Source organism: Daucus carota, chromosome 5 (genome assembly GCF_001625215.2).
Source record: "Daucus carota subsp. sativus chromosome 5, DH1 v3.0, whole genome shotgun sequence".
Taxonomy (NCBI): Eukaryota; Viridiplantae; Streptophyta; class Magnoliopsida; order Apiales; family Apiaceae; genus Daucus; species Daucus carota.
The window spans coordinates 26,761,385-26,905,563 of NC_030385.2; the positions used below are offsets into that span (position 1 = coordinate 26,761,385).

At 36.4% G+C, this 144,179-nt stretch overlaps 8 protein-coding genes and 1 non-coding gene across 9 annotated transcripts; 5 read left to right on the forward strand and 4 right to left on the reverse strand.

The window, feature by feature from the left end:
- Positions 1-5,379: 5,379 nt before the first annotated feature.
- LOC135152831 (uncharacterized) lies at positions 5,380-7,726 on the forward strand. The gene is made up of 2 exons (XM_064093949.1): positions 5,380-7,608; positions 7,715-7,726. Exons 1-2 carry the CDS (start codon positions 6,403-6,405, stop codon positions 7,724-7,726), a joined length of 1,218 nt encoding a protein of 405 aa, XP_063950019.1. The 5' UTR covers positions 5,380-6,402.
- A 27,308-nt stretch (positions 7,727-35,034) lies between these two features.
- Positions 35,035-37,959, reverse strand: LOC108220763 (glucomannan 4-beta-mannosyltransferase 9). Its single transcript, XM_017394619.2, has 9 exons — positions 37,417-37,959; positions 37,102-37,200; positions 36,736-36,988; positions 36,524-36,634; positions 36,263-36,399; positions 36,007-36,120; positions 35,708-35,907; positions 35,400-35,594; positions 35,035-35,310 (listed from the first exon to the last, which is right to left on the reverse strand). Exons 1-9 carry the CDS (start codon positions 37,744-37,746, stop codon positions 35,148-35,150), a joined length of 1,602 nt encoding a protein of 533 aa, XP_017250108.1. The 5' UTR covers positions 37,747-37,959; the 3' UTR covers positions 35,035-35,147.
- A 1,636-nt stretch (positions 37,960-39,595) lies between these two features.
- LOC108220764 (AT-hook motif nuclear-localized protein 9) lies at positions 39,596-43,021 on the reverse strand. Its single transcript, XM_017394620.2, has 5 exons — positions 42,447-43,021; positions 41,973-42,040; positions 41,745-41,876; positions 41,108-41,266; positions 39,596-40,131 (listed from the first exon to the last, which is right to left on the reverse strand). Exons 1-5 carry the CDS (start codon positions 42,826-42,828, stop codon positions 39,823-39,825), a joined length of 1,050 nt encoding a protein of 349 aa, XP_017250109.1. The 5' UTR covers positions 42,829-43,021; the 3' UTR covers positions 39,596-39,822.
- A 4,767-nt stretch (positions 43,022-47,788) lies between these two features.
- Positions 47,789-50,096, forward strand: LOC108223806 (protein PSK SIMULATOR 1). The gene has a single exon (XM_017398231.2). It carries the CDS (start codon positions 48,284-48,286, stop codon positions 49,967-49,969), a length of 1,686 nt encoding a protein of 561 aa, XP_017253720.1. The 5' UTR covers positions 47,789-48,283; the 3' UTR covers positions 49,970-50,096.
- A 3,605-nt stretch (positions 50,097-53,701) lies between these two features.
- Positions 53,702-56,059, forward strand: LOC108223805 (leucine-rich repeat receptor-like protein kinase PXC1; the record flags this gene model as incomplete). Its single annotated transcript, XM_017398230.2, has 2 exons — positions 53,702-55,058; positions 55,134-56,059. Coding segments are annotated over 2 exons (2,025 nt in total), but the record flags the coding sequence as incomplete, so codon positions are not given.
- A 31,212-nt stretch (positions 56,060-87,271) lies between these two features.
- Positions 87,272-96,067, forward strand: LOC108223518 (pyruvate kinase 1, cytosolic). The gene is made up of 16 exons (XM_017397822.2): positions 87,272-87,744; positions 87,879-87,975; positions 88,239-88,336; positions 88,650-88,805; positions 89,593-89,670; positions 89,905-90,036; positions 90,735-90,815; positions 90,944-91,015; positions 91,132-91,221; positions 92,734-92,878; positions 93,137-93,225; positions 93,754-93,849; positions 94,002-94,069; positions 94,192-94,291; positions 94,837-94,896; positions 95,606-96,067. Exons 1-16 carry the CDS (start codon positions 87,676-87,678, stop codon positions 95,756-95,758), a joined length of 1,584 nt encoding a protein of 527 aa, XP_017253311.1. The 5' UTR covers positions 87,272-87,675; the 3' UTR covers positions 95,759-96,067.
- A 285-nt stretch (positions 96,068-96,352) lies between these two features.
- Positions 96,353-96,425, forward strand: TRNAR-UCU (transfer RNA arginine (anticodon UCU)). The gene has a single exon. It is a non-coding gene; the product is annotated as a tRNA-Arg (tRNA).
- Positions 96,426-97,027: 602 nt separating this feature from the next.
- Positions 97,028-98,862, reverse strand: LOC108219919 (uncharacterized). The gene has a single exon (XM_017393514.2). The coding sequence runs from the start codon at positions 98,512-98,514 to the stop codon at positions 97,090-97,092; it is 1,425 nt and encodes a 474-aa protein (XP_017249003.2). The 5' UTR covers positions 98,515-98,862; the 3' UTR covers positions 97,028-97,089.
- Positions 98,863-101,011: 2,149 nt separating this feature from the next.
- Positions 101,012-102,925, reverse strand: LOC108220380 (large ribosomal subunit protein eL24). The gene is made up of 5 exons (XM_017394131.2): positions 102,785-102,925; positions 102,083-102,158; positions 101,881-101,982; positions 101,475-101,623; positions 101,012-101,315 (listed from the first exon to the last, which is right to left on the reverse strand). Exons 1-5 carry the CDS (start codon positions 102,793-102,795, stop codon positions 101,162-101,164), a joined length of 492 nt encoding a protein of 163 aa, XP_017249620.1. The 5' UTR covers positions 102,796-102,925; the 3' UTR covers positions 101,012-101,161.
- Between the last annotated feature and the right edge of the window lie 41,254 nt (positions 102,926-144,179).

Below are 144,179 nucleotides of genomic sequence, written 5' to 3' on the forward strand. Positions count from 1 at the left end.
ATAATCCTGATTGTTGGATATTCATTCACGGTCCGAAAACTGTATGCCGCATAACTTGTCCGTAATCATCGTTGGTTGTGGACCGTGATCCTTAGTTTAAATCCGCGTTTGATCTAATATATTTTGTGTGTTTCTCGTGTATATTATATATAAGGTTTAAGTTTTGTGGAAAACACAAATTATTGGAATATTGGAGCCCAGAATCTAGACCCTTCATTACACTCTAATCTAATGATTTTAATTATTTTTAAATAAAAATATTATTTACATAAGTATACGTTTCACAGTTTCAGCATAATGTATACATATAATATTATAGTTTAAAAAATGTCAGCTACACATAGATGTCATATTCCGATGGGATTTCTCCGATGAACACAAGTTTTTTTTAAAATTTATGTTTATCCAATTCTCACGTATTGCTCATTTGTTATTTTTCTGATAAATACACCATTGTTCCTTTGAAATCCTTTTGAGTCACTTGTATATTTTTTCCGAGTTCTTCACTATTATAAGTTCTGTAAATGACGTTCTGCACTCCCTTTCTTGTTTCTTATTTCTATCTTTCTTGTTTCTCTCTTTATTATATCTTTGAACTCATCAATGATGTCTTGCAACACTCTTCATTCTTGAATTTCGAATTGCAATGAACAGTAGTTGTTCTGCACCCCCTTTCTTTTTTCTATCTCTATTTAATTATATAACTCTTAAATAACAGGAGACCTTAAAAGATAAATATCGACATGTAATCAGGGACGGAGCCACACTAGGGTACCCACACTAGGGTACTTGCCCCCAATGGCTTCTCTAGTGTTTATGATCTTTTACTCTACATATTTTTATAATTACATTCTTGTGCCAGTGGTTGAAGGATGTGTAGGGCTGAACAAAACCGAACCAAACCGAACGAACCAAACTGAACCGTACGAATTCGGTCCGGTTTGATTTGGAATTTTATAAAACTCCGGTTAGTTCGGTTTTTGGTTATAACCGAACTAAAAGTTCATTTCGGTCCGATTTTTGAAACACAAAATTTCGGTTTAACCGAAATAACCGAAGTTATATATATATTTTAAAATTATATTTATATTTATAATTTATATACATTACTGATAATTATTTACGATTATCTACTGTGTAGTGTCTAAACTAAAGACTCTATTCTCTAACCCTAAAGCCCATGTCATCTGTAAGCCACCCACCACTCCACCAGCGCCTTGCGCCACCACCAAGAGTCCAAGACCGACGACACCACCAGAGGCTCTGAGGCTGCTACTTCCGACGATGCCTTGCTACTTCTGATTTAATCGAACTTCCGATTTCAACTTTCGACTTCTGATTTCAGGTATTTAAATAATTGAATGAGTTCTGTTCGATTAAGACTAGTTCGAGCATGGATACTTATTTAGTTATTTCAAATCTTTGTTTAATTTAATTCTTAATTTTATTTCGATTCTTATTTGATACTTGGGTAATGAATCTTATTTATTAATTATTATTTGAAATATGTACTGTGAAATATGTACCTTATAAATTCTTGTAATAGCTACTAATATATTGTTTGTTTTTTAAATGCAGATCAGCACATGAATCAGTGATGAAGAGGAGTTGCATTTGCAGCTAGGCAGCTATGGAGACTGGAAAGTAGTATAAAGACTATGTCTATTGTTTATGGAGTATTGATATTCAATTAAGTGTAACAGACTATTTGTGTGATACTAGAGCTGAACAAAAAGACCGGGCTCAAAAAGCCTATCTGGACTGGCCCGATAAAAAGCCCAGATAAAGCCTGGATATAAAAAGCCCGGACCAATTTAGGACTGACCTGCAAGTCCTTACAAGGCCTTAGTTTTATGATAAAAACCTGGCCCGGCCCGGCCCGAAAAATAATCTGGCCAGGCCCAGATAAAAGCCCGGATAAAGCCTGACCACCGGTCCAGATAAAAGCCTGTTTATCCTGGACAAAAGCCCGATGAATCTGCACATCTTCATATTAATTTATATATCCATAAAGATCAAAATCAACTTAAAGGATGATGAGGACCTAAAGTACAAAAAACAAAATCAAAGAGTAGTTCTACAGAGCCAATCAGATTATGAAAATAACATCAACCCAAAATCAGAAATCCACGAAACGTTGATTGAATCCGAATGGCAAGCCCATTCTTTCCCAACAACCTTGAAATCTTTACGAGGAGCTCTAATTACAGTAGCAACTGCAGCGGTGAAAACAGGAACACTACCCTTAAGCGATAGTGAATCCGACCCGTCTGAGTAAGTAAGAGATCTATGATATTAATTTCCTTTAAATCCTTTCCAAGCTGATGATGCCAAATCACCATATAAGCTTCCATTTCTTGTTCTTTCCCCCACTTTTTTTCTCTACAAAACATTAACTTTTTAGCTACCTTCTAAAATTGAGGGCAGAAGAGATTTTTATTCAAGATTTGGGTAGAGATTTTAGAGAGAAGGTGAGGGTTTTACATGGACAGATGATGAGATAGAGGAGTTACTGATGAGATGATGAGATAGACGGTATATAATTTGTTTAGGGTGAAATCTGTATAACTAGTTTATAAAGGAAAAGTCTGGGTCAAAGCCTGGTTAGCATGGACCGGCCCATCAGGCCTATTGTAGTCCCCCGTTTTACACAATTTATCAGGCCCGGCCCGGCTTAATTATTAAAAAAGCCCGGTCCAGTTAATTAAGAAAAGGTCTGTACTTTTTAAGGACCGATCCTGGGCCTAGCAGGCCGGTCCTTTTGTTCAGCTCTATGTGATACTGTGATCTGTGATGTAAAACTTGATCTATGGCTACTGTCATTTTGCAGAATATTTGAATCTTAGTTTGATTATTGATGGGCGTAATTATGGATATTAATATTTTTATTCATGCTGCAGCCCTTTTTTTCAGAAAAAATTTCGGTTCGGTTTGAAATACAACTGCGGTTCGGTTCGTTTTCCAAACTTTCAAACTTCGATTTTCGCTTATTTATATTCGGTTCGGTTTTTGACCAAACCGACTGTTCCCACATCCCTAGGGATGTGTATGTTTTTTAGTTAGTTTAGTTTCGATCTATGCCTACTGTTCATTATCGAAAACCTGGTTCCGTCCTTGCATTTTTACTAATAGATGATAGGGCATGTTTATGGTTTTGGTTATGGTATGTTGTTGTCTCTCGGATATCTGTATACTATAACACTAGAACAACAGAGCAGTTTTTTGTTTTTCAAAAATAATAAATTTATATATCTTTTTATATCTGAGCCGTTCAAATTGTTTATGATCTATGGTATTGATTAGTCCATATTTTTGCAAATTTAAGTGCCTATTTTTTGTTTATTTTCGTAGTATTAATCGCTTATTTATTTTATTTCAGGAAATTGTAGATAAATAAAGAAGGAAGAGAAAATGCAAGAAAAAGAAGAAAAAGAAAAAGGGTTGGCAAGTAAAGGACACATGGATGGCCACAATTCTCCCAACACTCAAGGCACATGGATGGTCAAGATTGAGCCATGCTACCCCTAAACCCTAATTCTTTAGTTATAAATACCCCCTTCTCTTTACTTGTAATGAACCTACCTAGAAAACCTAGCCACCTACCCACTTTTTCTACCTAGTCATTTCTATAGTTAGTATCTTAGATAGATTTACATTTTGCTAGCCCCAATTTCCTTTCCAAGCTTGTATACACTTTCTTTAATTTCTATACAAATCTCTTTTAGCTTAATCTTGCATTGTCTTTTTAATTTATTTTCTCCAAGATTGTATGATTCTTTTAAGTACCACCACATGCTCTTAAGCTTTTGGGAAATGAAGAATCATTGATCTTGGGAGTAGTGTAGATTTGTGATATTTTGAAATAGTAAACTAAGCTCTAGCACAAAATCAATTTGTGTTAGGGTTTAAATTGAAAACCCCAAATTTTTCTTGTTCTTAGTTTATTGCTTAAATTGCTAAGTAGTAATTATAAGAAATATTAAAAAAAAAATCAGTTCTAAAACCCTCGTTTAATAGCCAGCACCTTTAATCAATTTATTAAGCTTTGTTAAAAGTCCAGCCCTCTGTTTTCGTTTTTATTAAGAATATACTCTGTTCCCCTGTTTTTGGTTACTCTGCTTTCGTTATATTAACAAAACCTTCACTTACTTTTGTTTTAAATTCTCGTACACATCTCCCCTGCTTTGTATTATTCTTGCTGCCGAGTTGAGCCGGTTGAATCACTGAGTCATGACCTGGGTTCTGCTTGTAGCTTGTTGTCTTAGTTTTAGTTGAGTCGCCAAGTAGCACCGAGTCAGCCGAGTTGTTTCTGTGTTGCTTTCTGAGTTTAGATCGAGTCATAGCTATAGTTTTTCTTGTTGAATGCTGTGTTTTGTTGGATTGCTGAGTTCTTGTTAATGTCGAGTCGTGTCTGAGTTCGCTGCTCCGAGTCGAGCTGTTTAATTTTTAGTCGCCGATTGCTCTGTTGTTCTTTCACTAAATTTCCGAGTCGCTGTTAACTTCTATGCCCCGAGTCGTCTGTGTTAGTGCTTTCCGAGTCCTGTTTTTCGTTCACTGAGTTTGCTGCATTCCGTCGAGTCATCTGTTTGACGATTGTTGAGTTGGATTTGTCTGCGTTTTGCCGAGCTCAGATTCTGTGTTACTGGGTTTAGTCTTGTTTACCTGGGTTGTTAACGTTTTGTTTAGAATGCTTCACGTCTGAGTCTTTAGTCGAGTAGTGTGTAGTCAAGTTCGTTAGTTTCTTGATGGCTGAGTCGTTAGTTAATGTTTAAACAAAGTTCCGAGTCAAGGTTCGATACCGAGTTACTAGCTGGGTTTTGTATTCAGGTTTTTGCGAGTCATGTTTCGATTTTTAATGCTTGGCCAGCTGAGTCCTTTTCTGGGTTTTGGTATTAAGTTGTCGGGGCTGAGTTTGTTTTCATCTCTGCTGAGTACTTAGTTCTGAGTAATCTGTTTTCACCGAGTCTGGGTGTTGTTTTCTTTTATATTAGTTCGTTTGTCTTGTGTTTGTGGTTTCCCGATTATTGTTTCCTGTAGCTGCGACTATTCTTCAGGGTTTTAATTTGCTTTGCTTTGCCAACTTTATACTGAAATTGTTATGACTAGTAGTTTGTTATCGAGTAGTTTAGTTGTTGAAATTTTGGTACGATATTTGTTTTTGGCTTTTGTTGATTAATTTTGTAAAATTAGTCTTGTTAATTAAGTTCGGTAATTTATTAAGGTTAATTAGATTAAAATTTAAATTGAACTTATGTTAATGAAAATTAGTTTTTAAAATACACCCTCTCCACTAAAATTAATTGTTCTAATTCGCCTAGGTTAAAAATTAAGGTTTCGAAAATAATTTTAATCTCTGTGGACGAATCATAAATATTAAAACGGAGATCGTGCGCTTGCGATTATTTTTAAATCTCTTTTCGAGCACATCAAGTTTTTGGCGCCGCTGCCGGGGATTAAAATTAATTTTTCGCTTCTTTATTTTTAATCTTTCGGATTAGTTTGTTTCTCACTATTTTTGTTTTTATTTCGAGGAGGAGTATTCGGGAATTATGGAGTAAAGTAGACAAATTTTGCTCGGATTTGGAAGCTTGCTTTGGTATCTCGTATCTCTCCACTCTTATTTTTCGTTTTTATTTAGAAAACCACAAACAAATTTGAAAATTGAAAAAACACAAACAAATCAAAAATTTAAAATCCAAAAATATTAGTTAGAACTACATATTTGTTGCATCATGCATTTTTACACTTAGGGCATATCATTTAGATTTTAATTTTTGTTTTTTTAAAATTTCGTACCTTTAATTGTGGTGATCGCTGGAGGACCCTAAGGTACGTTAATTTCTTTTCTTTAGATTAAAACACGTAGTTTAAGCATCCATAGTTGTTTATCGCTTTAATTATCTCGTTGTGTGGTGCATCATTTTAAATAAATCTTAAGGGCAAAACCCAATCACAAGATAAGGGGAGGGATTTCATCACTCTTTCCTTAGCCCACAACGATTTAATTACTTCATTTTGCATTTCCCTAGCCTTTTAATAAAATTGAATTAGACATTAGCCCCTAGGTTTCGCGCTCAACTAGGAAGGTACCTAAAAGACGAGGTAATCTTTAATTATTCCGACTTTTCGGTGTCTAAGGCAAGCGAAAGCTTACCTGGCCGATTAAGGTTTGGTGTCTAAGCGCGGAGATTGGCCTCTTGGCAATGCCTGCTCCAAACTGGCCAGACCGGTCCGAATAATTTTGGATTTATCGAGTTTTTGGTGGTCCTTAACGTTAGGAGCAAGGTCTAGTTCATTTTTATTAGGGAACCATAGAATTAAGTTTTTCTTTCACTTTTACACCCTTTCTTTTGTTTGATTTAATTTCTCGCGCTTATTTGCTACGTGTTTACTATCTAGTTTATGCGAACTACTTGGGTTAGGAGCGAATCGTCTAGATTAATTAGACTGATCATCGAAATTCCTTCTTCGTCCTCTTCGGACTCCGAACCCATAGAAGCTAGCGAACCGATAGTAAATATGGCGTTGTCTCTTAAAGACCGCTGTTACCCGTCCCGTTCTGCTCAACCATCGTGTATCACCCTTCCTCCCGTTAATGGGAATAATTTCGAAATTAAGGCACATCACATTAGCATGTTGCCTAAATTTTTAGGGAGTGAAGGTGAGGATCCCTATCTTTTCATTCAAGAATTTGAGGAGGTTTGCGGTTTGCAAAAACTCCAACAATTGAGCGAAGACTCCATTCGGCTTAGACTAATCAACTTTGCTTTAAAAGAAAATGCTAAAAAATGGTTGTATAGTCTTCCCGTCAATTCTATTTCCACTTGGGAAGGGTTTGTGGTAATGTTTCTTAAAAAGTATTTTCCAAACCACAAAACGACTCGAATTACAAATGAAATAAATCAATTCCATCAAAGAGAAAATGAGTCTTTTTGGAAATTCTTTGATCGTTTCAAAAATCTTTTATCACAATGCCCCCACCATGGAATAGAGAAATGGAGACTTTGTAAGATTGTGTACAAGGCCTTAGATAGTCAAACAACCGCGTTGTTAGAGTCTATGTGCCAAGGCAAGTTCATGGAAAAAGATGAGGACCAAGGGTGGGAATTTTTCGAGGACTTAGCCGAGAAAACAATGTTATGGGAGTCTACTAGGGAACCTAAAAAGTCGATCGAGGCGTCTAGCTCTAGGGGTTTGCACTCGATAGGAAACAATGTGGCAACCGATGCCAAATTAGCAACCCTTACTAAGAGACTCGAAGCTTTAGAGTCTCATAGTGGCCCCTCATCTATGCCTATGTTCCCGAACTATAATGCTTCCCATCCCGAGATTCAACAATCTCATGATTTTGAGCAAGTGAATGCGATGTTTCAACCTAAGTCTAGAAATGATCCTTTTGCACCAACTTACAACCCCGGGTGGAAGAATCACCCGAATTTCTCGTGGAACCAAGGTCAAAACTTTCAAACTCCACAACCTAATTTTCCTAGGCCCAATCCCAACTCCTTTCCGAATTATCAAAACCCGAATCAAGCTCCGATAAATCCTCCCGGTTTTAATGATTCGGATAAGAGACTCAATTCCTTAGAAAAGAGCATAGAGGCCTTAGTGAAATCGCAAACTAACTTGACCCAATCCCAACAAACTTTCATGCAAACTTTAACCCAAGATAGGCAACTTTTGCATTCTAATGTGCAAGCCGTTTCTAAGTTAGAGTCTCAATTGAGTCAATTAGCGAGCACGTTGTGTGAACGAGAAAAGAACAAATTCCCGAGCCAACCCGAGGTGAACCCGAAATTTCCACTTAATCAAAGACCCCCGGATAACGTGCATTCGGTCATTTCTCTTAGGTCGGGTAAACAAGTTGATACCCACATTGGTGAGAACCTTGGTAAGAAAGGGGATTCGACTTCTAATCCAAGTCCACCCCGCACTACCATTAATCATGACAAACCCGAGTGTTCAAAAGCCCGTGAGGAGTCGAGTGAACCAAACCCGGAACCCGAATTGCAAAGTGAAGTAGTCTATAAACCGAGAGTCCCTTACCCACAAAGACTTATTTCACCGAAGCAATCGGCTCAAATGGAGAAGATTTTGGAAGTGTTTAAGCAAGTCAAGGTCAACATACCCCTTTTAGATGCAATTCAACAAATTCCCTCATATGCTAAGTGTCTTAAGGAGTTATGTACCCATAAGAGAACCAACCATGTCCCTAAGAAAGCTTTCCTTACGTCTCACATTAGTTCGATTCTCTCAAACCAAATTCCCGTGAAATACAAGGATCCCGGTTGTCCTACAATTTCATGTGTCATAGGAGAAACTTTTGTGGATAAGGCGTTACTTGATTTAGGGGCTAGTGTTAATCTCCTTCCATATTCTGTCTACCAAGCTTTAGGTTTAGGGGAGCTCCGACAAACCAATGTCACACTTCAATTAGCCGACCGATCCGTGAAAATTCCTAAGGGAATGATCGAGGATGTGCTAATTAAAGTAGGTGACTTTGTGTTTCCCGTATATTTTGTCGTCCTAGAGACCGAGCCGGTTAGGAACCCTAAGAATCAAATTCCCATTATCCTAGGACGACCCTTTTTAGCTACATCCAACGCGTTGATTAATTGTAGGAACGGCTTAATGAAGCTAACATTTGGTAACATGACAATCGACCTCAACATCTTTCATGTAGGGAAACAATCCGATGATTTCTATGATCAACCTATGGACGTTAATCTAATTGATGAAATAGTTGATCAAGATCTCATGAATCCCAAAGATGCCCTTGAATTTTGCTTAAAACATTTTGGAGAGGATTGGGATGTTTCCAACTACACACATGAGGTCAACCAAATGTTAGAATCCACCATTCCTACAACAAGTCAAGAGCGTGATGTTGAACCCGAGCATTTGCCTTTACCTAAGAAAACCGTTGAGTCACAACCGCCGGAAGTAGAACTCAAACCTCTTCCCGACACTCTTAAGTATGCTTTTCTAGGCCCTAACGAGTCTTATCCCGTTATCATTGCCTCTAATTTGACTACGTCACAAGAGGAAGAACTTTTAGGAATCCTTAGAAAGCATAAGGGAGCCATAGGGTGGAGCATTTCGGACATTAAAGGAATTAGCCCGGCGATTGTCCAACATAGGATTCATTTGGTAGAAGATGCAAAGCCCGTGAGAGAACCTCAAAGGAGGTTGAATCCTCCCATGATGGAGGTAGTTAAGAAAGAAATTCTTAAGTGCTTAGACAATGGGATCATCTATCCAATTTCCGATAGTAAGTGGGTGAGTCCCGTCCATGTAGTGCCTAAGAAGTCGGGCATTACTTTAGTAACCAATGAGAACAATGAGCAAGTTCCAACACGTGTCCAATCCGGTTGGAGAATGTGCATAGATTTTAGAAAGCTCAATGCCGTCACTAGGAAAGATCATTTTCCTTTGCCTTTTATCGATCAAATGCTAGAAAGGTTAGCGGGTCATGCTTTCTATTGCTTCTTAGATGGTTATTCGGGATATTTCCAAATCCCAATTGCACCCGAAGACCAAGAAAAGACCACCTTCACGTGCCCTTTTGGAACCTTCGCGTATAGACGCCTAGCTTTCGGTCTCACCACAGGCCCGTCCACATTCCAAAGGTGCATGACTAGCATCTTCTCGGAAATGATAGGTGACTTTCTAGAAGTCTTCATAGACGACTTTTCCATCTTTGGACCATCTTTTCACCAATGCCTTAACAATCTAGATCGAGTGTTGAAAAGATGTGAGGAAACGGATCTAGTGTTAAATTGGGAGAAATGTCATTTCATGGTTAAGGAGGGAATCGTTTTAGGACACATAATTTCTGAAAAAGGAATCGAAGTAGACAAGGCTAAGGTCGACCTAATAGCTAATCTCCCTCCTCCCAAGTCCGTTAAGGAAATTCGTTCTTTCCTTGGACATGCGGGATTTTATCGTAGATTCATCCAAGATTTTAGCAAAAAGGCCCGACCTTTGACCAACCTTCTAGCTAAGGATGTCAAATTCGAGTTCACAAGCGAGTGTGTTCATGCCTTCGAAGACCTCAAGAGAGAATTGACCTCGGCCCCGATCATGAAGTCTCCCGATTGGAGTAAACCTTTTGAGCTTATGTGTGACGCATCCGATTATGCCATAGGAGCGGTTTTAGGACAACGAATAGATAAGAGGCCTCATGTCATTTACTACGCTAGTAAGACCTTAAATGATGCCCAACTCAATTACTCTACCACCGATAAGGAACTTCTAGCCGTAGTCTTTGCCTTAGAAAAATTTCGCTCTTATCTTATCGGATCCAAAATCATTGTTTACACCGATCATGCTGCTCTTAAGTACCTTTTCTCTAAAAAAGACTCAAAAGCCCGATTGATTAGATGGGTGTTGTTGCTCCAAGAGTTTGACTTAGAGATTAGGGATAAGAAAGGTTGCGAGAATGTCGTCGCCGATCATCTCTCTCGATTAGTGGTTGAGTCCACTAACGACTTGCCCTTGAGCGAGTCATTTCCCGACGAACACCTTCTCTCAATTTCCACTCTCCCTTGGTTCGCCGACATAGTCAATTACTTAGCAACCGGTGACATTCCCTCGACATGGTCCAAGAATGATAAAGCCAAGTTCTTTTCTCAAGTGAAACATTTCTTTTGGGACGACCCATATCTCTTTAAGCATTGTCCAGATCAAATCATTAGGAGGTGTGTCCCAAATAGTTAGTTTCATAGCATCCTCTCGTTTTGTCACGATCAAGCATGTGGAGGACATTTTAGTGCGAAGAAGACCGTCGCTAAAATCCTCCAATGCGGTTTTTATTGGCCTACTTTGTTTAAGGATGCCGCCGAGTATTGTTCCGCATGTAGTAGGTGCCAACATCTAGGAAGAATCACTAGGAGGAACATGATGCCTATGAGCCCAATCCTTGTTATAGAGCTCTTTGATGTGTGGGGCATAGATTTCATGGGCCCATTCCCTAGTTCGTTTGGACACCTTTACATCCTTCTAGCGGTAGATTACGTTTCTAAGTGGGTAGAAGCCATTCCGACCCGGTCCAATGACAACAAGGTTGTCCTTAGATTCCTTAAAGAGAATATCTTTTCTCGATTTGGAACGCCTAGGGCTATCATTAGTGACCAAGGGACGCATTTCAAGAATCGTCAATTCGAGTCTCTTCTTAAGAAGTACTCCATCACTCATAGGCTTGCTACCCCTTATCATCCTCAAACTAGTGGCCAAGTAGAGGTTTCGAACCGGCAAATTAAGCAAATCTTAGAAAAGACGGTCAACTCAAATAGGAAGGATTGATCCACCAAGTTGATAGACGCCTTATGGGCCTATCGGACCGCCTTTAAGACCGTCTTAGGAATGTCTCCTTATAGACTCGTGTATGGTAAAGCTTGCCATTTGCCGGTTGAGTTAGAGCATAGGGCCATGTGGGCCATTAGAGAATTGAACTTCGACTTACCCACCGCCGGTAGTCATCGGAAGTTGCAATTGACCGAGTTGGACGAACTTAGAAATGATGCCTACGAAAACGCTAAAATTTACAAAGAGAGAACTAAGGCCTTCCATGATAAGACCATCTTGAGAAAATCCTTTTCTCCCGGCCAAAAAGTTCTTCTCTACAACTCTAGGCTTCATTTGTTTCCCGGAAAGTTGCGTTCTAGATGGGATGGTCCTTACATTGTTCAAGTTGTGTTTCCTCACTGTGCTGTTGAAATTCAGGATCCTAAAAATGGTAATGTTTTCAAAGTTAATGGTCAACGTCTTAAACCATTTTTAGAATTGCCTGTTGATTCGGAGGAAGAAGTCATCCACCTCATCGACCCTTGATCATGTAAGTTGCTTCAGTAGTTAATAAAAATCCCTTCATCCCTTATTCAGGTATTTTTCCTCTTTACTCTCTTATTTCAATTCTCTCTTTTGCATACATTGAGGACAATGCATGATTTAGGTATGGGGAGGGCTTTAGTGTAATTCTTAAAAAATGAAAAACCCTAAAAAATGAAAAAATTAGAAAATCCAAAAATAGAGATTCTTTTAGCTAAGTTGTTTTTCCCTCACTCGAACTTTAGGAGTAGTTGGTGTTTAGCATGTTTTCGAAAAGTATATATATATAGTGTCTTTTAGATAATTTGAACGTAGTTGAGTAAGGTTGTCTTTTTGAAACTTGTATCGACCGATGTGTACTTTAAATTCCAAGATGGCACACACATTTGCACAAGACCTTTGATAGAGAGATTGTCTAGTGATATTATTCGATACCTGAGAGAGAACCCACATGTTGAAACAATGTCGAATCGAACCTTTACGAATAAAAAAAAAAGAAATATAGAAAAAAAAAGAAGAAAAAAAAGAAGAAAAAAAAGATAGAAAAAGAAAAGGAATAACTACTTCAATACCCATTGTTCTTTATAGATTAAATCTTTAGATAAATGGGCAAAAGTAGATTGGCTAGTCTCGTTTTGTGGCCTTTGTTACTCGAGCAATTAAGTCCGTAGGGGGATTTTAAAACCTAGTGCCCTAAGACCGTTTGGTTTGGGAGTCACTGACCTAAAGCTCGCTACATGGGTAACATTGTTTGCCTAAGAAAACGGACAAAATAAAGTCAATGCAAAAAAAAAAAAAAGAATAAAGAGTTTGTAAAGTTTGGCTAGATATTTGTTTCGATAGAGATTGGGTCAGTTCAAAATTGGTTGAAAAAGAGAAAATGTTATTAGACGATTAGGATCCATCAAAGGCCTTAAATTACTTACACTCCTTGGATTTCTAGTAAATCTTTGTGTCGATGCAAGTAGATTAGAGACAACTGTATCTTGATTATTAGTAGATGAGTCTTTAAGTCGTATTTTCCTTAAAAACGCTTTTTGTTAACACCAACGAAATTAGAGTAGAGTCGAGTAGACACTTGCTAGAATGTCTCGAAGATTTTATGGGTATATCTTCTGTAAACCCTTAGGAGACAAAACTCCTCTTGTAGAGATCGTCTACGAGTTTAACGGGTTGGTGAACCTAAAATCACCCGTCACGCCTACGAAAAGGAGCCTAGGAATTGCATTTAGTTTTCTTAGTTTATTTCTTTTCTTTTGATTTTTACTCGAGGACGAGCAAAAGATAGGTATGGGGAAGTTTGATTAGTCCATATTTTTGCAAATTTAAGTGCCTATTTTTTGTTTATTTTCGTAGTATTAATCGCTTATTTATTTTATTTCAGGAAATTGTAGATAAATAAAGAAGGAAGAGAAAATGCAAGAAAAAGAAGAAAAAGAAAAAGGGTTGGCAAGTAAAGGACACATGGATGGCCACAATTCTCCCAACACTCAAGGCACATGGATGGTCAAGATTGAGCCACGCTACCCCTAAACCCTAATTCTTTAGTTATAAATACCCCCTTCTCTTTACTTGTAATGAACCTACCTAGAAAACCTAGCCACCTACCCACTTTTTCTACCTAGTCATTTCTATAGTTAGTATCTTAGATAGATTTACATTTTGCTAGCCCCAATTTCCTTTCCAAGCTTGTATACACTTTCTTTAATTTCTATACAAATCTCTTTTAGCTTAATCTTGCATTGTCTTTTTAATTTATTTTCTCCAAGATTGTATGATTCTTTTAAGTACCACCACATGCTCTTAAGCTTTTGGGAAATGAAGAATCATTGATCTTGGGAGTAGTGTAGATTTGTGATATTTTGAAATAGTAAACTAAGCTCTAGCACAAAATCAATTTGTGTTAGGGTTTAAATTGAAAACCCCAAATTTTTCTTGTTCTTAGTTTATTGCTTAAATTGCTAAGTAGTAATTATAAGAAATATTAAAAAAAAAATCAGTTCTAAAACCCTCGTTTAATAGCCAGCACCTTTAATCAATTTATTAAGCTTTGTTAAAAGTCCAGCCCTCTGTTTTCGTTTTTATTAAGAATATACTCTGTTCCCCTGTTTTTGGTTACTCTGCTTTCGTTATATTAACAAAACCTTCACTTACTTTTGTTTTAAATTCTCGTACACATCTCCCCTGCTTTGTATTATTCTTGCTGCCGAGTTGAGCCGGTTGAATCACTGAGTCATGACCTGGGTTCTGCTTGTAGCTTGTTGTCTTAGTTTTAGTTGAGTCGCCAAGTAGCACCGAGTCAGCCGAGCTGTTTCTGTGTTGCTTTCTGAGTTTAGATCGAGTCATAGCTAGGGGTGGCAATATCAGACACGACCCGAAACCCGACACGAACCCGACCCAACCCGAAACCCGATTTACTGAGACAGAAACCCGAAAGTGACCCGAAAATCACCCGATTGACCCGAAATGGACCCGAAATGACCCGAAATTAGAATTTCATTTCTAATAACTTCAATTTTCAGTTTTATTCAATTTCAAGTGATTTTAGCTTGACCCGAAATCGACCCGATTGCCGACACGAACACGACCCGTTACCCGAAATTGCCACCCCTAGTCATAGCTATAGTTTTTCTTGTTGAATGATGTGTTTTGTTGGATTGCTGAGTTCTTGTTAATGTCGAGTCGTGTCTGAGTTCGCTGCTCCGAGTCGAGCTGTTTAATTTTTAGTCGCCGATTGCTCTGTTGTTCTTTCACTGAATTTCCGAGTCGCTGTTAACTTCTATGCCCCGAGTCGTCTGTGTTAGTGCTTTCCGATTCCTGTTTTTCGTTCACTGAGTTTGCTGCATTCCGTCGAGTCATCTGTTTGACGATTGTTGAGTTGGATTTGTCTGCGTTTTGCCGAGTTCAGATTCTGTGTTGCTGGGTTTAGTCTTGTTTACCTGGGTTGTTAACGTTTTGTTTAGAATGCTTCATGTCTGAGTCTTTAGTCGAGTAGTGTGTAGTCAAGTTCGTTAGTTTCTTGATGGCTGAGTCGTTAGTTAATGTTTAAACAAAGTTCCGAGTCAAGGTTCGATACCGAGTTACTAGCTGGGTTTTGTATTCAGGTTTTTGCGAGTCATGTTTCGATTTTTAATGCTTGGCCAGCTGAGTCCTTTTCTGGGTTTTGGTATTAAGTTGTCGGGGCTGAGTTTGTTTTCATCTCTGCTGAGTACTTAGTTCTGAGTAATCTGTTTTCACCGAGTCTTGGTGTTGTTTTTCTTTTATATTAGTTCGTTTGTCTTGTGTTTGTGGTTTCCCGATTATTGTTTCCTGTAGCTGCGACTATTCTTCAGGGTTTTAATTTGCTTTGCTTTGCCAACTTTATACTGAAATTGTTATGACTAGTAGTTTGTTATCGAGTAGTTTAGTTGTTGAAATTTTGGTACGATATTTGTTTTTGGCTTTTGTTGATTAATTTTGTAAAATTAGTCTTGTTAATTAAGTTTGGTAATTTATTAAGGTTAATTAGATTAAAATTTAAATTGAACTTATGTTAATGAAAATTAGTTTTTAAAATACACCCTCTCCACTAAAATTAATTGTTCTAATTCGCCTAGGTTAAAAATTAAGGTTTCGAAAATAATTTTAATCTCTGTGGACGAATCATAAATATTAAAACGGAGATCGTGCGCTTGCGATTATTTTTAAATCTCTTTTCGAGCACATCAAGTTTTTGGCGCCGCTGCCGGGGAACCTAATATTTTAGATATGGTCTCCAAAGACTCTAATATTTTAGTCTCCAAGGAACCCAACTCTTGTTGAGTTCGTTTTTGATGAAAACGATAGTGTGCCAAGTGGCCATAATCTCTACACAGTTGGACATTTGGATTGAAATCGCCCTGCATTTTTGTTAGTTCAAGAAACGAACGAGAAGTTAGCTTCTAAGAACATCTAGTTGTTTAAATCACTATGGCATTCATCACACAATCATGCATGCTATTGGTGATTCATATCCAGCCTCGGAACTTGGAAGCTGTTGCACAAATTCGAAGAGCGGAACTTCTAATTGGGTAGCAACGTTTTTTGACGACTCTGAATCATTTAGTAAAAAATTCTTTCGCAAAAATTCAAAATATAAGTTTCTATTATTTGTACTTGTGTGTTGTTCGCAACAATATTAAACAAGTCATGTTCACCTTGATTAAAATGTTCAATATCAAAATGATAATACTGAAAACAAAAATTTAATATTCAGATTTTTTTTACCGTTGCACAATATTATCCGTAATACTAATTAGTTTGATGTTTCTCCTCAAATTTTAATACTTTTCTTTACTAAGAAAAAGAGTAAAAGACTAGTTAAAAGACTAGTTATGTGTGGTTTGTGATGCACCACAACATAGTAGCAAAACAGTGGCACGAGATCTCTAACAGAATTGCGATCTCTTGGGAGGGGGCATTCTCTCCCTCCATAGGGCCTCCAGATTATATCCTATTAAGAGAAAACATGAAAGCAAAGTTAGCAATTATATAGAATCTCGTAAATGCAAAGTTAGCAATTATATAGAATCTCGTAAACTCGTAAAATGGCATTAATAAAAAAACACAAGTTCATTAGGAAAAGATGCATGAGAAACTATAAAATTTCAGGTATACAAAATGCAATTTTGTCTAAAAACTAACAATTCAATGTGTACCTTTCCTGTGATAGGCAGCGGCAACATCGAGTCAATCGTCCATTTGGCATAATGGTTATGCGTTTTCTTGTTTATTTTACGAACGATCCATGGTAGCCATGGCTCTCCGTGTTTTACCGACTCAGGGGGATTCTTCAACTTGATCCCAAGAGCAGTCTGCAGCTTCTTGATCCGAATTATGAAAAAAACCTGTCAAACAAAGAAAAACATACAAATATAAGAACAAATAAATGACAATGAAAGCACAATAAAACAATACTATAAACGTATAAGCAAAACTTACAAGAAGAACCCAAAGATTCCCATCAATATAATTTTATTTTTTTTGGGCAGCGGTTCATTTCGTTGTATAGGTAAGCCAATAATGCTGCTCCCCATGCATAATCATCGATTCTGTCCAAATTCTCTACGAATTGGACTGAAACCGAGTCAATTTCATGTTTGTTATTGTTTGGCGCAATAAACGCAAACAAAACAATGAGCAGCACAGCAATTTTCCGGGCTCGGTAATCTTCAACACGGTCCTTGTCCAAGGCAATGTTGATGATCTCCTTTACCGGCAGAGTTGTCTTCTTCTGAAAATGCTCTTTCCCAAAAACCCGGTGAAAGGCGCCGTCATCGTATGAATCTTTATATAATACTGGTTCACCTGTAATAGGTAAACCAGTTATATAAAGAACATCCTCTAGCGTGAGGCCAAGAGCATGTGTATCTGTCATGATAGCAGAGTATTAGTATGAGCAGAGTACTAGTATGTTCAGTATAAGTATAGTAAGGATAGTAGGGTAGTAGGGTACCAAAGAGAAAAATCTGACGATCAGATTTGTAGTAACCTCCATCAAAGATGCTTGCAATGAATGACGCCATCATGTCAGGCTCCACGTCAATCATGCTAAGCAGCCCAAAGAGACAATTCTTGTTCTCCAGGTTCAGAATGTGATCTTTAAAATCACTATCAAGAGCTTTCCATAATTGGCTCAGCTGCGAGAGTTTTCCGGCTCCTCTTGTGGACGACGAGTTAGACATTTTATAAATATGCAAAGTTAAACAAAGAGAAATGATCAATACCTTGACAACAAGTAATCAATCTACAAACACCAAAAAAACCCATGTACAATAATCAGAAAGTAAGAATATATACATACACGTACACATACACATACACATATGAATGAATTGAAACATCTGTTTCATCATGTTACTAATGTATTGTTTTCTGGTAGGAAACAGAGATAAGATATACCTTTTTACTGTGTGTTGTACATGATCATGATCTTGTAACTATTCAGTTCATATTATTCATACTTTAGATTCTCAATCTTTCTTTAAAAATTAAAAATAGATTCCAAGTACGTAATCTGGAAACCTTGAAATGGAACTAAGCAATGGATGAGTTGATTGCTATTGCTAAGGGTTTCACTATCTGCTGCAAATGTTGAGTACCAACTAGATGCTTTTTCCTATTTCCCATAATTACCACAACATTCTCAATTCTTTTAACGTCCTCCACAAGGATTTCATAATGCCTCTTCACTTCATCCGCTGTCTTGTCGCCAACAGCCTTGGCGATATTCTGCCAACGATCAGGTGTGTCCTTATCATACACAGCCAGAGCCCTTTCAAAGGCTTTATTCTGTTTTGCTGTCCAAGAGGCAGTGCCACGTGAAGACATAGCTAACATGCAAATGAAGAATGAAGTGAAAATTTGAAGTCCAAGTAGAATGTTTGGAAGGAAAAAAGAAGAGAACTCTTTGAGTTTGAAGAGTTGATATCTGCAAAGAAGTGACAATTCTTGTTCTTATATAAGCTCCTGGAGTAGAGGATGTGGGATGGGGTCATGCCAGTGTGCTTATACAAGTTCTAATGATCTGACTTTCTAAAACACTGTTAACCTACCCATAATTAAAGGCAAGTGATTTGGTGTCAGTTTGATGAAGCTAACTTACAGAGGCCCCCACACAAAGTACATCTCTTCCGAGAAAGTAAGCAAGACTTTAGATGCCAATCATTATTCGAGGAGTTCCAAATAAAGACCCTTTTGATTTCAAAATCAAAAGTCGAAGGAGAAGAGGGGAAACTTTTTGTTGGGGTTTTTTGTGAAAATGCCTCAAAGCATACGTTTCACAAAAAAATAAAAGACACTTTTTCGAGCTCAGAATATACCATTTATAAGATAGAAAGTAAAAAGGGCGTAGGTCCCTTGGCATTTGAGTTGTTAGGCGAAGAAAAAGAGCTTATTATCTCGGTAGGGGAAAACCTTTGTTTGTTGCACCAAGCGGCAACTTCGTTTCAGCAGCATCGGGCGATTACGCCTTTAGAAAGCCAAGTTTTCTTTTTCTCTTCGCGCCATGATTGTTCGCCAAACGTGTTTTCAATACAATTGCTTATTTTTGGGTCGGGTTCGTAGTTATTTTAGCATTTGCGTACTTTTCCGGCCTAATAACGATCGACATAAAGTATGCGGAGGGAGCCGAAGAAAAAGTAAAAGCTATAAACGACGTTCTACAAAGTGTACATTTTCCTCTGAGACTCCCAGTTCCCTCTCCTCCCCCTCAACCACCAATAGACCTCCCTTGGTATCATTACGGGAGATACCCACAAGTAAGCAATCTCATGTCTACGATCTTTGTAAGTGCTTTTAAATCTTTCTCAATAAGAAAGGGCGAAGAGCTTCTGCGAAAGACCTGGAATTTCTTATTTGGGGGGTGGGGTGGAGGTAGGTAAGTATTACAATCGGCACCCTTGGCCCACGAGTTGTTGTTATAAAGAGAAAGGAACTACCAAAGGTCTGATCCTTCCTTGTTGAAGGTACGTAGGCAGTTCGGTTTTTAGTAGGCCGAATCCGACTATATGCAAGAGGTACAAAAGGCTGGCTCTATCATCTATCAGATAATATAGCAAGGGGCGGTGCAGCCGGCTTAGCGCAGGGCTGGGGGATTCTGAATTGAAACATCCGTTTCATCATGTTACTAATGTATGCATAGTTGAATCTGACCAAGAAAATCAAGGACAGCAACCTCATAACACCTAAACGGCAACCTGATTCTAGATTCCAAACCAATACTACCTCGTGAACCAAACAAACGCAATTCATGCTGGTAGTAGTTTCCGAGGAAATTTAATATATGCAAGTGCGATTATTTCCAAAAACACAAAACCATAACTCTGATTTTGAAAGCCTAAGCAACAATTAAAATTATTCCATAAAAGGTAATTAATCAATTTATCTACATAAACAACAGCTACATAAAAATCAATACATGCATATAAAACATCAAAATCGAAATTAGGGCAAAACAGAGAGAGGGGGGGGGAGTGGGAGATTCATGCTGGTAGTAGTTTCCGAGGAAATTTAATATATGCAAGTGCGATTATTTCCAAAAACACAAAACCATAACTCTGATTTTGAAAGCCTAAGCAACAATTAAAATTATTCCATAAAAGATAATTAATCAATTTATCTACATAAACAACAGCTACATAAAAATCAATACATGCATATAAAACATCAAAATCGAAATTAGGGCAAAACAGAGAGAGGGGGGGGGGGAGAGTGGGAGATTCATGCTGGTAGTAGTTTCCGAGGAAATTTAATATATGCAAGTGCGATTATTTCCAAAAACACAAAACCATAACTCTGATTTTGAAAGCCTAAGCAACAATTAAAATTATTCCATAAAAGGTAATTAATCAATTAATCAATTAATCTACATAAACACCAGCTACATAAAAAACAATACATGCATATAAAACATCAATCGAAGAATCGAAATTAGGGCAAAACAGAGAGAGAGGGGGGGAAGAGGGGGAGAAAGAGTGGGAGAGAGAGAGAGAGGAATAACCACCGGAGAGTGAAGAGAGTGAGGAGAGTGAATAATCGCCGGAGAGTGAGGAGAGTGAATAGTTTTTTTAAAAGATAGTTTTTGAAAGGGAGAAGAGAGGGAGACGGAGTGGGTAGCAATTTCGGGTATTTGAAAGGGAGAAGAGAGGGAGAGGGCGGCAATTTCGGGTAAGAGATCGTGTTCGTGTCAGTAATTGGGTCGATTTCGGGTCAAGGTAAAATCACTTAAAATTGAATAAAACTGAAAATCTAGGTTTTTAGGAATGAAAATCTAATTTCGGGTCCATTTCGGGTCAATCAGATGATTTTCTGGTCACTTTCGGGTTTTGTCTCAGTAAATCGGGTTACAGGTTGGGTTGGGTTTCGGGTCGTGTCTGATATTGCCACCCTACCGGAGAGGCATGTTTTATTGTAAGGGGTTGCTTCGGTATTTTAAAAAAATATAGTATTCGGTCCAAATATTATTTTAAAATAAAAAAATTTTGATTAAAATATGTTTTAAAAAAACATGTAAACTGGAGTAAATACTGTTTTAAAATAAAAATGGTCCTTTAAAATATATTTTATAATTAAAAGTTTGTAAATCCGGCTGAAATATACTCGGCTCGACTCGATGAGCTCGAACTCGGCTCGCCTCGCCTCGAACTCGATTAATTTTTTTATATTTGAATATATATATTTCTTATATATCACATATACTATTAATACTACTTAAAATTTCCATTTTTTATTAATAACTAATATCTTGATGTTATTTTCATATATTATATGTATTATTATATTTATTAAAATTATATACATAAAATGTTGTTGGCAGAGGCTGAGGAGTACATGTTATGAGTATTCTCAGTTTTTTTTAAGTGCTTCTAGTTTATTTACACAAGCGAGTCAAGAAAAGTAGAAGTCGACTTCTTAGCTAAAGAAGGACTTCTGCTCACAGCACTACATTTCAAAAAAGTTTACCTAACACAAAAAGAAAAGAAAAAAAGATCGGGAAAATTTTTACTCTCGATGTCCGAGTCAGTTGAGTTTGGAAAAGTAAAGATGGGAATGGGATAGATTGATAGTTTGGGGATAGATTGTTGCCTTTCAATTTTAATGGAAAAGGTTGTCTTTGTTCCCGTGCACTCAAGGTGAATAATGTTTCTGAAGAAGCAATCAAATTGAGGCCATTTAGTCGTTCTTTGAATGGAAGAGCAAGAGAATGGCTCGATTCTTTGCCAAATAATTCTATCACTACATGGAATCAACTTGTTGAGAAATTTCTAAACAAATACTTTTCTCCAGCAAAGATTGAAAGATGTTGGGCATGTGCCATTGCAGCTTGACTCGGAATCAATTATGCAATTCTTAATAACGAAGAAAGTCAAGATATGTGACAAAAAAAAAAGTCAAGATAAATATCTTTGTTCTCCATTAGATATGATTGATTGGTTTTGTGAAAATCATAGACGATGGTGTGTTTATCTAGCGCACTCATTCCGAAAATCATAAAATGTATTATCTGCTTATACTAATATTTGGAGTTGAGAATAAAAATGGACTCAATTATTTGAATGTTCAAGATTCGTATGGTATTGACAGTGGAAAAGAAGGAGGTGAAAATATTGATATCAAAATATTTTCGCATATTGTGGAGCTAGTTAGAGTTGAGAAAAAAAATTGGGATGGAGAAAATTGGGTCTAATCAGTTAAGGATTAAGGTTAGTGATGCTTTCATATTTAGAACTGCTATATTTAGCCGACATTCATACTTAGGGTAAAATATATGATAAAAGTGCTTTCGGTTTATGGGCAGTATGTAAATGTTTTTTAAATAAGTTTCCAATGTTTTTTATTTTTACAACTTACAGGGAGATGCTGATAAATGTCATGAGATTGCCTATCAACAAAGAAGAATGGTGAAAGATGTTATCGACTTGTCTGTATTAATTTTAAATTTGAATTAAAAGACATTGTTATGAAATAATTAGTAGGTTTTTATTTTAATAGTTTGTGAAGATGACCCTTGTATAATATTTGATATTTTTATAGCATTTTTGGCACTCAAGTTCATGTTTTTTGTGTATTTTTGTTAGCTAATCCTACTGCATATCGTCTTTTATATTGCAGAGTTGTATGCTTTTGTCCTGATCTTTTGCACATTTGTGTGTAGGTGTTAAATGATACTTAAGTTCTAAAGAGGCTTGCGGAGAACGATGATTATTGCGGGTCTTGCAAAAAAGTTCTCACGCTCATTAGTAGTCACACATTATATTATTATATTTTAAAGACTGATTAAGAGTTCTATTGGAGATGCTCTAAACCCTACACCCCTATCGAAACTCCTGAAAACAGCTATTGAGCCTCATCGCGCCACCACATTCCTTGTTAAAACCAGCTATATTTGTAACTAGAATCACTTGTTTCTAAAATCACCGGGCTTTAACTTTATTAATTAGACCTTAAGATCGAACCTCGATTACTTCAAATCGATATCTTTTCTGTTTTCCCCTTCTACCAAAATCAACCCATCACATCATTGCACCCCTCACCCCTCATATTAACAACCAATACATAAGATTCAGTGCTCAAGGCTCTTAGAACAACCGCAATGTTGTGACCCGATTTTCTCCTCTGTCAACACACTTGCCTGCCACGTAATTAAAAAATGGGTTTACATGACCATTTATAAGATGAACGTTGTAATATTATCTATTCACAATCAAAGTAGGTGAGGTAAGCAGCAACAGAAAAAATAAGAGTAAAATACAGATTGTGTACCTGTAGTTTGCCAAATATTCGATTTGTGTACCTGTAATTTGAATATAGCAGATTGTGTACTCCAAGTTTCAGCTTCCGTACGATACGTGTACTGCCGTCAGTACCATGTGTATCGCCGTTTGTAATATCTGTAGTAAAGGGTGGGCTTTCTTGTAATTACAGCACATAAAGCAATCTCCTCCTTTCTTCAGTTAGATTTTGCCGCCAATCTCCATTACATCATCTCATATTTACTCTTAAAAAACTAAGCAGCTGGACATTGATTTTGAGATGCCTTGGCTTGTGCGCGATGGTGATCAATCGGCTTGCTATGCTCCTGATGAAGCACCCAACTACAGGGGTGAGCATCTAATCTCTCGAGCATCTTTACTTGGTTTTTATTGATGCTCCATATGAATCACAACATAGGGTGCATGTAATTAGTGTAATCTGTTGATGTGTTATGTTACTCTCCAAAATAGTTTGCTAGAAACCTCAGTTTTTGCTGTTTGGTCTAGGTTGTTTTTAGGGTTTATATTTTAGGTTGTATACTGCTTAACATATATGTCTTTTGTGCCACTTTTTTGTTACTCTGCAGATAAGCCTGATAAATTCACTTTGAAAATTCATTTTGATGGCAAATTTGAAAGAAATCCTACAGCTTATGTTGGTGGTTCTATAAAATATGTAGACATGTGTGATGTAGATGAGATGAGCTACTTAGAAATTGGGAATATGTACACTGAATGTGGTGGAACTGGTTATGTTAGTGAGGTTAATTACAAGCTTCCTGATGCTGATTTTGATAGTGGTCTGTTCCCTTTATCAAGTGATGAGAATGTGTTACAAATGTGTAACTCTTTGCCAGCCAACAGAGTCATGTATGTGTATGTTTTAAGTGAAGTGCTTCTCACCCAAGACTACCTACCTTCACAACAATATGATCTTTCTTTTATTGACCCTTTGGATAATGCATATGATAAAGAAATGACAGAGCAACTGTTGCATCTTGAGGGCCTGCAAAGTGAGATTTTTGATGTGGAAGAAGAAGAAGTTGTAATAGAGAAGGACAATGCTGATAAGGAACAAGTGGTAGATGAGAATGATGTCCTCAGTTTTCATGGTGATAGCTCAAATATGGACTCAACAGATGATGATGTTGCTGCTTTGAGTGAGAAGAAGAAAAAGAGTGAGGCCACCAACTTTGACAACTATGGTGACTTTGACTTTGATATATCTGATCTAACTGGTTTATTGAGTGAAGAAGCAGGGCAAGTAGGAAAAGAAGGGTCAGATTTTAGTGATTACTATGGAAGTGAAGAAGAGAGGATGGCTGCTAACACCACAGATGAAGAAGAGGAGAGGCAACCTGTTTTTAATGAAGAAACAGATATGTCTGATCCAAAGTTTGAGATAGGGATGTGTTTTACTAGTGCTAGTGCATTTAGGGATGCTGTGAGAAAGCAAGCTATTGTGCAAAGAAGGGCAGTGAGACAGGTGAGAAACTATGGGGTAAGAGTTAAATTTGTCTGTGATGGTAAGGGATGTGGCTGGAAAATATATGCTTCTAAAATGCAAAATAGTTCCACATACCAGATTAAATCATTTGCTGCTGCTCACACTTGTGGACCTACATTTGAACAAAAGCAAATGAGCAGCACCTGGTTAGCCAAAAATTATGAGAGTGAAATAAGGATGAATCCATCCTGGCCATTAGCATCTTTCCAGAAGAAGATAATCAATGATTGGCATTGTAATGTTGGATTGTCCATGGTAGGAAGGGCAAAGAGGCTGGCACTGAAGAATATTAGAGGGGACCATGTTCAACAATATGCTAAGTTGTGGAATTATGTTAATGAGGTTAAGAAAGCAATGCCTGATTCTACTATTGATGTTGTTGTAGAAGCTCAGGAAATTGGTTTGGATGGTCCTAGGTTCAAGAGAATTTATGTATGTTTGGGGCCAGTTAGAAAGGGGTTTAAAATAGGATGCAGGCCAATCATTGGCCTGGATGGATGTCATCTAAAAGGACCTTATGGAGGGCAACTTTTGACAGCTGTTGGTTGTGATTCTAATGATGGAATGTACCCTATAAGTTGGGCTATTGTGGAGGCTGAAAACACAGACAGTTGGAACTGGTTCTTAAATCTATTATCTGTAGATGTTGGCATTGTTAATTCAGCTAGTTGGACTTTCATTTCTGACAGGCAAAAGGTATATTGCATGACACCACCTTTTAACATTATACATGCCTATCTTACATGTCATAACTATGTGTATCTGTGATCCATGCAGGGGTTGATCAATGCATTAAATGCTGTGGTGCCTAACTCTGAACACAGATTTTGTGTTATGCACCTTTACAGAAACATGGTGAAAGAGCACAAAGGCATAATTTTAAGAAAACTTCTGTGGCTTGCTGCAAGGGCTACTACAGAGTATATGTTTAACAAACATATGGATGAGTTGAAGAAGGTATTTGAGTACTCATATTTATGCTTTTATTTGTAATATTTATGCATTTATTTGTAATATTTATGCATTTATTTGTAATATTTATGCATTTATTTGTAATATTTAGGGATTTATTTGTAATATTTATGACCTACATTCAGCTGTCAAAGAAGTGTTACAACTGGTTGATGGAAAAGCCCAAATCACAATGGACTAGGAGTGCTTTTAGGATCTTTTCACTGTCTGATATGTTTGTTAATAACCACTGTGAGGTATTCAATAATAGTATTGGACAATTTAGAGATCTTCCTATAATAGGGCTTCTGCAAGGATTACATAAAAGTGCAATGGTAAGAATTCAAACAAGGAGGGATAAAATGCTTAAATCTTACTCCCTCAACCCAATTTGCCCTGGTGCAATGAGAAAAGTGAACAAGTAAGATTGAATTTTCTACCTTTATTTCATAGTTTTGTATTAATCTTGTCTATATTAATCTTGTGTTCAATTGTATTAATCTCTGCAAGAGCAATGTCTTACATTGGAGGCTGCATAGTACAATGGTCAGGGAAGTCAACCTACCTAGTTACTATGACTGATGGTGGACATGAGATTGTTGTGGACCTGGATAGGCATACTTGTGCCTGCAGAAAATACCAACTCACTGGACTACCATGCTACCATGCATGTGCCTGTATTAAGTGGAGGAACTTGAATTTGTCTGACCATATCCATAAGACATATACTAAAGCCATGTTCCTATCATGCTATTCTCACACAATTGAACCAATCAACAGTGAGCAGTTTTGGGAAGAAACTGGTGCAGCTCCAATTTTACCTCCTATAGTTAAGATAGCTCCAGGCAGACCAAAGAAAAAAAGGGACTGCAGAAATGATGTTAAAGCAGATAATCCCAATGCAACAAAGCTGGTTAGGAGGAAGACTACCTTGAAATGCACCTACTGTGGAGAAGAAAAACATAATGCCAGGAGTTGTAAAGCTAGGGTAATTTATTTAATTCTGCTGGATTTTTTATTCATTCATTTATTTAATTCAATTGGAATTTTTTATTACAGAAGAAGCTTCTGGTGTCCATGATCTATACTGATTTAAGTTGAAATTTGTTATTTAGAAATTGGAGAAGGATAAAGAAAGGACTGAAGTAGGTGCTGGTGCATCTAAGAGGCCATCCAAGAAGAGTAATGCTGCCTCAAAAGGCACAACTGATCAGGATCAGGGGACAGCTGCTACAAGTCAACAGAAAATGCCAACACTTAAAAGAAAAAGTAAGGTGGGAGTCATTGAAGAAGCTGAGACTCAGGGTGGTATTTTCACATCTTATTCTCAGCCAATTCTAATGTCACACACTCCTCTAGGGGTGCAACCTACCAGATTTAGTACAAATGAAAATCACACCACAACCTTGAAGAATTTGGAAGCAGCAGTTGAGGCAAGGAAAAAGAATTTAGGCAAGAGGCCTGAATGGAAGCTTTAATGTAGTCTGGAACACTAATTTTTTGAGCCTATCTATTTTTTTGCATCCACTAAATGGATGAGAATTATGTTACATGTGTAACATTTGTGACAAATTGTTATTTCTGTAACATACATTGCTACTATTAACCTGATAGGCTGCTATATTAACCAGTAGAGGTTTAGTCCACTGTCATTGGAAATGACAGTTATTGTAAAACTCTTTTGACTGTAATGAAGTTTTAATGGAGGTAGTTGTTGATGTGATTGGCTGTTCAAACCTTGGGAGTAGCTTGCATTTACACCCTCTTCTGTTTTCTGTGGCTATAAATTGAGGTGTAATTCTTGTTGTTCTTGCATACAACACTAATATTCACAGCTTTTAGGTCTTTGTTTTACTAGCTTTTTCAATTAACCATGTCTACATGGAGCAAGCCACAAAATGGTTCTGTCAAAATCAATGTAAAGGGTGTGTTTGTTAGGTCTGAAATGAGGGCTGCTATTGCTTGTATCATGAGAAATTATAAGGGAAACTGGATCAAGGGCTGCCAAAGCATGATTGGCTTAGCAGTGCCAATCACTGCTGAGTTGTGGTCCATCTGGTATGGCTTGAGGTTGGCTTGGGAGAAGGGTGAAAAGTCTGTGATTCTTGAATGTGAGTGTGCAGAGGCTGTGGATCAGGTGCTCCATCCTGATGAGAATAATGAAATGTATGATCTGATTGTTCTCATCAGGCAGATCATGGCTGAAGCATGGGACCAGTGTGACATTGTGCACATCCCTGACTCTGCAAACTTGCCAGCTGCTGCTCTTGCAAACCGTGCAATCCAGGGTCCTGGTGGCCTTGAGGATCTGTTGGAGCCACCAACCTGTGTCCGTAGGCTCTTGCATGCAGACAAGATGGCATGATTTGGGAGGGGTTTCTGAGGGGGTTGTGGTTTTAGTTGTTTAAGTTTGTTGTTTATGATTGTGTTTGATTATGTTGGTCTATGTATCTGCAACATCATCTATCTATCTATCCACAAGTTTTTAATTTAGCAAGCATCTCAAAATCAAGCATCAAAAAACCAGATACCAAAATCTAATTAACACTCAACAAACTGCAAATACTAACAAATTACTCCTTTCATTGACTAATATTCGATTTAGTATAATACATTACAACAGAGTCATCATCATTGTCATGTCATTAAGCTCAGTTGTCTTCATCATTGCTATTACACAACACAATTACAAGAACAAAAAGGCACAACGCGCAAACATAAAACCAATATGAGTGCTCCTGCCTCGGTGCTTCAAGAGCTTCCTCACGCAAGCTTGCATTTTGCGCCATTTCTTCTTCAAGAGCTCTAACCCTCTCTCGCAAACCATAAATAACAACTCGACCTTGAAGGCACATAGGTTCATCGATCCACCGGAAATAGTTGCAGCCACTCCTCCCTCCAACACAACCAACAAATCTCCTACCGGCGTTGGATTCAGTCCACGCTGTACGTTGCACGGCTTGTCGACCACATCGACAGTATTCGGCCATTTCTCTCCAGATTATGATTTTAGGTCTAGGGTTTTTCAATTTGGGGAAGAAATGACCCTGTGATCATGGGTTATGTTATATATCATGGGAGGGGACTAGTTTTTTAATAACACTCTAATGCAATAAGTCACTCATTTCACCAACCCAAGTCATATTACGGGTCACGATATATCAAATGGGTTTCCGTTGCTGGTGCTCTCAACGCCCTTATAGTTTTTCAGACTGTTAATTAATTCATGAAAAAACCATAGGACATCTAAAAGAGTTGTACATATGGGAGTTACTGGTAATTTGGGGTTTGAATTAATCAAGAAAACAATAATCAGCGACCGGTAATCTGGTATAATAATCTTCTACTGCTATTCAAATTTCACCGTATCTTCATTTTTCATCAATTTTACCAGCTAGTTTATTTATTTTTATCAATCAAATTTCTTTTATGAATTTTTCGCCGTATAAGAAACGATTTTTAACCCTTTGCATACTCGGATCCATCACCGTGCAATTAGCAAAACATTGGAACACCCGTAAAGAAATAACTGACGCCAATAATTTTTAGTTGTAAGATGCTACTCCCTGCATCTTACATTATGTGTCTTGTTTTGACTATCGAAGCGCTTATAAGATTCTGCAGACTCAAAAAGGAACTTGGCAGGACTCGTATGCTACAGGTATGTGGAGCAAGTTCTGGAAAATAAAAGTTCCATCTAAAGCGGTGTTGGGTCCGCTCCACTTTGTGAGCTTGGGCCAGTAAACGGGTAATAAGCCCAGTTTAAGAGTAATAAACAAAAGGCATAAGACGGTTCATTTTCTCTCATTCGACTGAGAAAGAAAATATACACAAGCAGAAGGAAAGTAAAGTGAGACTAGCAGCTAGAGAAGGAGACAGAGTTCTTGGTTCCGGTTGTCTTCTCTAAAGTACACTCTCATTACACTTCCATCTGGTGAGTTCTCTGATTTTATATTGTGTAACCATCTTGATAGATGATGAGCTTCATATTGTATATCCAAGAGTGTACTCTTGATGATGTTGTGAGCCTCTAGATAAGTAGAGAAGATCATTGTAATCCCATTTATAAACGTTGATTATAGTGGAGATTTAAGAGGACTAAGGTCCCCGTGGTTTTTCCCGATTTGGGTTTTCCACGCAAAAATTCTTGTGTCTGCTATATTTCTTGTTATTAGTTCTTATATTGTTTCTGCGCTTAGTGATACTTGGCCAGATTTATTGTTGCATTGTAGTGCTTGTTAAATAACTCTGTTTTTGACACACATAGAGGGAAAGTACTGGAGATTGCTGCAGAAAGGTAGATTTCCCTACAATTGGTATCAGAGCATAGGTTGTTTGGTATTAAATTCTTGTGTGTTCGGAAATGGAAGAGACTGACGGGATGATAAAGTTAAACTTAACTAATTATTCAACCTGGAAGCAGTTGATGGAAGATCTTCTCTATTGCAAAGATTTATACAAGCCTATTAAAGTCAGTGAAAAGCCCTCTAATATAGAGAAAGAGGAATGGGAGGTTCAACACAGAAAATGCATTGCTTACATCAGAAGATGGATGGAGATGAATCTACATGAGCACATATCTAATGAAACCAGAGCTGATGTTGTTTGGCAGAAGCTTGAAAATCTCTTCGCAAAGAAAACAGCTGGGAACAAAATTTCTCTTCTTAAACGACTTGTTAATTTGAAGTACAGGGATGGTGGTAGTATGGTTGAGCACACAAGTCAATTCCAAAGTCTGGTGAACCAGCTCCTTACAATGAAAATGAAGATGGATGATGAGATGCAAGCGTCATTACTTCTCAGCTCATTGCCTGAAAGCTGGGAGACTTTGGTGATAACAATAACTAATTCCATGTCAGAAGGTACTTTAACCATGGACTTGGTTAAAGACACTTTGCTGAATGAAGAAGCTAGAAGAAAAGCTCAAGGTGATTATTCTTCAGGGGCACTTATTACTGAAAGACAAGAGAGACGTGGAAGAAGCTTGAATAGAAATTCTCATGGCTCGAGAGGAAGATCCAAGTCTCGAAAAAGTATCAAATGTTTTCATTGTAATAAATTAGGCCATATGAAAAAGGAGTGCAGGATATGGAAAAGGGAGCAGAGGGAGCAAAATGAAGGAAAAAGAAATGACAAGGAAACTAATTTAGTTTCTACTGATGGTGATGTTGTTATTGTGTGTGATGATTCATGTGTTAATCTCATAACCGAAGAATGTAACTGGGTGGTTGATTCCGGTGCTTCATTTCATGTTACGTCTCGTGATGACTTCTTTACATCTTACAATAGCGGCGATTTTGGTAATGTCAGAATGGGTAACACTGGTGCATCAAAGATTGTAGGTATTGGAGACGTTTGCTTGGAAACTGGTACTGGGAATAAATTGATTCTCAAAGATGTTAGACATGTCCCGGACATTCGTCTTAATCTAATATCTACTGGAAAGCTTGATGATGAGGGATTCACAAATTACTTTGGTGAAAGTAAATGGAAACTGACTAAAGGTTCTTTGATCGTGGCAAGAGGAAAGAAAATAAATTCACTCTATGTTATGGAAGCTAGGCTGCAGAAAGGAGAGATTAACGCAGTACAGAATGGCTCAAGCATTGATCTTTGGCACCAAAGACTCGGTCACATCAGTGAGAAAGGTCTTCAAACTCTGGTTCGAAAGAAATTCATTCCAGATTTACAAGGTACGACCATTAAAACTTGTGATCACTGTTTAGTGGGCAAAACACATCGAGTATCTTTTCATAAACATCCACCGTCCAGAAAATCACATGTTCTCGATTTAATTCATACTGATGTTTGTACAATGCAAAGTAGAACTCTTGGAGGTGCTATTTATTTTGTCACTTTCATTGACGACCACTCTAGGAAAGTTTGGGCTCATGCTTTAAAGACTAAAAATCAGGTACTGGATGTATTTAAAGAACTTCATACCAGTCTTGAGAGAGAAACAGGAAGAACATTAAAATGTGTTCGAGCAGATAATGGTGGTGAGTATCGAGGTCCATTTGAGAAATATTGTGCATCCAAAGGTATCAGGCTTGAGAAGACAGTGCCAAAAACTCCCCAACACAATGGTGTGGCAGAAAGAATGAACCGCACAATAGGAGAGAGGATAAGGTGTATGCTCTCACATTCCAGGCTACCTAAAAGTTTTTGGGGGGAAGCAATGAGAACAGCGGTTGATTTAATTAACCTTTCACCTTCAGTTCCTCTAAATGGCGACGTACCAGACAGAGTATGGACAAGAAAGGAAGTGTCATATGCTCATTTGAGAGTTTTCGGGTGCAGAGCATTCGTTCATATTCCAAAAGATGAAAGATCCAAGCTTGATGACAAGGCCAAATCATGTATATTTTTGGGGTATGGTCACGAAGAATTTGGATACAGATTGTGGGATCCAGTAAATAAGAAAATAATTAGAAGCCGTGATGTTGTGTTTCTTGAAGATCAGATGCCCGAAGATAGTGACAAAGTTCAAGTTCAGAAGCATAAATCTTATGTTGATATTCGTGCAAGTACTAGTTCAGTTCCTGCTCCTATAGTTCACGATCACGGGGAAGATGAACATGAGAGTTATCAGGAGCATGTTGGTGAAGATACAGATGAACAAGAAGATTGTGATGAAAGTATCACTGAACACTTTTCTCCGATTAATGATGATATTGAGCCAACTGAGCAGAATGAAGAAATTTCTTCACCACCACAAGTTGTTGAGAATTCAGTGAGAAGATCAACCAGAGAACACAAACCATCTTCAAGATATACTCCTCATGAATATATAATGCTTACTGAAGGGGGAGAACCAGAAACATATCAAGAAGCTATCCATCATGAGCATAAAGATGAGTGGGTTAAAGCCATGAACGAGGAGATGGGATCTTTGTTGAAGAATAATACATATGACTTAGTGGAGCTACCTAAGGGGAAGAAGACTCTGAAGAACAAGTGGGTTTACAGGTTAAAGACCGGAAACAATGGCTCACAACCGAGATACAAAGCGCGGCTGGTTGTAAAAGGATTTGGACAGAAGAAAGGTATAGACTTTGACGAAATATTTTCTCCCGTTGTGAAAATGTCCTCAATCAGAATTGTTCTTGGTTTAGCTGCTCGCTTAAACTTAGAAATAGAACAACTTGATGTTAAAACAGCATTTCTTCACGGTGATTTAGAAGAAGAAATTTTTATGGAGCAGCCAGAAGGTTTCAAAATTAAGGGTAAAGAAAATCTTGTGTGCAGGCTGAGGAAGAGCTTGTACGGACTCAAGCAGGCCTCTAGACGGTGGTACAAAAAATTTGAGTCATTTATGTTAAGCAATGGATATAAAAGAACTGCTGTTGATCATTGTGTATTTATAAAGAAGTATTCCAATGATGATTTTATTATTCTCCTCTTGTATGTGGACGATATGTTGATCATTGGTCATGATGTTCGAAAAATCGAAGAACTAAAGGAAGAATTGAGCAAGTCTTTTGACATGAAAGACTTAGGATCAGCGAAGCAAATACTTGGTATGCAGATTTCGCGTGATAGGCAGAATAGGAAGCTTTGGTTGTCTCAAGAGACTTATATTGAAAAGGTTCTGGAAAGATTTAATATGAGCAAAGCTAAAGCTGTAAGTTCTCCATTTGCAAGTCATTTGAAACTTTCTTTGGAGCAGTGTCCTAAAAGTGAGAAAGAAAAGCTTGAAATGATGAAAGTGCCTTACTCATCAGCGGTAGGGAGTCTAATGTACGCTATGGTCTGTACAAGACCGGATATAGCTCATGCTGTAGGAGTGGTCAGTCGATTTCTCTCTAATCCTGGTAAAGATCACTGGCGAGCAGTAAAATGGATATTAAGATATCTACGAGGTACTTCCAGCTTGTGCTTATGCTTTGGAACTGGCCAGCCTGTACTCGATGGATACTCAGATGCCGACATGGCAGGTGATTGTGATTCCAGAAAATCCACTTCAGGATTCTTGATGACATTTGCAGGAGGGGCTGTGTCATGGCAATCAAAGTTACAGAAGTGTGTTGCTTTGTCCACGACGGAGGCAGAGTACATAGCTGTGACTGAAGCTTGCAAAGAAGCTTTATGGATGAAAAGATTTCTGCATGAACTTGGCCTGGAACAAGAGAGATATATTGTCTATTGCGACAATCAAAGTGCAATTCACCTTTCTAAAAATTCAACATTCCACTCGAGAAGTAAACACATAGATGTTAGATATCACTGGATTCGTGATATTCTGGAGACAAAAGAACTGCACTTGGAAAAGGTACATACAACTCAGAATGGTTCTGATATGCTCACAAAATCTTTGCCCAGGGAAAAGCTCGAGGTTTGTAGACAAAAGGCGGGTTTACTCAAGCTCACCAACTGAAGCGTAGGGGAAGATTTGTTGGGTCCGCTCCACTTTGTGAGCTTGGGCCAGTAAACGGGTAATAAGCCCAGTTTAAGAGTAATAAACAAAAGGCATAAGACGGTTCATTTTCTCTCATTCGACTGAGAAAGAAAATATACACAAGCAGAAGGAAAGTAAAGTGAGACTAGCAGCTAGAGAAGGAGACAGAGTTCTTGGTTCCGGTTGTCTTCTCTAAAGTACACTCTCATTACACTTCCATCTGGTGAGTTCTCTGATTTTATATTGTGTAACCATCTTGATAGATGATGAGCTTCATATTGTATATCCAAGAGTGTACTCTTGATGATGTTGTGAGCCTCTAGATAAGTAGAGAAGATCATTGTAATCCCATTTATAAACGTTGATTATAGTGGAGATTTAAGAGGACTAAGGTCCCCGTGGTTTTTCCCGATTTGGGTTTTCCACGCAAAAATTCTTGTGTCTGCTATATTTCTTGTTATTAGTTCTTATATTGTTTCTGCGCTTAGTGATACTTGGCCAGATTTATTGTTGCATTGTAGTGCTTGTTAAATAACTCTGTTTTTGACACACATAGAGGGAAAGTACTGGAGATTGCTGCAGAAAGGTAGATTTCCCTACAAGCGGCTCATGTGTGCTGGAGAGCCTTAAAAGATTATTGCCTCCCTACTATGACTCAGTTACATGCGCGCTATGTTCCAGTTCCAGTTACTTGTCCAGTATGTACTGCAGTCTGCAGGTGATGAAACCATCCTCCATGCTTTAGTTTCGTGCGAATTTGCAGCACAATGTTGGTATACTATTCTAGGTGATTATTCTCAGTACCCCGCGACCAACTTTAAAGACTGGTTTGATCACCTGTTGTTGGCTCACAACAATTAAGGAGAGGTGGGGTGATTTTGTCATGCTTTGTTGGGGTATCTGGAAAGCTCGTAATGAGTTAGTATGGCAACAGCGACGCTCCCAAGTTAGATATGTAGTTAATTCAACTAAAAATTACTTTGTGCAAGGGAAGAATGCCCAGAAGTTAAGTAAAACAGGACATGTAATATGAGATGGAGGTAGTAATTACTTGTTAAAGGTGAGGCACACAGGTAGTATAATTGCATTCTTTTGCATCATTCTATTTGAAAAGAAGTAAAAGTGATAAAATATATGAATGACATTCACAAAGAGTTTCTAAGCCTAACTACATTCACAATGGGTGGGCTGATTAAGAGTTGGGAACAATGGTGCCAACATAGCCACATCCCATTATGAGGAAGGCCATAGACTGAATATACAGGTAAATAAAGTAACGAGTTTTTCCATACGAGTAGTCATAGCAAGCCGAGACAAAGAGGTAAGCTGAGACAGCAAGCTCCAACATGTGAAGCCTGTAATTATATCAACACAAGTAAATGTAAATTCATAACATGTTTGAGATTGCGAAAGCAAAGCTCCAAATATTTATTTATAAGCATACCTTTGCCCCAGCCTGAACTGAGGTTTCTTGGGTGCCTTTTTGGGGCTCTTTTTGGTGGTTGCATCCCCTAGTTTTTCTGTGACAACCCATTCATTTGCTCTCCCCGTCTCCAACAGACCTATCAAGGTCGCCTTTGTGCGGTGCAATGCCATAACGTTTTCAAAGAGGATCCAGAACATTAGCAAGTGCATGGACCTGGAGGGGAAAAGGCAATCAAACGATTAGTCTGATCCGAAAAAACTAGAATTTATTTGGACTAAGCAATCATGTCAGAAGGCCAAGAATGGATGAAGTTGGAAGATTTAGACCTTGGAGTTCCAGCTGCATTGAGTACGGTGATAATGACAGGGATATAAACGGCTCCCCATTTCGGGACTTCTACCTCAGGAACCCAACAGGTTGCAGGAAGTATAAGACAGTAAAAAGAGAAGGTGATGATATGGGCAATAATCTTTCTGATGAGAAAGAAGTTATAAATCACGTATGCTTTCTTGTACCAAGATACCGTCTGCAATGGAACAGAAAATGCACAAGCTAAATTAGGCATGACTCGTGGCTTCTATTTAAACAAGGTATAAACCACAGAAAACGAGAGGTTACAGTTAACCTTATTCCTAATGATCTCCCAAAACATCTTCCTGAACAGATTGGCAGGGCCACAAGACCATCGATGTTGCTGGAACCGGAATGCTTGGAATGTACTTGGTAATTCACTTTTTACCTACATTAAACAGAAACTAATAAGAATAAAGAACTTATTTTTTATAGTAATGCATGGCACAAAGTAGTGCCAAATTAACTACTGTACTAGTACATCAAATTTGCTAATGCACATACGCAGCGCTGAGGCTGTAAATATGAACCTGGAGATCGCCAAGATATAAGAATTTCCAGCCTCTGAGACCAGCTCGAACGGCTAAATCCATGTCTTCAACTGTTGTCCTGTCTTTCCATCCACCAGCTTCGTTGATAGCAGCGATTCTCCACACCCCAGCAGTGCCTGGAGTTTATAAATGATTGATGCGTTTAATATTTGTGATTGGAATAAGAATGACTAGCATAAATGTTTGAAACCTTCAAATAGTTTTCCTAATATAAGTCACTCCAAAATAGTTGAAAGTTACCGTTGAAGCCAAAAAAGGCATGAGTAGATGAACCAACTTCTTGTTCCACGGTGAAATGATAATCCAAAGACATTTCTTGCATTCTTGTCAACAAGCACTCATCAGCATTTACTGCAAAATCACCAGAAATAAAACTCAAATGTCACAACTTGTACAGGCAAAAAGATGAGATCAAGGCTTCCAATCTCTCTTTACAAAATAGAGGAAGTTACCAAATATCCATCGAGCTTGAACAAGGGCGAGTTCAGGATTATGAGCAAGATAGGGTATGGAACGGAGAAGAAAGTCTGGATCAGGTCGAAAATCAGCATCAAATATGGCTACGTATTCGCAGTCCTTGACGTACTGATGTGTAAGTCCATCTTTTAGTGCCCCTGATTTATAACCCTTCCTGTTCTCTCTTACTTGGTACCTGATGTTGATTCCTTTATTCGCCCATTTCTGACACTCCATTTGCACCATTTGCTAAGAAATTTAAGGCATTAGACAAACACCAACTAATTAGCCCATTTTTCTCAAAAAAGTTATTAACAACATCAAAATTTCTTGACATTTGATGTAAAAAACTTTCCCTTCACCTTAACTGTGGGGTCTGTTGAATCATCAAGAACTTGAATTACAAAACGGTCAGTAGGCCAAGAAAGTTTAGAAGCAGCTCCAATCGACATTTTATAAACCTGCATTGCCATTGAAAACAAATTAATGCCGAGTACCAGAAGAAGAGCGGTTTTTCTATGATGTGCTCATGCTAAACACTAAATTCTATATATTTAGCTCATTGATTGGTTTATAATTCTTAATAATGGGGGACTCTCTGCATATACAAAACCACACGAGCAAAGAATTTAGTGTCATGGGCACATACTAGACAAAGCAAAAGAAGAGCTATGGACCTCTCTTTCATTAAACATTGGAATTTGAATGAGCACATGAGGATAATCTGAATTCCCAGACTCCACATCATCTCTGAAAGGTTCAAACTTGAATCGCTTATCCGGTTTTCGCCCAAACAGCTTGACAAGAACAATGACAATGCTCATATAAACCCTCTCCACAAACAACATCAATGACACCATCAAACACACCACAACAGCTATTCTCAGAACCGGTATCACCAATGGCGCTTTAATCAAATCCCAAATCAGCAAAACCTGAGCCTTGATATCGTCTCCAGGTCCCATAAACGAATCGGGCATAAGCCCACTCCTCACAAACTGCTCCATTTTTAAACAAAAGAGAGGTCCTTCTTCCTTCTCCCCTGTCTAGAGCCAGAGGAAACAGAATTTATTCGAAGACCGACCAGCACGGCCTTATTAAAATCTACACAGCCTAAACAATTAACAGAAGATTATTATTATCAGGCTATCTGCTTCTGTTAACGAAAAAGAAACAGAAGCAGAGGATAACAATAATAAACAGATAATATAGAGACAATTAAATGTTGATGCACAAAAATAAGTGATATATAGGTGGTGCCAAAGAGCGAGAGGAGGAGAGGGGCGGCAAATTGCATGCACAATTTTTATAGTAATAAATCTTTCCTCTAATAACTTTGTCTATATTCTTGCAAGCTTCAGTCCAGATATGCATATATTTCTCACAGCTGTTGCAACTGAACACATCTCTCGCCTCTCATCTTCTACGTGTGCGTAGTTAAATATTGCATGCATGGAAGTTTGAGGTACGTGTTTATTTGGTCATGAAATAATTTTGCTATTTACGTATCATGCGGATCCCGGATATATAGAAGAAGAATGAAGAAAGAGAGGCTCTGATGTTAGGATACATCCATGTAGATTGCAATTGCAAATTTGTAGGATTGGCATATACAAAACGCTTTTAACAGAATAATAGATATGCATTTACATAGGTTACCGGTTCTAAAAATCTCCGATTTATTAAAAAATCTTTGATTCATCGGTTACATTCGGATTTGACTAAAAATCCTGATTTATCCATAAAATGTCTGTTAAATCCCTTGTAAATCCTGAATCGATATGTCACCAGATTAGAGCCATGACCTCACCTATGAAATACTCTTAGTCCGAATAAAGGTTTTTTTTTAAAAAAAGAAAGATAAAATTAGGCTGAATTGAATAAGTCTATATATATTTTGAGTCTTTGATAAGGAATCATAGAAGAAAGATCAGATATAAATGTTAATCATGGTTTATCATCAAATCACTACTTTTAAAACTAGTGATTGTGTTATATATGCTTATGCTGTAAGCTAGATCTAAGCTTTTGAAACGTTGTTGTTGAGAACTTGAGATTGCTGCATGCTCAGGCCATTTCTTTGCAACTTTACAAGTAGGTTGTGACATTGTTATTATGGAGCTTAACCCACAAATTTTGATATTTAGAAATTTAACCTGAGAAATTATCATTGCTATGATTGTGTTCTCCGGAACATCATTAGGCATGCCCACTAAAAGTAATTTTTGGGGTTCACTGGCATATAATATAAGGGTACCATTGATGTGAATTGTAATAAATTTGTTGACAACTTGTTTTTCAAAATTTTAAATATTAGAAAGAGACTCTAATGAGCACGATTGGATAGCCCAAGTGGTGGGCTTATCCTCTGTTGTCCCGAGACACCGGGTTCGACTCTGGCTCACCCGAGAATTATTAGAACAGATACTAATTTGTAAGGCATATAAGATCGCATTGTCAAAAAAAGAAAGAGACTCTAATTGAACTGTGTAAATCTACCTATTCATGTACTACCGATTTGAGTTGCAGTATTTCTGCCCTTGCAGAGGTAATATCAGAAGTTCATCCTCAAGATGTACCAAATATCTGTATTATTGAAGGTTCTGATGTTTATAGGGATGAAAATTCTGCCTTTTTGCACTTGAGTGGTAGCCGTGAACTACGATCTTTCTTTTATGGCATTACTACTTAAAAAGTTTAGATCATATTTTGCAAGGGGGAAGAATTTCTTCAATTCTTCGTCTGAAATTGGCGTAGAAGAGTTTCAGACAAATGCTTGAAAAAATTTAAGTACTACTAAACCTCTGTATACAATGTATATATGGACTGAAGTTGAAGTATAGATTAATAGACACTAGCAAGAGCAAGGATAAAAGATTGATACCTGTAAAATGACAAGGGAAAAGGAACAATCTGTATGAGAAATTAAGCATGGTATCTTACAATAAATAGCAAATCTCAGACAGAAATTTGAAAAAAACCTTGTAATATTCTCATTCCGACAAGAAGTTTAGCTAAGATGTCAGCCACTGGTCTAGACCTAGAGCAAATAGCGTTTGCAACTAAGAAAGATACTGTGAGAGCTACTCATCAGGTGCAGACATGTTTATATCAGGATATGGCTTTTGTTCTGCAGGCTCTTCTGAGCCATTCCAATCTGCCGAAAAGGGGGAAACTATATTGATGTTGTCATCTGCTTCAGCGTGATTTTCTACCTGAAAATGAGATGGCAGAAATTGGCCGGCACTGGTTTCCGCTGATGTCTGTAAGTTAGGTCTTGTTGGTTCCACTTCTATATTATCCTGTACCGGAGGAGAAACAACTCTAGCTGCATACTGCTGCTTCTGTTTGTGCATTCTATATGCATCAGGCATAAAGCTTCCAACCACACACTAGACCAAAAAAAAAACGTGGTTACAATAACATAAGAATCTTCTTAATGGGAGAACTAGCAAGCCCCTATGTTTGTGTCCAAATTGTATCACTACAGCGAATTTAAAATTTCAGTAATGTGCTATGAAGACTTTATTTTTCATTCATTGATGTCATAGTTACTTGGGACTGTGCCCTTCTCCACGTTCTAAGTCCCTCCATGGTTCATATTATGTTTATTCCTAGTCCAGAATGTGGATAAAATCTGATGAACAGAGAAGAATTCCTGAACTTAGTTCAAATAGAAAACCCAAAACTAGAAGATAGTTACTAATTACGATCAAACCATATACTTAACATGCATGGAAAAACAAGTTTTTAGTTGAAGGTGACATGAGGTTGACTTATGATGCACACTACAAAAGCTGCAAAATCAACAAAATGCCTAAAATAATCATTACGCTGAAAAGCACAATCCAACCGAACACCAGAGCATAATATAATCTCACAAAAACAATTTAGAAGTGTTAGAGCAAGTCTAATGCAATGACATGTTATTGCCATAATTTGGCACCAAATGCAAAAAATAATCAACTCCAAAGGAGTTGTAAATTTGGATGCAAGTTTGCATAAATGCATCCATGGTGCCATGTTTGCATCCAAGGATGCATTTATACATCTTTTGCCACCTCACCATTTAACAAGAACCGGAGGGAAACAATTAATGCATCTAGCTTCTAGCACCGGAGTGCAAGTTGAAAATTTAGCTAAAAGTTTAAAAGGGTTATCAAATCTGGAACTAGTTTATGCATCTAGCACCGGAGTGCAAGTTTTATTTTGGCAGCAAACACTTTTTGATGCCATATTATAGAAATGACTATAGGTATTTTGGATCTAGCATTGGACTAGCTCTTAGGATAGGCCACACTATTGACTTTCATGTGAAGTGTATAAACCAAGGTCAAATCTGACATTTAAGCACAGAGATACTCTTACTTGGATTGGGTTTGCTGCAATCAATGTACCAGCAATAGCACCGCCAATTACACGACCATCGGGACCTGCTAGTGAGACGCTTAATCTGCCAGTCCTTTTTAAACTACCGTTCTCAGAGAATGTGAATGATCCACTGAGTGATAGGATCTCAAATCGACCCTGCAAATTCAAAGAACATTACTGCATATTATGAATAAATTGTTGAAAAATATGTGTAGAAAACATGCACATATTAAGCTTCAAGAATATGTAGCAGTTGTCATAAAAGAGAAAATCAATCATCACGGGGGATAGCATAATTATATTGTAAAAGCGGAAAAGAGAGAGAACAATTAAAGGCTGTAAATCCAGATCTGTCTCCCCTAGTTAGATATTGGAGGCGAAACATGTTGTTTATTTATTATACAGAAAGATGTCTACTATACTAGTTTATAGCTCCACAAGTTCATTAATTTTTTTCTTTTCATTGGTCATCTGTAATCTGAACCTCATCCAGTAATTCATAACATGACTACTATTGATATAGGCTATGTGTTAAGGTTAAAGGCGTCCTAGCAATTCTCTTCAGAATAAACTTCTGTTATTAACCATATCTAGGCTCAGAAAAATATGCGGAAAGGAGGCAGATGAGTCAAACCTCGTATGTGAGGACACCACCAGAAGAACCGGGCTGGCAAATGGTGACACTAGAAACAGCTCCATTTGCAGAAAGAACACAAATTGCTTTAGCCCCCTTTTGGAAAAGGGATAAGATCTTTGAACCAACATCCTGATTACATTACAAATAAACATAAACAGAAAAGAATCGCTTGTTATAAAATGTTTATCACAATAGACTTTGTAAAAAGCAAGTGCTGTATATTACCTCTCCAGGGTACACAATAATCACATGAGGTGTAAAATCTCCCCCAGCTGTGTCCGCAAATAACTCACCTTCGCAAACACAGATCAAATGCAAAAACGTTTTTTACATTAGTAACTCGCAAAAAACATACACCAGGGTGCTAATTTCTGACAAACCCTATAACTCAACTCGAATTGTCCTATCTTTCCTTGAAGTCAGCCCGGAGTAAAAAGCCTCCGGCTGCAAGGCTATCTCGAATTCCCATTTCCGGTCCTGATTTTATTAAATGTCACACATAATCGAAAACACTACTCGAGCATAATTAATTTATCCACACCCCTACAAAACACGCACAAAAAACAGACAATACGACTCAACCAGTCCGAATATGGCCCAAAATGAATCTTATAAAGAAATGTAATTCAATTTTATAAAATTTCGACAAATAATCAAAATTGACCCGTTTACGAACACGGCTAGGAATTATTTACTGACCTAAAGAAGCAAGCAGCTGCCAGTTACCGGAACCAGGTGGACGACCACGTCCCCGGCCTTTACTCAACGAACCGTCAGAATGCGATATCGAAAACCCCGCAGGCGACGCCGATAAAACCGGCGGCGACCCTGCCGCCGGCACCCTCAAATTACCATCCGCGTCATATTTTCTGGGCCTTCCTCGTTTCTTTTTCACCAACTCCCCATTCCCACTTCCTGGAACAACACTCAAATTCTGCGGCTGAGGTGGCGCATCATGCGGTGGCGCAACAGCCGGTACCGCAACTTCAACAGCAACATTAACGTCGTTAACTAAAGGTGGCGAGTTAGTCGCCGAGTTGATGTCGAGCGACACGGACTCTGAACTACACTTCTCTTCCATTTCCAAGAAATCTCCCGGGATATGTTACTTTATGAATACTAAAGTATATATAAACTTTGAGTTTTAATCGTGATAAAACAGTTTTAATTTGAGAACACGCGAGAGATCGTACTTTTAAGTTAAAATATAATTAGTAGACGTTTGTTTTCGGCTTAAAAAAAAGGAGTTCGTAAAGCTGGGTTCCCTTCCCTCCATTAATGAGTTTTGAAGAAGCAAGAACGACTAAAACGCGACGATCTTTATATTTCCCTTATTTCATGTTCCTCTATTTAATATCGGAGTATACAGAAATAAATTATTTTATATGTTTTCTAATTTGGCGCTATGTAAATTTTGTTAAGTTTGGAAAATTTATTCTTTTTCGGTATTCCTTTTGGGAAAAAATAATTTTATTACAAAAATAAAATGTGCGTGAAATATAAATGATAATAATTTTATTACAAAAATAAAATGCGCGTGAAATATAAATGGGAGAATCAGATTGCATATCCGCATATTTTAATCATTAAAATACTTATTTGTATATGTTACCTATAAGACTCCCTTTCTCAATTTTCGTATTAGCATTTCTAAAGGAAAACCAATAAATTGGCTTTCTATACACACATTCACTAATTTTTGAGTTACAGTTATAATGTATTTTTTAATTTAATGTACAAAATAAATTTGAATAATATGGTCAAAACATTAAAATATCAAACAAAACAATAATATAAAAATATGAACGGAGTACTATATTCAAAAAATGGTTTGTCTAGTGTGCGCTATGAGCACATGCTAAACACTAAAATTTATGAATTTTGGATGATTTTCATTGGTGTGGTAGTTGTAAATGTAAGATCCATCATTATTAGAAAATGAAATCAATCAAAAGCTTCTGAATTTATAAATTTTGACGTTTAATATGTGATTTCAAACAAAACCAATACAGCATATTTTAAGCAAGCTCTGTCTCCAATAGTCCATTGTGTCGATAAAAGCTGGTCAACATTGTTGAGTTATGACACACAAAACCTTGTACTTTACTGAATTACCAGCACTAGTTTTTAACACTACTCACTGCGATTTCTCCCTATGTTGTTGACTGTTTCATCTCGGAGAAGTAGACGAGTCGGACCCCGGAATTAAGAATTCTTTTTATTAATAAGTGAAATCATATTTTAATAAAATGTTATAATTGTCAATATATGAAATGGTCAATTTATATTATATTTAATAATTAATTAGATTTTTAAAAGATTTTTTATATAGAATTTGAAAATAATTAATTCAAAATTTTAAAAAATATTAAAATTTGAGGATTTTAATTAAGATTTTAAATTATGTTACAATATTTGACAGTATTCATACATGACCTTAAATTATACTTAAACATTTGAAAGTATTCGATTGTAATTATATAAAGTCTATTAAAATTTTATGATATCGAATGTTGATGGATTTTCCTGGACTTCATTAACTAGTGAATTTCGTGAGATTGTTCAACATATTTTAAGTGTTTTGAACTTACATCAAAATTCATTAATTTAAAAAGTCCAAATCCAAATTTTTAAAAAAATGATTCGTTAAATACAAACTTTCGAGTTTTGGGCCGAATATCCGTTAAATTGAATTAGGGGTCATTTGGCAAATCTAAATAAAAAATATCTGAACGATTAAAATAGCTGAATGATCTGAGTGAATTATTTATCTGAAAGATGAATAAATAATCTTATTTGAGAAAAATATATTTGAAAATGTCTGAATGATATTAATATTTTTTTGACCTAATATAAAATTTTATTTAACATAATATTATTAAATATAAAAACTACTTTAAACTAGCTAAGATATAAATTGGTCAATAAATATAAACTAAATAGTATATTACATGAAAATCTATATGAATGTGATAATAAAATTAAAATTAATTTAATATATTTAGAAGTAAGTGTGATATTACATGGACATATTGATTAGAATTGTGTACGTTTTTTATTGTATTTGGGTATTCGGTACATATAGCAAAAAGAAAATGAAAGCTTTAAAATTAGTGTACCCATAAAAGTGTGTTGTCTGAGCCAGGCAGTCCCCAAACTCTGCATTACTCGGTCAGCAATCATACAGAATCATTCAGCCGCATCAGCTAACTAAATATTATCGCCAAAAGGACTGAACCATCCCATTCATATTAATTCAGCCACATTCAGCTCTAAACAAATGACCCCTTAGCATGTCATTCTTGATATGAGTGCATGTATCTAAAAAAAATTGAAATATGGTACACTTATTAGATATAAGATAGAAGTTCGACAATTATACCAACTTTTGGATATTTATTTGCAAATATATCACTTTGGCTAAAATCTTTCAAATTAACTATCTTTTTTTTTTTTGAAAAAAAGAAATTAATTCAATAATCAAAAGCCATACGGCATCTACAAGAACAATCGAGTCGAACAAATATAAAACAGATCATATCGTTGACTAATCTAGTCCTTATAAAGACACAATCAAGCGATTTGCTGAAATTGATATATACACATATAGTTTTCATCAAAACACGTTTGAGCTATCGATCGTAACTGCAATCCCATATAAATCTTTACCACTGAATCAGTCCCTTCAAAATCTGGCAGATCTAACGTCCTGGACATTGAATCACACCAAAACATACCAAAAAAACACACCAAGCTCTCACAAGGAGAGAATAAACAAAACCCAAATAAATTGGGAACAAAACTCACCCAAAAAAGATTTTATCAAACAAAGATACAATCTTGAAAGATAAAAATCCTTACCTGGGGAGGAATATTATTGAAAAACAAGAGCAAAACAAAAAAAATAACTGATTTGGGGCTTTCCACAGGTGAAAACTGATGGAAGTCCCCACGACGGCTAGGGAAAAGGAAGAAGCTTGAGAGGATTTTTTTTAAAGTTTTGATTTTTTAAAACATACAATCAATTAAATTACAAAAATACTATCTGCACATTCTCATTCTCTTGTTACTTCTCTCTCTCCCTTGTCTACTCACATTCTCTCTCTCTCATTCAAGAAACACAGAAGTCGTCTCGTCTTGGCATTACTAGTAGCCTATTGTTACAAATAGAAACTTGATGCTAGAATTTCAGAAAAATCATGGATGGCATTTGATGTGGTCAAATTTAGCTTGACCCTTATTGGATTGGATATGTATCTAACGGAACTAGACAGGTGTCAAATAGGTTAAAATGAAAGAAGAGGCACTCCTCTTGTGATAAAAAAAGGTGTGTGGCCCTTAATGGTGGGTGGATGAATTGAAGGAACAATTTTTAGCTTGTACTGTTATACTGGGTGCGTTGGGTTTGGCCTCTATGAAGAGTATGTTCAAGCATGATGTGTGGTTCTTTTTTGAAGACTGGGTTCGGCATCACTCCATACTATTAAAACTAACATTAATCGTTACTTTTCGTATCATAGGAGACATCTGGTATAATCGTGACCATCCTTAATATGTATAGACGAGTCCTTATCTCCAGTGTAAATAACCCACCAGAGTGCAGGGTAAGGTGTCGCCCTAGACTATCTGGACATATAATCATCTCAATCTTTCAATGAGGCAAACTTATCGAAATATTGGATCCTGATATGCGATTGTTCCCATACTATCCTTCAGGGCCTTCAATAAAAATCATGATCATCTAAGCCCGCATGAAGACAACCCGACAAAATACATGATTGATGATTATAAATCACGCTGGATGAATTTCGGGTACCTAGGTCTACATATTCCTGGAGAGGTAGATCTTCATGTTGTCTTCCAAAAAAATCCGTGATATACTTGGATTAGGAGCCATGTATTGGGTTTGAGGATTAACTCTTAAAAGGAATGGACTCTCCTTTCGAGCATATATCGTAAAATGCCTCAACAAAAGACTATAAAAACTAGTCTACAGGTCACCTTGGCTACACACTTATCTCTAGAAAACCTACTTATAATTGATTAGGTGTCCTGGTCTTTTAGAACTACGTATAATTTAATCCATATAAATATAAGTTGCGTGAGCACATTTAAAGAATATGAGCGAATGAGTAACCAGAATTCCTTTTATTCGTAAACACGTAATCATCTCATCATATCCCGACAATTTTTCATCAAGTAACGAATTTTAATGATTATCAAATTCTTTCGTTAATACCCACCTTTTGTTTTTGACATGATGTCATTTTGTAGTTTGACTTGTGGATAATATCATTATTTTTTATAAAAAAAATTTTATTTGTAAAATCAATAAATAATTCTTTAGTTACACAGCAAAACATGCTAAATTTCCTTCATGTAGTTGATTGCTAATTTATACAAGGCTTCGAAAATTCTGACCGATCATCCGACAAACATATTCCTTTGAGATTCATTTACTGCCTAGTATGCAGAAACAATTTTTAAACAAAAGAGGCGCAGACCAGATTTAATTTATGGTCATTTTTAATAATGATAATTGTTATGTTGTCCATGCAAAGCATATACTAGGAATAAGGTCCAGACATCGATTCTGTTTAGTGAAGTTCTATGTCAAAAAATTGAACACGCTATCTAATAAACTCTAAAGAAATTGAGCACGCGAGTATTTCAAATTTCTCAATTTCGATTCCTTAGAAAATGAAAAGTTGAGCTCAAAGTCACGAAATATTATAAAATTAAGTGATGTATTCAATTAGAATTTTTTTTAAAAAAATTGATGGCACGGTTAAGATTATTTAAAATCTGACAATATTTTATTCAAATACTGATGAATTTTTTTGGACTATATAAAATGATAGATTTTTGTGAAATTAATCACTGTTTTTTATGCTAATTCCTTAAAATTCACAGATTATATTACATTAAAATCCGAGTTAAATAGACCGAGATTTCAGATGAAAAAACTATAGGGTAAACTAGTGAAGTTTGTTCTGATTTACGATTATCTGATACATGTATCGATAATAATCATGGAGGCATTCTGCCGTTGCAAAATAGCATTGATATGAATTTGTCCTGTGGTGATACAAATTCTAAGACATAGATATTGAATGATTGCCTGGTTGAGTATCTGTGAAAATGGCCTCTTAGAGAAAACACTAGCATGTGCCAAAGAATAATACCATGCAACACACCTTGTAATCACCGGTTTTTTGGCGCCCAAGTTCTGTTCTTCGACACTTCTTGTGTTTTCACGCTCATTGTGTTCGCCGCGGCAATGGCGAGGTCTATATAAATCTATATTGCTTTCACTTTCTTCATCTCTTCAGTAAGGCCTCAGTAAGTCTCTCTCGATCAGGCTGGATAGATGTCGATCAGGCTGTGATATTTAATTTGTTTGTTTTTCCGGTAATTGATTACACACGCACACGCCAGGAGTTGAACCCTGAACTCCTGCAAAGGAGACAAGAGCTCAACCACTGCACCAAACTTTGTTGGTGATATTTAATTTGTTGAGGCTTATTGAAACAGACATGGATTCAGAGATTGGTAAGTTGTGGAGAAAGTCAGGTGCCAAGACTGGACAGGAGACTGAAAAGGCTGTTATTGGGATTTTGGTTTTTGAGGTTTCGACAATGATGTCTAAGCTAGTTGATTTATGGGCGCGTGTTGGTGATAAGCAGATTGATCGACTGCATAAAGAGGTTTTAGGCTCACCCGGGGTTAGTAAGTTTGTTTCAGATGATGTGAATTATCTGAAGAATCTTGTTCTTGTTGAAATTATGGATGACTTGAGTGGTGTAGCTGAATCGGTGGCTAGGCTTGGGAAGAGGTGTGTGGATCCGCTGTACCATCATCTTGAGTATGTTGTTGAGTATTTTGTGGAGTTTGATTCTGATTGGTGTGTGTGGATATATAGATATGCTAAGATGGAGAGAAAGGTGAGGAAAATGATGAGGTTTTCTGCTATTACAGCGCAGCTGTATCAGGAGCTGGAAGTGCTGGATGAGCTTGATCAAAGTCTTAGCAGGATGCGTGGTCGTGTTGGTTTAAGTAAGATGAAGTTGCATGATGCTCGAGAGAAGATCATCAGGCAGCGTCAGGAGGTGAAGAAATTGCGTGAGATGTCTCCTTGGATTAGGACTTATGACTACACTGTCAGACTCTTGCTTAGATCACTTTTGACAATACTAGAGAGAGTTAAACAAGTTTTTGGGATTGATCAAGTGCAGGGAAACGTTAGGCCTCAGATTTGCAATAATGCTTCTCTTGCTCGTAGCCAGTCGATGTATGTCCCTAAGCAACCTTCTGAATATGCTCATCCTACTTCAGATTTGCGGCCTTTAGGTAGATCAGTTTCAACCATGGGACTAAATTCTGTGAAGAAGGATCCAGACCCCTACGAACTGAAAATGTGTCAGCAGTCGTCAATTTTCTGTGTAAGACCGACCTCACAAGGAAATACCAGAAAATTATCTAAAGTAGGATCCCTTAAAGGATGCATGCCATTGCCAACGAATAATTACTCTTCAATATCAAATGCATTCCAGGAGGATATCGATACAATAGAAGTTAGCAGTACTGGTAACTTTTCTCATCGAAACCTATACTGTAATACTATTATTTCCCCGTTCATTTCAAATCATAAGTTGTTATCCGCTCCCCTGTCTACTCTTGGCGGCGCTGCTTTAGCTGTACACTATGCCAATGTGATTCTATATATTAAGAAGCTAGCCGCTTCTGCCTTCATCAGCCTTGAAGCAAGAGACGCTCTGTATGAAATGTTGCCTGCAACAATCAGGACTTCTATTAGAATTAAGCTGAAATTGTTTGCAAAAACATTGTCTTCATCCATCTACGACGCTACCCTTGCTGCACAGTGGAAATTCACAATCAGAAGGTTACTACAGTTGTTGGTTCCGCTGGCTAATAACATGATCAAGTGGCGTTCAGAAAGAAACTTTGAGAATCAGCGCATAGTTTGTGGCACCTCGGTGCTTTTAGTCCAAACGCTTTACTTTGCGGATCAAGAAAGGACAGAAGCTGCAATAACGGAACTTCTCATGGGGCTCAACTACATTTCAAGGTTTGGCAAGGAATTTTGTGGTAAAGCTGTACAACAATTGTCATGTATCATTGCTTCTGATAGTGTTCTGTCCTTTGAGGATGTGTCTAAACCTGCAACTCTAAAGACGTCTCCAACAGGCATAACTCCTTGATACGTTTATACCTTTATATATTCCGACGAGCAATGTGTTAAGCAGGAATCGCAGTAAAATCACAGAAGTTTAGGACTTCTGTTAGATAATCTGTACAATAATGTAAAAGTCCCTTTTTGTTTGCTGATTTCACTTTGTTCATTGTTTCTATCCATCCCCTATACATTCACATAAAAAATTTAGAATAAGATTTACGGGAAAAATAGCTCGAAGATGATTACGTCAATCGTTTGTGGGGATCGGTCAGTCACTAAAATGGTTTAGGTCGGCTGTATATAAGATGCCAACAGGCAAAGGCAAAACCTTGTGAACACCATACAAAGATTGTCTATTGAAGTTCTAGACTGGGACAAACAAGAGCATATTTATTTTTAAAAAAAATTAACAATGAACTTATCAGTTCTCAAAAGTGCTCGCATTGTCCAGATCTCGTATAACATCTCAAGCCCACAGGATTGAATATAGGACCAACAACCCATCATAGGTCGGTCCAAAAATACTAGAGTAAATTTCAGAGTTGTGGCTATATTTTACACCAATTTGCAAAAATGTGGCTGAATTTTAAAATCTACAAAAATGTGGCTGGAGTTCAACTCCGCCTTTTAAAATATTGGCTCCCGTTAAATCTGTCTTAACGGAGGTAACGGAGTAAGGGCAGATGTGTATTTTAGAAATTATAACGGGTTATATTTCGGGTCATGTTGAACCCGAACAAAAATATGCTAACACTCACGGAGAACCATCAGCTCATCACCACCCACTATCGTCACCTCTCCACCATCTCTCTCCTCACAAAACCTTTGCCCGTTCAGATGGTCAAAGATCGGCAAGATCATCGGCCGATGAGCCTGTTTTAAAACAATATCCGAATCTGGCTCTTTATGTTGAGCAGAAATCGTATTTTGGGTTTTTTACATCTATGGGGAATAATATTCAGTTGAATTGTGTGCGAAAATGGAACCTCACGATTACATATTTCGTGAAAGATGAAGTTCCGGTGTTGCCGATTGTGTTAGGAGTGGGGATTCCGATTGTTATGTCGTTGACTGTGGGACGGGATTTATGATTATTTCAGGAAGAAACGGAGGAAGAAGGGAACATTTCGTCGAATATCTTAGAGGCACTACGAAATTTATCAGGGACGCCAAGAGAGTTTATATTTAGGGATTTGAAGTAAGCTTTGAATAATTTTGATGATAAGTTTAAGTTGGGACAGGGTGGGTGGGTATGGGGTTGTGTATAGGTGTGTTTTCCCCGATGAGGAGAAGCTGCCATGGATAGCAGACTCTGTTCAATGTCTTGATGGAGAGTTGCAGAGGTGGAAGGAGATCGTGCATTCTTTATTTTTGTTTTTACATAACTACCCTTTTAATTTATATTTTTCTAGTGAGTTAACGGCTGAAAACTAACGATCTTAACGGCAGCCAAGATTTTGAAAGACGGAGTCAAACTTCAGCCACGTTTTTGTAATTTTTGAAATTCAGCCACATTTTCGCAAATCGGTGTAAAATGTAGCCACAACTCTGAACTTTACTCAAAATACTATCAAATTGGTACGTACTTGTCAAATTCACACACAAATTTATGAAACAATCCACCACAGGTCAGTCCAAAAATGCTAACAAATTGATATACATTAGTTGTTTGTGCTTATAAATGACCCAAATAATCTTTATATAACCGATGTGGGATGTTACATCTCGAATCGCAAAAATCATCTGCAAAATTTCGATTTAACCTCACGGATTGAAACTATTTCTTCTTGATGACAAAAGATTGAGAATCATGAATCCTGTCATAGCTATCATGGAATATGGATACATTTTGACTGACACACATTCTATTCCGGCATATTCTTTGTTATAAGTATCATAGTTAGTTACAACAGGGTACGATAAACATTTATTTTATAAAATAGGCTGCGGTGCGATTTGGACTGTGGCTAACAAAGTTTCATACTCCTTCCGTTTCTTATTTTTTTTCCTGTTTGTGATGTCGGTACTGTTCATAACATGAGACAAATTATTAATTTAAATCTAATCTATAAAATTATATATAGTCATGAGTGATCTTGTTGGATTCGTATTCACGAGTACTTTAATACGATGAAATTTTTATATTTAATGCTACTACGAAATGAAAAATATTAACGATCAAAAGTGTGTGTTGACAAACGTGAAAAGTACAAACAGGAAAAGTATTTAGAGACGGAGGGAGTAGCATAGAAGCTGTCATTTTATAAAGCTTGTGTAGATGATTAAATAATTCACAGTTGCACCGCAAACAACTTTAAATCCAAGCACTAGTGGGGGATTTTAGGTTGCGACTGGACCACAAAAGTTTTGTGTGGGCAGTTTACTGACCTAATTCTACCACCATTTATACTCTTTTAGTTGTCTACCGACAGGAGAGTAATAGAAACAGTTCTGTGTTAAAGAGAGATGGCAATAGTGAAAAGGAAATGACATTTCAACACTTTTACCTGATTTGAGAAAGGGGAAAACAACTATCATCATGTCAACAACCCAAATAATCATACTTTCTCCCGTGAGACCATGTTCGTTTGTTGCGAAATGATTACGGTTTCTTCCATTACCCTATGTTTATTTGACCAAATTTGACTCGTAAAATTTCAATTTGAATTAACGGGAATGTGAATGATATTTTTAATTTTTTTATTTTTATTAGTCACGATTTGTTGGGTTCGAATCAAGAATGAAAAAAGAGTATACACTGGTCAATGAAAATCCAGTTGGATGTGAAGGAAAGGTAAGATTTCATCAACTAAAATTCTTATTCGGTAAAATCAAATAACTAATATTGAGGTTCCGATTTACTTTAATAGTATTCATTAATCATCAATCAAACGAGTCTCACAAATTTCTCACTCTCTTTTTTCACTTTTGCAGTGCAAAGTTGCGGTAACAGTTTATGTTACTAAAACACAAAGCCCATTAAATCCACTTCCCGCGTTAAGCTCTTACAAATTATGCAAAACAACCGCATGGAGCTTCCCACACTACTCTCTCTCCTCCTCACTCTCTCCCTATTAGGGCTGTTTAACGAACCGAGCTGTTCGCGAACAAGCTCGAGCTCGGCTCGTTAAGAGCTCGTTCGGCTCGGCTCGTTAAGTTAACGAGCTCGAGCTCGAACAAGAAAAATTGTTCGTTAAGTAAACGAGCTCGAGCCGAGCTTTTAGTATGTTCGGCTCGAGCTCGGCTCGAGCTCGACTCGAGCTCGCTCGGCTCGAGCTCGGCTCGTTAAAACTCGAAAAAATGTAATATTTTTTGGGTTTTTTTTATAATTTATATATGTTATTGAACTCAGAATTCAACATATAATATATATATATATATATATATATTTTAGTGATGTAACCAAAATTTCGGAAAATAATAATTTTATATGGTTTGCTATTTTAATAGTCAAGTAGAAGGTTAACTAGTACCGCTAACTAGTGTTTAATCCTAATATAGTGTTTCAATATTTAAAAAAATATTTCTTACCGATCCAACCATATGGATGTTAACATATATACATTTTAGTGATATAAACAAAGTTTCAAAAAAATTAAAATTATTTGGTTAGCTATTTTAAGAGTCAACTAGCGATTTGTTTTTATTTTTTTTCTGACTCGGCTCGACTCGACTCGACTCGGCTCGGCTTGTATTTGTTCGCGAACAAGCTCGTGTTCGGCTCGTTAACTAACGAGCCGAGCTTGAACACAATTTTTGTTCGATAAAAAAGCTCGGCTCGGCTCGACTCGTCAGAAAAAAAATTAAAGATCGGCTCGGTTCGGTCAAAACTCGGCTCGGCTCGGTTCGTGAACAGCCCTACTCCCTATCTCTCTCCGCCACCTCTCTTTCCGATGACACCGCCGCCCTCTCCCTCTTCCGTTCCCACACCGACACGCACGCCCTCCTCTCCAACTGGACTCTCACTTCCTCCACTTCCACCGCTTGCTCCGCAGCCTGGCGCGGTGTCAACTGCACCAACAACCGCGTCACGGCTCTCAAACTCCCTTCACTCAACCTCCGCGGATCCATCGTCTCTCTCTCCTCTCTCGATCAGCTCCGCTTCCTCGATCTCTCCAATAACCGTCTCAACGGCTCCATCTCCGCGATCACCAACTGTACTAATTTAAAACACATTTATCTCTCCAGCAACGATCTCTCTGGCGACATTCCCAGAGAGATCTCATCTCTACGGAGACTTGTCCGGTTAGACTTATCCAATAACAACATCAGAGGCTCTATTCCTACTGAATTTTCATCTCTTACACGGTTGTTAACTCTTCGGCTTGATAATAACGAGATCTCAGGCCTAATTCCCCGATCACTCGACTCAATTCCGCATCTTAAACAACTTAATCTCTCAAACAATTTGTTATACGGCCGAGTATCAGAAAATTTGCTCAAAAGATTTGGTACCGAAAGCTTCTCCGGAAATGAAGCCTTATGTGGTGCCACTCTGGAATGTTCCAATCGGACGGTCCAATCATTTCCAACATCATCAAATATTGATAATGTAAAAAATTCTAAGCCGAGAGGGCTTAGTTCTGGCGCTATAGTGGGAATTGTAATTGCAAATGCAGTTATTCTGTTAGTTGTTATCGCGTTCGTTGCTGCTTACTGCTGTGGTAGGTACTCGAGAGATTTGAACTCACGATTAGGGAGCGAGAGTGGGAAGAGGAGAAGTAGTTACGGGAGTGAGAAGAAAGTTTTTGCGAATAATGGAGGTGGTGATAGTGATGGAACAAATGCAACTGATAGGAGTAAGCTTGTGTTTTTCGATAGGAAGAAGCAGTTTGAGCTTGAGGATTTGCTTAAAGCCTCTGCAGAGATGCTTGGAAAAGGTAGTTTAGGGACTGTTTACAAGGCCGTGCTTGAGGAAGGTATTACGGTGGCTGTGAAGAGATTAAAAGATGCTAATCCTTGTGGAAGGAAAGAGTTTGAGCAGTACATGGATGTCATTGGGAAGCTTAGGCATCCCAATTTTGTGAGACTCAAAGCTTTCTATTATGCTAAAGAGGAGAAGCTTCTTGTTTATGATTATCTTCCAAATGGAAGCTTACACTCTCTTCTTCATGGTATATATTGTTACTATTATTTTTTGGTGGTAAGTTTTATGAATCATTTCTAATTGTTGAATGTGTTGATGGTAGGGAATCGAGGCCCGGAGAGAATTCCATTAGACTGGACTACACGAATCAGCTTGGTCTTGGGAGCTGCTCGCGGGCTTGCTCGTATTCATGAAGAGTATGAGACAGCAAGAATTCCTCACGGAAATGTGAAATCATCAAATGTTTTGCTCGATAAGAATGGCGTTGCGTGTATATCTGATTTTGGGTTAGCATTGCTTCTGAATCCGGTACATGCCACAGCAAGATTAGGTGGGTACAGGGCACCTGAGCAGGTTCAACTGAAGAGACTGTCACAGAAAGCCGATGTGTACAGTTTTGGTGTTTTGTTATTGGAAGTTCTCACAGGGAGAGCTCCGTCAAGGTATCCTTCTCCGACTCCAAGTCATGGTATGGCCGAGGAGGAGCAATCTGTAGATCTCCCTGCATGGGTTCGTTCAGTGGTGAAAGACGAGTGGACTCCAGAAGTGTTTGATAAAGAATTGTTGAGGTACAAGAACATTGAGAAAGAGCTTATTGCCATGCTTCGTGTGGCAATGGTCTGCGTCGTGCCACAGCCTGAGAAGAGGCCTACTATGTCCGAAGTAGCAAAGCTGATTGAGGATATCAGGGTGGAGGAATCTCCTTTAGGGGAAGATTACGACGAATCACGTGATTCGCTTTCTGCCTCAGCTGCTACTACTGAAGGTTGATCTTTAGTTTTACCATCATGTATTCACCTGCTGCTAGCACTTCATATATTATTAAGATTTAATTTCTCTCTGCTTGCTTATTAGTAGGTCTGCGTATCGGTATTATCCGGTCTGTGATTTTTATCCCAATTCTGTAAAGATCTGCCTAATGATCTTGTTTCTTGTCAACCAACAAGGGAGTTTCAGTTGGTTGTATCTGTTAAATGTATGTGTTATTAGACATTGGAATGAATATCAACTCCTTTGCATATAACATAAGCCTTCAATGTTCGAATTACAAACCCATAAAGCTCACATACTCGAGGCATAATATTCCATCATAATTACCATCATTCGGCAAGCTAACTTTAAACATGTGCAGGAGTCGTGACGCCCTAAGCAGGAACATGTATTCATAAAAAGTTGGCAATGCTAGGTGTTATTGACCATCAAACACTACTTTTGGTTTTAACCTTCCTTTTGCTTTTCACGAACCTGTCTTCATGATTAGAGAATATTACCTTTTGCCTGTGCTTTCACGTACTCACCAAGAATAATAGAATCAGACATAGTTTGGAGCATCATACCTCTTGGCAGGCCTTTCCTCACCTGCCGGTGGTTTCATGGCTCGTGTCAGTAGATGACGAAATCATCAAGTCGAGCTGGTGTTCATCGTACTGACCAAGCAGAAATGAACATCAGAGATGCTATTGCCAAGTTCAGAGAAATAATTATCCTAAAGTGCTCGATGATTATGGGCTTAAATACTGCTCTGTAGAACTCTGTTCTTGGGTATTCATCACGGCTCCCTCTTTTTCATGTATCTTCACCGGCAGACCTAATTCTTTTTCTTTTTTTTATGTATCTACTATTCTTACAGATGTCAATCACTATCTAATAGCCTAAGAGCATCTCCAACGGTGTTGGTTATAATCGTTGGCTAAATTGGACCTGTAAGACGTTATGTAAAATTTGCTGAACCTGTAAGCCATTTCGCTTCAATGGTATTGGCTATAATTTAAAAATAGTATGTTATTAATATTTTAAATTGTTAAAATAGAATATATCAGTTCAATACGGTAATAAATGATGTGCAATCTTCCTACAGATTTCTTACAGACCTGTAGAGGTTCGACAAATTTAGCCATCCATAGGAGGTTGGCCAAATTTATAGACAACAGGTCACTATGGTTGGAGTGTGAACTTTTGAAATGGTTGGCTAAATTTTTTATTTTTGGCATGACAACTCATATTTTAGCTAAGGGGTCTTCATGGTTGGAGATGCTCTAATAGGAAATGGGAACAATCCTCCCCGAAAATTTGGGAAAGTCTATATATGCTTTTGAATATCAACCTTTTGAAGGATATTTTCTTGAGCACGCCAATAATTAACCTGTCAACTGATCCCCTCCTGTCTGATCAACCAAAGTTCCAACTCGTTGTCCAGATAAGGCTCTTGATATGTTACGGGGCTGTAGGTTTAAAATCACCCCTGCAAACAAATTAATAATCCTCAACAATGTGTTGAAATAAAATTGTTTAGGACATTATGTTTAGATCAAATTTAGCTCATCACATATTTTTGCTTAACTTTTAAAGTTTATTAACCTGATTACGAATCTTAGGCAAAACCACAATACAGATGTGAGAAGCTGCAAGTGAACAAAATATACAAGAATATCACAGAAATGCTAATCTGGAATATTCTTCTCCTCAGCAGCAACCATCATGCCCATTGCAGATGAACCTCTAGAAGCCATTTCCCTAAAGGATATATGCTCCACACAGGATGTTCTCATCTTTGGACTCAAATTCATAGACACCATCCGTGTTGTTTGTCATAGTACCTTTTAGGACAGCATCAGCATCAACTGGTGCAAACAACGTGTCAATATTACATTTTAGTAGAGACACCATACTTCTTGACAAAACTAGTGTGTGTTTAACATATGAAGCTGGGAAACAACAATGTAAGAGAAAAAACAACTCTTGTATTGCTTATTGAAGCTTAATTTACATTGTGAGATAACAGTCTTTAAATAGAGAAAATGAAACTTGGGCACTACTTAATCTACAGTACATGAGGTCACCATTACTGTACAAGCTGAGGTCATTAGCATGAGGTCACTTTAACACCCCCCCTCAAACTTAAGATGGTTGAAGAACCAACTTGAGTTTGGAAACAAAAGTTCGGAAACTACCGGGAGGATGTATTTTGGTAAATATATCTGCAGCATTATCAAGACCAGAGACAGCACAAAGGAGAACTGTGCCTTTGGCAACTTGCTGACGAGTGAAATGACAATCGATCTCGATGTGTTTAGTGCGTTCATGAAAAACATCATTATGAGCTATGTCCATGGCACTTTTACTATCACAAAATATAGTAGTTGCCGGAGAGTGAGTTACACTCATATCTTCAAGTAACCAGCGCAACCAGATTAATTCTTGTGTGGTATCTGCAAGGGCTCGATATTCAGATTCAGCACTAGATTTAGATGCAAGTGGTTGCTTTTTACTTCGCCAAGAAATAAGAGAGTCGCCAAGAAAGAAACAGAATCCCGTGGTAGAACATCTTGTAGTAGGATCACCAGCCCAGTCAGCATCTGAGTATCCACACAACTCAAGTGAAGATTTATGTGAATAGTGTAAACCTTGAAATATGGTGCCTTTTACATAACGGAGTATGTGGAGGACAGCTGTATAGTGTGGAGTGCGAGGAGCAGTCATGAACTGACTGACAATATGAACGGCGTGAGCAATATCAGGACGAGTGACAGTGAGATAAATTAGACTCCCAACCAACTGCCGATACAATGTAGGATTTGAAAGTAGTTCCCCATCCTCGACATTGAGTTTAACCTCGTACTCTAACGGAGTGGAAGCAATCTTAGTGTCACTTATTCCAGATTTTAATAAAAGATCGGATGCATACTTGACTTGAGAAAGAGTATAGCCAGTTGAAACTGAAGAAACTTCAAGACCCAAGAAGTAGCTTAATGAACCAAGATCTTTCATTTCAAACTGTTGACTGAGGAATTGTTTGAGTTCAGAGATACCTGTGATATCATCACCAGTGATGATCATATCATCCACATATAAGAGAAGTAAAACAATTCCTTGTTCAGATCGTCGTAGAAAGAGTGCATGATCATATGGACTTGAAGAGAAACCCAGTTGTTGAACTACTTTGCTAAATTTCTCAAACCATGATCGTGGAGCTTGTTTAAGACCATAGAGAGCCTTGTTAAGCCTGAACACTTGATTTAAAGAATGTGAGAAACCTGGGGGAGGTTTGAGATAAACTTCCTCGTGAAGGTCTCCATTAAGAAAGGCATTCTTGACATCCATTTGCCACATACCCCAATGTTTTGCTGCCCCAACAGCAAGTAAACTACGAACAGATGTGAGACGAGCAACCGGTGCAAAAGTTTCCTCATAGTCAATGCCATACTCTTGAGTAAAACCTCTAGCAACAAGACGAGCTTTATATCTTTCAATAGAGCCATCAGATTTTGTTTTAATTTTATATATCCATCGACAACTCACTGCTGTTTTTCCAAGAGGCAGATCAACCAAATCCCATGTATGAGTTCTGTCCAAAGCTTGGAGTTCTTCTTCCATTGCTTTCTGCCAAAGTGGGTTAACACTAGCCTCTCTATATGATTTAGGCTCGTGTAAAGACTGTATAGCAGAGTAAACATGATAATCAGTGAGTCGAACAGAAGGTTGTCTTACCCGAGTAGAGCGATGAACAGATTCCTGTGGAGTTGATGGAATGATGGGTGGCTCTGCATCAGAATCCTCACACTGAACTTCTATCAGAGGGACAACTCGTGGATCGGTTGAAGATGTGTTTGTAGATGTCAAAGGTTCCACATACTCATCATTGGGATGTAGATCAACAAAAGGATCTGTAAAATGAGATATGCTAGTAGATGTATCAATTTTAAAATCTGACATGGATGAGAACATTTTGTGTTCCTAAAATGCCACATTACGAGAGACTCGTAGACGTTGGGAGATAGGATCCCAACAACGATATCCCTTTTGACCACTACCATAACCAATGAAGCAACAGAGACGGACACGTGGCTCTAATTTTGTTCTTTCATGTGAAGGAAGAAGAACAAAACATGCAGAACCGAAAACCTTAAGAGAATCATATGAAGGCGGTTTTTCATATAATTTTTCATAAGGAGACAAGTTATCTATAACAGGAGAAGGAATCATATTTATTGTATGAACAGCAGTTAATGCGGCTTCCCCCCAAAAGAATTCTGGACAAGAAGAAGAAAGAAGGAGAGCTCGAATGGTATCTAGAATGTGCCTATGTTTTCGTTCAGCACGACCATTTTGTTGTGATGTGTATGGACAAGAACTTTGGGTAACAGTACCATGAGATGCCAAAAAATTGGTAAGTTCAGATTCTTTGTATTCTTTGGCATTATCAGCACGAAAGATTTTGACTTTCTTTTTAAATTGGGTGTCAATCATGGTGGCAAAGTTTTTATAAGTTTCCCTTAATTCATATCGATTTTTCAGAATATATATCCAAGTGTATCGAGAATAATCATCAACAAATATTACATAGTATCTTGAACCCCCCATGGTTGGAGTTGGAGATTGACCCCAAATATCAGAATGTATAAGATCAAAAGTGGCTAATGATTTTTCATAATGAATAGGAAAGGGAAGAACATGATGTTTTGCCAGTTTGCATGATACACAATCAACAGTGTCTATATTAACACTACCTAGATGACCACTAGAAACTAGACCTTGTAAACGAGAGGGTGAAGGATGACCTAACCGGGAATGCCATATGCTAGTTGTAGATGAGACAGAACCAACAAGATGAGAGGATGATGATTTAGGCAGGTGAAGAGAAGTGAGCTCAAACAACCTTCCACATCTACGGCCTGTCCCAAGAGTTTGTCCTGTCTGAGGATCCTGTACATGACAACCAGAAGAGGTAAAATTTATGTTAAGTCCGAGATCACACAATTGACCAATGGAAATAAGATTTAGTGAAAGATTAGGAACAAAGTATGTATCAGGAAGAGAAAGATCCTTCGTGGATACAGTTCCAATATGTGTCACTTTCATGGTTGAACCATCAGCCGTTTGAATATTAGGAAGATATGAACTCTCTGTTTTCATGGTAAATATGGATGGATCATTCGACATGTGATTGCAACATGCAGAATCAAAATACCAAGAGATACCTGGAGTGACAGAGAATGTAGTAGAAGGAGAGTTGTCTTTTTGTAAAAACTGCCTAAGCAAGTATTCGAGCTCAAGAGCAGACATAGCTGGTGCAGTTTCAGATGTAGATCCAGAGGCAACAGCAACGGAAGACTGAGAAAATTTGTTTGGACGGATTGCTGACTTTTTCTTGCAGAATTGAATTGAGTAATGCCCCTTTTGTTGGCAATGTTGACATGTATGATTGCGAAGAGCTAAGCAATCCTTGGTTACATGTCCATTTTGACGACAGAATCTGCAAAAAGGTTTGTCAAGAGTAGGTACAGTAGGTACCGCAAGGACAGTATCAGTCATGTGACTGATTTTACCGATCTCAAGTCGAGTTTCCTCAGAAATAAGTTCAGTGAGGGCACTCTCTAGAGAAGGCAGCGGAACACGGTGAAGAAGAGCAGCTCTAACTGGTTCATAATTCGGAGTAAGAGCCATTAGAAACTGGATGAGTCTTTGTTGATCACGATACGCTTGATAGAGTGTAGCATCCTCAGTATGTAACCACTTTGGTTCAGATAATGTAAGTTGATCCCAAAGTGCTTGTATTTGAGATAAAAAATCAGCTACAGGTTGGCCCGACGTTTGCTTCTGCTTACTTAGAGAACTCATGATTTGATAATGATGAGCAAGATCAGATGTAGTATATCGAGACGCTAATAAATCCCAAATTTCTTTAGCAGTCTCGTAGTTCCCGAATTGAAGATTTATCTTAGAGACTGAAGAGTTTCTAAAAAATGTAATAGCCTGATGATTTTTGACATCCCACTCTTCAATTCGATCTTTGAATTTTGACTCAGTTTCATTAGTTTCCCTAACCGGAATTGGAAAATCCCCATTTACATACCGCCAAATTCTTTTTCCCTTAAGAAAGCTACGCATAGCTTGAGACCAAGACAAATAGTTGGAGCCATTCAAAATGGTTTGAATCGGCGAACTACTTTCTTTATTCATGATAAAGTTTGATCTCAAAACTTGTTGGAGCAAATTTGTAATATCAAAATTCAGGGAGTACATTTGAGAATTTAAAAAACCAAGGTTCTGATCTAAGGTACTAAAAAGTAATGAAACCAAAAATATAAAAACCAACTGAGAGTGTTGATTTAATGTTTAAAAGTTTGAGCCCACAACTTTAGTGGGTTTAAGCCCGAAAAAGGTGCGGGTTGTTTCACTGAGTATAGATGCAGCAGTCCACCAGAAAAAAAAAAGAAAACAACCAAGCAGCAGAACTATCACAGAAACAAATAGGACTCGGCTAGCATATACAAACAAGTGAAGCACTCAGATGAAAATAGCTCGAGTTTAGTGTTACCAAGGGCAGACGACAGCGGACACGGCAGAAAAGAACGAGAGAGAACTCCGGCGATGGTGGCCTGAAACTTTGATGACGTTGTGAAGCTGCAGATGGGTTTCTCGATAACAGTGAGTCGAAAAACGAGTTGGGTAACTCGGTTGGGGGACTCGGTCAGTACTGATGTAGTCTCCTCTAGTGAGTTTCAACCTCTGTTGGTGTTTGTGTTGAAACGCAGAGATGAATCTCGATAAAGAAGGCGGAGGTGAGACGAGCTGAGCAACTCGGTGTATGGATTCAAACAGGAAGGTGAAATCTGAATTTGATTTTGGCCTGGGTTGTTTGAAAATATGAATGCTTGGTTGCTGTTTGAGGCTGGTAATACGGCAGTGCGGCAGGTGTTTGTGTATTTGTCTCAAAGAGATGTTGAAGAGAAAGCTCGCAAGCTTGAGTTCGGTGACAGCGGAACGAGAAGATCAGGAAGCCTATCGCTCTGATACCATGACAAAACTAGTGTGTGTTTAACAGATGAAGCTGGGAAACAACAATGTAAGAGAAAAAACAACTCTTGTATTGCTTATTGAAGCTTAATTTACATTGTGAGATAACAGTCTTTAAATAGAAAAAATGAAACTTGGGCACTACTTAATCTACAGTACATGAGGTCACCATTACTGTACAAGCTGAGGTCATTAGCATGAGGTCACTTTAACACTTCTAATTTATAACTAAATATTCATATCATATATGAAAAGTTTTCAAGAAAAAAACTCTTTCTGAAGCTCTAAGAGCGGCTGCCATGTCTGTGGAAAAGATTGGAATTCCCGTGCCAGCACCAATACGACAGAATATTGCAATTCTGCCTTTTTCTAGATGCTGGATGGCTCGCTGTTTACTACATGGTTCAGCAACCTCTGCCATGGCAAATGCAGTCTGCACTCAAGTCTGAACGCCCATCTTCTCTAGAGCAGACTGGAGGAGTATAAAATTTATCGCAGTTGCCATCATACTGGGAGAACATTACAATATTCACAGCTTATTCACCACTCAAGACTAAACATGCATGGATAGCCAATAATAATTTATTTATTTTTTTGGAAAATGCCAATAATAATTTTTAAAGTCTAGTATATAGTTAATTTATTTTTGGCTAAATCTGATAAATATAATATGACTCATTCACATATGAAATGATACTTGCTATATAAAACTAAAAACACGGATTGACTTATTGTTAAAGGTGCGATTAATTGCAAGTTAAGGCAATCACCTGTTTGGAAGTTAGAGGTTTGGGTGGGTGATTTAGAGGTTTGACTAATTTAATCATTAATATTTAATAGTTAGCGAATTGAGATATAGAGGTATGGCAATCATTTGTGAAGGACCCGTACTCGTTACAGTGCTAACCTAAAATTAAATTTTAAATAGAACCCAACTTACTTAAACAAGTTTATAGATTTTTATATGATCAAAATCAGTCCAAACATACTGTATCTGCATGATATTTTGAACCGAAACCAAGCTGTTAGACATGCATTTTTAATAAGTTGGAACTTTTTTTTACGAAGATCTTTCTAATGTGTGCCCATTAACAACCACTTTTTGTTGAGGTGGAGAGCTTTTACCAGTCATGTTTTTTGTGCATTTGCAGGGGACAATGATTATTAATGAGATCTTGGTCAATAAAAACCATCAACCTCAACAAAAAGTGATTGTTAATGTGTGCTCATGGACAGGGGCGGACTCAGGAATTTTTTCCTGCCCGGGCTGGAGTAAAAAATAATAATAAGTGAAGAAATGTGTAAACTATCCAAAAAAATCAATATTAAGTCTAAAAACATATAAAATATTAAAATTATTGTACCCGTTTACAGAATACACATAAATCACGTACTCAAAACACATCTTAAAATTTTAAGCCATAATTAATGAAAATATATATAATTTTGTATTATACAAGTCCGCGTAATAAAAACGTAGAACAGTTACGTACTTGAAGTGTTCAACCTATACTTTTATCCGATGAAAGCAAGGCTGAAGAGCGTTATTTTTTTTATTTTTTTTAAATTTTATATATAAGACAATTTATGAATCAGGCTAATTAAGAGGGCTCTTATATTTTTCACGAGGGCTGGACTTTAACACATATATAAATATTAATGAGTCGAACTAAAATTTCACCCGGGCCTGCGGCCAACCCCAGCCCCAACTACGGTCCCCCATGCTCTGGACACACACAAGAAGATTGTAAAGAATGAAAGTATGTATTAATGAAATGGTAAACTGTTACAGAGATTACAGAGAGAGAAATGGGGAAGAACAGAATATTCTCAAGAGAGAATTGAGTAACACTAGACTGAGTTCTTGCTCTTGCCCCTGGCACTACTTAACAACCGATTTTCCCTCCAAATCTAACTAACTATAACCATGACAAACGCTCCTTCTTAACAAAAAGCTTGTCCTCAAGCTTTGAGTTGTGGAAATTGTTGTGTAATGATTGAGCAATCTTCCCATGAAGCTTCAGCAACATCCAAATCCTTCCACTGAATCAACCATTGTGTCACCTTCTGACCTCCTCTGTCAATTTGTCTCCTTTGCAGAACTTTATCAGGAGCTAAAATCATAATGTCATCTTGATCATACTCAGGTAGCTTCCCTGGTGTCACTGGAGTCTGGCCTATATATTTCTTAAGTAGTGACACATGAAAGACAGGATGAATCCTGCAATAATCTGGCAGTTTGAGCTTATATGCTACTTCTCCTATCTTTTGTTCAATCTGAAAGGGACCATAAAATCTGGCAGACAACTTAAAGCATACTCTTGTGGCCACTGATTTCTGTCTGTATGGTTGCAGCTTCAAGTACACCCACTCTCCCTGTTGAAACTCTCTTTCACTCTTACTCTGATCAGCATAAAACTTCATTCTGTGCTGAGCTTTATTCAAGTTCTCTTTCAGCTGCTGCAAAATTTGTTCCCTCTGTACTAACAAGTTTTGAGCCACTAGAATAATCATGTCATGCAGATTCCCCATGTTGAGTGTAACTGGTTTTACCCCATACACGGCCTCATAGGGTGTCATCCTCATACTGGTATGAAAAGAAGTGTTATACCAATATTCTGCCATCCCAAGCCATTTCTTCCATGTACATGGCTTGTCTCCAGCAAAACACCTTAGATAAGCCTCAAGACACTGATTCAATCTCTCAGTTTGACCATCACTCTGAGGATGATAAGCTGAAGTGAAATTCAGTTTGACTCCCAGCTTCTCAAACATTGACGTCCAGAACTTGCTAGTAAATATTCTATCTCTGTCACAGACTATTGTATCAGGTAATCCATGTAGTCTGAAAATCTGGTCCAGAAATACATTGGCTATTTCTTCAGCAGTGAATGGATGCTTTAATGATATAAAATGGCCATATTTAGACATCCTATCCACCACAACTAATACTGCATTAGCTCCATCTGACTCTGGCAACTTTTCTATGAAATCCATAGAAATATTCTTCCAAGGTGTGTTAGGAATTGTCAAAGGTTGTAAAAGTCCAGGAGACAAAAGATGTTCACTTTTGTATCTCTGACAAACTTCACAATGTTTTATCCAATCCTCCACATCTTTTTTCATTCCAGGCCAGAAAAATGTGATTTTCAATCTTTGTAAACATGCATTTTGGCCAGAATGACCCCCCAAAGAAGAGTTATGTAATGCTTCCACCACTTGCTTCCTAATATCCCCAGTACCTCCCAAATAAATTTTCCCTTGCTTCTTTAAAATTCCTTGAATATACTGAAAGTCACTAGCACCAGTTGGATCTATCAGTATTTGAGAAATGATTTCCTGGCATTCTGTATCCTGTTCATAACTTTGTATGACCTGCTGTATCCAAGTAGGCTGTAATTCTGAGATAGCAGCCACCCTTGCTACTGGTTCACTCCTGTCATGATCTTCCACCCTTGACAAAGCATCAGCTGCTGTGTTATCAACCCCTTTTTTGTACTGAATCTCATAATCCAACCCTAATAGTTTTGATAACCATTTATACTGCAAAGAGGTATGGAGAGGTTGTTCTAACAAGAATTTTAATGACTGATGGTCTGTCTTAATAATAAAATGGTGACCTACTAGATAGTGTCTCCATTTAGTCACTGCCAACACCAATGCTAACAATTCTTTTTCATAGACTGAAAAACCCATATTCCTCTTGTTAAAAGATTTACTCAAATATGCAATTGGTTTACCTTCCTGCATTAGAACAACACCCATACCAGTTGCACAGGCATCAGTCTCCACCACAAAAGCCTCAACAAAATTTGGCATTGCCAATACAGGAGCTTCACACAGTGCTTTCTTAAGAGTATTAAAGACTGTTGTAGCTTGATCACTCCATTGAAATCCCTCTTTTTTAAGTAAATCAGTCAAGGGTTTAGTGATGACCCCATAATGTTTGATAAATCTTCTGTAATACCCTGATAAACCTAAAAAACCTCTCAAGGTCTTTACTGAATCAGGTACTGGCCACTTCACTATACTTGCAATCTTTTCTGGATCCATACTCACTCCCTTTCCAGATATTAAATGTCCCAAATATTCCACAGAATCAGCTGCAAAAGTACATTTAGATCTCTTTGCATATAATTCATTTTCTTTTAATACTGTCAGAACCGGTTCCAAGTGTTGCAAATGAGAATCCAAATCCTTACTATATACCAGAATATCATCAAAAAATACCAAAACAAATTTCCTCAAGAATGGTTGAAAAACTTGATTCATTAAGGACTGAAATGTGGCAGGAGCATTAGTCAGCCCAGATGGCATGACTATAAACTCAAAGTGACCATGGTGAGTTTGGAAGGCAGTCTTGTATGTGTCAGTTGGCTTAACCAGAATTTGATGATAGCCAGCCCTGAGATCTAATTTTGTAAACATTTCAGCTCCATGCAATTCATCAAGCAACTCATCTATATTAGGTATAGGAAATCTATCTTTGATAGTCAATTTATTTAGTTGCCTATAGTCCACACAAAATCTCCAAGAATCATCTTTTTTCCTAACCAAGATTACAGGAGATGCAAAAGGACTATTGTTGTTTCTAATAATGCCACTGTCTAACATTTGTTGTACTTGTGTTTCAATCTCATTTTTCTGTGAGTGAGGATATCTATAAGGTTTAAGTTTAAAAGGTGTAGATCCTTCCTGTAGAGGAATGACATGATCCACAGATCTAGCTGGAGGTAACCCTACAGGTATCTCAAAGACTTTTGAGTATTTATCAAGTACAGAAACAATAGAACCTGGCAATTCCTGCTTTTCCTCTGCTGCATAAACATTTTCCTTGAACCTTTGTTGTGCCAGCTGCTTGTTTAATAACTGTAAGTCCTTTCCCCTGACCAACTGCATTGTTGCTTTTTCTACTCTTCCACTCAAAATCATTTGAGGCTCAGTATCTGATTCTGCATTCAACTTTAAGTACAGTTTCTTAAAGTCAAAAAGAATGGGACTGAATTGTTGTAACCAGTCCACCCCAAGTATTAATTCCCATCCAGCAATATCAATTATTCTAAGGTCAAAAATAAACTCATACTGTTGTATTTTCCATTTGACCTTAGGCACATAAAATTCACTAATCACTTCCCTCCCATCTGCTAATTTAACAGAGATTCCTTCACATTTCACCTTACTCAGTTTCAACCTATTTACCACCTTACTGTCAATGAAACTTAAAGTGCTCCCTGTGTCAGTTAACATCTTGACCTCTTGATCTTGTATCATCCCCTCTAGTGTAATTGTTTTCCTGGCCATATTTTCAGATAAGGCATTCAAGGACACCTCTGCAATGGTTCCCTCCTCTTCTTCCTCTAACACCTCTGCCAGTATATCATGCTCCCCATCTTCAACTAACATGAATGTATACTGTTGGTTTTTGCACTGATGGCCTTGTGTGTACTTGTCTCCACATTTGTAACAAAGATGGTTGTTTCTTCTATATTGAAACTCCTCTGGTGAAATTTTCTTAAAATGATCTTTGCTCTTAACCTCCTTCTCTTTAACAGAATTGTCAATAGCATCTGTTTTCTTATCACTAGCTCCCCACTTAGTACCAATACTTGGTTTCTTACTATCAGATTTCTTGACCAAAATATCTACAGTCTGTTCCTGATATTGTGCTATCTCTATAGCATCAATTAATGTTCTTGGTTTCATTAATCTGACCATCGGTTTAAGTTCCCCTTTAAGACCAGAAATGAAACTAGAAATGAAATAAGATTCATCTAAATGAGGGTTCCTAACCAACACTACAGATTTCAATTCCTCAAACCTTTCAGCATACTCAAGAACAGTACCAGTTTGGACCAACTTATTGAACTCTTCTTGCTCATCTAACCCTCCTTTCTTCCCAAATCTTTTTACTAAAGCATCACAAAAAACCGACCAAGATATTGTTTCTTGAATTAACTTGAAACTCTGAAACCACACATCTACCTTACCTTCTAAGAACATTTCAACAAACTCTACTCGAGCTTTGTCACTAACCTGATGCATCAGAAAGAACTTGTTGCATTTGCGAACCCAAGCTCGAGGATCCTCTCCACTGAAATTTGGGATCTCCATTCTTGGCTGCCTGAACTGCCAACTAAAGGGTTTCTCCACTTTATTTTGACCACCTCCATCCTCTTTTGAGTGAGACTGATTCCCTGGAGTATGGAGAAGTGGAGATCTTTCAATAAACAACTCGCCATCCCGACCCACAGTTTTAGCCAAATTGAACCCCTTAAGAATTCCCCCAACCTTTGTCTGAATCCTATCCTCCATAGTAGCATTATACTGCTCAATTTTCGCATCGCAATTCGTAACCAAAGAAACCAATTGATCAATCTTGATGATAATTTTCGATTCCATGGCAGAAGTTGTCTTTTCGATCTGTTTGTGACAAGTAACACTCGCTTCTTGAATTCGACTCTCGATTTCGCGCCATGAATCTTCCGACGATCTTGATCTCGTCGTTGAAGGAATTTACGGAAGAGCGGAAGCATGATATAACAATTATCAATCCGTAAATCATGAATCGCGCATATAGAAAGACACATAAATATAATATACGATTTATGAGATAGTTTTAGAATCGAATTCTAACCTTTAAAAGCGATCCAAGGAAGACAAAGAGAGGTCCTAGCAGTTGCTTCTCAATGCGTGAAGCACTCTACCGGTATCCACCAAGATTAATCCTTCGATGAAGCTTTTATAAAGATGGAGCCCTTCTACTTTTGAGAGAGAGAGAGAGATGAAGAAGGTGAGGGAGGCTACTAGGTTTTCACAAAACCCCAGTTGTCTAAAGCCTTCTCATCTCTTTCTTTATATAGGGCCCTCCTAGGTTTTACACAATTATTATATCAATATATATTAATATATATAAATCCCACACTTTATCTTATAAAATGTTTAAATAATAATTAAAACTATTTTAATTATTATTATTTTCTAAACTCCTTAGAAAATAACCTGCTCTCTCAAAAAATCCCTTCATCAATAAATTAATCTTTTTATGGTGTGACCCTGTAGGTTCAATATTATGCCGGTAGTAGAAATAAATAATAATAAACCTTTTATTAATTATTTATATGAATTCCAAAATTCACTAAATATAATTAACTGATTAATTATATTTATTCTACATCGTGAGTGATGCTTCTCAACATATCGCGACTATCCGGATAATATGAATTCTCTGCTTAGAATAACGAGAACCTGTCAGTGACTAGTTACCGTACAATTAACTCCTTCTACCCTTACAATATCCCGATTAAATACAAGGCATGGATCTCGTGTCAAGCCTATCAAATTTAATCATATGATTTCTTGTTCTTAATGCGAAGTTCATATTAATGCAAATTAGAAACTCCTTTCTAATTTCATATACTCTGGCCAGAGATTCCAGAACTTGCATAGAAAGAATAACATAGGATATTCTCTTCCTATACTGGAAGGGGTAGATCCTCTATTGACGTTAACTATCTCTATACATAAATCCCTATGCCCAGAATAGTCCTAATGGTTGTCCTTGAGACTAAGGACTAAACCAAAGCACAGTTCTTTATATATAAGATAACTTTAACGATCTCAAGTCTTAGGACACTTGTACAACTATCACTCAGTGAATAACTATTGACACGTGAGTAATCTCCATTAGTTATTCAACTTATCGAGTCATGTTCAGTGAACTTATTCCCCAATAAGCACCTACATACTGGCTATAGTGTCACCACACAAATGCTTATGAGAACAGACATCCTCCTTAAGGGAGCAAGCACAGTATGTACCAATCTTTGCGGATTTACTAACTTCCGATTAGTTATCCTATGATCAGGAACTGTTTAAGTCCAGAGTTATCATCTTCTAGATCTCACTATTATAATCTCATTATAATTCTAGAAGCTTTACTCCAAACTATGGAACATCTTATTTAAAACACTTTAAATAGATAAATCCCATAATAAAATCAAAACAAGTCTTTTATTAATATTAATGAAATCAAATACGAATACAAGAAAGTATTTCCTAACTCATCATACATGATTGGATTTAGGACAAACACTTTCAGTCGTCGTCATGTGGCCTGAGAATCGAGTGGCTCTGATACCACTTGTAAAGAATGAAAGTATGTATTAATGAAATGGTAAACTGTTACAGAGATTACAGAGAGAGAAATGGGGAAGAACATGTTAGGTCCTATAAACTTACTATATTAGTTTATATAATGAACACAATCAATCACACAGAATGACAATATAAGAGATTGAAAGCAGTAAACTCTTATTCACAAAGCTTAATCGGTTACAAAAACTCTCTCAGTGATTTATATATTATCACTAAGAGCTGCTAGGGTTCTGTAAAATATACTCGATAACTCAACTCGTATAGAGTAACCCTAATCTGTGTCTATATATACACAGTTACAAAATCAATCTCTGATTTGATATCCTATAAATCAGCTATGTATTCTATCAATCAAAGATTGCTACTGTTTTCTGTTTGGTTTCCATAGTCAGCAAATCACTCCTCCGCTTCTATCCTTCCTTGAAGTATATCCGCTTCTGAGCTCTTTCCACGTGTAAACTCTGACGAGTCTTGACTATGTAAACTCTGATCAGACTTTATTAAACTCTGGTCAGACTTTATTAAACTCTGATCAGCTTCCAGCTTAAACTCTGATCACTCCTGTTCTAAAACAAACTTTAAGAACATTAGTAATCATCAATTATATCTAACAATCTCCCCCAACTTGTGCATAAATATGTTATGTGCAAGTTAACAGATAATTGATGATGTCAAAACAAATAAGTCAAATGCAACAGAGTTTAGCTATATAACCATAACAGAAAACTTTTTAAACTTACAGATACTTTACTCCTTAGCTTCATAGACACCATGAGCTGTCTTTAAATATTCCTTGAGGAGTTCTCTTTCAGCTTCTGCAAGTGCTGTGATCATCTGTCTCTTGATCTCTCTTAGTTTTGGATCTGAAACTCCATTTTGATAGATTGCAGCTCTAAGATCATAGATCTTGTTTCTTCTCATGTCTTTATCCAGCCTGATGTAGTAAGCTTTATCAGACTCTTCATTGAATGTAAGAGCACTGATTCCAGCTACTGTTTCTATTTTTGCTGAATTCTTCTTCATCTCAACTAGCTGACCTTGATCATTGAAGTACTTAGGAATAAAAGGTCCAGCATTCTTGTTTCCTGTTATACCCATCTTTCTCTTGATTTGATCCTTGATCAGATTTGAGATGTGCTGACATGATTTGTTCTTCACTTGAAATATGTACTGAACATATCTCAACTCTTCCCAGTGTTTAGCATAAAGATCAGCTTCAATAACTCTAAACACTGTTCCGTCAGACATAAAGTATATGAGAACATTATCACCTCTGTCATTCTTCACCAGTTGAACTGAATCAAGCTTGTCCATTCTTTCTTGCAAAGCTCCAGTCTTTGGTGCACAGAGGGATGAGGGATCATTAGGCATTGATGCTATGCTCTGCTCAAATACTTCATATTTTGATCCTAACCCTCCTTTATTTCTTCCTGCTTTTTGATGAGAGATTGGTTGAAATGAACCCTTGTCAAATTTTATCTCAGTCATCAAACTAGGCTTTACAAATCCTGATAAAGGAGTGATAGTTGGTTTAAACACAACTTGAGCTTTGTCAGAGGTTGTATCTTTCTTTGCTTCCTCATTAACTTGAGCTGTGTCAGAGGTTAATTTTTCTTCTTGTGATTCTGCAATATGAGCTTTGTCAGAGATTGCAGCTTCTGATTTCTTTCCTTTTACAACTTGATCTCTGTCAGAGGTTGTAGGCTTCTTCTGAATCCAGCCTTTCTCAAGGCGATCATCTACTATGCTTTTGCCTTTGCTTGTATATTCATCTTCAGAGTATACCTTTTTGATTGGTAAACTCTGATCAGCAATAGTAGTTTCCTTGATCATTATTCCTTTTTCCTTTGGTCTGGCAGTTGATTTTGCAGGTTCCTGAATTTGTCCTGAGTTTATAGCTTCAACATATTCTTCCTTCAGTTCAGCTTCCTCTGCAGCAATCAACTCCAAATCCAATTTAGCTTCTGGATTTTCTTGTTCAAATATCAGTCTAGCATATTCTTCATCAGTCATTGGTTTATCTGATCCAGCCACTGGTCTTTGCTTTGATCCAGATGTGACATTGTGTGTTGGAGCTGGAGCAGACTTTGAGCTTTGCTTAGACTGTTTTGCACTGTCAGAGTTTGAAACTCTTCCACCAGTTGCAGCTTGAAATCTCTTGTTCTTTGTGAAGTCATCCACATCATCATCATCATCATTTTTCTTTCTTTTCAGAGTTTGAGAAGTAGACTTGCATTTGACTTTTGCTACTCTCTCCCCCTTTTTGACATCATCCTCATCAGGAATCAGTACTGAGGTTATCATAGAAAGTGAAGATTGGATGGCTTCAAGCTGTTTAGACATTGTCTCTTGAGTGGACTCAATGTTTGACATCCTCAGTTCCAGAGATTGATTTGCAGACACCAGCTTCTTCATGTCTTCCTTCAGAGGTAGTAAATGCCTTTTCTTGTCCATATTCTGAGTTTCAGACAAGTTAGCTACCTATGTTCTAAGACCATCTACTGACTTAGATGTCTGAGCATGAGCAGTATGAAATGTCTTCAGATATAGAACTGTGGCTTTGAGGCTTGACATGACATCAGAGTTTGTAATTTTATTCTCTGCCAAGGATAGAAATTCTTCAGCCTTTACTGGCTCCAGAGAATGCTGGTGACTCAGCCAGAGTTTATCCCATACTTCATTAGGTGGATCAACCTGAAGATCCCTGGGAAGAGGCTCAGAGTTTGTCTTCAGAGTCTGCAGTCTGGCATTGTATTGACTGGTAGACTCCCACTTCTGTTGTTGAAGAGACATGGGGACTTCATCCTCATTTTCATCATCTTCATTTTCATCATCCTCATCATCATCAGATGCAGGATCAACATCATCTTCAACAGGATCTGGAACAACATTCTCTTGATCTGCAGATTTTGATTTGCTGGGCTCTTCACCAGCCTTAGCAAGTGACTGCAATGCTTCCAATACTAACTTGTCAGAGTCTGCAATTACAGCATCTGACTTGTAATTTTCTGGAGCTGTATCATGAATTATGGCACCCTCAGGAAATTTCAATAGAGATTGAGGAATTGGAGTGGAGGGTCCATGATCAGAGATTGGAGTGTGAGGATCAGACAATGTTGTCCCAGCTTCAGTTGTAATTGGTTCCTTGCAGATTATTTCCTCATCTACTTCAGATGAAGTAGAAGATGCTGTAGCAGTAGAGAGTGGAACAGCTTGAAGAGGATGCACCATCAGAGCTTGAGAAGAATCAGGAAGTGTAGTAGATGGTGCTTGCTCTTCCTCAATAGTGAAATCAGTGATCTCAGTAATGGGTACCTTTGCCTTCTTAGGCTTGTTTGCCCTTGCTTTAAATCTAACTTTTCTTGACTGAGGGCTAGCCTGAGGAGGTTCAGAGTTTGTTGCATGAGAGGGTTCCAGATCATCATAGTCATAAGCTGCAACAAGTCTCCTTCTTTTCTGCTTTGGTGGAGAAGCAGCTTCAGTGTTTAAAGTCTTAGAGACTGTATCAGAGTTTACAGTAGGAACTGTATCAGAGTTTGTTGGCACATCAGACTTTGTCTTCAGAACTTGTGTAGCAACAGAGGTTCTGGTCTTCACAGTGGAAGGGGCTGCATCAGACTTTGTAGCCCTTGTTGACTTGGATGCAGAAGATCTGCTTGCTGTGGGAGGTCTGGAAGGTTGAGGTTGTTGTTGTTGGGGTTGTTGTTGTTGGACTGGGGGCAAATCCATCCTAGCTCTAACTGGAGCTGGAATTAGGAGAGGCCTCTGGATTGGATACTTCTCATCTTTTGAGATGAGGTCCTTGAACACCCTTTTATGAAGCCTAAAGGGCTTGATCTCATCATCAACAGCAAAATCCACCTCACCAACAGTGGCATTAAACAGTAATTGACAAAATCTTGAGAAATATATGATTTGTCTATTTTCATGCATTCTTTCACCAATATTTCTAAGAACTAATCTACCAAAATCAAAATTAGTAGAGTAGATCAGAGAATACCCAATTTGTAGCATATCCATGGTATAGCATCCCAGTTGGTGCTTTTCTTCTGGAAAGCCCTCGTGATACAGTCAAAGAAGAAGCTCCATTCCCTTCTTAGTCCTGGACGCTTTAATTGTCCCAGTTTATCAAGCGATTCACTGTAGCCCAGAGCATTCATCATGCCCCTGAGATTGGTATCTCCATTTGTGATGTAAGCTGCATTCTCTGGCATGTTGAACGCTTGACGAACTGTGGCTGGAGTAACAGCATACTCCTCCCCTTCATATTCGAACACAATAGATGGTGATCCATCTGCACCACCATTATCATATTGCCCTGTCCTCCAAAAAGTGATGATTTGGCTTCCAGAGAGTCTGGCAGGAGCGGTAAGAGCAGTAGCCAGGGCACTCTGTGCCAGGAATTGCTGGATTGGATGATAATCCCTTGGAGCATCTGCTGTGTTAAGAATGGCAGCGTGGTTGTTGGGAACAAATTCCACACCTGCATGAGTAAACGCTGAAGTCGCCATTAGGACAGAGTTTGTAAAGGAAGAAAGGTGTTTGAGAAAGTGTGTAAGAGAAGATTTGAGTTGCAGAGAGAAAAGCTTAAGAGTTTGTTGAGAGAGTGTGTGTAAAGATGAAGTGTATAAGTGAATAACAAGCAACAAAATCTGATTTGATAAACTCTTCAGATTTTGTTTAGCTGTACACGCTTGGACTTTTGTTCAGCTGTACACCTGTCAGATTTTAACTGGTAGATGAGTGTTAGTGGCATGGAGAAAAGAAAATAGTAATCATGAGCGCAGTAAAACTTGTGCAGTTATAAATGCTGATTACACGTTCTCCTATTAAAAAGTTTTACATGTAAGCCCACTAACAATACAGCCGTTTGGAACACTCTCTTCACATTTTCTGAATATTTAAACTCCTGAGATGTACAAGATTTAAAAAAAATCAAGATCAAATCCCTCGAATTTTAAACTCTGAGATTTAAAACAAAGAAAATAAATTTCTAAGTACCTCAGAATAAGACATAATGTTTAGAAAATTCATCAAAAATCAAATTTTGTCATAAAATCCATAGCTCAATAATGTGCTTGTGAAATAATGTGTGTGATTTAACATATTAAATCAGAGACTAAAGAATTTCATAATTTCCTAAGAATAAGGAAGACAAATATAATCTGTTCAAACTCTCAAGACATAGAGAAGTGACATACTCTGATGAAGAATTGTGCAATTAAATACCCCCTATATATATATATATATATATATATATATATATATATATATATATATATATATATATATATATATATATATATATATATATATATATATATATATATATATATATATATATATATATATATATATTTATTATATAAGGACGCTTCTCAGTGCAAATAAGGCACGACCTTTAAATATAATATTGCATCAGTATTTCTCCAGTAATCAGAGATTGTGACTGGTCACCATAGATTATAAAATCTTAGCAATTACTTAATACCAGCAAATGTTTGGGTCTTCCCAGTCACTGTCATATAGACATCTACGATCTCAAAGGAGTACCATGCTTATCATCTGGGGTGTATTGGCTTAGATATAAAGTCATCAGAGTTTATAACCACTGTGCATCTCTAATTTAATGAGAGAAAATTCAAATTAATCAGTCTCACTTATAATTAAGATATGTGAAGTAAAAGAGTCTCAATGATATTAACATGCTTCTTGTGTAATACAGTTGCACAAAATTGAGATCAAGATTGAAGAACTTAACTGAGATTCATGATTACTAATTCAGATCATGCTTCATAGTATCTTCACAGGTTATTTGTCTCAAAGAAATAAATGAGATCATTTATCAAGATTCAGAGTTTACAAACATCAGAGAATATCGTCAGAGAATGACAATCAGAGTATAACAAGCAGAGTATATCATCAGAGAATGCATCAGAGTTTAACAATCAGAGTATATCATGGCAAATTTGTGAGCAATACATATGGTAATTTGACAATTTAAACTTGAAACATCTGACCATTATGTTTACTCAGTTCCTGATATCATTCCTAGCTCATTCACCAGCCTAGTAAAGGTTGCTTCACATAGTGGTTTGGTGAATATGTCTGCTAGCTGATGTTCAGTGGGAACAAAGTGAAGTTCAATGGTTCCTTCCAGCACATGCTCCCTTATAAAATGATATCTTATACTGATGTGCTTTGTCAGAGAATGTTGAACTGGGTTTCCTGTCATAGCAATAGCACTTTGGTTATCACAATAAATAGGAATTTTAGAAAAGGATAACCCATAGTCCAACAATTGATTCTTCATCCAAAGAATTTGAGCACAGCAGCTGCCTGCAGCTATATACTCTGACTCTGCTGTTGATGTTGATATTGACTTTTGCTTCTTGCTGTACCAAGAAACAAGTCTTCCACCCAGAAATTGACAGCTCCCACTTGTGCTTTTCCTGTCAATTTTGCAACCTGCAAAATCTGCATCAGAGTATCCAATTAGACTAAAATCTGATTCTCTAGGATACCATAATCCCAATGATGTGGTTCCCTTGAGATATCTGAATATCCTCTTTACTGCAATCAGATGAGTCTCTCTTGGATCTGCCTGAAATCTTGCACATAGACATGTGGCATACATTATGTCTGGTCTACTTGCAGTCAGATAAAGCAAAGATCCAATCATTCCTCTATAGTTTGTGATATCCACTGATGCACCAGTATCTTTGTCTAGCTTGGTTGCTGTTGCCATAGGAGTAGTTGCAGCTGAACTGTCTTGCATACCAAATTTCTTCAAGAGATTTCTGGTATACTTGGCTTGATTGATAAAAATCCCATCTTCAGTCTGTTTAACTTGTAAACCCAGAAAATAACTGAGTTCCCCCATCATGCTCATTTGGTACCTAGACTGCATGAGCTTGGCAAATCTTTGACAGAGTTTAGCATTAGTGGAACCAAAAATGATATCATCAACATAGATTTGAACTAAAAGCAGATCATTACCATGATTCAAATAAAACAAGGTTTTGTCTATGGTACCTCTAGTGAATCCACTTTCAATAAGAAATTGAGCTAGAGTTTCATACCATGCCCTTGGAGCCTGCTTTAGTCCATAGAGAGCTTTGTCCAATCTGTAGACATAGTCTGGATGCTTTGGATCCACAAATCCTGGAGGTTGTTCAACATATACCTCTTCATCCAGTTTCCCATTAAGAAAAGCACTCTTGACATCCATCTGGAATACCTTGAATTTCTTGTGCGCAGCATAGGCCAGAAAGATTCTAATTGCCTCCAATCTTGCAACTGGAGCAAATGTCTCATCATAATCAATACCTTCCTGTTGTGAATACCCTTTTGCCACAAGTCTTGCTTTATTCCTTGTAATGACACCTTCACTATCAGTTTTGTTTCTGAAAACCCATTTTGTACCAACTATGGATCTATCTTTAGGTGTTGGTACTAGGGTCCAGACTTTATTTCTCTCAAACTCATTTAGCTCTTCTTGCATTGCTTGAATCCAGTCAGCATCTTGAAGAGCTTCCTCCACCTTTTTAGGTTCTGTTTGTGACAAAAAGCAATGATGTAAACACTCATTTGCTGTAGCTGTCCTTGTTTGCACACCTGCTTCTGGATTTCCAATTATCAAATCAGGTGTATGAGATTTTGTCCACTTCCTAGCATGTGGAAGTTGGCTACTTTCATCATTGGATCCTCCCCCCTGATCCATGCTCTCTTGATTCTGTTGATCTTTCTCTGTAGCTCCCCCTGAATTTGTGCTATCAGAGTTTGAATCAGTATTCTCTGATGAGTTTAAGTCAGCATTCTCTGATGAGTTTGAGTCTTGGGTAGAGTCTGAAACATTCTGATGCCCCCCCTCAACATATGCTTCATCATCATGAACTTGTAAATTTTCACCAGAGTTTGCTGTATTTTGCTCACAGTCAGAGTTTGACTGTTCATCAGAGTTTGTCGAATCAAAGATATTTCTTCATTTTCAAAATGCAGTTCTTCATGATCATCCATATCTGCTAAACCCATAATTCTCTTGTCATCAAATGACACATGTATGGATTCCATGATCACCTTGGTTCTTAGATTATAGACTCTAAAGGCCTTTGTTGTCAGAGGATAACCTACAAAAATGCCTTCATCAGCTTTTAAATCAAACTTGGTAAGCTGTTCTGGATGAGTCTTCAATACAAAGCATTTGCACCCAAATACATGAAAGTACTTCAGATTTGGCTTCTTTTTCTTCACCATCTCATATGGGGTCTTGCCATGCTTATTAATCAGTGTTGCATTTTGAGTGAAACAAGCTGTTTGAACAGCTTCTGCCCAGAAATAAGTAGGTAATTTAGCCTCATCAAGCATAGTTCTGGCAGCTTCTATTAGAGTCCTGTTTTTCCTTTCAACTACACCATTTTGCTGTGGTGTTCCAGGTGCAGAAAATTGTTGCACTACACCTCTTTCTTTGCAGAACTCTTCCATTGTTGAATTTCTGAACTCAGTTCCATTATCACTTCTAATGATCTTTACTTTGTCTTCAGATCCATGGTCCAGTTGCTTCACATGATCCATCAGATGCAAAGCTGTTTCATCTTTAGAGTGAAGAAAATATACCCAAGTGTATCTAGTATACTCATCAACAATGACAAGAGCATATTTCTTCCTTGCAATGGATGGTACATTAACTGGTCCAAATAGATCAACATGTAGAAGATGATATTGCTTCTTTATTGAGAATTCAGTCTTACTCTTGAAGGATGTCTTTCTCTGCTTGGCCTTTTGACATGAATCACATAGACCATCTGAAGTGAGTAGTGATTCAGGGAGTCCTCTCACAAGCTTTTTCTTTATAAGCTCATTTATGGAGTTGAAATTGAGATGTGAGAGCTTCTTGTGCCACTTCCAACTTTCTTCTGCAGAGATTCTTGTAGATAAGCAAATTGCTTTTCCTTCAGAGTTTGTAGGCAAGTTGATTTCATAAATGTTTCCATGTCTGTGAGCAATCACTGCCACCTTGCCTGTTGACTTGCTTACTATCTCACTGTGTTCTTCATAGAAATCAACATGATATCCTCTGTCACAGATCTGACTGACAGAGAGTAAATTGTGTTTTAGCCCTTGAACAAGAGCTACATTTGAGATGATGACATTTCCAAGATTGATGTTGCCATATCCCAGAGTCCTTCCTATGTTGCCATCTCCATAAGAAACACTTGGGCCAGCTTTCTCCACAAACTCTGACAGCAGGGCCTTATTTCCAGTCATGTGTCCTGAACATCCACTGTCCAAGACTAGGATATTCTTCCTGTTGCCCTGCAATCACAAATACCACTAATTGTTAGTTTTAAGGACCCAGACTTGCTTGGATCCCTTGGCCTTATTAAGTTTGTTAGCTTTTGCAGCGGAATTATTATTATCAGAGTTTGAGCTAACAGACTTTGGAACAGAGTTTGTACTAGAAACAGATTTTGTACTTGCAGAGTTTTTATTAACCTTTTTCAAAGAAGGTTTCAATTGATAATAATCATAATACAAACTATGATATTCTTTGCAAGTATAAATAGAATGCCATAAACTACCACAATGAAAACATGGATCTTGTGGTTTATATCTAATACTACTTTTTCTAACTCCAGACTTTGTAGGTAAGGAGTTAATGTCCTTGTTCTTCCTGCAAAAATTAGCAAGATGATTAGTATTTCCACAGTTATGGCATGTCTTCCTAGGTGCATTTGGAATAGGCATGTAGTTATTACTCTTGTCTATTCCAACCTTGCCATTTCTATTTTTCCTAGGCTCCTTGTCTTTGTTATCAGACTTTACCTCTTTAAGCTTATGCTTAAGCTGTTTCTGAGTCATCAGTCCTATGTTAACCTGTTTGGGCTTATCAGATTTTAAATTATTGTTAATATCTGATTCTGGTCTACTCTGTTTAGACTTAGAGGATTCAGCAACAAATTTAACAGGTTTAACCTTAGGTTTTTCAGTTTTAACAAACTCTGTTTTTGATGACTCAGCTTCTGAGTTATCAGTGTAACCTAGTCCCTTCTTCCAGTTTCCACTACCTAAGATATCCTGAGTAGTTTTGCCTGAATTAGTCCATGTCTTAATAATATCCCTTTCCTTAGCAAGTTCTGATTGAAGAGATGCATACCTCTTTAATAGTTCATCTTTGACAATGACAGCATCATCTCTCTCTTTCTGAACTTCTAACATCTGAACTAATTCTTTTTCTAGATAATCATTCCTTTTCTTTACACTTAGAGTTTCAGATTTTAATCTTTCATTCTCTAAAGTCTGATCTCTAAAGCCGATATGCAAAGTTTTAAGGAACAATCTTAACTCAGTTATATCTTCAGTATCAAAGGCAAGAGTAGAATGAGGTACCTTAGCAGTAGATTCAGAGTTGTTGTCAGTGTTTGCCATCAGAGCATAATTGACTTCTTCCTCTGAATCAGATGTATCTGTCCAGTTTCCTTTCTTAGTGATAAAGGCTTTTTCCTTTTCTTTCTTGGCTTTCTTGCATTCAGATGCAAAGTGACCCTTTTCACCACAGTTGAAACAGGTATACTTGTCAGCTTTTCCAGCTTTTCCTTCCTTGCCCTCATTCTTCCTGAAGTTCTTCTTATCATAAACTCTGTCAGAGTTTCTGTCTTTCCTTGAGAAACTTTTGCCTTTGTTGAACTTTTTGTAAGCCAACTTCTTGAAGCTTTTCACCATCAATGCTGCTAACTGCATCATCTCATCATCACTGTCTTCAGAGTCTGAGGGAACATCAGAGTTTGATGACTCAATGTCAGACTTTGTGACATGAGCTTTTCCTTTGCTCTTAGCAGCTTCCTCTTGAACTTTTAGAGCAACAGACTTTGATTTGCCTCCATGACGTTTGCTCCTCTGCTCCATCTCAAGTTCATGAGTCTTCAGTCTTCCAAAAACATCATCAAGAGACATTTCTCCAAGATTAAGATTGTCTCTTATTGTAGTGACTTTCAAATCCCATTTTTCAGGAAGAGCCAGAAGGAATTTGAGGTTTGAGTCTTCAAGATCATATTCCTTGTTCACCAGAGATAAGTCATTCAACAGTTTGACAAATCTGTCATACAGATCTGTCAAGGACTCACCAGATTTTGAGTCAAAGTGCTCATACTCCTGTGTAAGGATGGTTTTTCTGTTCTTCTTGATGGCTTGAGTTCCCTGACATCTGGTTTCCAGAGCATCCCAGATTTGTTTAGCAGTTTTGCAGCCAATCACCCTATTAGACATTGCATTATCAAGGGCACTGTGCAGAAGGTGTTTCACCTTTGAGTCTTTACCAATTGACAAGATGTCCTCAGGGGTATAATCTTTCTTGTCTTTTGGAACCATCTTCTGAGGTTCATCTCCAAGCCCAACAGAGAGCTTGGTGGGCATATGTGGTCCATCATAGATCCTGTCAAGGTATTCTGGATCGACAGAGTCTAGAAATATAATCATTCTCTCTTTCCAGACTGGATATTCAGATGCCTTAAGGACTGGAACTCTAAAAGACGAAGCTTGTGATTTTTCAGACATGATTGTGATTAAGATCTCACTGTAGTTATCTTAACAGAGCTCGCTCTGATACCACTTGTTAGGTCCTATAAACTTACTATATTAGTTTATATAATGAACACAATCAATCACATAGAATGACAATATAAGAGATTGAAAGCAGTAAACTCTTATTCACAAAGCTTAATCGGTTACAAAAACTCTCTCAGTGATTTATATATTATCACTAAGAGCTGCTAGGGTTCTGTAAAATATACTCGATAACTCAACTCGTATAGAGTAACCCTAATCTGTGTCTATATATACACAGTTACAAAATCAATCTCTGATTTGATATCCTATAAATCAGCTATGTATTCTATCAATCAAAGATTGCTACTGTTTTCTGTTTGGTTTCCATAGTCAGCAAATCACTCCTCCGCTTCTATCCTTCCTTGAAGTATATCCGCTTCTGAGCTCTTTCCACGTGTAAACTCTGACGAGTCTTGACTATGTAAACTCTGATCAGATTTTATTAAACTCTGGTCAGACTTTATTAAACTCTGATCAGCTTCCAGCTTAAACTCTGATCACTCCTGTTCTAAAACAAACTTTAAGAACATTAGTAATCACACTACACCATATATGGCTTTCAGCAACACCTGAAAAAATGTGTTCAAAAGCCCAAAAACTGTCGCTAAAAGCAAAAAAACAGGCTATGGCTACACTTTGACCAAATCAGGGGGTGTTACAAAAATGGCCGCTACCATAGGGGTCTGGGGCAACACTTTTTGTTGTTTATGGCAACACCACTAAAAGTGTAGTTATAGACCCCTAATGCCAACACCTTGGGCTCTGTGGCTACACCGATTTTTATGTTACTATAGATTTATGCTAACACTATTTTCTTTATAGTTACACCAAGAACAATGTTGTTGTAGACTTACATACATTTTTGGCTACGCTCTTTTATTCTTTTGCCAACACATACAGCTTAATAGTTTGGTGTCAATGGCTACATTTTTGCAAGAAAATTACCAACACTTTTAATAAAAAAGACAAAACATGATATTTAAAATAATTGTTTTCCATTAAAACATGTCAAGTCTCCCAGTATACATAGAAACAATTCATAATAACTTCCAAGTATCTTAATACATAAACCAAGTATCCAAGAACTAAATACTATGGAATAACCAACTTAAGTAGCATTCAAAAGTAACTAGGTATTATCTGTTAATGTACAGTGGTAGTTAGATATCTCCAATAGACTCATGTGTATGAGCTCCTTAAGTCCTCCATTATACTTCATGCCCGCGACGTGTTAAAACTGATTTCTAGACAACTGAAGATGAATGATAGATATAAGAGGCATGTATCTCTGCAAGCAACAAGATTGGACAAAATTAAGAAATAATCATAAGAACATAGTTATGAAGGACAATAAAAACCAAGGGCTAAAGATTTTAATGTGACATAGTTTCATTCGAAGATGTTAATATAACAAAAACATAATCAAATAGAGCGAAAATTTTGATATAGCGTGGAGCAGAAATTATTAACCTACTCAAATCCAATGAACATATTTGATCAGGTTCAGATGATAGGAACAAGAACAATTCTACAAAAATCCAGGTTGTCTTGGTAATTCAGTCAGTGCAAAACTTTCTTTCAAAAAATCCCAAGTAATATGTGGTGCAAATGTCCTACCTTCAATAATAAGATATTTCAAGTCACTGGAACTTCATATTACTTTACCAGAACTACATAAGGATATTGAAAACATACATACACATGTGGATAAATATATTTTTAGCAAGTTTTTACTTGTCCAATGTAAATAATTTGAAGCACAAATTTATTACTGCTCATACTAAATTGCCCATGAGTTAATGATAGCCGGTTCTTTATCTACAAAATGTTGATGAGGAAGAACAAATCAATATGTATAATGTTTTTATCTGAGCCATCTCGCATAGTCTGTAAGCAATATTTGGAACCAAATTACTAAACCCGAATTAGGCATGTATAATTGAATTGAGACATGTAGTTAACTAAAACAGGGGAGACAACCATTTGAAGCATGATTACTAAACCCCAACTAGGCATGTACAATTAACAGTAATTCATATTAACAAAACATTCAAACTACAATTAAACATGACTCTAACTAACAGAACATTCCAAACCCCAATTCAAAGCCCCAATTAAGCATGACTGTAATTAACTAAACATTCAAAACCTCAATTCAAAGCAACAATTTAGTAATTAAAGAAGAATACCTGAACACCCCCAATTATCAAATACTCAAGAACCCTAATTCAAAACCCGTCATTGAAGAACTCTAGCTACTTCAGATAACATCATTGTAGAACCGTCGATTGAACCCGTTAATGAAGAACCCAAATTGAAATCGTTGCCGAGGAACCCTAATTAATTGAACCCCCTTTTACAACTCATTGTTTGGGATACCTCGTTGAACCTTGTTGGTTGAGAAGTGAGCGAGAGAGAGTTGTGAGCGAGATATGAGAGAGATCGAGTTGTGGGCTGTTGAGAGCTGTAAGAGAGGGATGTGCGAGAGAGATGTACGTGAGTTGTGAAAGAGTGGTTTTTAAGAGTGTAAGAGTGAATTGTGGGAGTTGTCAAAATATTTATTAACCTGCTGAAGTGAAAATTTTAATTAACCCGCCTTCACAAATATTATCTGCCCGCCTATTTTTCATCACTTTAGTTACACTTTTTATAAGGAGCAAAAGCTACACCGGGTTCAGTGTAGCCATAGATATCGAATCATGTGTATGGTAACATTTATTCATATTAATGGTAACAATAAAAAATAGTGTAGCCATAGATCAATTTTGGTCAATTTTAAAGCATGTAAGGCTACACTTTTGCTTGTAACACTGAAAAAAGTGTTGTTGAATCCAATATATGGTGTAGTGTCATCAATTATATCTAACAGAACAGAATATTCTCAAGAGAGAATTGAGTAACACTAGACTGAGTTCTTGCTCTTGCCCCTGGCACTACTTAACAACCGATTTTCCCTCCAAATCTAACTAACTATAACCATGACAAAGATCCGTTCTTACAAATACTAGCCCATTATGCTCAGACTTCATGACACTGATACTGAATTTCATCAAACATAAGAATTGGGCCGAAAATTAATAGAAGGCCCATCCCCATTCCTGTAATTTGCAAACGTAGGTCTGCCCCAGTGTTAAATATATTTTATTATTTTTAGAAGGTTGGACTATTTCAAGTACTATTTTCTTGCCAAGTTTGTAACCAAATTCATTTTTGGCAAAAAGAAGTGTGCAGTTCGCACACTTTGAAATCTTATGGTACGCTTCAAAGATTTATTATTTTTTTTTTTGACAAATATGGCTTATAGTGTATTAATAAAAAATATAATGATTCATTGATTCGGATCTACCGATTTTTTCTGAAAAAACTATTCATTTATTTTTACTGCGCCAAAACAGCGAGCTAAAAGAGACGGTAACCAGGTGACGGTTCACAGAATCAGAAGCATATACTAAGAAAAAAGAGGGGTTGTCTTCTCCCAACCCAAAAAGCTTTTAGAGGACATGCCCGTTTCTCATGCACCAAGCCTTTTTTCTCTCTCTCTTTTTCTTAAAAAGAAACAATAATTTGCACGACTGTTTTTGACATCATCTGGAAGGAAATAGGAATTGAATGAGCAAGTAAAGTTTATTCTACATTTTTTTCTGAAATAAATCATCTTTCTTATCTATCAAATAAGAAACATGAAACATTCTTCAACAATTTGTCTCAAAACATTATTTCAAAAATGTATTTTTAAAAAAAATAATAACTTATTTTAAATAAGCCTTTAGTATCGTCAAACAGACACATTAGAGCATCTCCAACCATGAATACTCCATAGCTATTTAGTTGTCATATCAAAAATAAAAATTATAGCTAATGGTTTCAAAAATTCACGCTCCAACCATCCCCACTTGTTATCTATAATTATAGTCAACCTCATATGGATGATATTTGTCGATTCACAGGTCTATATAAAAATCTACAAGAAGATTACACATCACTTATTACCATATTAAAGTGATATACACTATTTATAAAAATTCAAAATATTGACAAAAAAAATATTAATAACATACTATTTTTAATATAGCTAGAAGCATCTCCAATGTCGTTGGTTATAATCGTTGACTAAATTCAACATGTAAGACATTATGTAAAATTTGCCGAACCTGTAAGACATTGTGCTTCAATGGTATTGGCTATATTGGTTGGCTATAATTTAAAAATAATATGTTATTAATATTTAGATTGTTATAAATAGAATATATCAATATAATATGGTAATAAATAATATGTAATCAGTGGGAAGAACGAAAATAAATTGCAAGAGATGACGTGAAATTCGCTACAGATCTGTAGCGGATCGACAAATATAGCCATCCATGTCGGCTATAATTATACACAAGGGGTTGCTGTGGTTGGAGTTATATTTTTTGTGAACATTGACTATAAAATTTAATTTTGGAAAGTCACATGGACTTTTAGCTAAGGGCTTGTAAGGGTTGGATATGCTCTAACCGATATAATCAATATCATCGAAGCAAAATGTGTTTCGGGTACATTAAATTTTACATAATATCTTACATGTCCAATTTAATCAACTATTATAACTAAACCCGTTGGAGATACTCCTATAATTTATAAGTTATGAAATTAATTACCGTTTTCTAAAATTAAAATGAAAAAAGAAAACAATTTTGAAGCGCACACGTCCCCTCGTGTAAAATCGAAGAGCCCTTCCCCCCACTGGCCACTGCCTACTCAAAACCTGAAGCGCCAAACAAGACATTAGACATGCCACGTCGTCTCCCAGGAGCAGTTGCTTGATCAGGAATCCACTACCTTCCTAAACAACCCCCAGTTTCTCCTTTTAAAACCCTAGTATTACACACATCAACGGTCTACAAATCAAGCAGCCTGTCTCACGTTTCTCACTGTTTCACACACTTTCTTCTCTCCCCCTTTTACTTTTCTGCCCCCATACTCACACACACACACACAATATATATACACACCTCTCCTCTCGGTTGTTTAACGCTACCTGTATTTTAGCAATCCAAGCTGCTGTTTAATTTTCTCCTAATTAATTTTGATTTTGATTTGTAAAAATGCATTCGAATCACTTGCTTCTCGAGGAGCCTATCAGGATGGCTTCAATCCTCGAGCCTTCTAAATCTGTAAGATCATTATTTTTACTTTTGGATCTGTAATTGTGATTTTCAGCATCTGATCGTATATGTGTTTGATTTGATTGGCTTATATGTTGCTTGCATGTAAGCATCTGACTGTGTATATGTGTGTTTGTGTGTAGAGTTTCTTTCCTGCAATGACTAAGATAGTTGGGACTCTGGGGCCTAAGTCACGATCTGTGGACACTATTTCCGGTTGTCTTAAAGCCGGCATGTCAGGTACTATTATTTATCATATATATTGCTATTTGGAGGTATTATGTTTACGGGGAATGTTTTCGAGAACAATTGATCTGCACTTTTTCAATTATCTTGTTTGTTGTTGCGCTAAAATGTGCTATTTAAGATTATGTAGATAGATGAATAGGTATCTGGTTTTTTGCAAAATCATGACTTTAATATTGTTTCCATGAATTTGATATTTCATTTGTGTGTTTCTTGTACTTACTGTTATGTGCATTTTGTATGTTTTTTTATTGTAGTGGCTAGATTTGATTTTTCATGGGGTGAGCCTGAGTACCACCAAGAGACCTTGGAAAATTTGAAGTTGGCTGTCAAGAGTACCAAGAAGCTCTGCGCTGTATGTGTTACTAGCTATGTCCTGTTCTTGATTGTTACATGCACATTTTGTAGTTGCAATTTTTTTTAGCTCTCTAGAAGACTTCGGGCTATGTTTTTCACCTTTTTAAGGTTCCAATAGACTTGCTGTTTCTTTTATTTGATAGATTCTTCAGTATAAACTCTAACACTGGCATTAAAATATTGTCCTCAAACCTGTAGCTTTTGCAGATTAATTTTGTTTTACAGTCGTCTTATTTTTGAGAAAAACATCAGAGTAATTAGTTGTATTATATCAATTAGCGACTAAGTATTTTTCTATCAAACCATTTCAGGTTATGTTGGACACAGTCGGACCTGAACTACAGGTGGTTAATAAAGTTGAAAAGTCTATTTCACTTGAGGCTGATAAGACTGTGATTATGACTCCTTATCAAGGTCAAGAAGCCTCTTCTGAAGTGCTGCCAATTAACTTTGATGGACTCGCTAAGGTTAAAAATTTTCAAGTGCTATTCTTTCTGTATTTATCATTTGGTAATAATTTGTAAAACATTTACGTCATGAGGTTTTAGACTATGTAGCACAGAAAATCATATTATGTTCTTGCTTGTGTGCTTGTATTGCTCTCACTGCAGTAATTAAAATACCATGATACTCCCTGTGGCCTATAATGGTCTTTGTGCTTGTTTAAGAAACAAATTTGATCTCCAAAGTTCTATTTGCAACTTTCATTATCTAATGGCGTGGATAATCTCAACTATATGTATGTTATTTTAACCCTTTTATCTTCCACTCTTAAGTTCTATTGTAGTTAGTTCTTCTACTACAGGCATAAAAGAGTTCTGGTTGCATTGGGGGATTTGATTTTGTATATATTATATATCAAATGAAATGCATGGGATGTTAAAAGTACAGTTTGGATCATTTTATAAAGGATTTAATTTTATAAATGAAATATTGGGGGATTTGATATATATTGGTAATTTAAAAGTACAGTTTGGATAATTTTATAAAGGAGCATGGGATGTTAAATGAAATGCATGTAGAAAAAATTTCACCCGTAAGGATGTAAATACAGGTAAGCATAGTACTGAGTCCAAACTTCTATGTATTGCCTCATACTTTGGATTTAGTAAAAAAAGGCTCTCATTTATTGGTATAAAGAATGGAATTTTTTGATTTAACAGTGCGTAATGTCGTATTCATTCATTTTTCAAAGTGCATGATGTATGCTTTTTAACCTATTGTACTCACTAGTGTGATGGAATGATCTTGCAGGCTGTGAAGACAGGAGATACAATTTTTGTTGGGCACTATCTGTTCACAGGAAGTGAAACGACTTCTGTTTGGCTAGAGGTACAACCACAGGAAACAGACTGCATAAATAACACAAAATCTGTCTTATTTGTGATTTAAATATAATGTTTTGTTCTGCATTGATTATAAGTGTTGTCATCACTTTTTTAAACTATTTGTCCTGTCAATTTTTTCGTTTAAATTGTTTATGTTTTAAATTTTTTTATTAAGCTTTCGCCTACATTGTTCCGTATTATCTGTTCATGACCTTATTTTCTCTACTGGCTTGAGCAGGTTGACAGTGTTAAAGGTGATGACGTGGTTTGCAAGATAAAAAATTCAGCTACTTTGGCCGGGTCAATGTTCACTCTCCATGTCTGTCAAGTTCACATTGAAATGCCTACCCTCTCTGAAAAAGACAAGGAGGTAAGTGATACTTCTTCTTACAAGATAATCAATGCATAATGAATATATTATTAGTTTGCTTATGGACGGGGAACTTCTTCTTACACTTGTTGATTATATGAAGTTCAGTTCACCCTTTCTCGAAAAGAACAAACAAATCTGAAGCGATTCTGGTACTGCAAGGCCAATTTGCTTGCTATCTTATTGCCCCCATGGAGTTTGAACCCATAATGTTTTAAGCATTTGAATGTGAAAACATACGGCTCTACATTAGATTCTTCCTTGATCAAAATGTTAATTTCTAAGGAATGTACTATTCTTGTTTATGAGGTTAATAATTGCAACGTTAATGTTTATGTTGATACAAATGTTAGTTGATCAGAATGCAATGTTACAGTTTTACGCCATCTAAAATAGTGGGAAGCCCATGGATGAACCAATTCATACACTGTTAGGAGTTCCTAAATCAGAAATTGAAGTATGAAATTTGTATAATGCTGCTTTCAGTCTTTGGCAGCTAATGATATGGTAGCCTTGAACAACATAAGCATTTTTTCCCTAACTTATAAGAGATTAGTAGCTTTTTATTCGTGAAATTATATGTCCAGGCATTCTGTATCAAAGCTTCTTAATATTCTTTAATATATTTCACTGGTATTACTTCATTCTTGATATATTCAATTATGGAACTTCTGTTGATTTTCCAATCTTAAATATAGGTCATAAGCACATGGGGTGTTCAGAATAAAATTGACTTCCTCTCACTTTCATATACACGACATGCAGAAGATGTTCGCGAAGTAAGTTCAATTTTTGACAGAATCTTTAAAGATGCCTTTTGGAAATGACTTTTTGTTAGTTATAGAGTTGTTATGGATGCTCAATGATCAGATTAAGTGGTAGCTTATGTTTTTTTGATCATTTGCAGGCCCGCGAATATCTATCTAAACTGGGTGAATTGAGTCAGACTCAAATCTTTGCAAAAATAGAGAACATAGAAGTGAGTTCTAAATTTTGTGACGGGATTACCTCTTGCATACAAGTATCTTGTATATTGATTTCCTGTTTCCCATAGTTTTGCTAAAATTGGATCTATACATTTTTTTTCTCATATAGGGTTTAACTCATTTTGATGAGATTCTGCAAGAGGCTGATGGTATCATCCTGTCCCGTGGAAATCTCGGTATAGACCTTCCACCTGAGAAGGTTAGTTATCAGAGAAATGATATCAAAATTGAGATTAGCTTCATTTAAAGTAAAGACATACTTTTTGCAATGATGCTGGCACACATTATACAGAATATATAAATTTATGACTGCTTGCAGTGGTAGAGCCTAGCCAAAACCTGGCATATTTTTTCCTCTGATTTATCATTATAATAAATAACTTTTTTAACGAGTAAACAACAATGTAATTTGAAGTTATATAAATAAAGAGAAATAGGCTTTGTATCGATTTTATTAATAATTAATTGTGGTACAAAATACACTATGTATAATAAATTAGAATGAAACATAATATTGATATTTCAATAAAATAAACTGCTAAACTAATAGTAGTTTAAAGAAAACAGTAAAAGTAAATTTTCAATGTGTTTTTCATTCACATTATTATTTCCATATGAAATAGAATTAGACAATATAAATTAAGTGCAATAATTTTCATTCTTAATACAAAAAAGCAAAAATTGAATGCAAGTAACTTTCCACGGAGCCACTGTGTACCCTCGGTAACTGGTAGCTCCTCCCCTGAATTCATGCTAGCTATGTTGTCCAAATCTGCATCATTGGCAGGCACATGTTTTCTAGGTGGAGTGTTGTGTCGGGGATCTATTTAATTCATCTGTCAAGTATCATGTGGAGTACTTTAATTGAAGCCTCCAGATGGGAAAAATTATCTTTCACAGAGGAAGCGTACCTAGCCTTAGCAAGTTGCAGAATTTATTAGGTTTCTAGAAACAAGGAGAGGTCTGACCGAACATCTGATAAACTTATTTAACTCAATATTGCATATTTACTTGTGGGACGCAAATACCTTTTACATGAAATGTTGCAAACTTCGTATTCTGGCTAGGTTGAATGGATCCGAAAGTTCATAAAGAGCTCTAATTTATTAATTAGCTTTGATCATATTAATACTAGTTCTCATTTAGTATTATCTTACATGTTAAGTTTAATTTCTTAAAGTCTACAAGTTTATAAGGGGTGATTAGACTAGGACAAGGTTCATAATAAGGGAAGAAGAAGAGATAATGACCTATCTCTACAGACATTTGGCAGAAACACAATATATCTGCATAACTATGTCAAAACATTCAATCAATAAAAATAATCAACTACAAGGCACATATATTTATATAAAAATATATAATAATGATAAGAATAATAAATGATTTACAGCTCTTTAATTATTTTATGTTCCACATCAGTGATTAAACTGAGCTAATTCATTTATATACGGATCTGAGTATAATTTTTATTTATAAACAAGAAAAAAGTATATTTGATTATGCAATTTTCATTTCGTTTGAGTAGACTGTTTGACCGACATCATCACTATTTTATTGGAGTATCAAGTATTCTACTTGTACTGTTTGTGCATGTAAAGGAGTTAGCTGGCATTTTGGACAATCTGAGATCCATGTTGATGGAACATGTGACATTCTTTAGTAACTTATGTAAACTCCAAATGATTGAAGTTCTTGTGAAATTTTGCAGGTATTTTTGTTTCAGAAAGCTGCTGTTTATAAGTGTAACATGGCAGGGAAGCCAGCTGTTGTAACCCGTGTTGTTGATAGCATGACTGATAATTTAAGGCCAACTCGCGCAGAAGCAACTGATGTTGCTAATGCTGTATTAGATGGTAACTCATTCTTTATGCTTATATGATGGTTGCTGTATGGATGGTGACTGATGTTGCTAATAGTGTCCTAGCTGTAGTAATACTACAGATCTGTCTTATTGTTAATTTGTGTCGTGTACTGCAGTATTGTTGTTCTGTGTTCCATCGTAATGTTGCTCTTGGAAACTGCTAATGTAGACTGCTATTTAGCTATATAGTCATTGCAGTCTAGAAATAAATACTTGGCATTTTTTACATATGCCCTCTATCTTTTTGCAGGAAGTGATGCAATTCTTCTTGGTGCTGAAACCCTGCGTGGGTTGTATCCTGTTGAGACAATCTCTATCGTTGGAAAAATTTGTGCTGAGGTATATTATGGTTTCACTAACTTACAATATAACATGAGTCCTTTCCTTTAATTAAAAATCTTCCTGATTTTTGAATTTCATGTAATTGGTTCTTAAAGCACAGTTTATTGGCAAAAACGCACCTCTATTCTTTTATTTCATATCTAGCATTTATAGCTGGATGTGTAAATGCTTGACATGTTCGTGCTTGGTACTTGTTACTCCCTCCGTCCCATTTAATTCTATACGTTCACTATTTGGCACGCACTTTGATGCTTCTATAAAATATGGTTCTATAACTTATTTTCGTGATTTTCTTTTCCTGAATAAAAATTTAATAGTTAAACTTTTATTCAGGAATAAAAATATATAAAAATAAATTATAGAACTATACTTTAGAGGAGCATTAAAGTGCGTGCCGCTCCCCCTGCGTATACAATTCAGGGGGACGGAGGGAGTAGATAATATCTTTAAGAGTTTACTCAAGTTATCTGTTACTTAACTTCGGGATGGATATTCTTGTTGTTGATTGCTTCTTGGGTTCAACAGGCAGAGAAGGTCTTCAATCAAGACATGTATTTCAAGAAGACTGTCAAATATGTTGGAGAACCAATGACACATTTGGAATCTATTGCTTCATCAGCGGTATATTCTCTAAGAAATTGATCTTACCAGTACATATACTTTGTTTTGCGACAACATTGAATCAACTGTTATTAAGAATCATTTATGTGCTATTCCTGGAACAATTGCAAGTATGACAATAATTATGGAAGTTTGCTTGCTCTTTTGTCTAGGTTCGGGCAGCCATTAAGGTGAAGGCATCCGTTATCATTTGTTTTACATCATCAGGCAGGGCTGCAAGGTATTTAATAGGTTTTCCAGTATGAACATGATTCTTTATAGATTGCAAAATAAGACTATTACATAACAGGTTATGATGTCAGTTTACAACTCAATATGTAATTATTATATTTGCATGCACAGGTTAATTGCAAAATATCGTCCAACAATGCCCGTTTTGTCGGTTGTTATCCCAAGGCTCAAGACAAATCAATTGCGCTGGAGTTTTAGCGGTGCATTTGAGGTAGGCTCCTTGCTCTAGTCTAAGCCTGTAGCTTACCTGTTTTTTTGGCACTTTTTATACATCTAATGGAATTGAAATTATATATATATAAATTGTAATAAAAATTATCCCTCAAGTACTGTAGCACCTTGATAATTAAATGAGTGGATTTTGTATTTAGCAATTGTGTGTATGTATATTGACTAGGGCCAACTTGAGACTTGCCACAGAGCTAGTTGAAACTGCAATTTCCATTTATCTACTTGGGCGAATCTGTTTTATGAATCACTGTCGGGAGTTGTGGAGTTTTGGGGATTAAGAATTTTTTGTGTGAGCATTTATTTTTCAACTTGTCCCATATACATCCAGATGGTTTGTGTCCCTGTCTCTCTAATATTGGTTGATATGTATACCCATTCAGCAAGTGCTTACAAATTATAGAGTCTAAATCTTGGTTGTTAAAATTATTTGTCTTTCATGTGATCTGACTCTACTCTCTTCATTTCCTTGCACAACCTGTTAATGCATAAACTGATACAATGCTCCTCTTTCCTGACGAATTTTAGGCAAGGCAATCACTTATCGTAAGAGGACTTTTTCCTATGCTTGCCGATCCCCGTCATCCTGTAAGTTCTTTTCTTATTTCCACTTCTTACCTGTTGGAATGGATTTGATTCATAACATGTGTAGGGAAACTACAAAGAGAGGTTTTTGTAATCTTTTGTTTGGATGCAACAAACATGATATAGCAAAATATATCAGCAGTCTCTCTCTGTGCACAATAACTTTCCTAGAGTCACGCGATGTCATTTTCCTGGCCGTCTGATGTAACTAGAGGTTTAGACAATAATAGCTAAAGTATGATTGACATAATGAAAGCTTTTTAGCAGGGGTATTGCAGCTAATATAACTACTCTTGCAGCATTATTTGGTTGTGACCTAAAGCTTGTGTCCTCGACTCCTGGTGGCTTACCGGTGTACATGTGTTATTCCTGGTTCATGTTCAACTATGCATTGATGTGCCTTCATTTACCATTAGCAGGGATAAAATCTGATAAACATAGGTGTTAGTGCAATTGGTTGCCTTGACAGAGCTTCTTACCAATTTATTTTACGTTTTGGTCTACAGTTGACTATGACCATATTGATGTGGTTAGAAATATGATGGGAAATTAGAACTTAGAAGTATTATACCCATACACATAATTAACACATGTTTTGTCTCCTTACAGTTGACTATGACCATATTGATGTGGTTAGAAATATGATGGGAAATTAGAACTTAAAAGTATTATACCCATACACATAATTAACACATGTTTTGTCTCCTTCCAGGCTGAATCAACTGGTGCAACAAACGAGTCTGTACTGAAGGTCGCACTTGATCATGGAAAGTCTGCAGGAGTCATAAAGTCACATGATAGGGTCGTGATCTGCCAAAAGGTGGGTGATGCATCCGTGGTCAAGATTATCGAGCTTGAAGACTAGCATTCTTGTACCCTGCTTTATAATACCATACCATCCCTATCAATTTTGAAAATGTGAATTTTTGGTCTATAAGAGAGGTGGTTTAAGAACTTGGCTATTGTCATTACCTTCATATAGTTTGAAAATACGTGGGAAGCTTTTCCTCGCAATGATTTTATTTTAATTTTTGCTTGGTTTAACCAAGGCGACAATGTTTCCCATATGATGTGGGAGTTTTTGTAATCTGGTCAAGGCTTTTGGGTCTTCAGGATACTAATGCAATGAATATGATACAAAATTCTGAAAATGATATATATATTATTTGATATCGCCATTGATTCTTTGAATGATCTGCATTTTAAAATCTGGTGTGCTGAATAATTCAATTAACTTTAATATATACTGTTTTACATCTTTGAATTCTTGCCGCCATTTGCATCATTGTTGCGAAGTACTTCTCCGTGATGGGATTGGGGATGTAGATCATGTAGTCAAGCCAAACCAAGGTAGATGATATCAGACTCGATTCGGATTTGAGCTTGATGGATTCGGTGCCCATATAAAGTTTCTGAATAGAACCGAATATCTATTATATATTACGTAAACTGTCAAGCAGCACCCATGGCCTAATGGATAAGGCGTCTGACTTCTAATCAGGCGATTGTGGGTTCGAGTCCCACTGGGTGTGTTCGTTTTTACAACATTTTTCCGGGATAGATTTATGAGCACCAAAAATTCGTCCCGGACTTCTTCATTAAAATAAAATTACTTAAACATTTTTATTATTAATTATTGACAGTTTTCTGACGAGTTAACTATTAAGAATGTTATTTAATATGTTAAATAAAATTATACGTTCAATAACAATATTTTAAACCAAACACGTATATTAATTATTTAATAAATTATTTTAATTAAAATATATATATATTATTCTAATATAAAACCAAAACACATAACAATTCAACCGAAGACAATGTCTTGATAATTTTCCTAGTACTGAATTTTGATTATTTTGCAAAACACGATCCTCTAATTCTAACTGGTGCTCTTCAACATCATATTTATTTATTTTTCTGATAAGTTTAAACATTATATCTCATAAAATAAAAAAGTAATTGCTCAGAATTTAATAAAATTTCCAGAAAATCAAACCACACATGACAAGTCTAAATAGTTATGTAAAAAGAATTCTGCCAATGATATCAGATGATTATAGTATAAACCTGAAACTGCTCTAGCCAAAACAGAACTATGGGAATGGAAGTATACATCAAATAAAGAGCAGCATGAAAAACATAAGAGCAGCTATATTTCCTATAAAGCACTATACAAGATCTCAGTTAATAAGGCTAGCCAGCCATGGAACTCCTGTTACATGACTGATGTTGCTGTTGACTATCCAGCAATTCCAGCTCTTTCTGCCTAAGAATAAGAACCATTCTCTCATTTTGGAGCCTCATTCGCTCGTTGGCTAGCCTCTCTGCCTCCATGTCCCTCTCCTTCTTGTGCTTGAACTTCAGCCATTTCATCTTCTGCTTTTCCAGTTCAAATGCCTGGCACTGATGATGCATTCGATGTTCTTCCAATTGCATCAACCGGATCCTCATCCATTGCCTTTTCTCCCATGAACTCTTTGTACCATCTTGTATTACATATTTCAATTCATTATTGAATTCTTGGAATGAATTTGAATCCGGAGCATACGTTTCGTTTCTTGTTCTTTTGTGCGAGGTGATCTTAACATCTAAATCAGATTCATGTTCATGACCTCTTGCACCACCTTCCACTTCATCATTATCTTCATCTTCATCATCATTGTCGTCCTCATCATCATCCTCTTCTTCCACGCTTACCCCTTTCATCATCTTAGACCCTTCGGTGTCTGTTCTACCCAAATTATGCACATTCGGTGAGTTGTCAGACGAATGCAAACATGTCCTTCTTTGTTGCTGCTGCTGCTGCTGCTGGACATGAGACGAATCCGCTCCTGCCTCTGCTGAATGCTGAGCACCGCCATTACAACTAGTATGATAGGCACACATTTCCCTGAAAAACAAATGCTTAGAATTCAGCAATTTCCTAACTTCCTCCTTCATTTTGGGCGACAAATGATCCATCGTATCAAGCAAACTCTGATTCTCCACAACCTTACAAGAAGTTCCCTTCCCAAGTATATCATTAACCCTCTTATACCTCTTGTTCAAATCATTAAACTTATCCTCACATTGTTGGGGAGACACGAAAAACCCCCTTTCCATCATAGCCTTAGACACCGATTTCCACTTCCCTTTCTTCTGTAAAGCCCCACCTCCACCACCACCCTTCTTCTTCCCCGCCACATCATTCCCTTCCGAAACCCCTTGATCATCCCCAATATAAAACACCATCATAATCAACAACTTCACCATCCCATCAGTCCATTTCATCCTCTGCCAAGGAGAAGCATTCCGCTTTCCACCACTATCCTCAGCACCAACACCAGCCTCATCATCATCACTAAATGTCAGCTGTTGAGTCCGAGGCTTCGCGCCATACGGATAACCCTGTTTAACAGCTTGCTGATTCTGAGTGTGGTGATGATCAACCTCATTCTGCCCAAAAGAAACCATAGTGTGATGTGTGTGCGGGTGTTGTTGAGATAAGTTAGGGTTTTGGGGGTTTTGAGGGTTTTGCTGGGCCTGTAAATGCTGATACTGCTGTGGTGACATTTCAAGCCCCAACATTCCAGAATTTATACCAGAAAACATCCCATTAGGCATACCATTACCTTCCATTACCAAAATTTCACAATTCAAAATACACCCAATTGACACAACAAGAACACCACAAACGAACACAAAAGCAAGAGAATTAAAAGAAACCAAAGCAGACCCACCTAAAAAGAAACAATTTTGAACAAAACCCAGGTGCCAAAATTCAAACTTTGAACAACTATTTTCAATGGTATTACTAGTATGTGTGTGTATATGTAGTTCTGTACTGGGATAAAGAGAAGGAGTGAGATTGAGATGCAAAGCTGAAAAGTAGAATGGAAGATGGAGGATATAAAAGTGATAGGAGTATATAAATAAATAGAAATGGTGTAAGAAGAGGATACAATGTACTGGGAGAATACAAAGAGCGGGGTACCTGGTTATACTGCCCATGGTTTTGGTTTGCCGAAGTTTATACGCAGAGAGAGATAGAACACGGGTTTGAGCAATACTGTTTGCATTTTGTTTATGCAGATTGACGGTTTTAACCTCATAAAGTTCATTTTTTTTTTTATCCATTTGTATGCTTTGTTGGGCATAGCGCCACATGTGGCGGCTTTGCCGTTTTAAGAAAAAAAAAGTTCTTACAATATTTTTTGGAAAGGGAGGAACGTTTAATTAACAAATATTCTCTCCCTTTCAAATTACATGTTCACTTTCAAAAAATCACATATAATTTAACAAAAGTGAATTTCAACAAAAAAGAGGTATATTAAGTCATTAATTGAACCTAATATGTGGTATATGGTTGATCTTGAAAATATAAATTTGAAATATGTGAAGGAAAGTTGATTTTGGAAATATAAATTTACATTGAAAGTTGAAGTGGACAAGTAATTTGAAACAATTTTTTTTTTTTCTAAAGTGGACATGTTTTGTGAAACGGAGGAGTACCTCCTTCGCATAGATAGTTTAACATTTTAACACGCATTTTTAAAATTTTAAATTAAAATATTAATCACATATTTGTATTCAGATTTTTTAAAATAATAATTTTAATTATACGGTTAAGAGACATAAAAATGCGTGTCAAAAATGAACAGAATGTTGGAATAGTATAAGTGTATCAATGAGAAGTCAAAAATATTTTGCCTATCATTAGGAAAAGACAAAACTATAAGTGTACTGTTGAGAATATCCCTTACTATAAACCGGTTATGATTTATAAGTTATACAAATGTTTAGATAATATGTTTCACAAATTATTTAAGTATTTAAATATTTTTATTTAAAATATTTACACTCAAACCAACAAAAGCATATAAGTCTGTTTTTTTATTAAAGGAAACCCCTCTTCGGGCTCGTTTGAGTGGATGTAACCTAATAATATACTTCCACTTTCTTGGAACTCATCTAAAGTTACATATTTTATTTTTTTTTTAAAGTTAAATTTAAAAATTGATACTCTTTCCGTTTTTTAATATATGACGTTTGATTTTTTGGCACACATTTTTAAGTGCTTTGAGCGGGTAGTTAGAATTATTATTTTCAAATTATCTTTTTCTGAATAAAAATATGAATTCAAAATTTTAATTCACAAAAAAAATAAAGTAAAAATAATAATTTTTACTATCCGGTCAACCCACCTAAAGGTATATGCCCGAGTCAGAAGTATCATATAAAAAAATACAGAGGGAGTATATGTTTATATCATTTCTTTCAATTATATAATGTGTATATAAATTTCAGTCACAATTTAATCGATTTGAATTGTGAAAAGTTAAAAAGGCACATATGTTATGAGAACGGAGCAGTGTTATTGTAGAAAATCAAATTATGATAATACTTTTAATATTTACATATTTTGAATTATAACATAAAAAAAATATATTTTTTGAGGTTCAAATAGTAAAATACATGATAGAATCTCGTAAAAATTGAAGATAATTTGTTCCGAAAATAGAGAGCCTCTTTTTGTAAAAAAATTTTTTGAACTAGATATTGTTGTTCGAATTTATTTTTTTAAAACTCAATCCAACAGTTTTCACGCCAGCAATGAAGGAATTTAGAAGCAAGTCACTGAACCAGCACTCCATTTTCGAGTCAAGAATACCCGAAATTTACTCAATCCAATCCCCAGGGGAACAAACTCTACTTGGTGCCATTTCTAAACTGGTATCATTGGACGTTGGACAATCAGTTACTCAGACATAAAACATCGGACATAAAACATAAAATTAAATGCCTAAAACACTTGGCGGTGTCTGCTCAGAATCAAATATCAAAACAGGTCAAAAACACATGGTACTCAGCAAAAATAATCACTTGGCTGTGCTACAAAGTTAACACAGCTGTTCAACTAGATACTGACCTTTAATCTGATCTATGCAATAGATTTATAACAAAAGGCCCAAAACCCATAGCTGGCTGTAAATAATCTAAGAGCTAATTAAAACTAGAATCACGCAAAATTCCAAAGCACACCAATGCCCTCAGAGCATACATCGGGCAATTTTAGTGCTTAGTAGTTGTTTAACAACTTTCAATTCCTGGGAAAACTAAAACAGTTGACAGCTACTTAAGAAAAAACTTCATATTGTATATAATAGGTCAGAAATTCTCTTAAAATTAAATCTCCAAGTACTGATGAACATAGGAAAACAAATGCAGAAAGATTATCTGATACAAGACTTGAAAACCAAAAAGATAAAGGTACAACTCAAAGTATTTAACGCTTGCCACCACCTCCGAGTTTAGCTCCCTTGTTTGCTACACCCTTGGGCACATTGCTTCTGCCTGAACTCTTCTGAGTTTTAGCCATCACTTCAGCCTTCTTTGCCTTTTTCTCGTCTTTTGTTTTCTTAATCCTTTCCTTGATTTCACTGTAATTTTACCACACGTAAGTGTTGCATTAGATTAGAATGTAAAAGAATGGGATGCCCGATCTAAACAGCCTAGTAATACTTGGTCTTACTATAACTACAATATGAAACTAGAATTCTACTACTATATACTGTCATAATAACAATTATGAAACACACCGCAATGCAGCTTCCCTTGCAGCATCACGAACTTCAGGCTTTTCAGTTCTTCTCTTCTGGATCACCTCCAAGGTTGCACCTACAATGGACCTTGAGTAAGGCTTTTTGGTGGCACGACGCCTCTTCTTGACTGCCTCTTGAGCAGCATCCTGCATATTGATACAGGAAGTTAACACAATAGTTATCATAAAATCAGTTATCTATGTGATGAAAGAACTCATAAGTACACAGAAGACATGCAATCGAGCACAGACAGAACTCATAGCCAGAAATCACAGTACAACTGTAAGGAATTTCATCACCATTTCAAGATATTAGCTTGAATTTTGCAAAACACATATATGAGAGCAATGAGGAAAAAGCCAAGTTGTAAAAGCAGTCCGTTGCATTAAAAAAATTTGCTCACCTTCTTATGCTGCTTCCTGTACATAGCCGTCCAAGTAAGTTTGGATGGCTTCAACCTGTTGTGGAAGTACCTTTTGCATTTTGAGTTGACAAACAGGAACACCTGACAATTTAAAAACAGTACACACATATACACATATAATCAGAACCCACCACCTAGAGGCAATACATAATCGACAATTTAATAAAAGTGTAAGCAGAACCTGAGAATCAGCACGAACAAATCTGATTCCCCTTCCAGGATATATCTTGGCTCCACTGAACCGGCAGAGTTCTGTCCTGAAATAACATAGACATACAACCTCAACAAATATGCAAAACAGACTTTAAAACTTAATTATAATTACAGTGATGACGATAAATAAAGGAACCACTTCAAAATATAAAATGACAAGAAATCATGAAACATATACAGACTCTTTCCTAGGGTATATCAAAAGGTACCGACTTTCACAGGGTATATCCTGGCTCTACAAAACCGAAACAGTTATGTCCTAATTCGCAAGATTTGTTATGTCCTAATACAAAAACATAACTACACAACTCTACAATTAGGCAAATAGACTTTCCGACTTAACGATTAAAACCCCCCGAAGAAATCTCCGAAAATCCAGAAACATGACTGTAAAACTTGTATCCATTCCAAACACAAATCTACAATCAGCTACGAATTACACAAACAACAATTTCTTTCCAATTAGCTACGAATCCTAAAATAAATAAATGAATCATGGTTTCAAAATGTGCATTTTATGAGCTAGATCTAACAAATGTATAGCCCATTCAAGTGTAATTCCCCAAATTCAAGCTTTCAAAGCACATGTATGTCTACTAATCAGATAATAAAAATAACAATTAAATAATTCGTATATGAGAGAGATAGAGAGAGAGAGAGAGAGACGTACTTGAGAACCATGGCTGTAAGCTGGGTAGTTTGTGCTTTGTTGTTGTGATCTTCCTCCCTCCCCGCTGCGGAAACCCTAATCTATAACAAAAAACCCTAATCTTACAAAATTTATACGGTCAGTCCAAGTGTTTGATGAGTCTGGGCCTTTTTGTTGGTGGTGATCTCTTTATGTGGGCTTTGCTATCACCGAAATAATGCGTCCGGCCCAAATTTCATAGATGGATCATGGATGGATGCACACAAAATTCATTTCAAATTAGTTGCAATGTTTTTCCGGATCCTCTCTCATTGAATATACTAGGGGTGCCGCGGGTCGGTTTAGACGGGTTACTAGCAAATTAGTAACCCAACCCTATTAGATTGGTTTTATAAAATTTGAACTCACTGTAAATTTTATTAAAGTCGGGTTGGGTGGGTTCGGTTCGATCGGGTTAGTCGGGTTGATGAGGTTAATTATAAATAAAATTTAATGTAATATAAATTTGTATTTGTTGGGCAGTGATAAAATAATGTAGAAGTCTAAAAATTAAAATCACATGCTAACTTAATGTAGTATGCAATTAGAAAATTAACCACCACATATACACATCATAATACACTACAATCTAAAAAGCAAAATTACATTACATATATAAATTGAACATCATTATATTAAATATACTTGATAATTTGAGTATGTAACATATTAATATCAAAACATCTTAACCTCTAAGTCGATTAGTAAACTAGTAGTATGGTTCGTTAGTACATAATATATGTCGGGTTGGAACGGGTTAAAAATTATCAAAACTCTAACCCAACCCATTTAATTCGGGTTTTTAAATATTTAACCCGTTTAAAGTTCGGTTTAATAATATCGGGTTGAGTCGGCTACAAATAGGGGCGGGTTGGGTCGGCTTGATCGATTTTGTCAGATTATGGGCACCCTGGAATATACATAGTCAGTCATTTATATGTACATGGTTATTGGGAAAATAGATTTTTTCGACCTGTATTTAAAAACTTACCATCAAATTATAGTTTTTGTTTATTAAATTATTTTTGAGCTTTTTGCATTGATTTGCTAGATATTCTTAGTGAATGTTTAATATATAATTTGTGTTAAATAAATATATATTTAAAATTAATTTAATATATTAATTTATTTAACACTAATAAATACGCAACTCGGACTATGTATGTTTTAATAGATATTTTTCTTATTTCACACTCCAAATTAATTTAAAATACAAGAGCAATTTGCAATTTTCTATAAAAAAGCCTATATTTAAATTTATTACAGGGCACTTTCATACATAGAGTTAAGTTCTATAAAGACCTTAAATCTTTGGAGTATTGGAGACCATATCATCCACCATTCAATTTTTATAACATCCAATGACCAGTAATTAACTTCCGTGACAGTTACATGTATTAGCATTTGGTGGATCTTTATCTCTTGAAACCCAGTTTGTCCATAGATTGAGTTGTCCTGCAATCCAAAGATTTATATTGCAGAACAATGGAACATTTCTCAGAGTACTAGATCTATAGAGACAAATATAGGGAACAACAGACTATATACGGGAAATAAAGTGTTGTGTACAATCCTTTCCATCCCCATCTTTATAGGATGAGAATATCTAAGAAACTAGTATGCTCTGCATTATCAAAAAATTATTCTGCACATTTACAAACTATTGTGTATATTGTTTTACATCATCTCTGGCTCAACATGACTGCACACTATATTGTTTCCGTCCATTGGCGTTAGATGCGCGGAGACGACTTTGCATAAACAGATAAATAGGTAATCGCACCACAAACATATATATATATCTGTGTGTGTGTGTGTGTGTGTGTGTGTGTGAAATGGTGATAATAACATGGATAAGTTCATAGCTATTGTATGGGTAAGCATGACGATCAAGTCGTAGGCTCATGATTGGTGTAACAAGTTAAATCATTCTTTAATATGATTTATTTTAATTAAAAAATAAAACAAGATGGACGGTTGGATTATAAGTAAATGAATGGTGTAAGATGTGGTCTCCAAGTCTCCGATTAATTTAGGGTCTCCACTGAACTTTACTCTTTATACATATATGATATTAATATATATTCTCGCCCCTCTCCTCTCTCCCTCTTCCTGTGTCTCTCCTTCTCCTGTCTCTCCATCTTCCTGTATCGAAACTCGGGTCTGATTTTTCAGTCGTTTTAAGCCCCCCTTCTATGTCCAATCTCCATGATCATGATAAAGCTAACCCTACAAATCAATCATCTGGAGTTGCTCAAAAATCACTAAATCAAAATGGGTAATCGTCGGATTCGAATGACAAAGAGAGATCACGGAGAAAATAACAATGGGCCAAAAAGCAAGAGAATGGGTCGATCTCAAAGAAAAATGGTGGCAGAAGAAGAGATGTTGCATAAATAAGCTCTGGCTATGGTTATTCACCAACACCAACTGTCTCAAAGATTTGAGGGAGCCATGTCCAGGCGAATTGGATCTCGCCGCCGTAATTAGACAGAGGCTAACAACGTTAATAGTGGACCTAAAATGGTACTCGTACTTTAGTTGTTTTGTTTAGTTATGACTTTTGTTTCATATTTTCTTTGGAATTAATCGGCCAAAATACACACTGACTTTGAGATAAATCTTTTACTAATGTTTTGGCTTTTATACTTTAGTACAAATGTGTGTAGGATTTGTGGAGTGCTTTTTTAGGTTTGTGTAGGATTTGTCGCGAACGTGGCGAACAGCGAAACTGCTTGGAATGATATGGAGATGGATATATTTCGGGTGGTCATCGTTCTCTTGGCGATCGTGTGCGGAAGAGATAGCGTGGCGGTGGTAGCGGTAGTGGCTGAGGGTTGCAGCACGGTCAGTATGGATTCGGTTTCGGAAAGGAAGACGTTAATTGGGGTGTTAATTGTGCCTCATAATGAGGGCGTTATTTGTGCCTTATAATTGAGGGCTTTTATGGTGCCTCATAATTGATGGCGTAAATTGTGCCTCATAATTGAGGGCGTTAATTGTGTCTTAATTAAGGGCGTTAATTTTTATTAAATGTGCCTTAATTAAGAGTTTAATTGTCTCAATAATGAAATTATGAGTTATCATAATTGTGTGAATATTTTAAACACATGCATATACACGTGATTTTATTAATAATTAATCTTCGATATATTTTTTATTTTTATAAGATATATAATTTGTTATATATTGACTTATATTTTTTTTGTTTCTTTTGTTTTATTTTTCAGGACTCTTGGAAGAAGACCGGTTTTTTTTTCGGACTTTAAAGTTTTATTGTCTAAATTTCCCCGGTCATCTTGCATGTCCGACGGTTAGATAATAAGCTTTCTTAAATGAAAGAATTATCACGGTGAATTGGCGGAACCCCTCTCTGTATATGTCTATTCATGCAACTATGCAAAGTGCTGCACACTTGCACTGCGAAATTTCAGCCCTTTTGAAAAATATATGCAACATCAAAATTTTGAGCCATAAATTCAGGCTCTTAAGAATCAAGAATCAGTTGAATTTGTACGAGCCAGGAGCAACAGTTTCAAAGGACGGGCGCATGCACGAGAGGCAGAGGCTTTAAACTTGAAAGAAGAACTATGTATTTTTGAGCTGGATTCCAAACTGGTGGTGGACGCAATTTATGGTGAGCGTGGGAGCTCAATTTTTCATGCTATTACAGATGAATGTGTCATTTTGTTAAAGCACTTTAGGGAAGTATTAGTATGGTTTGAGTATCGATGCGAATTCTGTAACTCACTTGTTAGCACGGGTTGCGTTTCTATGTTAGCTAGCTACGTCCAAGGGAGTGGTTCGATACAGCTCCTGAGATCATCCGTTGTAATATTATTTCAAAGCAATTTAATATAAGCAAGTGCTTTGTTTCAAAAAAAAAAAAGATTCCTCCTCAGTTCAAGGCCTTCGATCAAAAACTTAAATCCACTAAACATGTTTTCAAGCAAGGACCTTACATTTAGAGTCCTTGAACTTGATATAAACAACACTTTGACATTGAAGTATACATATGAGATGATTCATACTTCATTGGAACTTTTATAAGGTCTTTTCTTGAATATATTTAATTTATTCAGCCCTACTAAACCTGTGTACATTGAGCATAATCGCTTTGTTCCAAGATCAGCCCGATGAAAGTATCCTGTCCAATTTTTAAGTCCAAGACTTAGGGGCCGTTTGGGCAAGTTTAAAAAAAATGATTACATACTTAAAGTGAAGTGGATTAGAAGTGAGTAGTAAATAAGTTAATAAAGTGTTTGAAAAAGAAGTAGAAAAAGCTGTGAGAGAGAAGTTAGCATTCGCAGCTTTTTAAAAATGCTTCTACTTCTTTACACAAACGGGTCAATAAAAACAGAAGCCAGAAGAGGCTCCCCCTACATAGTCTCCATTTCTTCATATTATTTGGGAGCTGACCAAGGCATGCATCCAAAAACTGGCCCAAGTTGATTTAAGCCAAGGTCCCAGCGTCTTGCCACCACTCTCGAGGTCGCCCGGACGCTCCAAGTACAAATTCTAAAATCTAGTTATATTTGACAGAATAATTTAGGCTCCCTTTCAAAACTAACCACTTTATTCAACCTCTTTTAAAAAATAACCAGTTTTTTTCGAGTTTTCAAAACTAACCAACCTAATTGTTTTGAAAACGGGCGACCCAAGCTGAGCAAAATTCCGAGTACAGGTCGCCACTCCGAAGGGCGACCCAAGCAGCGAAAACTACCCCGTAGGGGTCGCCCCTTCAAAGGGCGTCCTCAGCTATAAAGGAACCCTAATCACGCACAAAAACAGACAAGTGAAGCAGCAGAGGTGAGTGAAAAAAGAGTGAAGAAACGGCGGAAGAAAGAGGAGAAATCGAGTGGAGGGTCGCCGGAACAGCTGGAAAGGGAGTTTGTGGGTCGCCCAAAATCTGATTTTAAGCTTCAAATCAACCCCGATTAGCATTAATTTGAAGGTATTATCCTAATCTTTTCACAAAAATTATGTATATATATATATATATATATATATATATATATATATATATATATATATGTATAATGCTTTGATTTTAATTAATTTCTTGTATGATATACTAGAGTTTGCATGATTGAGGCTTGAGATTTGACATGAGATTTGATATGAAATTTTGAAATTTGAAAATAGTTTAATAATTTAGAGATTTATGCTTGAAATTAAGGGTTCTTTTTTAGGGTTTTTTAAATTAGATCGTTAGGCTAAGTTTATGATTTTAAGATTTTTTGGTTGGAAATTAATAAAATAATGTTGGAAAATAGTCAAATAAGCGGTAGGAAAACCGAAACTAAAATTACTATTGGTATTCGAATGAAAATAGAAACATATAATATTCGAATTAAAATATAATATTCAAATTAAAATAGAAATATATGTGTGTGTATATATAATATATTAAAATATTAACATATAATATAAACATGTAATATTCGAATATAATAAATTTTTTTATGAATATAATATTCATAAAAAATATTAACATATATAAATATATTATTTGAATTAAAATATCCAAAAATATAAATATATCAAAAAATATCACTTTTAACATATTCGAATATATATATATATATATATATATATATATATATATATATATATATATATATATATATATATATATATATAATATTCGAATTAATATAAAACTATAAAATTGGAATTAAAAACATAAAATCCGCACTAAAATATAAATATAATATTTTTTGACGAATATTATAAAATTCGAATTAAAATATAAATATTAAAAATATTCGAGTATAATATGTATAAATATTAATTTTGGATATAATATATTAAAATATTAACATATAATATAAACATATAATATCTGAATATATAATTATTAAAATATGAATATAATATTCTTAACATATATAAATATACTATTTGAATTAAAATATCCAAAAATATAATATATCGAAATAAATCACTTTTAACATATTCGAATAAATATATAAATATAATATTCAAATTAATATATAATATAATTTTGGAATTAATAGGTAAATATAATATTAAAATTTATTTGTAACTGCATATGGATCCCGCAGTTTACGGTCCCGGCCCTGTCAATGGCAACTTGTTGACATTGCAGAACGATCACAGGTCCGAGGCGGTATGGAACAGGAGAGAGGTAATGACCTGACTTATTGCTATTTATTAGAATAAAACGTCTGCTTTATGATAAACTGCTCACACATTTTGCATTTTAATTGTGCCAGGCACCGAAGGATTTGAGAGTGAGTGCCAACTTCGGTGAATATTGGAACACAGTTAAAAATAACTGGCCGCATGAATCGATAGTGACTGCCATCACGGCCGCGAGTTTTGGATGGATTTTCAGGTTGGGGAAGGTCAGGCATGACTGGGGGGGGGGGTGATCACAGCCTTCATCGAGAAGTGGCGTCTAGAGACGCACACTTTCCACCTATCGTTTGGAGAGGCCACCATCACACTGGAGGATGTTCATCACATTCTCGGCTTACGGACCACTGGCCGACCACTTATCCTGCACGGGTACACCTCCACTCCAGCCCAGAGGGTGGCTTTGGTACGGGATTTACTTGGACTGTCTCCTGGGAACGATGATTTGGGGAAGGACAACTTGAAGATCTAGTGGTTGATTACACACTTTGGCAGATGTCACCGGTTGGACGAGTTGGCTGAGGATTTTGGTGCGCAGTCTATCTTTCACATCAGGGCACACCTACTTTGTGTGATCGGATCGTTGTTTCCCAGTGGCAGCGGGAACTATGTGCAGCTAAGCCTTCTTCGGTTACTAGATGACCTGGAGAGCCTGGGTGGTTATAGTTGGGGTAGTGCTGTTCTTTCCTACCTATACATGAAGATGTGTGATGCGAGCAGGGGAGTCAAAATCGACTTCAATGGGTATGCCACATTACTTCAGGTACGCATGAAAGTACGCTCTTTAATCCCATTACTATCATTTAGTTTTAACATATTGTCTTCCCATACAACTTGATGTGCACATATATGTACTTTGATACTAGGTGTGGATATACGAGCGGTTACCTACGATAGCTCCATGACACAGGTCTCAACCCCAGTTCACTTACCCACTTGCGCTTAGGTATGTAATATGCTACTCTTCTCATAAACGCATTCAATTATTGCACATGCACTACTTCTCTTCCTTAATCTAAACATTTTGTTGTAGGTGGGTGGCTTCAGTTACCCGTACTCAGGTGCCGCACTCTCAGAGTCGTATCACCCGGTACGAGTTGGATAACCTGGGTGTGGAACAGATTTTGTGGAGGCCGTATGCAGCTTTAGATGATGAGTTTCAGCCCGATCAAACATTGTACTTGCAGTGGACAGCTCCCGCCCCTTTGATGTACATGGCATATGTCGAGTGGTGTTATACTGATAGGGTCACGAGGCAGTTTGGATTTGTTCAGGACATACCCACATCCCCCCCATGTAGGAATCATCAGGAGTTGCACGACGTCGTCAATGAGTCCATTAACTGGCAGGGCGCCAGGGAGACATACATTCGTTTGTGGGATACGTCCCTTCACCGAGCTATGACATCTCCTCCACTCATGCCGGGCGATGGTTGCTCTCCCGCATACATGCCTTGGTACCTCGAGGTTACACGTAGATACATGGTTAATCCAAGATTCTGGCCTAGAGCGGATGCTTTTCAGGGGACACAGGGCGCCACACAGTCATTGGTAAACAACCTTCTTATTAAGTTTTTTACTGTCTTCCACAATAACTTTTGTTCCACTGCATATGTTATGTCATTTAGAATGTATTTTCGGCCTGACTTTTCTTTGCATGTTTATGTTTGGTAACAGGAGGAGCAGCTTCTAGAGGTGGACTCTGCCATTGACCCTGCTGCCCCCGATCTTAATCGGGCACAGAGTCTTCTACAGGGGTCACCGAGGCCCTCCGACACGCAGAGGTCGGCGTCCTGTCACACCAGTTGAGCCGGAGCCTGGCACTTACTACACTCATGTGGCCAGTAGTAGCTCAAGTATGGGAGGCTGGTTGCACCTTGTTGGCACCTCTACTTCGCCAGATAGGGATGCACGGGGTCCTTCAGGGGCGGGGGCATGGAAACAAGGAACGGGGGACGTGACCACGATCTGTGACCCGGTTCGCTCGTCCCCGATCCCGGAACAAACGCGACCGGAGACGTCGCCGGTCGCGATCGGAAACGCCGGCAGCAGCGACTCCGAACCTAGGATGCTCCGGCGACTATCTGAGTTCCGTGGTTTCGTTCATAATCAAGCGTTTCAGTTTGTAAAAAGGATAGAGCACGGAAAAAGAGAAGCGACGGAGAAGATGGAGAAGCAATGGAGAAGATGGAGAAGATGCAGACGAATAGAAGATGTTGTGACACAAATCTCAAGGAATTGAATTTTTAAAGTATTGTATCTCCTTTAATTGTGTCATCCCAGGCTGTGTAACTTGGCTGCCAGCTCATGTAATCGTATCATTTTCACCCAAAATATTTATTATTTAGCTTTAAATATGAATCTTGATTGGTTTCACTAATAACATTTAAACATAATATATTTGAACTGTATTTTATAATTGTATTTTAGTTATGGCATTTGTATTTTAGTTAAAGCATATGTTCTTTTTTAAACATATATATTAATGATTTATATTTAATATTTTTAGAATAAAATAAATTTGCGGCGGTCTATAAAAATTATATCAATGATTCAAATTAAAATTCGTAGAATAAAATATATTTTATATTATAAATATCTCGATGCACGAGTGAAAAATGAAAATAAATTTCCACATGTAATTAACGATTTAAAGCACGACGAATCTTAATGATATTTATTAGGGTATGTTGTTTTTATCTTTGATATATTGAAAAAGATAATTTTGAAACTTTCCTCCAATATATCAGAAACTAAAAAATGTAACTTTTATAGTTTTGAAACGTTCTTATAATATATTTGAAACTCAAAAAGGTAATTTTTATTTTTAATATTTTTAAAATTATAATCGTAATATGGAACTTTCTTCCCGCAATTTGGATACTAAAAAGGTAGGTGGATCTTATTTTTAATATATTAAAAAAGATAATTCTGAAACCTGCTTCCAATATATCTGGAATTAAAAAAGATAATTTTTATTATTGATATTTTTTATCCTAGAAAATTAGAAAAATGAAACCGAGCTATCTGACAGGCGCCACCTACACGCCCTTTGCTTATCCTTAATATAAGTATATTGATGAAAATAAATTTCTACTTGATCAAGCTCTTGACAAAAAAGTTTTGGTGCCCAAATAAGTCAAATTATATATATCATTTTTATATCATATATTAATTATATGACAATACATCAATATGCCATATATATTCGACAATATACAACTTTACAAATATTTATAATCAATTTATTTGTTGATCAATTTGCATATTATATATTCCCAATCATGTATTTTTGATATGAGGAGTTTATAATGACAATCAATATCCCAATTTCCAAAATTTTCTTTTAGTGCGGTCTATAATCATGTTTAGCGGACGTTTTTCGATGAAAATAATTAGTATATTAAATTTATTTGAAAATTGTAAGACACTATGTTCCGATCATTGGTTATATTTTAAAAATAATAAATTATAATTATTCATATATTGTTAAATAAAATATATTATTTTAATACGATAATAAATACGATAATATATTTTATGCTTTTAAATTTTATATGCATGTTGAACTAGTAATTTTAGTAGGCTATGCAATTTCCTCCGTGATAAAATGTTAAAAATTGAAACGTCAGTGCTTGGTAAATTGAAAAGCCAGCTAACCTGTTAGTCTATTACCCAGACTCCCAGAGTCCCAGACTTAACTTATATATAAACATCAGTATATCATATTAATCCCCTAAACCTTTCTAATCACAGATTCACAGTAATATGGCATTCGGAAAGAAAGCATCAGTCCAGAGAGAGACAACACAACCCACACAACCCACACAGCCCACAGAACAAACACAAAATCAAATATCAAGTCAAACACCCAACACAACTTTTGTAAATTTTGAAGATGGTGAGGATGCAAGTCAGCAGATGGGTTCAAATCAGGGGTCTTCTAACTTTAATTCAGGAAAGCCTCTATTTGATGAAGTTGTATTGATTGATGCAGCAAAGGGTAAGAATGCTGGAGGAACTAAGAGATGGAGGTGTAAACACTGTAACAAGACTGCTAGCAGCTCATATACAAGAATCCATCATCATTTTTTCGGTGCACCCGCGGGAGTTAAGGCTGAAATTGGTCGATGTTCTGCCATGTTGTCTAATCGCACGCTGCTTCAAAAAATAAAGAAGAAAGTGCCGGATGCTGAACAAGTTGGTATTTCATCATCATTAACAAGATCTACTATCAATAGCAAAGTTCCTGTTGCAGCCAACATAAGTCCCATCGAAAAAGCTTTTGGTAATCTAGAGAGACATGAGGTTGATATAGCTATTATGAGATTTTTATGTGCTAATGGGATTCCATTCAACGTTTTGAGAAGTCCAGAAATGGTTTCTATGACTCAAGCAATCAAAAATGCTCCGAAAGATTACAAACCTCCATCTGCTGATAGAGCCAGAACTTCTCTACTCGATGATTGCAAGAGAGAAGTCGAAAGACAATGCGTTCCTATCACTGAGACGTGGACAACACAGGGGACTTCTATAGTCTCCGATGGCTGGACTAATATCAAACACAAGCCGCTGATCAATGTAATTGCATCAAACAGCCGAGGATCAATGTTTTTATATGCAGAAGATTTTGCGGGAATAGAAAAAACAGGAAAAGCAATAGCAAAATTCCTCCTCAAATCAATTGACGAGATAGGCCCTTCCAATGTTCTTCAAGTTGTAACAGATAATGCAGCAAACTGTAAAGCAGCAGGGAGAGAAATCGAGAAGGTACATAAACATATATTCTGGTCTCCATGTGTCGTTCACACTTTAAATTTAATATTCAAGGATTTTGCTTCTAACTTTTTGTGGATGAGTGGTACCTACATCAGAGGAAAAAATATTGTCAAATATTTTTTAAATCACGATCGTGCTCATGATATATTTAGGAATCATTCTGGTCTTGAGTTGTTAAAAGTTGCAAAAACTAGATTTGGGTCCCATTACTTGTTATTAAGGAGGTTGTTAGATTGTAGAGAAGCATTAGCTACATGTACAGTAGTAAGACTATGGAGATAATGGTTGTCTTCTGGTGATGAACATGCAAAAGAACTTGGAACGGAAGTAGCAGCCACGATAACTAATGAAGATTTTTGGGACGAAGTTGAAAATATTTTGGCTATCACTAAGCCAATATATTACATGATAAAATTTGCTGACGGCGAGGGACAAAAAATGGGAGAGGTGTATGAAAAGATGGATTGCATGATCGGAGAGGTTAGTGATATAATGGCTCACAATAAACATCATGCAGATTATGAAAAAATGAAAGATATAATGGTTTCTAGATGGGAAAAAATGAACATTCCTATGCATTGCTTAGGATTTGCTCTTAATCCGTTTTTTTATATGTCAATTATCTGAATTCTCCTACTCCGGGTGGGGAGCCCAGGCGATCTCCAAATTGTGATAGGGAAGTTGTTAATGGAGTTCTTAGGGCTTTTGACAAGGTTGGAGAAGATGAAGAGGAAAGGCGAGTTTTCCGTATGCAGTTGGCTAAATTTCAGGCTAAAGAAGGCATATTTGGGACACTCGCTGCAAGGATTGACGCTGTTACAATGAGTCTTATTTCTTGGTGGTCGACTTATGGGGCTGAAACACCAGAGCTAGCTGAAATTTCTAAGAAAGTACTGTCACAACCGATAAGTAGCTCATCAGCAGAAAGAATATGGAGTACGTACTCTTATATTCGCAATGTAAAGAGAAACCGACTCAATTCTGTGCGTGCTGATAAATTGGTGTATATTCATAGCAACATCAGGCTCATTTCGCGTTTCACGAAGAACTATAATGATGGGCTATATCGGAAGTGGGATATTAATCCAGAGGTGACTTATCTAGATGATTCAGCGACAAGACTAGAGGAATTGAGGTGGGGGGAAAGACCTGAAGAGGAAAACACAACACAAGCATCTAAAAGAAAGAAGTACTGAAGAAGTGAAGATAAGTTTAAGTCTTTTAGAGTTTAAGTCTCTGAGTTCAAGCTTATGTATGTTTCATGATTCAAATTTTTAATATAAGAATTGCCTGATGACTCTGATTTTGAATTCTAATATGAACTGTGTATGTGATTCTTAAATCTAAAGTCTTATTTCTTATATTTGTGTGTACTTCCTTTTAGCTTACATGCTTAGTGTTAGGTCCCGATAGAGTGTAATTTAAGCTAGAAGGGGGGGTTGAATAGCTTAATCACCAATTTAAAAATTGATGTGGTGTAATAAAATTTATCCCCCTTTTGAATAGCTTTTATCGAGAGTATAGGCAGTTTATGTGTGCGGAAGCAATGTAAGAGTAATACGACACACGAGATTTTATCCTGGTTCGCGGTGGCTAACTCAACACTTGGAGTCCACTCACCCCTACTCCAGTCCCCGAGCTCCTCCCCGGACTCGAGATTTTCTCTACTATAAAGAAACTCCTTTACAGTAGGCGGAGAAGCCTTTACAAATATATATCTTGGAGCGTAACTTCCCGTTACCTCCTCACTATAAATGTAAACTTACAAGACTCTTCTTGCAGCGTAACTCCCCGTCACCTCCTCAAAGTCGTTGTACTCCGGGTGTAGTCTTTGAAGTTCTAAACTTTTGCGGGTCTTGGATCTTAGATCTTAGGTCTTGGGTCTTTCCTCTTCCTCACGGTGCAAAGACGACTAACTCCCCGTTAGCTCGTCTAGGACTTGGGTCTTAGAACGAAGATCACCTCACTTCACTTCACCTCACTGCAAAACTTAGAAAACAATATCTACGACAAATAACCTTAGTTTATAAAGAGGGTTTTGGACTAGACGCAACTAGGCCGATAGTGGGTATATATATATGTTGAAGATATATATATTTAAAGTATACTTTCCGAATGATTTAGAAAGATTTAAGTATACTTGATGTTTTACTCCAATACTAAAGATGAGTATATAGTTGGAGTAATAAAAGTCTTATAAGCTTTAGTCTCGCTTAAGACTTGTATAATACTTGTCTTTTTGACTAAGTATATATTACTTCAAATATACGTCTATTTTCGAAGTACGGATTTAAGAGAGTCTTTTGATTTAGCTCTTTGGCTATGGACTCTTCTTAATACAACTCTTCTCTTGATATAGTCTTTTTAGACTAAATATAATCGATTTAGTGCGGAGAGAGAGAGTAGTCTTTCTTTAACTTTAGCACAATATAATGATATAGCCAAACTAGAATCCGCAAATATAACAACAATAAATAATAACAATAAAGTGCAGAAAGTAAATAGCGGAAAGTAAATAAGTTAGTTGGCTAAGTTAGTGCTAAGTAAAGTTAAAGAGTTAAAGTAAGCTTTTTAGATTTTCTTCCCACGGAACAATACGATGATAGTTGGGAATAGAATCAAGCTTAATATAATTGATTTTGACCGTCGTCAAATATTAATCTCGTTTTCGAGATTTATTACGAATCTTTAGTTCGTAAGAAGATACAAATCGTAGTTCGTTTGTATCAAAATATATTTGAGTATATTCGAAAGATATAAACTTTGTTTATGTATATAACTCAAATGTAACGAATCTTAGTTCGTTTAAATATACACCGAATCTATAGTTCGTGTATATATATTTATATTTCGAATAACACGACTTTGTTAGTTCGTGTTTGAATTTAATTCAAAATAAGAAATCTCTTTTATAAGAGATATAAGATGAAGAGCTTTAAGATGAATAGATCGAGAATAATAACAAGCTCTTGTATATATAATGGTCGGTTAAGACTCGGATCGAAGCTAAAATAATAACCACTTACAAAAACGATCGGAAAGTTCGTCGGAAAAATTCGCCGGAGGTTCGGCCGGATTTTGGCTTAGTGGCGGAACTTGGGCAGCCCTACGGGAGGCCTAAAATAGTAGTGGTTGAGCTAGTTGGGTTGGGAGAGAGCTTGGTTGGTTGAACTAAGCTTATATAACTAAAACCTTGTATATATAAATATATATATGTATAAGAAAAGAGGTTTTAGAGAAGAAGTATTTGTAGAGAGTGTTTGCAGAGATGAAAGAGAGAATACTTCTAAAATTCCCAGCAACTAATTAGCTCTTTAGCTTGTGTAGAAAATAAATGGGGATGGGGTGGTATTTATAGGGAAATTTTGGGGTAGTGGGTAGTGGAAGGTGATGTAAGGGATGATGTAAATGGGTAGGTGATGTAAGGGATGACTACACTGTCTTTGTCCACTAGCCTAGCAACTTGACAACCAACATGTGAGACCTTATCTCAGCACTTATTGCTTGGAAGAGGATAAGGCACACACCCCAATGCAACCCAATTAACTATTAATTAACGATTAAGTATCGTTAATTAAAACTAGCTTATTTCTAAACATCTCCAATAAATCCAACAAAAAATATGACAATTTTCTAAATATTGGAAAATGGAAATCTGTGAAGTTTGGTAATTTTTGGTCAAAGTCTCCTAGGTCAAACGCTCAGTCAAAGCATCTCGGGTCAACCGTTCGGAAACACACCCCGACAAACATTCTCCAAAAATCACGAAACTTTTACCTAACATACATCACATCATAAAAATGACATCCCCAAAGTTTCAAGTCATTCTAGCAAGTGGAAGTATTTTATTCGGAATTAAAATGATAAAAGCCGCTTTTCGGGTATGAATAAAATACGTAAATCTTTTTGACGATTTGTAAAACGTTTTTGGCTAGAATTTTGAATTGGATAAATACTACAAATATATTTTCTTGAGAATAAAATAGTTTGGAGTTTATGGAAATATTTTTGAGCATTTAAATTAATTTCCTTCGATAAATAAGGAAATATACGAAAACCGAGAAAATTAGTATTTGATCAAAACGAGTAGACCCTTGACTAATTTTTGATACCAAAATACTTAGAAAAATATGATTCATGATAAATCATGGTTTTGACAATTTTAAAGTACATTCTAAGTATTAAAATATTTTTCTCCGAAAAAAATAAGTAATTTGAGAGACCTTGGAGAAAATATTTAAGGAACTAAGAAAAATGAATATTAATATTTTACCATCCAAATATTAATGTTTTGATAGAGTAAATCTTTCTTTTGGATAGAAAACAATTTTTGGAATGAAAGATTTATTTTTGGATAATTAAAGATAATTTATCCCGTAAAATAAGATTTGGCAAATCAGGGAATAAATTACTTTAATTTAAGAGATAAAAAAAATAATGTTACATGAGGGTTCTAAAGAATATCAAATTTTGATAATCCTTTTTCGATCTTCATGCGAGTTTAATTTTGCAATATGAAAATAGGGAAATATCGTAGAATGGCGATATCCCTCAGCATGAATATTGCGTGAAAATATATTTCTTAAAAATAGGTATTTTGATACGAAGAAATATAAGATGATTTTTCAAATGACTTGCTAGAAATAACTTTTCCACTTAAAGATAATCATGCAAATTAATGATCCTATTGGGAGGATTACTAGGTGATTTAAATTTTACGTTTATTTATAAATACCAAAATAAATTAATATCGAAGATATCCTTTCAATCTTCCCCTTTTTGGTATTTATCAAACAAACCTAAAATTTAAATTTTACAAGTGTGTGCTTCCCCTTAGTGTATGCATGAATTTGAAAAATAATTTTCACATAGGCACATAATAGGGTTCAGAATTTTTACTTGTAGGTCTCGCAATTCTGATAGCAAAACTTGTAATCCTCGTAATTCCAATAGCGGTACCTTGAAAAGAAATTGGTTAGATACATAGACAATTCTAAAATTTTAAACCAAAATTTTCTTTTCTCTATCTTTGGGAAAATTTTAATTTTTGATCGTGCAATGAAAAATTTTAAATTTTGATATATTGCACGTCTCTTCCCCTTTTGGTTGATAAAAACCAAAAATAATCTTTCCCTTTTGAGATAGGTACGATAGTTTCGTAAAATATATACTTTAACATCTTTTTGTAGATGAGAGTATATTTGTAAGGAAGATATAATTTCCTTTCATTCCCTTCCCTTTACTTGTTGACTAAATTTCAGAAGTTTCTTTAAATAGTTTGGTCAAGAATATAGTATATTCTTTTTAATGAGCCAAGATAACTCCTTTAATTTTGGTAGGAGTGTCTCTTTTCTTAAAAAATAATTTCTTCCCCTTTTGTATATTGAGCTTCCCCTTGATACATGAGTGAAATATTTCACAATTGACTCCAATCTTTGATCAATTATTGTGTCAATATGAAATGACTTTGATTGATCCTTTCCGTTATATTCGAAAGTCAAATGTGAATTTTTTTTCATTCGAATTTCAGCAAACTTCTTGAAACATTATTTTGCTGAACTCAAGATTCGAGTAATTCCTTTTTGTCTTTGAGCCGTTTTGAACTCGAAGTGCATCAAGTTGATTATTCTTATTATTTTGGACTTTATAAGCTCGAGAAATTCGAATATTTCGTGTAATAATTTGAGCTTATTTTTTTGAATCGATAAGATAATAATAGTGTTAGTTATTCGATTCATTTTTATCACTTGAAGCTCTTTCCTTCTTGAAATTTTGTAAGTGATAATCTATTCGTTTTTGTGCAAGAAATGCTTGAAATAATATATCAAAAACGAAGTCCAATCCTTGCAAGAAATATAGACTTTTCTTGAATTCATAATATTATGAGACAAATGCAATGTATTGCTAAAATATAATCTCAAAATGAAATTCCATTGATTCTTGAAACTTGAACCGTACAATGAGATAAGGAATTAGATTACATATGTACAAAGTTCGAAACTCCAGAATAGAAACCTGCAAATCACATTAGTATTATAGCATTTCATAACTTTCGACTAGACCTTGTAAACTAACAAAAATGACCAAGTACATTCTTTTGCACAAAAGTTTAATTTACTTCTCTTTTAGTAGTACAAACATAGTCTTTAAGAGAGTGATAAACTCAGCTGACATCTTCAAAGAAATATTAGAGTTCCATGAATTTCATGCATAATATTGTAACAGGATCTAGCACAGTTAATATGATACTGTAATAAAGCATTTTGTAGTAAGATTAATCAGTTAGTAAAAAAGCATATTATATATTACTTATAACAAAATCAGTCCATCCCATGGACTAAACACCTGCAATTTTACAACCAAAAGGCCAAAGGCCTACAAACTTCATTAGTAATATCTCAGAAAAGAAAAGATAGACAGTTTGAATCAAACTGCAAACTCCAAAAGCCAGCAGAGTCACAACAACTGAAAGTAACCAGGCCAAATTAAAGCCTCAGCAATTCAGAACAACCAGTAACATATCCATACCACAGAACCAGTAAAACCAGGACCAAAACAGCCATCATTCCCAGATAACAGAGCAAGTATAAAGCAGATCTAAGCCTTCTCAGGCTCCTCAACATCAACAAATCCCAACTCATCAGACAAATCATTCAAACTAGGAAGCATCACAGCATCAGACTTACCAGTTTCAACACCCAACTTATCAGATTTTTCAGCCATTTCTTTTACCATATCCTTATTAAACAACCTATCCATTTTCTCATCTATACCCTCAGCATTACCAACAGTAGAGTCTTCCTTAGACTTATTCTCTAACTGTTCTAACCTTGCCATAATGAATAGGTTTATCTCCTTAAGATTGTTAACCTCTTCCTTAAGCTTATCAAATTCAGAATTTGACTTATTTGCAGTTTGCTTACTACCAATTATCATCACCTCAGGAGTAATACAAACAGGAGTGACAGTTAAAGGTTTGCAATCACTAAGGGAAACCTGGTGCTTAACCAAACTAGAGATATCACAATATTCAATCCTTTCAGCTAACACCCTAGGCATGGCAATGTGATATAGTTCAAACAGAGAAGTTAACAACAGTCCATAAGGCATGTACTCAACTTCAAAAGCCATTATCATGTTAATCAGGATCACATAATTAATGTTAAACTCAACCTGATTAGTAGCCAACTGAAACATAACCTTTAAATCCACAAAATCAAAGAACTGAGTATTCTTAGGCTTAGGCAACAGATTTGACCTAATAATTATAGCAAGCTGTTGGTACAAAGGAGTAAAATGATGAAACTCAATGGCACAGTTTCTATCACACAAATCCACAGGAACATCACTATCACAGAAATACCCAACAAGCAACTCAAATTCCTTCTTATCAAACACAAACTTCTCATATATGTTGATGCAAGGCTGAAATGGCATATTCTCACCTAACTTAAGGCATCTATTCAGAGTATTAACATCAACAAGCATGTTTTTGTTATGCACTACAGTACTCATCTTAAGAACATCATCTATCCCCTTCTGAACCACCATATTACCATAGAATTCACCAATCAAATGCACAAAATAGTTCTGACCTCTATAAAATATCATGTTTTCCCACTTAGCAGATAAAAACATGTTATGCACCACACCATTCTGAGGAACATAGATCATCATACCAGGTTGCACATTTAATATCATGTTATCAAGCTTAGACAGATTGGATGGATCAACTAACACACTTTTAGGAGCATTCACAGTAGGTTTAGCATTTGGAGTGTGTGTGTGCCTAGAAGCTTGTGTGTTTGGTGCAGAGGTGACATTCTTGTGCATATGCAGTTTGGAATTGTGGTTGTGAGAAGAGTTTTGATGCATTTGTTTTTGCTTTTTATGATAAGTATGAAGAGGTTTGCCATTGACAGTTTGGAAATCATGGTTGTGATTTTCAGAATAAAACCTTCTCTCCATGTTTTGTAAAAGAGGAAGAGTATGGAGAGGTTTTGAAGAAGGGTTAGAGTGCAACTTTTTGAATTCCATGCAGAGAGGTTTTTGAAAAACAGAAAGGTGGTGTGTGTTTTGAAAAACAATGCAAGTCCTTTTATGGTAAAAAGTGATCAGTTGCATGTCATGAGTGTGTGTGTGTGTGTTTAAAACATGCACATATAAGCATTTAATGCATATATCAAGTAATCCAGGCATGCATATATGAGATAGAGTGGTATATATCAAGTAATGTGAGTGATCAAGCAAGCACATATATGGCAGTTATATACATATACATCAGATTGTGTGAGACAGCATGCATATAAGTGAAAGTGTGTGTATATGATATGTGCAGTCATGTATACATACAAAACATATAGCAAATATCACATTTAATGAACTGACTTAGTGTAAAATGGTGGCCAGAAGAAACAACTGGGATATCAGCTTGCTTAAGAGAGTTTTCAAATCAAGTTAATACCACAGAGTTCAAAACAGATGATGATATCTATACATATAGGCAGATAATAAGCAACTCTACATATGACACACTCCAGAATTCATTTAATGCATGCAGCCATTTACATATACCAGTCTGAATATAACACAAGGTTCCAAGTTATCAATTAAATACAAGTAGACATATACATATCAGCTTAAGCAGTCAAGAAATACATACACACAGATATGATGCAGATGCAATGTCATTCATCACAGAGATTAAGTCCTAATGCATTGATTTTCTAGCCTAAATCTAGTGGCCAGATGCACCAGTGATACAGATACCCAGGGGCTCATAGGACCCCCAAGCCAAGTCTTAATGCATGGGCATAGTGTGTGTAGTGTCCTATCTTAGGAGATTTCTGCTTAATTTTTATGTATTCTCCCTATATTAATCATGTATATGGAGACTTACCATGGCAGATTACATAATTTACTAATCACAGACTCATACTCACAAACGTATGTAGTAATAAGTGTATAAGTATCTCACATCATTTTAAGTATCACATAGTTAAGCAAAACAGAACAAGTTACATATAATAATCACAGAGTTAACTAGCACAGGACACATCATGTATAATAAACTCAGAATTAACCAGCACAGGACACCTCATCAAGTAATAACACAAGTTCAAGTTGCAGAGGACACATCATCAACAAAATACAATTGACTTTCTGTTAAGTTAATATTAATCTATTATCACATGACTGAGAGCAAGTAGGCAAATACTCAAGTATAGCAGTGCAGGGGACAAACTCAGCAGAGGTCACATGATTCATTCAGAAAAGTTGAGTTTTAATAATATTTTATTCACTTAGTGGAGAGGCAAGCCAATATAAAAACAATTTTTACAACTCAGATCTTACTACTCTGTTTTAACAAAAACAATTAACCATTAACAGATTCAATTAACAAATCCATATACAGGACAAAACTCAATGCTTAATCAGCCAAATATTGTCTAAACACCAGATTTAAGGTCAACAATTACAGACTTAAGCAATTAAACATTGTTTAAACTCTAATTTTAAAACTTAACTTAATCTGTCTTTAAGCTTAAATCATCAAATTAGGCAATTAAATCCAGGTATTAGCAGAGATCAAATTTTAGCCTAAAATTCAAATTTCACCAATTTTAAAACTGACAGAAGATTTAATTTCATCAAAAGTTTAACACAGCACATAATCAACTAAAATTCAAATTTCAACAGTCAAAACCAGCAGTCAAACTCGAACCAGATAGCAAATATATTCAATTAATCGAACAAAATCACATATCAGCAAAAAAAATTCATCCAACAAGTACCAAATCCAACAGCCACCAACAATCCAACAAACCAACAATCCAACAGCCACCAATATGCCAACAAATCTCATACTCCTCGTTTAAACTAGAAATACATGTATATAGGATATCGAATCTCACCTAGCCTCAAGGCTTCGAAACTACCTGAGGACTTACCTCAGCAGCTATATATGAATAAATCATATATTTTACAGAACGCTTTCCAACCTTCTCTTTATTCCAGCAGCACTCCTAATTTTCCAATCTCCTTCTTCGATGCTCCAATCCATACCTGCAAAACACTCGACAAATAATGTTAGTATAATGGAAATCAAACCAAAAATAAGTTAGGGTTTCGAGTTTATACCTGAGCTCGAGGCCTAATAACAACTCGAGACTTACCAAATTACTCAAATCGAGTCCTGCATATACCGATTCAAGCGATTTAAACATCAGAATCGAACTGCCGTCATGAACCCTAAATCGATTTGAGTATCAAATCGAATTAAGATGCCTCAAACCTGCATAAAATCATTATATAAACCATCAATTAGGTCTAATACACACAGATTTGAGCTAGGGTTTCGAGAGACTCAAGAAACCTAATTAGGGCTTTTCGAAAAACAGCTCAAAATCACAATGTATTGCATCTAATTGATGTATAACTGTCGATTTCGTGTCGAATCACAACATCCATCACTTAGATGCGCGATTATGGACTGAAAACGATGATTATTGTACCAATCCCGACACGCAGCGACGATTTGACTCAGAACGAAAGAGAAAATCAGAGAAGGTAGTAATTTTAAGGAGAGAAGAGTGATTTTCGGTTAAAAAAACAAACGAGATTTGCCCGAAAAAGGGTTAGGGTTTCAGAGAGGGTCGAGAGAGACGAGAGGTTTAGAGAGACGAGAGAGAAATGACGCGGCTGCTTACTGAGTAAAATAATAATATAGTGTATATATATATTATTTGAATGAACGGCTGTGATTAGAAGTTGTAGGTGATGAACGGTTCAGATTGTAGGGTTTTGTCTGGGTCGGGTTGGATCCATGGGTTATGACCCAACAATAACATATTAAAAACAAAAATCAGTATTTGAATTTTCTGTTTTGTAAAATTAATACTTAACTATTGGAAAAATAATTTTAAAAATCAAACAAAATTACCCAACATTTTGAAAAACAATTTAAAATACAATTTGGATAATTTTGAATATTTTAAAATATTTGAAATATTTTTGACATATAATAATAGTAATTGAAATGATATTTGGAATTTATTACAATTTTGCCCAAAAATGAATATTTTAAAATGATAGTTTTGTTGGACAATTTTGTAAAATAGAATAATCCCAAATTTAATATTCCAAAATTTCATAGAATATTTTAATACCATATTTCCCATTATTTAGATAACTTCTTTGAATATTATTATGGGATAAGTATTTGAATAATTATAGTAATTCATTTTGGCATGATAATTTATGAATGACTCTCATATTTAGAAATTTCACAAATATTTCTGATAGCTCATCAATATTTGCTTGTACAATAAATATAATAATCAATTATGAACTCCCAAATTTTGACTCAGAAAAATCCGATCAATAAATTTCTTTATTGACAAATCTGAATTTTTAGAGTATACTTGAGAGAACCGAATTTAAAATGATATTTAAGGTACATAAAATAGCTAAAATAATGAGTAGCACTCATTTATTATTTTATAATGAGTATGCCAAAATATTATTTAGCCGGTTCCAACATTCCTAAATCCAAACGTAATTTGGCAAATCTTTCGGAACTTAACGGCTGAGTGAAAATGTCAGCGATCGCCTTTATTGACATGATCACGTAGAAAATGATGTCGGATATCTATGTGTTTGGATCGTGAATGCAACACGGGATTTTTACTTAAATCAATAGCGCTCGTGTTGTCACATAATATTGATATGACATCAAATTTAATATTATAGTCTGCCAATGTTTGTTTCATCCATAAAATTTGAGCACAACATTTTGCAGCAGCTATATATTCAGCTTCAGTGGTTGAAATAGATACGGAATTTTGTTTCTTTGAAAACCACGAAACTATGCATCCACCGAGAAATTGACACGTACCACTAGTGCTTTTTCTGTCTACTAAATGTCCGGCATAATCAGAATCAGAATAGCATACTAGATTAAATGGTACGCCTTTTGGATACCAAAGGCCTAGATCAACAGTGCCCTTTAAATATCTTAGCAGTCTTTTTACAACGGATAAATGTGATTCCTTAGGGGCCACTTGGAATCTTGCACATTTGCAAACACTATATTGAATATCGGGTCGGCTAGCGGTAATATATAATAAACTTCCGATCATACCACGATATTTCTTAGTGTCAACGGGTATTCCTTTTGGATCTTCCGTTAATTTATCCGAGAGTGACATGGGAGTTGAAATGGGTTTAACATTTTCCATTTCAAATTTCTTGAGCATTTCTTTACAATACTTTGATTGTGAAATATGAATGCCCTCATTGGATTGCTTAATTTGCAAACCTAAAAAGAAATTTAATTCTCCCATCATACTCATTTCAAATTCCTTACTCATATGTTCAGTGAATTCCTTGCAGAGATTATCATTTGTTGATCCAAAAATGATATCATCTACGTATATTTGGACAAGTAATATATCGTCTTTTTCTTGTCTCGTAAATAAGGTTTTATCGGCAGTTCCCATTTTAAATTTATTTTCTAATAGGAACTTGCTTAACCTTTCATACCAAGCTCTTGGAGCTTGTTTTAATCCGTATAGAGCTTTATGTAATTTATATACATATTCCGGATTAATAGGATCTTCAAAACCGGGAGGTTGTTTTACATAAACTTCTTCTTCGAGAATCCCGTTTAAGAAAGCGGATTTAACATCCATTTGATATACTTTGAAACCTTTATGACAAGCAAATGCTAATAGCATTCGAATTGCTTCAATTCGTGCCACGGGAGCATAGGTTTCATCAAAATCTATTCCTTCCATTTGAGTATATCCTTGAGCAACTAATCTTGCTTTATTTCTAACAACCGTTCCATTTTCATCTAACTTATTTCTAAAAACCCATTTTGTTCCAATTATGGATGTATCATCGGGTTTTGGAACGAGTTCCCATACTTTACTTCGAGTAAATTGGTTTAATTCATCTTGCATTGCAGAGATCCAATCCTCGTCAAGTAAAGCCTCTTTAGCGGTCTTAGGTTCTATTTGTGATAGAAAACTAAGATGATTTTCAACATTTTGTACTTTTGACCGCGTTTGAACTCCTTTACTTAAATCACTCAATACGTTATCTAAAGGATGACTTCGTATAATAGGAATTTCTTTAGGAAGTTCATCTTCCGTATTTAACAATTCTAATGGATTATTTTGAGGGGTATTCCCGACTTCCATATTTTCGAATTGTCGAATAATATCTTCAATCCCATCTTGTTGTGCATCTTCTTTGTCAACAAGATCAATATACTTCGAGGGTGGTTTTGTTTCGTCAAATGCAACATTCATAGATTCTTCCACCACAAGAGTTTTGAGATTGAATACTCGGTAAGCCTTACTATTTGTGGAATAACCGAGAAATATACCTTCGCTTGATTTAGGATCAAATTTCGTAAGGTAATCTTTAGAGTTTAGAATAAAACATTTGCATCCAAAAACTCTAAAGTAACTAAGTTTTGGAGTTTTACCATAATAAAGCTCATATGGAGTCTTTTGTGTAATTGGTCTTAGTAAAACTCTATTTAGTATATGGCAAGCCGTTGACATTGCTTCGGCCCAAAAATACTTAGGACGACGATACTCATTAAGCATCGTGTTTGCCATTTCTTGTAATGTTCTATTTTTCCTTTCAACAACTCCATTTGATTGAGGTGTATATGGAGCGGAAAAATTATGAGTAATACCATTTTCTTCACAAAATTGAGTGAAGTTAGAATTTTCAAATTCTTTACCATGATCGGTCCTTATATAAACAATGGTATTATTTTGTTGATTTTGAATCTTTTTGCACAATGACGAGAAGGACTCAAAAGCATCACTTTTGACTTTGAGAAATTCCGTCCACGTATAACGTGAAAAGTCATCAACAATTACCAAAGTATAAGAACATCCTCCGAGACTTTGTACGGGCACTGGACCAATTAAGTCCATATGTAATAGCTCGAGATGTCTAGAGGTTGATACCATGAATTTAGCTTTGTGAGATGCCCTTATTTGCTTGCCAATTTCACAAGCCTCACAAGTATGATCTTTTTGATAGTTTAATTTTGGTATACCTCGAACACGATCATTTGTTGATATAGTTTTAATCAACTTCATATTAGCATGTCCTAATCTTCGATGCCATAGCCATGGGTCATCTTGTGTAGTGATTAGGCACACATTATTATGTTTGCTAATATCGCAAGTATAGACATTTTTGCTACGAGGACATGTAAGCACTAATTTTCCTTCCTTATTTAGAATTGAGCAATGTGATGGATAGAAAATTACCTTGTAGCCATTGTCACATAGTTGACTTATCGAGAGGAGATTGTATTTCAATCCCGTAACTAATTGTACATTGGCAATCTTAAAATGTTCATTTCCTATATTTCCAATGCCAATAATATTACCTTTGCTGCTATCTCCAAAAGTGACGACTCCAGCGGTTACCTTTTTAATTTCATTCAAGAGAGACTTGTTACCGGTCATATGCCTTGAACATCCACTATCGAGGTACCACATGTTTTGCTTAGCAACAAAGGATTCCTACAAGATAAATCAAGTATATTTATAGGTACCCTTTTGTCTTGAGGGTCCTGGGGTTAGTACTTCATAATAAAGATAAGGATTAGAAGTAGGCAACATATTTCTTGAAGCATAATAATTTTGAGGTGCATTGTTCCTACTTTGATACCTTGAGTTATCATAATACCGTGTATCTCTCGAATTATATCTTTGAGAATTTTCATATTGATACACATGATTTCTATTACTTGGATAATGCATTGTCTTTTGAGAATAGAAATCATAACTTGGTACATGATAATTTTTGGAAGTTTGACCATTAGAGAAGGTCTTGTTTCGTGTGTTTCTTCTTTGAAACTGAATAGATTGTTGATGATAACTAAATCTTGGTTGCCTTTGCTCATTTACAACTTTGTTGTATGGTACATATTTTTCAACCTTGGGGTATTGATTTGACCCTTTACGAACCCATATATGCTTCCCCTTAAATTCACCACTCTTGAATTTGCAACTTTGAACTTCATGTCCATTTTTGTTGCAATATGAGCATTTTAGCGTAGGTGATTTAGAAGCCATTCTTGAGGGTTGTACTTTTGGTTGAACATTGCTCTTTCTTTGAGCATTTTTATCATATCCCAATCCTTCACGGCTGTAGGATATTTTTGAATGTACCATTTTATCCAACATTTCATTGCCTTTGGTAAATCTTTGAATCGTTCGTTCAAGATCTTCTTTATCATTAATTAAGGCATCAATCTTAGCATTAAGAATTCTTTCTTGATCTATATATTGTGCTAAGATGTTGGAATGAGCATCCTTGAGTTTTTGAGTTTCTATTTTGAACTCTTTTTCTTTTACTTCAAGGACATGAGCAAATTCTTTTTCGAGTTTATCTTTTTGATAACTAGTAGTTGATTTTTCTTGAGTCATTGACTCATTTAATATTTTAAGATTTAGTAAATCAACATGAAGCTTTCCAATGTTTTCATTTAAATTAAGCTTCTCATCTTCCATTTCTTTTGTTTGCAACAACAAGGAAATATTTTCAATTTCCAACTTTGTAATTTCATTCTTGATCTTGTTGTTATCAAGATTAAAGGAATCTTGAAGAGATACCATTTCTTCTTCAAGTTTAATTTTTGATTCCTTTATCCGAGAAAACTCTTTTTGTTGAGTTTGATATAGATCTTCAAGTTTTTCTTTCTCGGACCAAGTAGATAAAAATAATTGATCAAGATAATCATATCGAGTATTCATTTCAACTAGCACCTTGATCAATTCATCCTTTTCCATTTTTGACAAATTTAAACTAGAGAGTTTAAGAAGAGGAATATCAACTAAAGTTGGTGAAGAAATACTTACCTCTTGGTTAGTAGTGGAAGGATCCGTTGATGTAGAAGCATCTTCAATTGCCATCAAACATAGATTAACCACTTCTTCACTTGCTTCGGGAGGTTCTTCATCTTCACTTAAATCCCAACCGTTTTCGGCCACGAGAATCCTTCCTTTAGAAAGTTTAGGACATTCTCGTTTATAGTGACCCGGTTGTTTACACTCGAAACATACTTCTTGTGTTTCCTCCGGAGTTTGTTCTTTTTGTTTTGGAGGAGTGTAATTATTGGAATTATAACCATTTGGGCTTTGATTGGTTTTACCTTTGTTATAGCCCGAGTTGGTAGGAAAATTACTCTTGTAGTTTGGAGAATAATTTTGAGAGTAATTAGGCCTTCCATTAGAGTTAAATACTCTTTGTTGATTATTTGATTTTAGGAAGCCTTTTCCATACCTTTGTGCTTTGCTTTGAAGCACACGACGAAGTTGTCTCGTGAGTAAAGCAATTTCGCTTTCATCGAGATTTTGTAGTTCTTCATTTAATTCTTCATCATTTTCATCTTCGTCGATTAATATAGCCTTTAGTGCCATATTTTTCTTCTTGTCTTCCACTTTGGGAATGACAACATCCGGAATGTTATCTTCTTCGTAAGCACGAAGGTTTCCGAATAAATTATCAATGTGATAGTCATTGAGATTATGCATCTCTTTAATAGTAGTGACTTTCACTTTCCAACTCGGAGGTAGAGATTTAAGAACTCTACTATTCTTTTCATTTTGTGTATAGTTCTTTCCGAGTTGAGATAGTTCATCGATTATTCGAGTAAATCTAGTTTCCATATCGATGATATTTTCTCCATCTTGGAGTTTAAAGTTCTCGTATTCTTGGATCAATGTGTCCATTCGAGAATCTTTTATGTCGGTAGTACCTTCATAGGTTACCACTAATTTGTTCCACATTTCTTGTGCCGACTTGCAATTGTTTACTCGTTTATATTCTTTTTCCGCAAGTGCACTTGTAGAACCATTTCCGCTTTTGCGGCGATATTCATTCTATCTTCTTCTTCGTGAGTGTATTCACTTACTTTCTTTTCGATGATGGTATCGTCGACTATTTTAGTCGGTATAATAGTACCATCTTCTATGGCCATCCAAACTTTGACTCCTTGAGATCTTGCATATATTCTAAATCTCGTTTTCCAAGTAGCAAAGTTTGTGCCATCAAATAGAGGAGGTCTAGAATTTGAGAGACCTTCACTACAACCGATATCATTTATATAAGCCATATCGGATCTACTTTTCTTTGTGCTTGAAATTCAAATAGCACTTTTTAAAAGCAACTGCTCTGATGCCAATTGTTAGGTCCCGATAGAGTGTAATTTAAGCTAGAAGGGGGGGTTGAATAGCTTAATCACCAATTTAAAAATTGATGTGGTGTAATAAAATTTATCCCCCTTTTGAATAGCTTTTATCGAGAGTATAGGCAGTTTATGTGTGCGGAAGCAATGTAGGAGTAATACGACACACGAGATTTTATCCTAGTTCGCGGTGGCTAACTCAACACTTGGAGTCCACTCACCCCTACTCCAGTCCCCGAGCTCCTCCCCGGACTCGAGATTTTCTCTACTATAAAGAAACTCCTTTACAGTAGGCGGAGAAGCCTTTACAAATATATATCTTGGAGCGTAACTTCCCGTTACCTCCTCACTATAAATGTAAACTTACAAGACTCTTCTTGAAGCGTAACTCCCCGTCACCTCCTCAAGGTCGTTGTACTCCGGGTGTAGTCTTTGAACTTCTAAACTTTTGCGGGTCTTGGATCTTAGATCTTAGGTCTTGGGTCTTTCCTCTTCCTCACGGTGCAAAGATGACTAACTCCCCGTTAGCTCGTCTAGGACTTGGGTCTTAGAACGAAGATCACCTCACTTCACTTCACCTCACTGCAAAACTTAGAAAACAATATCTACGACAAATAACCTTAGTTTATAAAGAGGGTTTTGGACTAGACGCAACTAGGCCGATAGTGGGTATATATATATGTTGAAGATATATATATTTAAAGTATACTTTCCGAATGATTTAGAAAGATTTAAGTATACTTGATGTTTTACTCCAATACTAAAGATGAGTATATAGTTGGAGTAATAAAAGTCTTATAAGCTTTAGTCTCGCTTAAGACTTGTATAATACTTGTCTTTTTGACTAAGTATATATTACTTCGAATATACGTCTATTTTCGAAGTACGGATTTAAGAGAGTCTTTTGATTTAGCTCTTTGGCTATGGACTCTTCTTAATACAACTCTTCTCTTGATATAGTCTTTTCAGACTAAATATAATCGATTTAGTGCGGAGAGAGAGAGTAGTCTTTCTTTAACTTTAGCACAATATAATGATATAGCCAAACTAGAATCCGCAAATATAATAACAATAAATAATAACAATAAAGTGCAGAAAGTAAATAGCGGAAAGTAAATAAGTTAGTTGGCTAAGTTAGTGCTATAAAGTTAAAGAGTTAAAGTAAGCTTTTTAGATTTTCTTCCCACGGAACAATACGATGATAGTTGGGAATAGAATCAAGCTTAATAGAATTGATTTTGACCGCCGTCAAATATTAATCTCGTTTTCGAGATTTATTACGAATCTTTAGTTCGTAAGAAGATACGAATCGTAGTTCGTTTGTATCAAAATATATTTGAGTATATTCGAAAGATATAAACTTTGTTTATGTATATAACTCAAATGTAACGAATCTTAGTTCGTTTAAATATACACCGAATCTATAGTTCGTGTATATATATTTATATTTCGAATAACACGACTTTGTTAGTTCGTGTTCGAATTTAATTCGAAATAAGAAATCTCTTTTATAAGAGATATAAGATGAAGAGCTTTAAGATGAATAGATCGAGAATAATAACAAGCTCTTGTATATATAATGGTCGGTTAAGACTCGGATCGAAGCTAAAATAATAACCACTTACAAAAACGATCGGAAAGTTCGCCGGAAAAATTCGCCGGAGGTTCGGCCGGATTTTGGCTTAGTGGCGGAACTTGGGCAGCCCTACGGGAGGCCTAAAATAGTAGTGGTTGAGCTAGTTGGGTTGGGAGAGAGCTTGGTTGGTTGAACTAAGCTTATATAACTAAAACCTTGTATATATAAATATATATATGTATAAGAAAAGAGGTTTTAGAGAAGAAGTATTTGTAGAGAGTGTTTGTAGAGATGAAAGAGAGAATACTTCTAAAATTCCCAGCAACTAATTAGCTCTTTAGCTTGTGTAGAAAATGAATGGGGATGGGGTGGTATTTATAGGGAAATTTTGGGGTAGTGGGTAGTGGAAGGTGATGTAAGGGATGATGTAAATGGGTAGGTGATGTAAGGGATGACTACAATGTCTTTGTCCACTAGCCTAGCAACTTGACAACCAACATGTGACACCTTATCTCAGCACTTATTGCTTGGAAGAGGATAAGGCACACACCCCAATGCAACCCAATTAACTATTAATTAACGATTAAGTATCGTTAATTAAAACTAGCTTATTTCTAAACATCTCCAATAAATCCAACAAAAAATATGACAATTTTCTAAATATTGGAAAATGGAAATCTGTGAAGTTTGGTAATTTTTGGTCAAAGTCTCCTAGGTCAAACGCTCAGTCAAAGCTTCTCGGGTCAACCGTTCGGAAACACACCCGACAAACATTCTCCAAAAATCACGAAACTTTTACCTAACATACATCACATCATAAAAATGACATCCCCAAAGTTTCAAGTCATTCTAGCAAGTGGAAGTATTTTATTCGGAATTAAAACGATAAAAGCCGCTTTTCGGGTATGAATAAAATACGTAAATCTTTTTGACGATTTGTAAAACGTTTTTGGCTAGAATTTTGAATTGGATAAATACTGCAAATATATTTCCTTGAGAATAAAATAGTTTAGAGTTTATGGAAATATTTTTGAGCATTTAAATTAATTTCCTTCGATAAATAAGGAAATATACGAAAACCGAGAAAATTAGTATTTGATCAAAACGAGTAGACCCTTGACTAATTTTTGATACCAAAATACTTAGAAAAATATGATTCATGATAAATCATGGTTTTGACAATTTTAAAGTACATTCTAAGTATTAAAATATTTTTCTCAGAAAAAAATAAGTAATTTGAGAGACCTCGGAGAAAATATTTAAAGAACTAAGAAAAATGGATATTAATATTTGACCATCCAAATATTAATGTTTTGATAGAGTAAATCTTTCTTTTGGATAGAAAACAATTTTTGGAATGAAAGATTTATTTTTGGATAATTAAAGATAATTTATCCCGTAAAATAAGATTTGGTAAATCAGGGAATAAATTACTTTAATTTAAGAGATAAAAAAAAATAATGTTACATGAGGGTTCTAAAGAATATCAAATCTTGATAATCCTTTTTCGATCTTCATGCGAGTTTAATTTTGCAATATGAAAATAGGGAAATATCGTAGAATGGCGATATCCCTCAGCATGAATATTGCGTGAAAATATATTTCTTAAAAATAGGTATTTTGATACGAAGAAATATAAGATGATTTTTCAAATGACTTGCTAGAAATAACTTTTCCACTTAAAGATAATCATGCAAATTAATGATCCTATTGGGAGGATTACTAGGTGATTTAAATTTTACGTTTATTTATAAATACCAAAATAAATTAATATCGAAGATATCCTTTCACTTAGTTTAGATTTTAAGTTTTTTGGCTGAAGTAAAAAGCTCCATAGTCCATATCTCAGGTACTTGCAATGATATAATAGTATAATTAAATTTAATTTAAGAATATATCGTACCAGTACGTTCCCTCGCACCCCTGCGTTCCCTCGTACCCCTGCGTTCCCTCGTACCGGAAACGTTGAAGGTAGCCTTCCACGTTCCCGATTTCGTACCACGTTTCGTATCGAACCCCGTCCCATGTAACCATGGGCGGGGGAGGCCCCGTTGGCCGGACGTGCCAACTGAGACCGCAGGGGAGGACTACGTAGGTGGTGAAGGTGGTTTTGCGGTGAATTTAGAGGATGACGAGGACACCTCTGCTACTGGTGGGCACACACCTGTTTCTCCTCCACTTCAAGAGTCATACCAGTTTTTAGATCGAGTTGCTTATCGTCCTGACATGTCATTCCTGGCCGATCAGTACACCACACCTCCGCTACAGGCACCGGTCCCGTCATTTGGTAGCCTATCCTACTTGTTCGGGGCATCTGCGTTTCCACTGACACCGGCAGGGGTGAGGTCCACTCCTACTCCTGTACATATGCATAGTTTTGGTGCGTACGCTGCTGAGAGCAGTCCGTGGGCAGTACGAGATGAGTCGGTACCGGAGGGGCCGTCCCAGCCTGAGCAGAGACAGCAGCCACCCAGAGATGCAAAGGGGAAGGGCAGGAGATGTCACACGGGCAGCCATATCTTCGGGCATAAGAAGAAGTAGTTTATGTATTTTGAGTTTATGTATTTTCAGTTTCTAGTTCGATTGTTTGCTTATGTATGTTTATTTGGTACTTGTTGCTTATGTATGAACACTTGCTACTTGTTGGTACTTTTCAGTTTAGGTGTCATTATGTATGTAAACATCCTTGCATAACATCACTTTTATTCCAACAAACAATGACAAAGCCACATAAACATAGTAAGCATCAACGTACCACTTAAAATGCCACTGAAACATAGCAGTTAGCACTTACAAACGTAACACGAGATAACAACATTTGCAACAGTTATAAAGATAGATAGGGAGATGTGCATAAGTTAAACAACATTGAAAGACAAACACATAACATGAAAAACATCAAACATCCTCAGCATCCCATCGAGATCCATCACCCTTCATGGTCTTCTTCAATTTTTTTACTCTTTCAGCATGCTTCGTCTCCATTTCTGCAATTTCCACTGCCTGCGACCATTTGAGGTCACTTATTTCCTCAGAAAGTTTGTTGATGACCACAGTTGCACGGGTGTCTAGCCGCTCATCTAGCCATACTAAGTAACCACAACCACTAGCGCCGTTAGGACATTGCAACATCCGTCTACCAACGTCGGGACCGTTGTCATGACAAACCCTCTTAACAAGGACTTTGTCACAGTAGCACTTATCGACAGCAACGGAATCCATAAATGTTATAATGTGTTTGAGCTAGTGATGAAGGTGAGATGAAGAGGGAGGGACTTATTTATAGGTGAAAATGATAAGTGCATCAGTTTAAAATATTAAAAAATAAACAACTTAATACATAAGACTGGGTTCGTAAAGTGGGGAAGGACAATGTATTATTATACGTACATAATAAGAAACACAACAACACATGCATGTTACTAGGACATCAACTTAAATCAACGTTCGTTTTTATTTTTCGAACAATCCTCCCCTTTCTTTTTTCCCTTCACAGATTTAAGGTCTTCATCATGCCTCTCCCTAATCCTCTCCTTTTCAAAGTGATGATCCCATATGAGGTCGCTCATCTCCTTAGTCATCTCAGTAAGCACTGCAGTAGCACGCACCTCAAGTGGGTCATCGATCCAAAACATGTATCCGCACCCCTCTGGCCATAGTGGACACCGGGACATCATTCTTCCAGCATTAGGCCCAGTCCCTCGATAAGTACTATGAACGGCAAGCCTTTCACAGTAGCACGTATCCCCTTGAACAACCTCATCTATTGGATCCATGTAATTAAGATTTGTTTAAAAAGTGTGAACAAGTTTTCCACTATTTATAAGCCCAATTTCCCAAGTAGGCTCCATTCATACAAATGTTTACTCACCAGATTACCATTATTGCGGAAGAAAATAATGGAATCTCTGCCATGGGTATATTATAGGCTTCACATGGCTACAGTCTTGTAATCTGACCCCGAAGGAATCTATGCAGTTTCACATGCCCCGAAGCATTACATGGCTGCACATGGCTACAGTCTCCGAATTTCTGCAAAAAATAATTCACATGGGTGCATTATAGGGTTCACATGGGTACAGTCTCCGAATCTCTGCCAAAAAGACTATGTCTGCTACTTTTATCATGGTTACAGTAAAAGAATCTATGCAGTTTCACATGGACCGATTCACACAACTTCACCACTATACTCAAGTAGCTTCACATGGCTACAGTTGTAAGTCTAAATATAAAGACAACCCTATCTGTTACATAGGGATGATAACTCAACAATAGAACAGGACAAGTAAATAACACTACACCTGCACCGGAATCGGAAGATACGAAGACAAAGGTTGAAGAAGCCATCTACAGTCTTGAAGGAATAAGTTCACTGGAAGAAGTTCATTAATATGTTCATGCCTCAGTGAAGAATAAAGATTGAAGTATTCAAGATTGTGGAAGCAATGAAGATGTTGTCCAAGTACTCGAAAGATTTCAGTGCAACCCCAGAAGCAAGATATTTTTATATATCTTGGTTGGTTATTTATAATCAACAAACTGAAGCATAAACTAACCCGGAACCGACTGATCAATGTTTGCTGACAAAGAAGGTACAATGTGTGACTTCAGTGTTAGCCGCTTGTGAACCAGACCAGTGCACTAAGCGTCAGCACGTACAGAGCTTTGCAAAGTATTTATCAATCGAAGAAATTGATCAAGTTATCAAGTCATTTGTTCTAAAGCCAAGCCAAGTCAAATGCCTAGTCTCCATCAGCTATGCCAAAGCTTACTACTCAAATGCCATATGTAAGGTTCCACAAAAAGCCATATCAGGAAGTGACATCTGTTATATGTATGCACTTGTATATTTTTATATGTACAAATATATTTATATATATGTATATATGTATATGTTAGGTCCTATAAACTCACTATATAAGTTGATATAGTGAACACAATCAATAACACAGTATGACAATATAAGAGATTGAAAGCAGTAAACTCTTATTCACAAAGCTTGAATGGTTACAAAAACTCTCTCAGTGATTTATATATTATCACTAAGAGCTGCTAGGGTTCTGTAAAATATACTCGATAACTCAACTCCTCTAGAGTAACCCTAATCTGTGTTTATATAGACACAGTTACAAAATCAATCTCTGATTTGATATCCTATAAATCAGCTATGTATTCTATCAATCAAAGATTGCTACTGTTTTTTGTTTGGTTTCCATAGTCAGTAAATCACTCCTCCGCTTCTATCCTTCCTTGAAGTATATCCGAATCTGAGCTCTTTCCACGTGTAAACTCTGACGAGTCTTGACTATGTAAACTCTGACCAGACTTTATCAAACTCTGGTCAGACTTTATTAAACTCTGATCAGCTTCCAGCTTAAACTCTGATCACTCCTGTTCTAAGACAAACTTTAAGAACATTAGTAATCATCAATTATATCTAACAATCTCCCCCAACTTGTGCATAAATATGTTATGTGCAAGTTAACAGATAATTGATGATGTCAAAACAAATAGGTCAAATGCAACAGAGTTTAGCTACACAACAGAAAACTTTTAAAACTTACAGATACTTTACTCCTTAGCTTCATAGACACCATTGGCTGTCTTTAAGTATTCTCTGAGGAGTTCTCTTTCAGCTTCTGTAAGTGCTGTGATCATCTGTCTCTTGATTTCTCTTAGCTCTGGATCTGAAACTCCAGTTTGATAGATTGCAGCTCTGAGATCATAGATCTTGTTTCTTCTCATGTCTTTATCCAGCCTGATGTAATAACCTTTGTCAGACTCTTCATTGAAACGCAGAGTACTGATTCCAGCTATTGTTTCTATTTTTGCTGAATTCTTCTTCATCTCAACTAGCTGTCCTTGATGATTGAAGTATTTAGGAATAAATGGTCCAGCATTCTTGTTTCCTGTTATCCCCATCTTTCTTCTGATTTGATCTTTGAGCAGATTTGAGATGTGTTGACATGACTTGTTCTTCACTTGAAATATGTGTGAGACATATCTCAATTCCTCCCAGTGTTTAGCATAGAGATCAGCTTCAATAACTCTAAACACTGTTCCATCAGACATGAAGTAGATAAGAATGTTATCACCTCTGTCATTCTTCACCAGTTGGACTGAATCAAGTTTGTCCATTCTTTCTTGCAATGCTCCAGTCTTGGGTGCACAGAGAGATGAGGGGTCTGTTGACATTGATCCTATACTCTGATCAAATTTTTCATATTTAGATCCTAGTCCTCCTTTATCTCTTCCTGCTTTTCGATGAGAGATTAGTTGAATTGAGCCCTTGTCGAAATTTATCTCAGTCATTAGACTTGGCTTTGCAAATCCTGGCAATGGAGTTGTTGTTGGTTTAAACACAGCTTGAGCCTTGTCAGAGGTTGTGTCTTTCTTTGCTTCCTTATTAACTTGAGCTGTGTCAGAGGTTAATTTTTCTTCTTGTGATTCTGCAATATGAGCTTTGTCAGAGATTGCAGCTTCTGATTTCTTTCCCTTTACAACTTGATCTTTGTCAGAGGTTGTAGGCTTCTTCTGAACCCAGCCTTTCTCAAGGCTATCATCTACTATGCTTTTGCCTTTGCTTGTATATTCATCTTCAGAGTATACCTTTTTGATTGGTAAACTCTGATTAGCAATAGTAGTTTCCTTTATCAGTATCCCTTTTTCCTTTGGTCTGGCAGTTGATTTTGCAGGTTTTTGGATTTTGCCTGAGGTTATAGCTTGCTCATATTCTTTCTTCAGCTCTGCTTCCTCTACAGCAATCAACTCCAAATCCAATTTGGCTTCTGGATTCTCTTGTTCAAATAACAATCTAGCATACTCTTCATCAGTCATTGGATTATCTGATCCAGCCACTGGTCTTTGCTTTGATCCAGATGTGACATTGTGTGTTGGAGCTGGAGCAGACTTTGAGCTTTGCTTAGACTGTTTTTGACTGTCAGAGTTTGAAACTCTTCCACCAGTTGCAGCTTGAAATCTTTTGTTCTTTGTGAAGTCATCCACATCATCATCATCATCATTTTTCTTTCTCTTCAGAGTTTGAGAAGTAGTCTTGCATTTGACATTAGCTACTCTCTCCCCCTTTTTGACATCATCCTCATCAGGAATCAGTACAGAAGTTATCAGAGAAAGTGAAGATTGGATGGCTTCAAGCTGTTTGGACATTGACTCTTGAGTAGACTCAATGTTTGACATCCTCTGTTCCAGAGATTGATTTGCAGACACCAGCTTCTTCATGTCTTCCTTCAGAGGTAGTAGATGCCTTTTCTTGTCCATATTCTGAGTTTCCTTAAAGCTAGCTACCTCTGTTCTAAGACCATCTACTGACTTAGATGTCTGAGCATGAGCAGTATGAAATGTCTTCAGATAGAGAACTGTGGCTTTGAGGCTTGACATAACATCAGAGTTTGTAATCTTATTCTCTGCCATGGATAAGAATTCTTCAGCCTTTGCTGGCTCCAGAGAATGCTGGTGACTCAGCCAGAGTTTATCCCATACTTCATTTGGTGGATCAACCTGAAGATCCCTGGGAAGAGGCTCAGAGTTTGGCTTCAGAGTTTGCAGTCTGGCATTGTATTGGCTGGTAGACTCCCACTTCTGTTGTTGAAGAGACATGGGAACTTCATCCTCATTTTCATCATCTGAACTTTCATCATCCTCATCATCATCAGATGCAGGATCAACAGCATTTTTAACAGGATCTGGAACAGATTTTTCTTGATCTTCAGATTTTGATTTGCTAGGCTCTTCACCAGCCTTAGCAAGGGACTGCAATGCTTCCAATGCTACCTTGTCAGATTCTTCAATTACATCATCTGACTTGTAATTTTCTGGAGCTGTATCATGAATTATGGCACCCTCAGGAAACTTCAATGGAGAGTGAGGAATTGGAGTGGAGGGTCCATGATCAGATATTGGAATGTGAGAATCAGACACTGTTGTCTCAGCTTCAGCTGTAGCTTTTTCCTTGCAAATTATTTCCTCATCTACTTCAGATGAAGTAGAAGATGCTGTAGCAGTTGAGAGTGGAACAGCTTGAAGAGGATGCACCATCAGAGCTTGAGATAAATCAGGAAGTGTAGTGGATGGTGCTTGCTCTTCCTCAAGTGTGAAATCAGTTATCTCAGTGATGGGTACCTTTGCCCTCTTAGGCTTGTTTGCCCTTGCTTTAAATCTAACTGTTTTTGACTTAGGGCTAGCCTGAGTAGGTTCAGAGTTTGTTGCAGGAGAGGGTTCCAGATCATCATATTCATATGCTGCAACAAGTCTCCTTCTTTTCTGCTTTGGTGGAGAAGCAGCTTCAGTGTTTAAAGTCTTAGAGACTGTCTCAGAGTTTACAATAGGAACTGTATCAGAGTTTGTTGGCCTATCAGACTTTGTCTTCAGAACTTGTGTAGTAACAGAGGTTCTGGTCTTCACAGTAGAAGGGGCTGCATCAGACTTTGTAGCCCTTGATGTTTTTGGTGTTGATGATTTGGGTTGTCTGTAGGAGAGACTGGATGTTGTGGTTGGTTTTGAGGCTGTTACTGTGGTGCTGGAGGCAGATTCAGCCTAGCTCTTAATGGAGCTGGAATTTGTAATGGCCTGAGAACTGGCCTCTTCTCATCTTTAGATATGAGATCTTTGAAAACCCTTTTATGAAGCTTAAAAGGTTTGATCTCATCTGCAGCATCAAAAGCCACTTCTCCAACGGTGGCATTAAACAGCAATTGGCAAAAGCGTGAAAAATATATAATCTGACGATTTTCATGCATTCTTTCACCAATATTTCTAATAACTAATCTACCAAAATCGAAATTAGTAGAATAGATCAGAGAATACCCAATTTGAAGCATATCCATGGGTATGGCATCCCAGTTTGTGCATTTCTTCTGGAAGGCCCTGGTAATGCAGTCGAAGAAAAAACTCCACTCCTTCCTGAGTCCTGGACGCTTTAATTGACCCAATTTATCAAGAGATTCGTAGTAGCCCAAATCAGTCATCATGGTTCTGAGATTGGCATCTCCATTAGTAATGTAAGCAGCACTCTCTGGCAGGTTGAATGCTGCTCGGACGGTGGCTGGAGTGACAGCATATTCCGCTCCGTCATACTCAAATACAATGGATGGTGATCCAGCTGCACCGCCATTGTCATAATGCCCTGTTTGCCAAAAGGTTATTATCTGACTCCCAGATAATCTAGCCGGTGCAGTAAGAGCTTGAGCCAAGGCACTTTGTGCCAGAAACTCCTGGATTACATGATAATCCCTTGGTACATCAGTGGTGTCAAGAATGGCTGCGTGGTTGTTTGGTACAAACTCCACACCTGCATAGGTAAACGCTGAAGTGGCCATTAGAGCAGAGTTTGTAAAGGAATGAAGGTGTTTGAGAAAGTGTGTAAGAGAAGATTTGAATTGCAGAGAGAAAAGCTTAAGAGTTTGTTGAGAGAGTGTGTGGAAAGATGAAGTGTATAAGTGAATAATAAGCAATAAAATCTGATGTGATAAACTCTTCAGATTTTGTTTAGCTGTACACGCTTGGGCTTTTGTTCAGCTGGACACCTGTCAGATTTTAACTGGTAGATGAATGTTAGTGGCATGGAGAAAAGAAAACAGTAATCATGAGCGCAGTAAAACAGGTGCAGTTATTAATGCTGATTACACGTTCTCCTATTAAAATGTTTTACATGTAAGCCCACTAACAATACAGCCGTTTGGTACACTCTCTTCACATTCTCTGAATATTTAAACTCCTGAAATGTACAAGATTGTAAAAATCAATATCAAATCCCTCGAATTTTAAACTCTGAGATTTAAAACAAAGAAAATAAATTTCTAAGTACCTCAGAATAAGACATGATGTTTAAAAAATTCATCAAAAAAAATCAGATTTTGTCATAAAATCCATAGCTCAATAATGTGCTTGTGAAATAATGTGTGTGTGGACATATTAAATCAGAGACTAAAGAATTTCACAATTTCGTAATTATAAGGTAGACAAAAATAATTTATTTAAACTCTCAAGACATAGACAAGGGACATACTCTGATGAAGAAATATATAAAGTAAACTAACCCTTTTTTTTTTTAATCACACAGGACGCTTTTCAGTGTAAGTGAATCACGACCTTTAAATATAATTTTGCAACAGTATTTCTCCAGTAATAAGAGATTGTGACTGGTCACCATAGATTATAAAATCTTAGCAATTGCTTAATACCAGCAAATGTTTGGTTCTTCCCAGTCACTGTCATATAGACATCTAAGATCTCAAAGGAGTACCATGCTTATTTTCAGGGGTGTGTATAGCATCAGAGTTTATAATCACTGTCTAATTTATTGAGAGAAAATTCAAATTAATCAGTCTCACTTATAATTAAGATATGTGAAGTAAAAGAGTCTCAATGATAATAACATGCTTCTTGTGTAATACAGTTGCACAAAATTGAGATCAAGATTGAAGAACTTAACTGAGATTTACGATTACTAATTCAGATCATGCTTCATAGTATCTTCACAGGTTATTTGTCTCAGAGAAATAAAATGAGATCATTTAGCAAGATTCAGAGGTTAAAAACATCAGAGAATGTCGTCAGAGAATGACAATCAGAGTATAACAAACAGAGTATATCATCAGAGAATGTCATCAGAGTTTAACAATCAGAGTATATCATGGCAAATTTGTGAGCAATACATATGGTAATTTGACAATTTAAACTTGAAAGATCTGAACATTATGTTTACTCAGTTCCTGATATCATTCCTAGCTCATTCACTAGCCTAGTAAAGGTTGCTTCACTTAGTGGTTTGGTGAATATGTCTGCTAGCTGCTGTTCAGTGGGAACAAAGTGAAGTTCAATGGTTCCTTCCAGCACATGCTCCCTTATAAAATGATATCTGATACTGATGTGCTTTGTCAGAGAATGTTGAACTGGGTTTCCTGTCATAGCAATAGCACTTTGGTTATCACAATAAATAGGAATTTTAGAAAAGGATAACCCATAGTCCAACAATTGATTCTTCATCCAAAGAATTTGAGCACAGCAGCTGCCTGCAGCTATATACTCTGACTCTGCTGTTGATGTTGATATTGACTTTTGCTTCTTGCTGTACCAAGAAACAAGTCTTCCACCCAGAAATTGACAGCTCCCACTTGTGCTTTTCCTGTCAATTTTGCAACCTGCAAAATCTGCATCAGAGTATCCAATTAGACTAAAATCTGATTCTCTAGGATACCATAATCCCAAAGATGTGGTTCCCTTGAGATATCTGAATATCCTCTTTACTGCAATCAGATGAGGCTCTCTTGGATCTGCCTGAAATCTTGCAGATAGACATGTGGCATACATTATGTCTGGTCTACTTGCAGTCAGATAAAGCAATGATCCAATCATTCCTCTATAGTTTGTGATATCCACTGATGCACCAGTATCTTTGTCTAGCTTGGTTGCTGTTGCCATAGGAGTTGTTGCAGCTGAACTGTCTTGCCTACCAAATTTCTTCAATAGATTTCTGGTATACTTGGCTTGATTGATAAAAATCCCATCTTCAGTCTGTTTAACTTGTAAACCCAGAAAATAACTGAGTTCCCCCATCATGCTCATTTGGTACCTAGACTGCATGAGCTTGGCAAATCTTTGACAGAGTTTAGCATT

Coding starts and splice junctions, on each gene's coding strand:
- LOC135152831 (XM_064093949.1), top strand. CDS start 6,403: ATGCGAACTACTTGGGTTAGGAGCGAATCGTCTAGATTAATTAGACTG.
- LOC108220763 (XM_017394619.2), bottom strand. CDS start 37,746: ATGGAGCAGTTTGTGAGGAGTGGGCTTATGCCCGATTCGTTTATGGGA. Junction 36,121..36,262: donor TATATCTTGGCGATCTCCAG/GTTCATATTTAC, acceptor TGTTTAATGTAG/GTAAAAAGTGAATTACCAAG. Junction 35,908..36,006: donor GGGAGATCATTAGGAATAAG/GTTAACTGTAAC, acceptor GTTCCATTGCAG/ACGGTATCTTGGTACAAGAA.
- LOC108220764 (XM_017394620.2), bottom strand. CDS start 42,828: ATGGAAGAGAAGTGTAGTTCAGAGTCCGTGTCGCTCGACATCAACTCG. Junction 42,041..42,446: donor GCAGCTGCTTGCTTCTTTAG/GTCAGTAAATAA, acceptor GTGTTTGCGAAG/GTGAGTTATTTGCGGACACA. Junction 41,267..41,744: donor GTGGTGTCCTCACATACGAG/GTTTGACTCATC, acceptor TTGAATTTGCAG/GGTCGATTTGAGATCCTATC.
- LOC108223806 (XM_017398231.2), top strand. CDS start 48,284: ATGGATTCAGAGATTGGTAAGTTGTGGAGAAAGTCAGGTGCCAAGACT.
- LOC108223518 (XM_017397822.2), top strand. CDS start 87,676: ATGCATTCGAATCACTTGCTTCTCGAGGAGCCTATCAGGATGGCTTCA. Junction 87,976..88,238: donor TCTTAAAGCCGGCATGTCAG/GTACTATTATTT, acceptor TTTTTATTGTAG/TGGCTAGATTTGATTTTTCA. Junction 94,070..94,191: donor TCATCAGGCAGGGCTGCAAG/GTATTTAATAGG, acceptor TTGCATGCACAG/GTTAATTGCAAAATATCGTC.
- LOC108219919 (XM_017393514.2), bottom strand. CDS start 98,514: ATGGAAGGTAATGGTATGCCTAATGGGATGTTTTCTGGTATAAATTCT.
- LOC108220380 (XM_017394131.2), bottom strand. Junction 101,983..102,082: donor TTGTTCGTGCTGATTCTCAG/GTTCTGCTTACA, acceptor TTAAATTGTCAG/GTGTTCCTGTTTGTCAACTC. Junction 101,624..101,880: donor ACAGGAAGCAGCATAAGAAG/GTGAGCAAATTT, acceptor ATCAATATGCAG/GATGCTGCTCAAGAGGCAGT.